Raw genomic sequence first — 137,098 nt, forward strand, 5'->3', positions numbered from 1 at the left:
GATCTCACAACTAGACAATCACTTTATTGTAGTTATTTATTGCATGCGTGTGCTATTGTTTATTGCATGCGGGTGTATGTAAAACTGTATAAAGACCATACTGCTATTGAAGTAGATAGAGGTTACTGAGCTAAAGTATATTCCTTTAGAAAGTAGTCATATTTTGAAGTTATCTGTTTTTTCGTGGTTGGAAATGAATGTTAATATTTTTTATCCGTATTGAAGGAAAATATAATATTATTACAATATGGTGAAAGTGATGTTACTATTTTATATTAATATTCAAGTGTAAATAAAGTTTGATAAGCTCGATTGCCAATTATTTCTCTTGCAGCTTCTGTACAGTATGGCGTCGTTCATTTAGAAACAAATCCAATTGTTTTTATAATTCAAACTAATAAAAAAATTATTAAAATTATGGTCAAGTTGTATTTCTTGAAAAAGTTTCAAGTTTGACTCAAATAAATAATGTGTAACTTTAATACTTAATTATGATCGGCTTTTTCTATTGTTTAAGCTCCTAATTGCCATCCCCTTATATTTATAGTAGAATATTGTTGTATTGAATAAGAACCATTGAAATATAATACAATGGTTTCATAATTTATTCTTTTAATTTCCAACCTATGGTAGCTTTTGTTTGTTGAATATGATATATAATTTATTCCTTCGATTTTCAACCTTTGATCGTTCTTGTATTTTTTTTTTTGGGGGATGATCTCATTCTTTTATATGTAAATAAAGTATTTTCACCTTAAAAACTTCATAAGTGGAATCAATATTCTCTTAGTTTCTATTTGAGGATCATCTCTACAAAAAAAAATCATCCGAATCGAATACCGTTTAAACATTCAAATGCATCATAAGAAATCAACCGTGTAGGTAACAAGTAACATATTCATAATGAGTTGTTGATTTGTTTGATATATTTGGATGACTAAAGAATATTTGATTCGAATGATTTTTTTACGAATCTAAAATCAGTTTGAAGTTTTTATAGATGGTGTTAGTTTATAGTTTTGGTTTGGTTAAGTAACAAGTCTATTGGTGTATGACCGAAATTCTAAAATTTTGGTTTGCTTGTTTTGGCTAGGTTTATTGGTGTTTGCACTTTTGTCTCCCCTTAAAATGATTCAAAACTAGTGAAATTCTATTAAATGTATGTGTTTTTATCTCTATACATACACTGTGCGAGGGATTGAAGCTCAACTAGTAATTAAGTGATTACAAAATGTTAGATAAAGCGGATTAGAAATGCAATTCATTGGCATTACAAAAGCATGTGGCCCTTAAAAGGATTTGCAAATTACTAATTGGGATGAGTCATTTACAAATCCTCCACATATGCCTTTGTATGGTTTTGTAGTGCACTTTCCAGTCTTCTTTGTACTCAATTTCTTCATCTTCCTCTTGTAACCTAAATCCCTTGAAATTTGGAAGTCTCTCACCTCTTCTTTCTTCTTTTTTTGTTTTTTTTTTTCCTAAAGCAATCGAGGATCGTGTTTTTATTTTTATTTTTAACAAGCAATATTATCTACATTAAGGGGGGTTGATTTAGCCTCACAATGGGCTAGTAATAATATGATTCAAATTTGATTTTGGTGATAATCAAACCTAAGACCTCTCACTTATAAATGAAGAGGATTACCATTAGACCGTAGTACTAAGTGGCAATCGAGAAATGTGTTTTAATTTGTTATGTTATTTGGATATTGATTTGGCATGACACAGGTTATCATGATGTGAGATTAGTATTTCATCCTGTAAATGTGATTTATGGCAAATAAGCGTAAGAAAAAGAAAATAAGACATGGTTGATATTTTAAAGAATACCTATGGAGAGGATTAATATAAATATTTGCCTTGCATTGGCATTTAAAGAAAATAAAATAGTAAGGGGTGTATTGCCTTTGTGGTTAGGATTTGTTTTCTAACCCACTGCGTATTCGGTTCAAACTTCAAACCTTCCTTCATCCCTATTAACGTAGAATATTGCTCTCCCTCCCTATTAGCATACAATATTCCTTGATTAAAAAAAAAAAAAACGAAAGTTAGAGATTTGAGATCGAATGAATTGCAAGCATAAACAACCATGAGAGCAGGTTTAATTACAATATTGTTTCGGTACAAAAGAGGGAGAGAGGGCGCTGAACTACAAGCATTTCAAACCGTCTTGACGACGTCGTGCTCTTGTGATTATTTATCAACGCATCTCATCAAATCCTGGATGGTTGGAAGATTGGAAGGAACTAGTACGTAAACGTCGTAGTGCCACAGATGCACTAACATTACTAAAGCTGATGATATTTGGATACACAAAATTAACACACTTGTTGACTCACTTTCTAATATGGGCTCTGCTTCTATTAGGTAGTGCGTCTACAATTGCATCTAATTTTGTGCGTCTAAAATAGTTTTACCGTTGGGGCAAAAATGTGAATGCCTTCTTCTGGAACTGGATTCAGACCACCTGCAATCTTGCTGTTTGGATTTATTACTTCCCACTTGTATTTTATGACAATGTGATGGAGGCAAACACATAAGTCGGAGTTTAGTATATGTTGAGTCCAATTTTATTCTCTATGATCCATCACTCCAATCACTTGCTAATAAGGACAAAGCCTTATAAAGTGAAGGAACATTTTAGTAGTGACCAATGTAAGACAATGTAGAATGATATATCTACTAAAATTTTTCCAACAATATGGTTACAAACTGAATTGGGAGCATATGTAAATTTGATACCTCGTTATGATCGGCTCTTTCTATTGTTTAAGCTCCTAATTGCCATCCCCTTATGTTTATAGTAGAATATTGTTGTATTAAAAATGAACCGTTGAAATATAATAAAATAGTTTCATAATTTATTCTTTTAATTTCCAAGCTATGGTAGTTGTTGTTTGTGAAATATTGATATATAATTTATTCCTTCAATTTTCAACCTTTGCTAGTTCTTGTATTTCATATTTGGAGATGAGCTCTTTTTTTTTTCATTTGCAAATAATGTATTTTCATCATAAAAACTTTATAATTGGAATCATTATTTTCTTAGTTTCTATTTGAGGATTATCTCTACAAAAAAATCATCCGAATCGGATACCGTTTAATCATACAAATGTATCAAAATAAATCAACTGTGTAAGTAGCAAGTAACATATTCATCATGATGAGTCATTGATTTGTTTGATATTTGGATGACTAAAGGATTTCTGATTCAAATGATTTTTTACGGATTCCGTATGACTGAAAATCTAAAATTTTGGTTTGCTTGTTTTTGGGCTAGGTTTTTTGGTATTTGAGCTTTTGCCTTTCCTTAAAATGATTCAAAACTAGTGGAGTTCTATGAAATATATGTGTTTTTGTCTGTATAGGTTGTGCAAGAAATTGAAGCTAAGCTGGTAATTAAACTAGTAATTTGATTACAGAATGTTAGATAAAGCGGATTAGAAGTGCAATTCATTAACATTGCAACTTTTTCATCCTCCGTAAATGTGATTTATGACAAATAAGCGTAAGAAAAAAGAAAATAGGACATGGTTGATATTTTAAAATCGGATGGCAAGTCTTTATTATCATAATATTAGCATAGAATAGCTATGGAAAGGATTAATATAAAATACTTGCCTTGCATTGGACTTTAAAAGAAATGAAATTATAAGTGGTGGATTGTCTTTATGATTAGGGCTTGTTTTTTAATTTACTATGCCTTGAGTTCAAACTTCAAACCCTCCTTCATACCAATTAGCGTACAATACTGTTCTCCATCCCTATTAGCGTACAATATTTATTGATTAAAAAAAAACGAAAGTTAGAGATCTGAGATCGAATGAATTGTAAGCATAAACAAACATGAAAGCATGTATTATTACTGATGCACTAACATTAGACGAAGGATGGTGATAATTGGACATATAATACTAACACACTGATCGACTCACTTTCTAATTCAGGTGAGATCCACATACAATGACAGGTTCCACTCTATTAGGAAGTGCGTCTAATTTTGTGCGTCCAAATAGTTTACTGTTGGGGCAAATATGGTTGGATGCGAATGTGAATGCCTTCTTCTGGAACTGGATTCAAACCACCTGCAATCTTGCTGTTTGGATTTATTACTTCCCACTTGTATTTTGTGACAATGTGATGAAGGGAGCACATAAGTTGGAGTCTAGCATATTCTTTTCCCGGGCAAATTCGAGGGCCGCTGCCAAATGGGATGTTAGAGTAAGTCGGAGGAGTTTTTCCATTCTCAAACCTAGTCGGATCAAACTCTTCCGGATCCGGAAAGTATTCAGGGATTTTATTCGTGCTGCTTGCCGACCAAAACACCTAAAAAAGGGTAATCAACACAAACTAATTAAGACACACAAATTAAATGGTGAAGTAACTAGACTGTAATTATATTACTAATTAACTGATTGTTAAATACCTTCCACCCTTTTGGAATTGTGTAACCTTCATACGTGAATTCAGTAGCAACCTCCCTAAATGTTCCTTGGAGAGGTGGTACCAGCCTCATAACTTCAAGTGCCACACCCCAGGAATATTTCATCTTGTGTATATCTTCCCAGATCAGTGCCTCGCCAGACTTTTTTGAACTTGCGATCTCCAATTGTTCTAGAACAAGAACAAAAATTTTCATCATGCAATTAATATATATACCAATTTCCAATTTAAAGAAGATCTCTATCAATTTTAATTAATTACCTGTACGAACTTTGTCACATATTTCAGGTCTTTCTCCAAGATATTTGAAGAGGAAACCTGTAACCATGGAAGGTGAGTGAAACGCAGCCACCATCGAACCCATAAATTTATCAGCAACTTCATTCTCCGATGAGAACCTTCCAGTGGGGTCCGGGTTAAATAGCATGAAAGACAAGATGTCGTGCGTTTGGACTCCACTGGCAGCAGCCGCTTTCTTCTCCTCAATCAACAACAAAACCTCCTTCCTCAATGCCTTCGCCGCCTTCATTGCTCGATGAAACGTGGTTCCGGGAATGTTGATGTGAATAGTATGCAGCCCTGAAGTGAGAACATCCATCAACTGGGCATACTTTTCCGTGCGCTCATTGTCATGCAGTCCAGTGAAGAAGCGAGCGGACAAACTCGTGACAAGTAGCTGAGCAAGTTTATATACCTCAACCGTGGTTTTGCCTTCCCAGTGAAGCTTCAAATGTTCTTGAACCAAAGAGTCCATAGTTTCTATGTACTTCACCAGAGCCTCGGGCTTCAAAAAGCCCGGGGCACGGTAGATTTGGATTACGTCTGCTTGCGGTACGATGGCTGTGGCAGCGGCTTTTAGGTAGGAAGAGCGGAAGAGCTTCTGCATGGATAGTGGTCGCCATGCAAGAAAAAGCTTTTCCTCGTTGGTGGCGATGAACTTGTGACCGGCAGTGCCGCATAAAACAACCATCCGCTCGCCGAATATGCTGGTTTTAAAGAGCTTTGTGGAGTGTTTTTTCATTCTTTCGCCCACAAAGTGTTGTTGCTGCTCTTTCATGAAGGCGATCGTTTCGCCAATGATTGGCCATCCGAAACTTCCCGGTGGAAGGTTGGTTTTGGAAGATTTGAATGCATAAATGATGAGAGCAAGAGCACTCAGTAATAACAACAATAATAATTGAGTCTCCATTCGAAGAGTAAGAATGTTGTTAGTTAAGAGAATGATTCTTATAGATTGTTGGTTGCTAAGTGCTAAGCTACCCTTTATATATATAGGCGCTGTATTTACCCATCTGTATGCACCAATTAATAATTAGTAATTCTAAAAAAAATACAAAAATGTTGTCTTGAAAGCAGGCACCGCTGCAACAGAAGAAAAGAAGGATCGATCAAATCCCGACGGACCGGTTATATACTTATTATAATAGATGTATATAGATATATCTTATAATAAGTATAAGAGTTGAATGAATTTTTTTATTTATTTGTACTACATCTCTAATAAATATATGACTCGCATGTATTAGTGAGCCCTACATAGTACAAATATCTCTACTATACTAATAGAACTTTCATTATCAACCAAATCTCTATGAAATTACTACTCTAACCCTCTAATTAAAATTAAACAAAAATAAAAAATATGGGCAATTTAGTAATTTCAAAACTACAAATTTTACTTTTTTTTTTTTGGAACCTCACAACTAGGTAATAGTAACATATTCTATTTAAAAATTCAAAATTAAATTAAAAAATTGGCACACATTCATCTCTCTCATCAACTCTCTTCAGCTTCTCTTTACATCTTTCTTGCCAAAATCCTCCTCAACCGCTCTAACCACCCCACCTCCGTTACCCCCTTTCTCCCACCCCGCCTGCCTCTAACCCACTTGCAAATTATGTAGGCTCTTCCTCTCCTCCAACGGTCCAACCCTAATAGCCCTCTGCCAGACCCACCACCCAACAACTTCTCCGACATCCTCTGTGTTTTCCCCCATGACCCCTCTTTCATCGCCCCCTGCCTCTTTGACCCATGAATCCTAGACTGGAGCCCCTCCCACCATGAATGGGCATCCAATGTTCTGAAGGTATGAGCCTCATTATTTAGTTTCTGCATCTTATGCGAGGTTGGAGGAAGAAATTTTTAAGCATTAAAACTCCCTTGCAATATGTTTGATGTGTCGTTGAAATACATATATTAATCATGATTTATCACTCCTCAATTACTTATTTTATTGCATTCGATGGTTTTTACTTTGTTACATGGCTTGTTTTCATCCAAGTATAGTTCCACATTATACAACTTTTGGGAGATGTACTGAAGTTAGTGATGATTTTAGTGTTTTCATGCTATAATATCTTTACAAATTATTATAAAATTCTGAAAGTATTGCCTAACTCATAAGTTTGGTTTTATTTCACTAATGTTAGTAATTGTTTTCATAAGTTCATGTAACTCATACCACAGTGAAAAGATTTTTTTTTCTTCAGAATGACGTATACATTGCACATTGATAACTCATACCACAACAAAAAAAAATTGAGTTGCACACGTATAGCGTGTGTGCCGATTGCTAGTATAAATAGATGATAAGTGTAACACTACATCAAAAAAAAAAAAGTTATGTGTGCTCAAGTTAGTAGGAGAAGTGCCAAGGGCTAGGATTCTCTCCCTTCCTCTTTCCATCCATTTCCATCCCCTCCTCTCACATTTTCTATTTTGTCTTTCTCCTTCTATAAAAAATTAATATAAGATGTTGATATGGCTTAACCGTGACCATTCAAATAGGAGGAGAGAAAATCCTAGTACCTGTCACAAATGTCTACATTCTAACTCAAGTGTGCTATAGAGAATGCCAATAAGAAAAGGGTCCAGAATACCAGACTGTCGGACCTTTCCTTGGCACCAAGTATTTACCTGAAACACGAGTGTATGATTGTCAGAATTAGCTTGGCTCCTCAACAATTCACTATACGATGGATTTACAAATTTTTTTTGTTTATAATTGAAATTATTCATATTATAAATTAATTTGTAAAGATTATTTTTGCAAAAAAAAATATATATTGAAAATATAAAAAATGCTACTCTTACTACATTTGTACTATCTCTCTAATAAAAATGAGACTCATATATGTTGATGAACCATACTTTTATTAAAAAGATAGTACAAATGTAGTATGAAAAATATGGTAAGTGTAGCTTGTACTCTTTAAATATGAGAGCGTTTTAGTTATCGAACTATACAAAAATAGGACGAATTCAATAAACAAATCATGAATTGTCTATAACTATGTTATAATTGATTGATTAAACAACCGTACTTCAGCCACTTAGTACTACGGTCTAGTGATATTCCTTTTCACTTGTAAGTGAGAGATTCTAGGTTTGATTTTCGCCAAAAGTGAATTTGAACCACATTATTACTAACTCATTATGAGGCTTAATCTACCTTTTTTTCATTAGCATAAATAATATCGTTTGTTAAAAAAACAACCGTACTTGATCAATTGATATTATTGACAGGCAGTACACATATTTGCAATAATTTATCAACAGACGTTGATATTAAAATTGACATGCAGTACACGCATTGGCAATAATTTATAAAAAGACCATTTGTTTTTCTAAAAAAAAAAAAAAACATTTGTCACTATCTTTGAGAATCGTCTAATGGAAGCACAATCTTGACTCTTGAGTTCCCCCAAATGCATGCGCTCCATCACATGTATCCATCACATGTATAACATGAAAAGGAAAAAGGTATATGATTGGCTTTTATTAATAGGTAATGTTGGGAAAATTGATTTTTAAATTTTTTATTTTTTATTTTTTTTAAATGAATCACTTTTTAAAATTAAATTTGATAAATTATATGACGTGATTATTGATAATTTAATTTTTAATTAATAACACATTATATAATTTACAAATTGAACTTCATCATCCATGCATAACGAATCTTCTCTTAGAAGACTTCTATGCCACTACGCTATAATACAAGTTGGACGTCAATTGTTGTAACACATGACGCAGGCAGCAGCAATGCTTAAAAATATGTCCAACATAAATAAACAGATAATAACAAAATATGGCTAATGCACATAATAAATACGGTTATAATAATTAGTTATAGTCTTTAAATAAGAAGTATTTTATTTAAATACCACAACTAATTCTTCTAACCATATCTTATTGTCACATCCCAACTCAACCATAGCATGATATTATCCGTTTTGGGTCAGACCCTCACGGATTTGTTCCTGGGCAAGAGAACCTCACTACCTAAAACGCATCATGCTAGGAAGAGAGGAGCATGTACATATAAGGTCAGGGACCAATCCCCACCCTGATGATGTGGGATACTACATTATTGTGTGAATTAGTCATATTTTGTTGTTATCTGTTTTTTGTTTGAAGTGATGTTAATATTTTTTATCCGTATTGAAGGAAAATATGATAATATTACAATATGTTTTCAATAATAATAATAATATTATTATTACAATACGGTGATAACCTTTTATATCCATATTCAAGTGTAAATAAAGTTTAATAAGCTCGATTGCCAATTATATCTTTTGCAGCTTCTGGACGGTATGGCGTTATTCACTAAAAACAAATCCAATTATTTTTATAATTCAAATTAATAAAAAAATGTTTATTAAAATATAATAATATTTCTTTTTATTTATAATAGAGAAAATCTCAAGATCTGCTCAAATAGATAACGACGATCCGTATGTATATTTAATACCTCGTTATAAACGGCACTTTCTATTATTTAAGTCCTAATTCCAGCCCCCTTGTCTTTATCGTAGAATATTGTGTATTAAAAATGGAGGCAGATTCTCTGCTCTCTCATTTTCGATGTCTTCCCGTGACCTTCTGTTTTATGTGGTCACAGTTAAGCCACGTCAATATTTTAAATTATTTTTTATAGGAATAATAAGACAAAAATAAATAGTAATATAAAATGTTGACGTGAGTTAACCGTGATCAAAAAACAAAAGGGCACAGAAGGACACCGAAAGTGAGAGGGCATTCTCCATTAAAAATAACAACTGAAATATAATTTATTCCTTCATACCTAGGCAGCTGTTGTTTGTTGAATCTTGGAAAATAATACAATAGTTTCATAATTTATTCTTTCAATTTTCAACCAATGGTAGCCGTTGTTTGTTGAATATTGATATATAATTTATTCCTTCAATTTTCAACCTTCGCTAGTTCTTGTATTTCTTTTTTTTTTGGAGATGAGCTCATTCTTTTATTTGCAATTAAAGTATTTACACCATAAAAACTTTATAATTGGAATTGCTATTCTTTTAGTCTCCATTTGAGGATCATCTCTGTAAAAAATCATTCAAATCAGAGATCATTTAATCATCAAAATGCATCAAAATAAATCACCCATGTAGGTAACAAGTAGCATATTTATGATGAGCCATTGATTTGTTTGATATATTTGGATGACTAAAGGATATTTGATTCAAATGATTTTTAACGGATCTAAAATCAGTTTGAAGTTCTTATAGATGATGTTCGTTTGTAGTTTTGGCTTGGTTAAGTAACAAGTCTTTTTTTTTTCTTTTTTTTTTCAAAAAAAAAAAAAGGGGACCCGATTGTGGTTTCGCCTTAGCAGTCCACCCTTAATGGGCCGGGAAGACTCACAGAGGCATTTTATTCTCTTCTTGACCATCATCGTGCGATTCACTAATACCATGAATCAATCTCAGGACTTGCTGTGTGGAATACGAGCCTAAAATTCATCTCCAACTACTAAGCCACCTCATGATGGTTTGTTGGGGTATGGCTGAAATTCTAAATTTAGTTTGCTTGGTTTTGAGCTAGGTTTGTTGGGATTTGAACTTTTATCTCCCCTTGAAACGATTCAGCTAGTGAAGTTGTAAGATGTATAATGTGTTTTTGTCTCTATAGGTACCGTTGTGAGGGGGATTGAAACTAAGCTAGCAATTAAACTAGTAATTATGTGATAACAGAATATTAGATGTGCTCTAGATTAGTGGGAGAGGTGTCCCTGTCACAAATATCTAGACTCTAAAAGTTTGATTGTTGATGGCTACCTCAAGTGCGCTAGAGAATGCCAATAAGAGCATCTGCAGCAGTCCCTAATTTGCCTCGGAATTGAGTTGAACTGCCTTGTTGCCTAAAGAAAATGGATTTGAATCCTCTCCTGAGCTTAGAAGGCTGAGCCTCCTGAGCAAATCACAAAAACCGTTGGATTTTAATTCAACGGCTAAAATTATTATAACTTTTAGAGGGACTCCTTATTTGTAACCGTTAGATCAAAATCTAATGATCCGTATGATTTGCTCAGGAGGCTCAGCCTCCGAAGCTCAAGTGAGGATCCAAATCCAAAGAAAATGGCTCCACCTCTGAAATAAAAAGAGGGGCAATTGGGTGAAGGGCAGAGCCCTTGCGGCTGCCCTGCCGACTGAAACTGGGGTCCGCGTAAGACCAGATCGAAAGTCTCCTTTGAAAAAAAAGAGAGTTAGAGATCTAAGTTCGAAAGAATTGCAAGCATAAACAACCATGACACAAGTTATAATTATTACATTATTGTTTCAGTACAAAAGAGGGAGAGAGGCGCTGAACTGCAAGCATTTCAAACTGTCTCGACGAGGTCGAGTTCTTGTGATTATTTATCAACACATCTCATCAAATCCAGGAAAGGTTGGAAGATTGGAACGAACTAGTACGTAAACTTCGTAGTCCGTACAACGTTGTGACGAGGGAATAAATCAGCCTCATGCCACTGATGCACTAACATTAGGCTAATGGTGATGATATTTTAACACACAAAACTAATATACTTGTTGACATACTTTTTAATATAGGTGAGATCCAGTCCGCCTCTGGTGACTGCCTAACTTTAGTGCAATTTCGCTTATGATTCATTATCTTAGGGATTCGACGTGAAAATGAAGTGCCGGCTATCGACTACCTAACGCCCTCCTCCTCCTCCTCCTCCTCTATTTGGGCTTGGAATCAGCAACGTAAGATAAACTTACACAAGCATAGTTATTAAAAAAACAAAATCAATGGAAAAAGTTGATTTAGATCAAAATGGCGAAATTGATTGAAAATCAATTTGAAATGTGCAAATCGAGCAGTAAGAATAAAGCTTTGCATATTTAGACTTCAGTGTCTAATTTGAGCTTGTGAGTACCGTTCTGAACATAATGATTATGTGCATCAAACACACCACTTTACTTTGACGTATGAGCTTTTCTGCCAAAATATTTTTAAAGACGTTTTAGGATTTTGTTATTTTGTTTAGTTTTAATTTTATTTGTCACATAATAATACGGTTTAATAGTATTCATCTTCAATTAAAAGTGAATATCTTAAGTTCGAATCGCTTAGATAGCAAGTTTGATACCGATTTATCCCCGCCTTTTAGTGTAAATAATATCGATGTATCCAAACAAAAAAATATAAATAGGATATTTATTAAGTGTTAGGTTTCAATTAACTTTGAGATTTCTTCGTACTTTCCGGTGGATTCTAACTTTCTTTTTCTTTAAGATTATTGTTGAATAATCTTCTTATTTTCATGTTGCGTCACGAGTGCCAAAAAAAGAAAACAAGTGTGAAAATAATTGTTCCATAATTAATAGCTTTGTTGTCCTACTATTAATTATTATTATTATTATTATTATTATTATTATTATTATTACTATTATATTGAATTTCTTAAAGTATTATTATTTTTTGGTTGACAATGGGGCATAAGCGCGAATGAAAATGAAGATTAATAAGGATATCACGAAATCACGAGACCCAAATTATATTTGTAACTAACAACCGACGACAAAAAAAGAATAGCTTGCCAAAAAAGACTGCACTCAAACTGCATGACAAACTCAAACGAGTCAAATTATCAGCAACAAAGTTCTTTTCACGATAGATATGATGAATTTCACAAGACCAACTTTGGTGCATGAGCTCACGACAAGTCGGTTACTAAACTTCCCAGAGGGTGACTATCCACTTTTGCATTTGAAATCAATTGTATTGCAAGTGTAGAATCCAATTCCACCATAATCTTATTAACTCCATTATTCCATGCAAGTTGCAGCTCAACCGATACACCTCAAACTTCAACACATAGAATCTCACATCGACCAAGATTAGCACAAAAGCAAGAAGGGAGGTGCAACACAAGAACTTCCAGGAGCTCACCCGTTCTAATGCTACTCTCGCCCAAACTCGCTTAAAATATTATTTTGTTCTCTATAAAAGTACTGATTCATTGACAAAAGAAATGGTGGAATGGATCAATTATGATATATTAGTTTGTTTTAGATATGGTAGTATTATCCACACATCTCTTTTTAACTTCTTATACCTTCTTAATTTTTTATTGTTAAATCAAATGAATTAGAGAAGATTAATTGACAACAATTAACAATAAGTGTATAAATAACACCACCTTTACATATTGATTAATTTCTATATTATATGCTTATCGTGAAGTCAGAGACTAACAACTGATTGCATTTAAGTCTTTGTCACACCAAACTATATAAAAAGCACTGCCAGCTTCTTTGGTCTAGTTTCTTAACTTGCAGGCAAAAATCTTATTATAAACAATTAAATTTTAGACCCTAGATGACGGAAAATGGAATTTGAAAATCGCTACTCTATTAAATTTTAGACCATAAAATTAATGTAAACGGTTTATGATTGATATTAGTATAATATATATGTCTAAGGGGTACTACTAGTTCTCACTCTTTGATGACTTGCATATCCTGATGATGGTTTGCTCCATAATCTTTGAAGATTTGCTGGATAATGGTGTTGATTTAATTGGATTCTTAGTTAGTATTAAAATTGACATGCAATACGTACTTGTTTCTTTGTTGAGAAATGCGCTGAGGAAACTCTTTCAAAGTGACTCTCTATAAGCTCTCTCAAAGTGAGACTCTTTATAAACTCTTCGTCAGACTCTCTATCACCTCATACTTTTGGCACAATAAAGTCATTTCTTTGTTGAGAAATGCTAAGGAGATTTTCCTCCAGACTCTTCGTCACCTCATATTTTTTGCACAATAGAGTCTATAAAAAGTCTTACTTTTAAGATGTCTTAGCATTCTCTTCTTTGTTTAGAAAAGAAATTTAAAATTAATATGGACTACACACATTTGCAATAATTATTAAAAAGACTATTTATCACGATGGTCTGAAAACACAATCTTGAGTCCCCCCAAATGCATGTGCTTCTATTCCATCTACAATAGAATCACATGTATCCCAACTAGATCCTCTTCAGATTATCTTTGCGAGGATTCTAGGAATTCGTGAATCGTGTATGTTTATCATACATCCTGCGGTCAGTTTTTGTACAGTATTGTTTGTGTTCAATTTTAATTAAAAGAATTTAAAATGGTTTCTGACCGCACAATGTACGATGAAGGAACATGATTCACGAATTCTCGAAATTCTCACGAAGAGGATCCGGATTCACCTGTATCACACGAAAAGGGAAAAGGTCTATGATTAGCTTTTATTAATGAGTAATGCTATAGAGATTAATTTTTAATTAAATTTTATAAATTATATGATGTGGTTGTATTTCTTAAGTTTTGAAGAACGTGTTTATTTCTTATAATTTAAAATTTTGGTCGAAAAAGTTAGTCTGCATAACATTATTCTTTTATCAAAAGATTATAGTAATCCCAGCAGTAGTGAAGCCACAAAGATGCAAGGAGGTGCGGCTATATTATATGCTTATCATGAAGTCAGAGACTAATAACCGATTGCATTTAAGTCTTTGTGATACCAAACTACATAAAAAGCACTGCCAGCTTCTTTGGTCTATTTTCTTAACTTGCAAGCAAAAAACTTCTTATAAACTATTAAATTTTAGACCGTAGATGACTGAAAATGGAATTTGAAAATCACTACTCTATTAAATTTTAGACCATAAAATTAAAGGAAAACTAATGAAAATGGTTTGAAAATTTTGAGTTTTAATGATAAGGACAAAATAAAGGGTAAAGTGAATAGTATCAGGTTTGACTTTTTAGTGTAAAAATGTGGTTTTTCGTTAAAGTGAACAATATCGTGGGCTTTTCGTTAAAGCTCCCTAAAATTAATGTAAACGGGTTATGATTGATATTGGTATAATATATCTGTGTAAGGGGTACTACTTGTCACATCCTAGCCTAGGCCCCCACCACATCCCAGGCTAGACTCCACCGTAGCACGATATTGTCGTTTTGGGCTCCGACCACGTCCTCACGGTTTTGTTTCTGGGAACTTACACGAGAACTTCCTAGTGGGTCACCTATCCTGGGATTGCTCTTCGCGAACTCGCTTAACTTCGGAGTTCCTACGGAACCCGAAGTCAGTGAGCTCCCAAAAGGCCTCGTGCTAGGTAGAGATGAGAATATACATATAAGACTTACAGGATTCACTTCCATGGGCGATGTGGGATGTTACAATCCACCCCCCTTAGGGGCCCGACATCTTCGTCGGCACATTTCCGGCCAGGGATTGGCTCTGATACAAAATTGTCACATCCTGGCTCAGGCCCCCACCACATCTCGGCCTAGACTCCACTGTAGCACGATATTGTCCGCTTTAGGCCCCGACTACGCACTCACGGTTTTATTTCTGGGAACTCACATGAGAACTTCCCAGTGGATCACCTATCCTGGGATTGCTCTCGCGCGAACTCGCTTAACTTCGGAGTTCCTATGGAACCCGAAGCCAATGAGCTCTCAAAAGGCCTCGTGTTAGGTAGAGATGATAATATACATATAAGGCTTACATGATTCACTTCCCTGGACGATATGAGATGTTACACTACTAGTTCTAACTCTTTGAATATTTGCATATCCTGATGGTGGTTTGCTCCATAATCTTTGAAGATTTGCTAGATAATGGTGTTGATTTAATATTGGATTCTCAGTTAGTATTAAAATTGACATGCAATACATAATTGTTTCTTTGTTAAGAAATGCTAAGGAAACTCTCTCAAAGTGAGACTCCCTATAAACCCTTCGTCAGACTCTCTGTCACCTCATACTTTTGGCACAATAGAGTAATTTCTTTGTTCATAAATGCTAAAAAGACTCTCTATAGACTTTCCTCCAGGCTTTCCGCAACCTCATATTTTTTGCACAATAAAGTCTATAAAAAGTCCTACTTTTAAGATGTCTTCGCATTTCTCTTCTTTGTTTAGAAAAGAAATTTAAAATTAGGATAAATTTCATAAAACTACCTCAACTATTGGGTCAGTCACAATTTCATACCCCATCTTTAAAAAATTTCAATGTCATACCTCATCTACGAATTTTTTACAATTTCATACATTCCGTCAGTTTTCTATCAATTTTTCAGTTAAAATAGTGACATGGCTTAAAAAAATTAAAAAATTAATCAAATATTAAAAAACAAAAAAAAAATCATTTTGAATTTTTTTTTTTGCACAGGGACCCACCCTATGCCCTTTTTTCCCTCTCCTTTTCCTCCCCCACTTCTCTCTCTCGCCGTGCCCATAACCCCCTTCCTTCCCCCACCTGTCTTCCCCAAACCCAGATCCCACTCCCAACTACCATACCATCCCAAACCCAGATCCCACTTCCTGTTACCATTCTTCGGCACAAACCCAAAATCAACCAGATACCATCCCAAACCCAGATCCCACTCCCCGCTACCATACCATCCCAAACCCATATCCCACTTCCTACTACCATTCTTCGGCACATCCTTTAGCGCAACTACTCCTCCCTCACCTCCCTTACCTTTTTCAACGCCCTCATCCGCAGCCACTCTCCTCCACATACAGCAAATTTGCCAAAACCCTTACCCCGGAAACCCTATGAAACTCTTCCTTGCTCTCCTTGTACCCAGCCACCTGCGCAATCACCATCATGGCGTCTTCTACGTCATACTGCAGCAGAGAGATTTGAGGGTTTGAAGGGGCAGAGGAAGAGGGCATAAATGGTACTAGAGCATAGAGAGGGCCGGTTGACCCGATTTGGTAAAGGCGAAGTCTGAATCAAAGAGCGAGTCGGTCGATGGCTGTATAGACGAAGGGAAGGCGGGACGGAGTCGAGCGATGGCGTGTGCAGGTGAGGTGGGTGATAGGCATGAAGGGGAGAGATGGATGTAGTGATCAGTGCAGAGGATACGAGATGGGTGGGATCTGGTGAGGGAGGGTGCAGACGGGGTCGACGAGGTCGGGTTAAAGGGTGAAGGTGATGAGATGGTGAAGGGCCAAGGTCAAGGTCGGGGCCGACAAGGCTACTGTTGCAGCGTGAAAGGGAGAAAGAGAGAAAAAATACTAGAGGAAAGGGGATGGCAAATGAAAAACCTAGGTGGCTTAGGGGGTTCTGGGCACGGCGAGAGAAAGAAATGGGGGAAGAAAGGGTACGGGGTGGGTCCCCATGCAAAAAATAAAAATAAAAATGATTTTTTTTTTAAGTTTTTTAATATTTAATTATTTTTTTAAGCCACGTCACTATTTAACGGAAAAATTGGCATAAAACTAACGGAATGTATGAAATTGTAAATAATTCGTAGATGAGGTATGACATTGAAATTTTTTAAAGACGGGGTATGAAACTGTGACTGACCCAATAGTTGAGAGAGTTTTATGTAATTTACCCTTAAAATTAATATGCACTACACACATTTGCAATAATTATATATATAAAAAAGACAATTTATCACGATGGTCTGAAAACACAATTATCACGATGGTTTGAAAACACAATCTTGAGTTCCCCCAAATGCATGCGCTTCTATTCCATCTACAACAGAATCACATGTATCCCAACAAGATCCTATCCGGATCCTCTTTGTGAGGATTTTAAGGATTCGTGAATTGTGTATGTTCATCTAGGTATATGATTAGCTTTTATTAATGAGTAATGCTATGAAGATTAATTTTTAATTAAATTTTATAAATTATATGATGTGGTTGTATTACTTAAGTTTTAAAGAACGTGTTTATTTCTTATAATTTAAAATTTTGGTCGAAAAAAGTTGGTCTATATAACATTATTCTTTTTCAAAAGGTTATAGTTTCACAACAGCGGTGAAGCCATAAAGATGCAAGGAGGTGCGGCTAATATTATTGAGAAATTTTTATTATATAAAAAAGTGATCTTCCTAAAATTACTCTTTTTATTTATTAAAAAAAAATTAAAATCGTCTACGGTGAAGAAAGACTTCCATGAAATCATCTTTGTATATTTATTGAGAAATTTTTATGGGCATTGAGAATACAATATCATGCTATGTCTTATTCACATATTATATAATAAGAGTCGACAATAACGTTAATTCTACTTTTAACTTTTAAGTATATTAAGAAAAAAATCATTTATTATAAATTGAGTGAAATGGTAATATTAAGTGTTATGTGATCGTGTTCTAGAGACTCGGCAGTGACCCACTTAATCTTTTTCCCTCCGTTGATGCCTATAGCAACAAGGACCCAAGTAGGGAACCATTATTGGTCTCCCTCTCAAGTATTATCACGTCTTCGGTTGGACCTATCATTGAGGATTCCAAATTTTTTAGTTGTCCAACAATCACTGGAGGCCAAACTAGCCAGGTATGTAGATTGGCTTGAGAAGAATCCTCCGGATCTCATTGCTGATCTTTTGGTTGAGGACAGCTTGTGTTGATTCCGGAACCATTTTTGTACTGCTACTGCTTCTATCAATGAAAATATACATCGTTATTTTCGGAAAAAATAAAAAAATAAAAAAATAAATATCACGTCGGAAGTGATCACGTGAGGTAGTGTCCCAGTCCACTATTGTTCTCTTATTTCTCTCCCTCTATCTCCCTCTCTCTCCCTCTTTAAATCTTGAAAATATCATTGCAACATGTTCGAATTGCGAACCGTTTTCTGTTATGAATCTTAGTAAATAACAGAGAGCCGCGTTGAGTACGATCGTTCCAAGTTCATGAGTTGACAATTTGAGAGACTCGATTGAGACATTGAGAGGCAAAGGTCTAATCGCTTGTGTGTTGAAAATCCTAATTATATATACATATATTTACGTTTATATATGTGTTTGGACCCAATTTTACACTATCAGCCCAAGCAATCGAGGCTGTAGAATGAGTAGAATTTTGAGCCCATTGGATTTGATATTTAAGATTATTGTTATCTTGGTTGAATTACCATGATGATATTGAAGAATTATCTGTTGCATGGCGGGTTAGCAAGGAGTCCAAGAGCTGCAATGAGTGTTAATATACATTTTTATGTGTATTATTTAAACTGAGTCTTGATTGCTCTCCAGATTACATAGGATAAAGATGGGAAGTCCAACTTGGTACGTGATTGCAATTGGGATGATAACCACGACATCAGAGGGATGCTAAGTTGATTAGACTTTTTTTTGTGGGAATTAATTAAAAGATTTGGAATCCATCTAATTGTGAAGTAATCAGCTGCGTGTGGTCTCTTGTTTGGATAAGGATCAGGATGTGGTCAGTAAGATAAAAGACTTGGTAGAAAGATCAAGATGCCTTGGTTGAGATGCATGGCTAGAAGATAAAATTGCATGCTAATTATTTGCATGCCTTGGTACCAGCACGTGGAGGCTATCAAATACTTGGATTAGGATTGATTTGCACAAAATAAGGAGCTAAGGATGGATTCCGCGTGGATATGGTCGCTTTCAAATACAATATTCTCAGGAATATTATAGTGAATGTGGATTTACGGCAATAGTTTGTTATGTGGTCATCGAACTTTTGCGTTCCTATAAATACAGAGGCAGTGGCAACGAAAAAAAGGATCTCCAACTCAACACATAAACTGCCTTGCGCAAACTTTTGCTCTACGTGAAATTTCTCAACAACCTTGAGATTTTTGTTTTCTTTTTCGCCGACACACCTTGAGATTTTTATTTTCTTTTTCGCTGACACACCTTCAGTTTGGATAAACAGCACTATGAAGGCAACCGGCAAACACCTTTAGTTTGGATAAACAACACTGTTGCCGTAGAATCAGCCTACTGCGAAGCATCTTCTGTTTAGTTTGGATAAACAGCACTGCAATGAGGCCGACTGGTTATCTATCCAAGTCTCGGTCAAGAAGGATTTTCAAATCCTTATTGGCAGAGGTCATCTCATCAGCCTTCTCGGCGAAGTGAGGGTGTTACGAGGTTACTATGCACCTTGAGAGCCGAATTTGATATTGAACTTCGCATAACTAGCAGCCTTGTCTTCAGACTCTAGAACTCGAAGGTCGAGACGTGTTCCTTCTTTGGCCGCAATCGCGATATTCAGAAGTTAGCAGCGCGCCCATTGCAACATCAACAAATTTTACTCAGCTCGGTGGTCGAGTTGGCACGCCCCACACACAACCGAAGGACGTAGTTAACTTATTAATTACTCGTCCTGCGCACAGGTAGGCTTGGTAGTTTTTAGGATCAATAATATGTCATCGAAGTGCAGGAAAGTTAAATAGCTCTCGGACGGTCGAGAACCTGTAGCCAAGGAGAAAATGATGAGCTGGTTAAGAAAGCCAGAAATCACTTCACCAATTAGGTTTCTGTGTCTGTTGAGTAGTCTGTTCGTTCTCCTAGCTCTCATCAGGCTTTTTCACAATATATGGTGGATTCCGACTCGCATACAGAAGCTGATGGCTTTGCAGGGGATCAAAGGTCCTTCTTACAAACTTGTTCATGGAAACACCAAAGAAATCTCCAGCATGAAACAAGAATCTATGAGCAGGCCCAAGAGTTTCTCACATGACATAGTTTCTCAAGTTCACCCTCACATTCACTCCTGGACCAAGACATATGGTAACAAATTAATTACTCTAGATACTATTAATTAAAGGGCTAATTACACTTAGTTCCCCGTGGTTCAGTACCATAACAGGATCAAACGGTTAATTTTTGCATGCAACGTGCAGGGAACGTTTTTCTTCAATGGTATGGTTCAAGCTCAGTTGATTGTAAAGGAACCTGAGTTATGCAAAGAGATACTGAATAACAAACATGGAGCTTTTGTAAAACAAAAGGCTCAAGGGATGGTAAAGAGGCTATCGGGAGATGGCCTCCCAAGATCGAAGGGTGCAAAATGGTTTAAAATGCGCAAGCTGGCCAACCATGCCTTCCATGGAGAGAGCCTGAAAGTAATTTCTTATAGAAACTATTGTGTCTGAATATTTTTGAAAGGGCAAAAAACAAATTAAACATGCTATAAATTGAAAACTTTCTTAATTTTCATGATGTTATCGTGTTTTTTCAGAGTATGACTCCAGCAATAATAGCAAGTGCTGAGACGATGCTAGAGAAATGGAAAAGTCACGAAGGCAAAGAGATTGAGGTGTTTGAAGAATTTACGTTGTTGACATCAGAAGTAATTGCTAGGACTGCATTTGGGAGCAACTACTTAGAAGGGAAGAATATTTTTGAGATGGTGAGGAAATTAGGCGACTTAATATCCATAAATCATCTCAAACTCCGGTTTCCTTGGATGAGGTTAATTTATACGTTTTTCCTTTTAACTGAATTACAAATTTCAGACGCATTATTCTCTTATATATATATGTATGTATGTATGTATGTTGATCATATACAGACAGTGTTAGAACTAGCTATAAATGTATAATTAGCTTTAACTTTTGAATCTCTTAGCAGAATATATCTATGATAGTTACTTAATTAGAATCAATATTGCAGTAAGTTCTCCCCAACCCGCGATGATATCGAATCAGAGAAGCTTGAGAAAGGAATACGCCAGAGCATAATAGAGATTGCTATTAAGCGAGTAGAACAGGCACGACTGACTGGAGAATTTGGGACTGATTTCTAGGGTTACTTGTAAAGGCTCACCATGACAGCGATGATAAGCTGAGGATTTCGGAGGATGAAGTGTTGGACAAGTGCAAAGCATTTTACCTTGCTGGAGAAGTAACAACAAAATGTTTGCTCACTTGGACTATCTTTCTTCTCGGACTTCATACAGATTGGCAAGACATAGCAAGGAGGGAGATCTTTAAATTGTTCGGAAAACAAATTCCGAATCATGATGCTCTTGGCAAACTGAAAACTGTAAGATTGATTAATATTATCTCATCGATGAATGAAATAATATGCCTCGTGATGCATGCTTAGCTTGTTGATCTATTTAAGTTTTCATTTTGTGATATTCAATTATATGCAGATGAGCATGATCATCAATGGGTCTCTGAGGTTATATCCAACTATTGCTCGTATTGTAAGGAACGTGGATAGGGACGTTAAGCTGGGAAAGCTCAAAGTTCCTGCAAGTTATCGTTCCAAATCTAGCACTTCATCATGACCCTGAATTATGGGGAGAAGATGTACAGCTTTTCAAGCCAGACCGGTTCTCAGAAGGAGTTGCTAAAGCTACTAAAAATAACATAGCTGCATTCTTACCCTTTGGACTGGGACCTCGAATTTGTGTAGGCATGGACCTTGCGACCACTTAAACAAAGATTGTTCTGTCGATGATTCTGCATCGCTACCACTTCACTCTTTCCCCGGGTTATGTGCACTCGCGCTGTCATAAGCTTACAGTTTGTCCACAACATGGAGTTCAAGTAATCCTACAACCACTGTGAAGCGTGATCAAACTATTTTAGAGATGGAGACTAAGTTGCCAATAAATCTTTTTACCACGTGAAACGCGACTTCATTATTGACGGAATGTGGCTTCTCAATAATTCGCTACGGGCCAATTTACAAAACTTTACACTTACGATCAGAGATTCAGAATCATTCATATTATAAATGATTTTGTAAAGATCATTTAGTTATCAAAATGTATAAAAACAAATAGACATATTCGGTAAAAGAATTATAAAACATTTATCTATTTGTTACAATTGATTGATTAAACAGCTTTAGTTTTAATTAATTTTGTCTGGAGATGATCTTTACGTAGTGATTTATAATATAAACAATTCCAAACATAAACACAAAACGTGAATGACAGCATGTAAACGTGATGTCGCCCAGGAACCCCAATATAAGACGCACCCGAGTAATTGGAGTGACCGTCATAATAAGCTACACATCTTTAGTGCCAATTCATGCCAGGCAGCCAGCAAGAAGCCATCGGACTCTTCAATCCGAGCCCCATAAAATTGAACGTATTACAAGACAACGTGACAAAATCTGGTCCATAAATACTTCAAATACACGAATTCGTTATTTTCTGTACGTCTACATATATCAAAATATGCTCAAGATATACACTGAAAAAAACAACGTCTGAACGAGATGTGCCCTTCACCAAAGGCATCAAGTAAAACAACCAGTCACCCCGAAATATTCCAGAGATATAGACTATACAATCTCAAACACTACATCTTCATTCTACCGGGAATTCATCCAAACGACAAAATTCACAACACTTCGTAAACAATAAGATCACACAACGCAAAGTACCCAGGTCTATGCTATTGTTGCTTATAGTAGCCACCCTGTTGCGGAGGGCGGTATTGACCTGGAATGGTGTAAGGAGGCCGAGGGTGCGATCCAGGTTGTTGTGCATGGGCATTATAGTATGGGCCACGCCACCCTGGATAAGCAGGTTGACCATAGTCATGGTTTGCAGGTGGCTGTTGCTGGGTCTGTGGAGGTGGGTATGGACTACCAGCTTGAGGAGGTGGGTATGGACTACCAGCTTGAGGAGGTGCATATGGACTACCAGCTTGAGGAGGTGCATATGGACTTGTAGGTTGTGGTGGCACATGGTAAGGAGATGGCATCTGCTGCGTTGAGCTATAGGGGGGAGGGTGAGTATATCCAGCAATTGCTGGCTGCTCAGGAGGATGGTAGTATGGTGGGGTTTGAGGACGAGGATCTGTTGGCTGTTGTGAACCAGGTTGTCCCACAGAACGATAGTTGTTGTCGTACGCACCTGTGGTTTTCGTATCCTGGAAACTGAGGCCTGCCATTTTTTTGTGAACATCTTCAATCATTTCCTTGCACTGAATGTTTCTAGTCATCACAAAGTCATTGCACTGCTGCTTTACATTCGTTATTGCATCCTGTCGAAGACGGACAAATCAATCAACCACCAGAACACGAAGTCATGGAAATTTCAAACACAACTAGGTGAAGATTGATAGCATGCTGTCACAGCAGACACCAGAAGAGATCCAACTATAACAAAGAAAATAGTGATCTCAAATAGCTATAAAGTAAAGTGCACATTATTCAAAATTACCTGAAGAGTAACATAGAACTTTAAGCCCTCATTTATGTTCTCCTTAATTTCGCGGAACTTTGCTATGGCAGCTTGAATCTGCTTGTAACATTTCTCACGAGATGCTGGAACAAAATGAGAAGGAAACAAACAGGAAAAATATAAGAATACACTCCACCTTAATTATAATATGCAAACAGATAGCATGACAGAAGCAAGGAAATAGATTCCATGTCGTAAGATAATCAGAGGACTTCCCTACAAACATATTCAATATATGACAATGAAAACAGCCAACAGAGAAAAAGGCACTTGAAATAATAGATTGTAAGATATCATCATGGCCAGCAGAACGGGTAAGAGCAAATAAAAACTTGAGAAACAACATTTAATAAACATGTAAAACACCCATGTTACACATGGGTCAGAATAATCAATATTCCAGATTGTTTGCAGGCATAAATCTGTCTTTTATCCAACGAAGTGAACAAGGGACAACGTTTCTAAATTGCCATATATTCATTTACTAGTTAATATGATAATCAGTTACGGGGTCAATAACATGATTGAGATCTCATTCTGGACATTTTATATTACACCGTCTCTCTTCCCATGGTAAAGGAAACAATTTTTTCCAGATTGAGATATAAGTGAACTCCAAAAGGTAGACGTGCACCCTCACCCAACCCACAGGCCCAAGCATTTAACAAGGTCATCAAGGGTAGAATAATACAACCAATGAACATCTACGACTAAATAATGCATCAATAGGTGTTACCTTAAAGCATACAAACCATTTAAAGCATAAAAGACCTACCTTTATAATCTTCTAGATTGAAGATTGCAGCAAACTCAGCATTTTGGGCCTGCAGATGACAAACACACATTTTGATCATGAGATATTTGAGAGCTTAAATCCATTTCCATTTATTTAGGAATATTATACAAGGAAAGGAATTTTCAAAACCCATAGCAAATACTACAGATGAATCTACAAAACATGAAATGACAGACAGCTCCTTGGTAAGCAAATGATAATATGGCAAGTGGCAACTGACTTGATTTGACAAAGGCATTTCATTTCTTTTAACAAAAAAGAATAATAGGGTAGTACCACTATAGCATATATTTTCTCATCAGACCTCTTCCAAGATGATAAAGAGAATTAAGCCACAGAGTCTGCCACACCGCATATTATTTAACCTTATCCCTCTACCCACAATATATCCAATTGGGTCTTTTGAAAGTTACCAATAAGTAGAACAACAATGTGCAAAACGAAAGGTGTTGATTCCATCAGAATGTTTTCTATTCAGTTATATCTTAAACCACAATATACTGATTTGGTCTTTGCAAAGTTAAAAATAAGTAGCACAAAAATGTACAAAACTAAAGGTTTTGATACGACAAGAATATCGTCCAGTCAATCTAGTTGCATATTAAAATGATAGGTACTGCTCAATGTACGACATTACCAATTGCACACTCAAAACAGATGTGGGAAAAAAATGAAGAAATATGCATAAAGAAAGTCCAACAACAATAAAAAGGAAACAGACCTGGATTTGCTGCAATAATTGTTCTTGTGCCTCAATATTATGGGCAATGTCTTCACTTATGAGATCATACTTAGATATCTCCTTCCTGAAAAGATCCTCATAGGAGACAGTTGATGTCATCAACTTAGGGAGTATATCATCCTGAGGCCACATAAAAATAATAAGCACACAAAGCACTAAACTAAAGAACGAAGGCATCATTAACAATTGACAAAGCTCATCATGAAGTGTTGCTTGAACAAAAAAATATTCTCAAAAAGTTGCATCCAACAATTAAATAATCAACACACCTTTCTTTTCATCTCTTTAAGCATGTCTTCAAGACCAGCTCGTTGAGCACCAAGGGTTTCCAGTTGCCTCTGCATTGAGCATAGACAGTTAAAAATGTAAAAGTAACAAAACTAGCAATGACCAAACCACTCATGTTAGAAGTTTAGAAAAGAAGTTTAATCTTTTCTCCGGTACAATGCAACAGGAAAACTACGTATGAGTTTATATAAATATGTGTTTGTGTATGTTTTATTGTTTTTTTTTTTTTTTGGGGGGGGGGGGGGGGGGGGCTTCATATGAGTAATCAAATTCACACACACACATGAAAGGTCGTACCCAGTGCACAAGGCTCCCGCTTTACGCAGGGTCTGGGAGAGGTGAAACATATAAAAAAATTGATACAGCGTTATGCCTACATTCAGATAAATATGAGATGAACCACTGCACAGTCATGGGATTATAATCGTTTTTATTCAAATCTTATACTGATCCAAAAGCAGTACATCACTTGCATCAACAAAGACAAATTTCACCACAATCAGACCTTAAGAAGAGAAAAGGCGTATCATAAGACATAAATCCATAAAAACAGACAGGAATAACATATGAGTTATCCATGTAACCCTTATACAGAGGATGTAAAAAGGGGTAAAACAGTTACCAAGCTCTGCTTCAGGGCCCCCAAAATAGCATCTTCATTGGCATCCAAAGACATTATTGGCCTAGCCAGAGTTGGGAGGGCAGATTCAATCTGCGAGAAGAAAGAACATAAAACCATTTAGAAAGGCGTGACACCGACACACATGAGATAAATAATTCAAATATACTAAGCCTGATTAATTTATGAACTTTCAGAGAGAGGGAGAGGAGGAAGAGAATCAGGAGAAATAAGGAGTGTGTCAATATGAAAAACTAAACATATTATAATGAGAGGAGAAGAATAAATCGATGAAATCAATTGTTGGTAAATTGGGATGTATTATTAACATCGGTTAAGAAACAAGGACAGATGAAAAACAAAGACACTTCTGCCTATCGAATGGACAAAAGTTCCATGTGCAATATAAATTTTATTAAAATGAACAATAATACAAAAGTCAAAATGAAATAAATGAATTAAGACGTATAAGAAGGCACTTGAGAAACATGAACAAGAATTCCAAGAGAATTACCGGACGACGATCAAGGATGGACATGAGAGCTAAATGTTCTCTGACCGAGCGCTCAATTCGAGCATCACTATCTGCAGCTTGCTTCATGTTCCCTGCAAACCTATTTAGCCTATCCTGTAAGTTCTTTGTCAAAGTACTTGACTGCGGCCTCGTCCACCGGGTTCCAAATTGGCTTCTAAACTGAGCATCTTCTCTGGCCTCTTTCTGCAAGAGTTCCTCAATCTGTACCAGAATTTCCTGGTTTACCCTTTTCAAATCCTTAAGCTGCTGTAACTCAGCTTCCAAACCAGCAGGGCCTCCACATATCTGCACTGCCTCCACATCTTCTTTAAGATCTGTAGGAAGAGTAAAATTCCCTTCCAATGCAAGAATAGACTCTGGAAGGTCCATTTCCTTGAGCCTTACTCTGGTCAGTTCACTGGCTTGTTGTAATTTTTCTGCTTGTGTTCTGATAATGTCATCAACCATTTCAGTGTACCTGGAAAGAGCTTTTGCACTACTGTCTGGAACAAGACTAGCAAACATCTTCTCCTTGCTCGCATCCAGGACCTCACTCATTGCCAAAGGCTTCACCATGGAAAATGCCGGAAGAGGTGGTAAGGAACCAGGGGAAGGAACCCTCATGAGATAAACTCTATCATTCTCCTTTACAGCCCTCTCCAGGTTACGGTTCAAATGGACATCTAACTTACTAATTGCGTCCAGAATCTGTGCAGCAGCCCCTTTTGTGTTTTTCTTAGCCTCAGACAAAGCACTAATCCCACTCTTTAACCGTGCAATTTCTTCTGCAATCTCTTCTTTCTCATGGAGCTCTAGACCATACCTATAGCAAGTTTCTGCATAAAAGAGAGCTGCCTTTAACTGCATGTGTGATATCCAGCCCCTGTCAAAATGCTGGTTCAAGGGCGGAGCATTACATGTCGCTAAAGCTTCCTCGTAATACAGCCCAACCTGTAACCACATCCGTCTCAAATCAATTCACAACAAAACCAAGTGAGTCACCAAAACTGGTATGGAATCATTATTTCTCTACCATTTAGGATTCAAGGGAAACCCAAAAAACACAGTAGACCAGAGGCAACTAAATGTGCAATTCCGTGAGTATTAATATACTCTTTTGTGCAATATAGTTTATATGGTATTTGTTGAAAGTCGGGTAAAATCCCCGACTTGCGAACAGAATACCGAAAGCAATCACTTTACTCAAACACACCCACAGCTGCAATTCAATCAATCAAGCAATATGAAGTTCTAGCTACACTATTAACACCCAATATGTAATCAATCAAACAAGCAAAATACAACCCTCACCTGCCTCGAGATCTTGGCACAAACACCTGGCGTGCTCCCTTTGGCAATAGTATTCTCAAAGACGCACTCTTGGGCCTGCGCCAGCATCAGCCTCTCCAGCATCCCAGCGCACTCCACCGACAAATCCACCGTCGTCGAGCTCCCAATCGACGCCTTGGTCGCCGCATTGTCCCGCAGAAACGCGAACGCCCCAGCCGCCGCAATGAACGCGTGCGACGCCTGCCGGCGACCGTCGACGGTAGCGCGATCGTAGGAGAGCCCAATCTGACTGTACACGGCGCCCAAATTGAACAAAACGGCAGCCTTTTCCAGGTGGATGTTCTGCTGGGAAGCCTTCTGCTTGTTCTTGAAAGCGTCGTGCCAGACGAAGGTGACGGTGTTGATGTGATCCTTGTCCGGCGAGATGGGGAAGCGGGTCTCGACGAGGCAGAGGGCTTTGAAGTAATTTTGAAGGAGGTCGCGGCGGGTGGTGAGCGACGGGTCGGGTTGGCGCTCGACGTCGGAGCGGAGCTGTTTGACGGTTTGGAGGTCGTCTTCTAGGTTCTGGGCTTCGCGCTCGGAGTAGTTGAAGGCTATGTAGTTGCGAAGAGGGCGGTAGAGGTCGATTTGGGTCGTTTTCTTCTCGAAGATGGCGAGCATGACATTAGTAGCGGTGCCGGAGGCGGAAGACGCCATTTTAGGGGGGTTTTGGGTTTGATCGGAATCGAATCGATGAATTCAAAGAGAAAATTGAAGAAGAAGAAGAGAGAGTTGAAGAGTTTTAACGAGTGAAATTGACCAATCAATCTGCCTTGTACGGAGTGGTTTTTCTTTTCCTTCCTCACAAAGCAAACGAGAAAAAACCAAATTTCCTTAACGTATAAAATTTAAGATTACTAAATAATTTTAAAATGCCGGAAATTTAAATGATAAAATTTTATTTTATAGAATTTATGAATTTTTTTATTTGAGTAACTTAAAAGAACAATAGAATTGAATACGAAATTTGTTGTTTTTTAACTTTTAATCATAGAAATTAGAAAATGATATCTATTTACTTGGAATTTAAACTTGGGAACCAGAGGTGCCAAATTCCAAGTTTTTTTTTCATACGAAAATTTTAATTTCTATATTTATGAATCCAAACAAGTGAATTGGTGTATGTTAATTTATAAATTATGTCTTTAATTCAAGGTCCAAGTTCATTTCTCTCATTTAAACATAGTGTTATTTTCTTGTTGAAATATATTTAAAAAAAAATTTCAGTGTTTTACTCATAATGATATTTCAAATTGGCATAACTCTTAACTTTGATCGAGTTTGTTCACAATCAATCATTTTGATCATTTAACAAAATTTCTACGTAATAACAAAAATGATTGATAGTAATAAACTCAGAACCACTTGCATTTGATTTCAAATCTCAAAAACTAAAATAAAGAGTTACACTAATATTAGAGAACATTTAAAAAAAAATTCTAAAAAATTTTACCAAAATAAATTACGTTCCTTTTATTTCAGCAATTTAGATATTAAAATTAATTTTCATTTTATTTGCTGAAAAATATAGGAACAGACTTTCTCTAAAAGGAAAATTGGGGAATTTTCCCCGGTAAGAAAGAGGGGGCATTATAGTCTTTTCATCCGAGTAATTAGAGTGGGTGTGCCCTGTGCCGTGTGCCGTGTTCCGTGTACGTTCCTCTCTATTTATGCACCCACCAACTAACAGCCCTCAACGCGTAGACGTTTCTGGAAGGCCAAAAGTCAAGCCCTAGCTCTCTCTCTCCCCCTCTCTCTCTCTCTCTCTCTCTCTTCTGAGTCGACCAATTCGATCTTCCTCTCCCTCTCTCTCTCGCTTCTTACTGGTACGTAACTGCTGCTAATCCTGTTAACTCGTTCAATTATTGTCAATTTAGGGTTTTCCTTTGTTTCATTGACTACTTTGAACTGTTATTTATCGTAAAATTTGGGGTTTTGATCCTAAAGTTTCTGTCTTTGAATGTTCAGCGGGTCTCTGGGTTTGATATTATGTGCTTAAACTGATATTCGAATTAATTAATGATTAGGGGATTTATTATATGTATGTTCATTCGGAGTTTTTGTTTGGTTACTGAGAAAATGAAGATAACTAGTTATAGAAAGTAAATTGCGTGCTCGTAAATATTTTAATTCATTGTGATGCAAAGAATTGAATTTTTTATTTGGGTTTTTTGATATCTGACAAAAAAGCATTAACTTGCAGGCTTGTTTGGAAGGAGAGTTGTAGCTTTGAGCTGTTTGAGGCTGGACTTTTGGTCTGTAGAGCTGTGGTTTGCTCCAGATAAGGTAAGAAATCCGAATTGAATTGCCAGATTTTTGTTCCGTTTCTTTATTGATGTGAGAATTTTCATACTTCATGTTGCGGATATTATTCTTGGCTGAATGGATTTGCAGTCTTTTGTTTTGGTTGTAAACTTCTGTTGTTTTAACTTCTTAGTCGGGGGAACGATTGTCAGATACTTGGAGGCAAATGAGTTACAGATTAGCCTAGTATAGGACTGATTTGGAATGTTTAGTTTACGATGCTTAAAAACAACAGATCATAAGACGTGTGGAAGGAAGAGGGCAGATATGACCGGCTTGTGATACCTGGAACTTTGTATGGAAAGAGAACATTATGATTAGGGTTCTGTTTTGTAAACTCGTAAGGCGATCTTAAATATCTGATTGATGTGTATTTAGTATTTGTCTTCTGTATATGCGATGCTAACATAAAAATGTTAAGGAACTAACATTTTTGTTTCTCTTCTTTGAGATGCACTTCCGGTCATCATCGTACCAACATGCAGATATTGTGCTGGTTTTTATATCTAAATGGACACCAGGAGGTTCATGCAGCTGGTTGAGGAGAAAAAGAAAAGAGCTTTGGAGAAGAAAGAAGCCCCGTTGAAATGGGAGCAGAAACTAGAAGCTGCTGCTAAGGCAAAAGCTGATGCCGAAGCCAAAGAGAAGAAGCCGAAATCTTCAAAGCATAAGAGAAGATCTGCGTCGGAGTCTGATAGCGATAGCGACACTGACAGAAGTGATGGGAGAAGAAAGTCAAATAAAAGAACTCACAAGAAGCACAAGAAGCGAACTCACTCTGATGCAAGTGACAGTGAAATGAGGAAGGAGAAGAAATCCAAGCGAAAGTCAAAGAAACATTCCTCAGGCTCGAGTGATGATAGCAGTGATGAGTATGAGAGTGATTACGAAGAAGAAAGGAAGAGGAAGAAGGGAAGCCACAAAAAGCACAGGCATCATGATTCTAGATCAGATTCGGGTCCCGATTCTTCCAGTGACGATGATAGTGATACGGTGAAGAGAAGTCATTCGAGGCACCACAAACACCACCCCAGGTCAGACTCAGAATCATCTGGTTCTTATAGTGATGAGGACGAGAGAAGAATCCGAAGGGGTCATGCTAAGCACCACAAACGCCACAGACATTTGAGATCTGTTTCCCCTGAGTCAAGTTATGAGGATGGTGAGGTTAGAAGGAAAAGGCACGCAAGGCACCATAAACGTCATAGGCAATCACGATCGCATAGTGTTGATTCAAGATCATCAGATCCTGATTCCCACAAACGCAGCAGAAGGAGCAAATCTCTAGGAAAGTCATCAGATGACAACCGCGACGAGGCTGATAAACAGTTGAAGCACAAGAGGAGTGGTCACCATAGCCATCATCATCACAAGCATCGTCACCACCACTCAGAAGAGGAAAAAGATCACCATCCTCGGGGTTCAGGTGAGCCCAACGGAAAGCAGACAGAAGATGTTAGAGCAAATGCAACCGATAATAACAGTTGGTAGACGTCCCTCTAATTTGCGGTTATTGCTTTCACTGGATTGGACTTTATTTACTTTCCGTCAAATTTTGACTGCAGAGAGGGAACCTCCCTTAACTACTGCATTCTCGGTTGCCTGCATCTGTGCTTATACTTGCTACATAAATTCAGTTGCCTTTCCCTTGCTTAACTTGTTCCGTTTACAAATTAGGTTTTGGTGCAAGATTTTCTGGACGCCAACGAGACTGATCTCAAACCAAATTTAACATACAAAACCGCATAAGATGCTTACAAGTCAGAATCTCCCAAAATTGTTTTTATTTTCTTTTTTCCAAGCTGGACGCCAACGAGACTGATCTCAAACCAAATTTAACATACAAAACCGCATAAGATGCTTACAAGTCAGAATCTCCCAAAATTGTTTTTATTTTCTTTTTTCCAAGCTGGGAAAATGTATCCTCAGCCGTGGGGAACAAATCGGTAGTGTCACTCAATAACGATACAACAATTTTACTATGATAGGTTAGTTAGAAATTCTTCAGTATGTTTTCAGTTGATACACCGTCTGCTACAAGAATTGAGGTAACCTCCTGCAAAGAAAAACAATTCAAAATGTTACCTCCGCGTAGAAGTATGATCGTTAGCATTCAATATTTACCACACGGACAGACATCACAACTAAATGACGCGGCATTTATTTGAAACACGAGACCCCTCACTCGCTGGGGTTAGTCTTTTTATCCAACGTTTCTCTTTGGATTAGGATTCTCTCTCCTCCTCTTTACGTGTAATCGACCAAGGTACGAAAATTCACTAGGTGATGGATTCAGTATGCCTAACTCAGATAAAGGCAGGCCGTTTTGGGTAGGTGGAAACAACCTAACCCTACTCGTTATAACGCAACTTACAAACACCAAGGACATCAACCATTAGAGCTATCCCAATCCAGGTAGGTGGAAAATTGAACAAATAGCAACCAGGCCATTTAATATCATAAACAGGGACTATTACGGCCCGGAAGATAAACCTTTATTGGGTAAAGAAACAATAGACAAGAAAATTAGCAGATGCCAAGAGAACTTGATAAGTTTTAAATGATAGCAATAAGCGACATTCGATAAGCAAAATATCATGGAAATGTCAACAGAGGTATGTTAATAGAGTTAGTATTCCATCTTAAGCATTGGCTTCGTATGGATGTAGTGAAGGTTAACAATCCCACAGAAACTAAGGACAAGATTGGTTTCAAATCAACAGATTCTTCTAAGCAGATGATATATAGTAAGATTAAGGACAAACTCATATTTTTTTTTCTTTGTTAAAACGCGTCACGCAAGTAAGAATACGTCACCTTTTTCACACAAAAAAAGGTGTCACATACGTTCATTAATAGATAGTGACCTCAACATCATCTACTGCAGAAACCTTCCCTCCTTCCCTTAAGTAAAATGGCTTGGTCCAAGACCATTCAAGCGTGCAGCATTTTCAGATTTCTTTACTACTTACACCTAGAAGTTAGAACCCTAGAGCAAAATTCTTATTGAAGAGGAGCCCTAGAGGCCAAATAAAATTTGCCTCGGGGGGGGGGGGGGGGGGGAAGACTACATTTGGTGGTGTTGCAACAAATTATTTACACCTAAACTGTGGGTTCAACTAGTAAACAAGGCAATGGTAGCACCTTGTCTGGTGCAGATCAAGACTCAAGAACGGTTCTTGTCTGACTTCAAAGTTATATATTCACAGAACAATATCTATCTTCAAGCCCATGTTCGACTTTGAAATATAACGATAATAACGATAACAAATGTAACAAAAGCAAACTAAGAAATGTGAACGAGAACAGTAAGGATACCTCAGTCATTTGCTTCTGCCCGCATAACACAGCAGCTGTGGAGAGAGGATTATAAATTTGCTTGGCTCTGGAAAAAGCAGCCTGAAAATGTATAACCACAGAAAGCATTAATTCCGTGCTTAGAAGCGGAACCACTTTGAATTTGCATGGGGTGAAGGTCTACCTGCACATAACCACTCTGTCCCGTCCAACCGCCATGTGGTTGTGATAATACCGGCACAATCTCAACACCTGAAGATTCCCAGTCCTTAAATCTATCCTGTAAGACATTACAGGTAATCACAGTCGTAAATTGAATTGGGGAAATTAAAATAAATAAATAAATAAACAGAATTTCATGGTTTATAAGTACCTGATACGCCATTCTGTCAAGGTTTCTAGCGCCATAAAAGAGCTTCACAGCGGATCTCTTATCGGCGCTAAACCCCGATTCGACCAGAGACCGGATTGGACTGCACATATTCAAGAGCTGGGTCATGCCAAATTGCTTTTAAAAACTCGAAGAATTCAAGTCCAATGCATCTGAAATCAAATAAATTCGATTTTTTTTTTTTGCTAACCTGATTCCAGATCCTGTGGCGAATATGAGAACCGTAGGGTAATTCTCCGGCGGTTCGATCCGATCAATGTCGAAGCCTTTCCCCATAACCTGGCTGAGCTCCACCACGTCCCCTCTCTTGAGCCTGCACAGAAGCTCCGCCGTGGACCCTGCCACGCTCTTCACCAAAAACTCAAACACGCCTTTTGCGGACGCCAACGATGGAGGCGACGCGATGGCCAGAAACGAGGGCTTCGATTCGTCAGGGACCCGAAGCTGGAGGTACTGGCCGGCTCGCGTGTGGGACGAAGCGAGGTCGGGGGCGTCGGACAGGTCGACGCGGACGTGGAAGAGCGACTCTGCTGCCGGTTCTATCTCGGAGAGAGGGGCCGGGGACCAGAGAGCGGTGTCTTGGCGTACGGCTGCGGCAACGCTGGCGAAGCGGTGGCGGCGAAGTTTTAGGTGGTGGGGGTTGAGGCGGCGTAGGATAGACATGGGAGGGAGGGGGGAGCTAAGGTGCGCATGGGAGCGGAGGGGCACCGATGCGGGTTGGAAGATTGCAAGTGACATGGCTGTGGGATTCGGGTGTGCGAGGATTTTATGTTGTGGCCGGGTCCGTACAATGCCGGCGCCAAAGCTGGTGAGGAATCAAGAGTCAATCGTCTCGAAGACTCGAGGAAGGGATTGAGGGTAGACTGGTAATTGGGAGAGATTTTTCAACGTAACCCATACAAAGAATGCACCACATGTCACTATTTAAATGGTGGAATATGTGTGCTAAAAAGTTAATAACTTAAAAAATAAAATTTCTCACCACTCTTATCAAAACACGTGGTGTACCACTTATATTCCCGTTACAACTACAAATTTCTCGATAATTGGATAGTCCTAAGTCCACGTGGCATGATTTTGTTACATCCTGGACTTGAGGAGGATAACTGATTGAGCAGGTGATCGCAACCACTAGATGAATGAATTGCTAATTATTTATTTCTTTTGTTCATTTCAATTCTGAGTCGAGAAGGGAAGTGAATTTCGCAGATCCTTAAATTCATCGAGTTTGCGAAGACGAAAGCATTGTCTTCGAGCTGCGCTTATACGCACAATAATCTTTCGTTTGAAAGCATTCCACAAACGAACAAGCTTGAACAAGAGTGAACAACACGAAAGACGAAAGACGGGGTTTATAACTTAAACAATCATAGTTGCATCGAAATTCAAATGTTTTAAATATGAAAAGGAACAAACAAACAAAAAAACAATATACACGCGTCGTCCTCTTTCTTTTCCTTCCCCTTCCCCTTATTGAACAAGAAGAAAAAGAAGGGGATAGGCTCATTGGCACCATTTCTCTCTCACACCCCGCTGCAATATGCTTAAATCTGAAACGGGAAATGCTCATACAGTTTTGCCTCAAAAATGAAAATCCTGTTTGCTTGGCAATGCCAGCGGCATCTAAATTATTTCGGGTTTTCGCAGTTATCAAGATAAAACAACAGAAAAGATGATTAAGCAGCGGACTCCTTGGAAATCTTCTCTGCCTTGGCAATGACCTCCTCAATACCTCCAACCATGTAGAACGACTGTTCTGGAAGGTCATCGTACTTTCCGTCCAACACTCCCTGTCAAAACAAAATTACAAAAAACAAATATATGAATTTTGAGCCCACAAGTCCTTGTATCATTAGTCTAAAACCACTGTTTTTAAGCGTTGGTATTACTTGTGTGTTATGACTTATGAAAAGACATAGGAAGAACTAAATTGAAGATAGAAGCATTCGTGTAACCAAATTACCCACTTCGAATTGATCACGAATGGATAGCCAAAAGAACCAAGAATATATCACTTTTTCTAGTCATGAATAAAAGGATTATCAAGTTAACAAATTATTATAGTGAATTTCATTAACCTTACCTACTCTTTCAGGTTAATTCTCATGTTAATACTCAAACATTTGGCTCGTAAAATTCATTGTTTCAAAAAATTGGACAAAAACGAGCACACATTTTTGGAATCAGATATATATGCTTCAGGCTATGAGGTAATTTAGATGATAATATGGAGACATCTAGACTGGAGAGAGTGAAGGATAGAAAGAGGGATACCTGGAAGGAAGTAATGCTTTCTTTCAACTCCACGTATTTTCCAGGGGCACCAGTGAAAACTTCTGCCACATGGAACGGCTGGCTCAAGAACCGTTGGATCTTACGAGCACGGGCAACAGTCAACTTATCATCTTCACTAAGCTCATCCATCCCCAAAATAGCAATAATATCTTGCAAATTCTTGTAGTTCTGAAGAACCTTCTGGACACCACGAGCAGTGTTGTAGTGTTCCTCACCCAAAATATGAGGGGAGAGCATACGAGAAGTTGAATCAAGAGGATCCACTGCAGGGTAGATTCCAAGCTCAGAGATCTGTTCAATTCAAAACGTCACCAAAGTTAGTAAAAGATGGCATCACAAGATTGCTTTACTATTAGTCCTTATAGATGCGACAGACCTGTCGTGACAGCACAGTTGTGGCATCCAAGTGAGCAAAGGTAGTGGCAGGAGCAGGATCTGTCAAGTCATCAGCAGGCACATAAATAGCTTGGACAGAAGTGATGGAACCCTTCTTGGTAGTTGTGATACGCTCCTGAAGACCTCCAAGATCAGTAGCTAAAGTAGGTTGATATCCGACAGCAGATGGGATACGACCAAGCAAAGCAGACACCTCTGAGTTTGCCTACAGGATGGATCAGAGAAAAACTTAGATCATTAACAATATGCAACTCTAATCTCTGATGACATATAATCTTCAATGGTTCCCAAACAAGAATTCTTACTTGGGTAAATCGGAAAATGTTGTCAATAAATAGAAGCACATCTTGCCCTTCAGCATCACGGAAGTGTTCAGCCACAGTGAGCCCAGTCAAACCAACACGAGCACGAGCACCAGGAGGCTCATTCATTTGGCCGTACACTAGAGCACATTTGCTGTCAGCCTGACATAAAACAAAAAAGGAGAATGGCAAATAAGGAACAACCTCCAGAAAACAGTAACAGTAACAAATGCATATAAATGGGGTGGCATGCGAATGCAGTCTCTACCTGCTTTTCACCTAGCTTAATGACACCACTCTCAATCATTTCCCTGTACAAGTCATTACCCTCGCGAGTACGTTCTCCGACACCAGCAAACACAGAGAAACCACCTGACTCAAGAAACAAGTATATGTAAACCAACGGGAAAAACAACAAAACGAGTTCGTTAGCATGCAGCTCTTTAAATAAAATAAATAAATAAACTGACCGTGAGCTTTAGCAACGTTGTTGATAAGTTCCATAATAAGCACAGTTTTTCCAACACCGGCACCACCGAACAAACCAATCTTTCCTCCTCTTTGGTAGGGAGCAAGAAGGTCGACAACCTGTATATGAAGTAGATAACATAAGTATACTAAACATACACAGCACCACATATAATCCAAACGCAGTGGAGAAGCAAAGCAATAAGAGGATCGAATTCTATTACATTAGATATGACAGTAAAGGTTCATGTTAATACCTTGATTCCAGTAACAAGGATCTGCTGCTCAGTTGCTTGCTCAACAAAGGCAGGAGCTTCTCTGTGAATGGGCAGAAAGTGATCGGTGCCTGTTGGAGCATTCATACAGAAATTGTCAGAAGGCTTGAGAGCAATGCATTAACATATTGCAACAGAATAAGCACACAACACCATCAAGTGATTATTTATTTTAAGGTTTACAAATTTCTTACTGATATCGCCTCTATGGTCAATGGGCTCTCCAATGACGTTCATGATACGACCAAGGGTAGCCCTTCCAACAGGAACCTAAAAATAGCAAATAAAAACCAAAATCCAAGTCAGAATCCAGGAAAATGTAAACGCTATAATCAACACCAAAACAATAAGCACATTAACAACACCAAAACAGAATGCTATATGATAAAAACTAAAATGGATAAACAGGAAAACTCCGACAAAAATATCACAATTTGTCCACATAAAATCTGAAGAAAATCTAGTTGTTGAGGACGCGTGTAATTCTAATGGCTAACACTGAATGCACTACTTGAAGTTTTGAAAGATCAAAGCTTTAAACAGCAGAATCCCTAAGTGTAAATCAATCAACGACAATTACACTAAAAAAAATGTGTACCATAAATCAACCAACAGTAGTAACACCCAGATCTGAAAACCCCAGCGCCAATTCACAAATCAATCAAAACCCATCTCATTTCTATCAATACAATCACCAAAGTCAACACTTTACCATTCGAACACTAAAACCCTAACATTTCTCATCAAACCAGTAAGCATAGACCGGATAACAAGAACATATAGCTTACAGTGATCGGAGAACCGGTGTTGAGCACGCGCTGCCCTCTCACAAGCCCCTCAGTCCCATCCATAGCAATGGTCCTGACCATGTTCTCACCCAAGTGCTGAGCCACCTCGAGCACCAACCGGATCGAGTTGTCCAGCACCTCAAGCGCGGTCAAAATCGGGGGAAGCCCCTCCTCGAACCTCACATCGACGACGGCTCCGATCACCTGGCACACCTGCCCGATCGAGCCCTTCCCGGTGAATTCGTCGGTGATTTTTCCCTTCCCGGAATCCTTGCTCTTCGGAGACGCTGAAACCGTCTGGGGCTCGGCGGCGGCGGCGGTCGCGTACTGAGCGACGCGGTTGAGGAGATAGCCGCAGGGAGAAGCGGATCGGGAAGACGGAGATGGGGATGCGACCCTCGGGTTAGGCGTTGAGATCGAAGATTTGGACGGCGCCCGGCGGACGGAGGACCGGGCGAGAGATGATAAAAGCCTTCGCGAGGCCATTTTGTTGGGGATTCAGATGGAGAAAGCAGAGAGTGTGGAAGAAAATACTAGGGTTTGTTGAGTCGAGGTGCCAATGCTATATGTACAGACCGCTCAGCCCCAAAATTGGAATATCATTTTTTTTTTTTTTTTTCAATTTTGTTTTTCGTTTTTAACTTTTGACCTTTTCGGCAATTCTCCGCAAGGATGGGTGGTGGAGGCTAAAGGATCGTTGCCAAACACTCCCTAATGTTTCACTTTTCTCTTTTTTCTCTTTTTTATCTTTTTTTTTTTTTTTTTGGTAAATTGTAGCAATGCTCTCTTAATTTTAACTCAATTAGAGGAATAGTATCTTAACTAAAAATTAATTACCATTAGTCCCTCAGCTCATCAAAACATGCAGTTATGATCCCTCAACTAAAAATTCATTATCATTGGTCCATCAACTTTAATCCAACTAGAGAAATTGTCCTTCAACTTTAATTTAATTCGAGCAATGGTCCATCAACTTTAACCCAATTGTAGCAATGGTCATTCCAACATAATTCGTTTTGACAAAATTCTAACGAAATTGATGAAAATGACAATAGCTACACATTTTGATGTGTTAAGAGACCCTAATTGTAACAATGATCATTCCAACTTAACTCATTTTGACAAAATTTTGACGAAATTGATGAAAATGACCATGGCTACACATTTTGATGAGTTGAGGGACCAATGGTAATGGATTTTTAGTTAATAGACCATTGCTCAAATTTGATTAAAGTTGAGGGACCATTACTACAATTTACTCCTATTTTTAGTATTTAATTTCTTAATTTTATTAATCTTATGAGCTTTGTGTGCCCTCTTGTACGGTGATTCCACGTTTCCAATAAACCAGGTAACAAACAAGAAGTCAAAACATGTTTTTAGATTTGTCACTTAGTATTATGGTTTAATGATATTCCTCTTCATCTGTAAGTGGGAGGTTTTAGGTTCGATTTTCGCCAAAGGCGAATTTGAACCACATTATTATTAGCCCATTTCGAGGTTAAGCTCACATCATCCCCTTAGTGTAGATAATATCGTTTGTAAAAAAAAAAATGTTTTTAGATTTTGCTTGACACAATTGTTTTCTCGCATTTGAAAAATAATATTGAAGAAAAAGTGAATATTAAGTTGAAATATGAAATGTCGAAATAACGTAATTTGAACTATAAAAGTTAATTGTAACATCATACATCGTCCAGGGGAGTAGATATTGTAAATCTTATATGTATATTCTCATCTCTACTTAGCACGATGTCTTTTGGGAGCTCACTGGCTTCATGTTCCATAGAAACTCCAAAGTTAAGCGATAAAGGGGCCAGAGCATTCCCTTGATGGGTGATCCACTGGGAAGTTCTGCTCGCGTAAGTTCCTAAAAACAAAACCGTGAGGGTGTGGTCAGAGCCCAAAGCGGACAATATCGTGCTACGGCGAAGTCGAGCTCGGGATGTGATGAGGGCTTGGACCTGGATGTGACATTAACCGATTAATTTTTAGTCTAGTGATATTTGTCTTCTTAATATTAAAACAAGTCGCAAGTTCGAAATTTAATGTAATTACAATACTAACGCAGTTTAATAGCAATTTCACCATTTTTAATTTAAGGTCATACATGAGTAAGAGTTGAGAGACCAAATTTTAGCAATGCTCCTTAAACTCTAGACATTGCGTCTACTTTGTCTAGTGAACATTCAATTTTATTTTAAGCCCTCAAAATTTTGTAAGTTGTGCTTATATCCACGTGATCAATTTTGTCACAGCTTAATTTCCTGATGTGCAATGCACATAACCAACTATTAGAGTATTTTATGTCAATAAATATTATGAGCTCGTATGTAAATACTTTTAAAATAATAGAAAACGTTTTTAATGAAAATAATTTTGAAATCAATCCTTAATAAAAATTAAGGCTGGAATTTTTTGCCATGTACCGACTTACCGACCGAACCAAATCGGTGGGGCTCCTATTGGTACGGTAGTATTTCGGTATATCTTCAAAATTGGTTGGCATGGAACCGAACTGATCATTAATAGTACAGCTTTGGTTTTGTTATACCGGCAGTATACCATATCGACCGATATATATTTTTTTTAAATACTTAAAAACTATCTTAGATATTGTTTTGCATGCAAAAGTCATTTAATAGTCTTTAGCCTTTAGGGTTTCGAAAATTAAAACCCACACACAACTCTCAGTTTCTTTCTACTTAACACTTCCCGATGATCTCCCGTAGCGCAGCCTCGCTTGCAGTTTTCCTCTTCATTTTGACGAATCAACAGCCATCGCGCCGGTGACCTGCTCTCCGATAACAGATTGCACAAATGATTTGATTGCTGACATTGTTGTTGCCTTATGAAGCAATGATTTGATTTCGATTCTATTTTTAGTTAGTTTAGTTGCTTTTTGCTGTCCTATGATGTAATCTCATATGAATGATGCTTACAAGGTTCGAATTAATGTGATTTGAATTAAATCATAATAGTTTGTGTATATATGATATGATATCAGTTTCTGCTTGTTACCTTGTGCTTGCTGCCTTATTAGAATTGCAAGTATATACGATATTAGGTGATACTGCCAGTTATGCTATTTACCACCCAAACCAGCCAGCGGTCTCGGCTAAACCAATTTTCGACAATCGCAAGATAACAGTTGGTTGGCAATAGATGATTTTCGATAATTGTGTATATATGGCTGCCTGGTGGCACAAGGAATTTGACACGGTTTGCCTACCGAACCCAGCCCTAGTAAAAATGCAAATAAATCATTGAAAAGCTGAAGTTTCTTTCATGAACCACTTTAAGTGTTTTTGGAACTCCAAAACATGTTCTCTAAAAGTTATTTCAATCATTTTAAAAGCACTTATATCCTCGTGTTCAATTTTATCACAGTTTAATTTCCTGATGTGCTATGCACATAACTATTAAGTCATTTTATGTCAACAAATAATATATATTTGCAAAAATAATTGACCAATACTTGAAATTTTGATATTTTGAGCTGTAAGAAAAAATTACGAGGAATTGAAACTTAACAAAGATATAATGAGCTTAAAAGATTATATTACACAAAATTAAACCTCAATTTGACAGAATAGTTGACAAATCTAAGGACGGAGAGACAATATTCAGAAAAAGGTTAATTAATTTTAATTTAGAACAGATGAGCTATAATTCAATGTTAACGCTAAATTTTCCTATCATATTTGAGCCGGTCCCGTATCGAGTATAAGTCCAAATAATTTTACCCGATAAATCTAAATTCAATTTGGACCTATACTCGATACGTGGTCACACGACCCACTGGTGGATTTGGGCTCGTCATCAGGTAAAAAGCTTAACGGGCCGGGTAAACTGAGGCCCGAACAATGACCCCACATCCCAAATTCCGAATCGGCAAAAATCCTGACAAAGTTGAAAACTCCCGCCAAAGTCCTGTGCCAATTTTCCCTCCAAAGTCCTGTACTAAAGTATGTTTACTGGAAAATGCGAATTCCAATTCCCAATTCTTCACATCTCACAATCTCCGCCTCCTCCTCCTTTCCCTTCTCCTCCTTCCGCCGCCAGGCCCCCGGGTCATCGCCATCGCCCAAAATCCGTTCTAGGGTCGTTTAATTTTGGATTTAGGATATCCAATCGACGGCTAGGATTGGTCCATTCAAGGAAGCAACGGAGTCTTGATTCACTCCGAGAATATGAGTGCCGTCAACCTTACGAACGTCGCCGTTTTGGACAATCCGGCCGCTTTCCTCAGCCCTTTTCAGTTTGAAATCTCGTACGAGTGCTTGACTCCCCTCAAAGACGGTAATTTTATCGAACCCATGATTCTTCAATTTAATTTTTTTAATGCATTAGCTGAATTTATAGGAAATTTTATTGGGTTTTGTTTTGCTTGAGATTTAGCTAGGGTTCTTAACATAATCTGCCCAACTAGGGTTTCAAAGATTGGGTTTTTTAAATTAAAGGACTGATTGAAAATTAGACGTGACGTTAGTAGATCTAACCCATAGATTAGTGATTAGGATCATTAATTTTACTGATTAATGACCCTAATTTTATTTTCAACGTCAATGATTTTGGCATGTGATACTATCCAATTTATTACAGACTTGGAATGGAAGCTGATATATGTGGGATCTGCTGAAGACGAAACTTATGACCAAATGTTGGAGAGTGTGCTTGTTGGTCCTGTCAATGTTGGCAACTACCGTTTCGTCTTTCAGGTAATTACCTCGATTCCTTGTTCCGAGTTCTTGAGTTTGTTTCGGGATCCAAAATCGATGTGAAACCAAATCCTTTCTGTTTATGTGTGTGCGTGTACATGTCTTGGTCTCATGGCAGGCAGACCCTCCAGATCCATCAAAAATACGCGAGGAAGATATCATCGGTGTCACGGTACTGCTATTGACATGTTCATATCTGGGGCAGGAGTTTGTTAGAGTGGGGTACTATGTGAACAATGATTATGATGATGAGCAGCTGAGGGAGGAACCTCCCTCTAAGGTGTTGGTCGATAGGGTTCAGAGAAACATTTTAGCGGACAAGCCGAGGGTCACAAAGTTCCCTATTAATTTTCATCCCGAGAACAGTGAGACCGCGGAGCAGCAGCCCCCACATTCACCTGATCACGTAACTGAAACAAAGCAGCCCCTTCCTTCTCCCGATTGTGCAGCTGGAGAAAACATCAAGGGAAAAGAACCACCCGCCTCACCTGTACCATCTGTCTGTGTGCAGTAGTAAAGTTGAATTGGCTTCATGATCTCCACGTTGCTACGAGAAATTTGGGTCCGGCGGCGAGCATTTCAGTTGACATAACTACGCTAAATTTTAAACAACCCCAATTTTTTGAAACAGATTGTGTACCATATACACTAGTGTTATTGCATGTTTTGTGTCACCATTTTCTTTTTGGTGTGATAAGATGTGGTACATGGAGGTTAAACGATTTCTATGTGTCTCGCATGATCGTCTTGTAATCGAAACTCAAGAGTTTCGTAATTCAGATTTGTAGTGCAGTTCTACATGTTGTGTTCTTTGGATGTTAAATAGGAAAATAGAATGCAATTATTTCAAGTCCAGGAATCCATGGAACAAGAAAAATTTGTGTAGGGCTTCGCTTGTCATTGGACTTTGTTGAGTATCATTACAAGTCCACAAATGAAGTTCTTTCCTTTCTAACTGGTTTTCTAATTGTTTTTTTCTTTTCATGACAATACATTTCTATCGAAAACAGAAGAAAATAGTTGTTTTGATCTGCCTCGTAAAATTACCTATGTCGCACTGTCGATGGCTGACGTGGTATTCCGAACAGAATTGGCAGCCTTCGCTGCCTGAAATGGAGATCTGTATTAAACACGGACAAAATGTATTAGCACGGTGAAACGAAGGGAGTGTCCTGAACTTACCCCTTATTCCAATCAGCGCGCAAGTTTACCACCACAAGTGCTGTTAGTTGAACAACAAGTCCACAAATGATTCCCATCCAAGGCTCCTATACACACAAATTTAAACTTAAATGGCTGATCAATGTTCTAAAAGACGCTAGGCGCTAATTGGGCGGCGGGCTAGAATCTAGCGCCTAGGCAGCTAGGCGGGCACCTAGGAAGATTTAAGTAAATCTGTTATATTTTGTGTAAATAAGTGTCTGTTTATACTTAAAATATATATAATTACATCATAAATTATAAAATAGAATGACGTATATCATGAAGTATTGAAACATAATGAAAACATGGGGAACAAACATATCATGTGTGTTCATTTAAGTATTCAACAAGTCTCTTACAATTTATTAAAAAAAATAATGCAAAATGAAAGTTGTCTATTTTATGTCTAAATGAGTCTCAACCTAGGTGGATGTCTAGATGGGTCTGGTCGAGCTAAGCAGGTGTCAAGGCGGTCTAGACGCCCTTTCTAAATTTTCAAACGCCTAGGCATTAATCAGACCGGTAATCACCTGCTTAGATGATATGCGGAAATTTTTAGAACAGTGCTAACAAGTGGCCCACGAAGCAAAATAAATTGACAATCAACGTCTTTTTTTTTTTTCTTTAACGTCTAGGCCCACAGATTTTGGGCGTTTTAGCTATGTGCTTTATTAATTTTTTTAATTGCCTTTGGTTTTTCCCAAAGGTTTAAGGTTGTATTTGATTAGCACTTTGGCACACCAATCATGGGGCCGATCGCTGATTATATAAAGCAATGCTAGTTGAGAAATGCTAAGGACTCTTTATAGACCATCTGTCATTTTTTACAGTTTAACGTTAATTCTGGTTTTAACATTATACAATATTATGTCAAAAACATGAGGTGACAGAATTTATAAAATGCCCTACTTTTGAGAGTTGCTTAGTGTTCTCATGGTAGTTTAATTGGAGTCTGCTGCTGATAGTGCATATTAGCCGATTTCATTGTATGACAACAATGTAGAGTCAGATTTTTTTTTATTTTTCATAATTATTTTGAGCTTGTTTGGAACTAGTTCTATTTAAAAGTGCATTCGGTAAAGCCAATTATTTTAATTTTTTTAGGCCGCGAAGTCATAATTTCAAGACTGCCAAGGCCAACTGATATCATATAAACCATCCAACTGATAACACAGATGTTTCTAGCTTTGGGTTCGGCAGAAGACGGATAATGGAACAACCATTTCGAAGTACGAATATTCGAAGCTGCAATTCGAAAGAGTATAGTTAGTGCTGATTCAAATAAAAAACATGATCCAACAGTTCTGCTGCATATGTATCCTCAAAGAAGAGAACAAGTCACTTGGAGAAGAAGAAACTTACCATATTCTTACAGCTGATGGAATGGCAAGTTTGACAGGGGGATGATAACTGCGCGTAACTTGCCAACAACAAGAAGTTAACTCAATTCGAAATGCTAATTGCCAACGCCGCACCATTGTTTCCTAGTCCAAATTTAAAACACAGGGTCCAACAAACACGTGAAGAAAAGCTGTGACTCCAGAGCTGATCATCATTGGAAACACATTGTTTTGCGTCTGTAAAAAATCTGTTGAGGCATTGGAGGAGGCTGAAGGCGAACAGGCTCGGAATTATCCACCTGTTGAAGGTTCCTGCTTCGGCGGACATCTCGTGGTTTTGGCCAGGAGCCATGAGAATGGTGCTTGTGTAAAACCAGATGAGAGCTAAGGGAATGCTTACTGCTAATAATGTTTGCATTGCTCTTTGCATGTGGAGTCCAAGCATGTGGTACTGTTTGGCTCCATAGGCTTGCCCAATTAGGGTTTCTAATGCACTTCCCATTCCCAACCGTGAGACATGTGTGATATTTTTTATTGAAATTGAATGAAAATTATCAAATTTAAAAAATGCGAGAAAATTTATTTAGAATAAGAATTACTTTATCAGTTTCATTCCTTCCACAACTGATAATGTTAGTGAACAATATTTAGAGTTTGTTTGGAAGTGTTTGGAATAATTAATGTCGGTTTCAAATAATTAAAAGCGTTTCTGATCATGTTTAACATAAAAATTTAAAGTGCTCATATGTTTTAAATGTACCATGAATCACTTATATTTTCATCAAGTATTTTGTCGTGATTTCTACATAAACACTTGAAAATTATCAGCAGAAGTGTTTTTTTTTTTTAGAAATATTTTTAAACGGGCCCTTAAAAATAAAAGTATTGAAAGAAGCTTGTTGTGTATTATCATCCTAAACATAATGGCTTACATAAATTTCCGTCAACCATCTAATTGGAGTTTCATAAGTTTCCGTCAACCAATTAGACAGCAGGACAAAGTATGAACAAGTGGTGCGGAAGAGAAACCCAACTGACCAAAATACAATGAATCCAGTGACATTAGCTAAGGAAGTGGCCATGGATCCTGGAAAGAGCGAACTCTCCAAGATATTGGCCGACAAACATGACTGATGTGACTTGTAAGCTGTACTGCAACAGGCTTACTGCAATATTCACGGACTTGATTGTCTGCCCTTCCATTTCGGTGTTCTCTCTGTTTCCTTCTGTTTTGTGTGTTTACGGTTTATTTTTTTTATAAAAATAATAAAATAAAAAAATAGTAATATAAAATGTTGACATGACTTAACCGTGACCGTACAAACAAGAGAGCACGAGAAGGATACCGAAATGGAAGGGCAGACAATCCAAGTCCATATTCACAGGCCCTGCCAGCCATGGCTGCAATTTTGCTTCTTCAATAACATCCCCACCTCTACAAATTGTTTGCTGAGATGATATTTGCTTCATCATCAAATTCTTGATGGTTTGGAATTAGAGGACTTCTTTCACAAAAATTATCAACTTTGCCACTTAAATCCTATTGTATTTGTTTATTGATAATCACAGGAGAATCCATCCAGAAATAATAAAAAATAGAGAAAATGTCAAACAATACATAAAATATGAGGTATAATACGATAGAACAACTTCCAAAACTTTCATCGTCACTTGTTAATTTATCTGTCATAATATGTCATTTTTATTAGTGAATGACGATTGGCCCACAGAAGCAGCATTTTTAAAATTGCTGTTTTTTCAAGTTCGGTAAAAACATGATTTCTAGATGGCTAATTATATTAACACCCTATAAATTATTGAATAAACTTCACATACTTAATACACCCCATATTTGCTTTTTCACTTAAAAATTATCTTAATACACCCCACATACTTTCTCATAATACCCCCACACCCCACATTCTCAATATACATCTTATAATACCCCCACACCCCATATTTGCTTCGATCCTTAAAGTCTGCTAATGATCCAGGTGTAGAAGTTAATTAATAAATCAAAACTGAATCGGTCTCAGATTTCTTTAAATATAGGTCATGTCTCTCCTCATTTTCCACTGATCATCTCCCAATGACAAGAAAAGAAGAAGAAAAAAGAAAGAAAAACTCATGATGAGAAACGTACGTCAATCAAACGGCTAAAGATTGAGAATAGGAGTTCATGTGGAGAATGGCTATCCTCAATTTGTAAAAGTAGTATAGGACTCTAGCACTAATACGACTCATGTTACTGGGTACGCATGATTAATATGAACACTAAAAGATGAATATGAATATAGAAGTTTAAATAATGCAGCAAACGCAAGATTAAATAATTATTGATGTCATCGAAATCACTAAAACAATAAAAAATGTGAAGTCTTATCTCATGTAAAGCTTCAGAAACATCGATTTTGTATTCCATTCGTCAAAAACATTTTTTCTCAATCAACATGTTTGTAGTTTCATTGGTTAGAGTTTTATTCAACAATGGAAAATGAGAGGGTTTTGATAGTTGAGAAAATAAATAATACGCTAAAAGTGATTTGGGATGTATTTATAAATTTTTATTTTTTTTAAAACCTAATAAGGTCAAAATTGTCATTGCATAGTGGAGTAAATAAGTAATTTAATATTAAATTTTAATATGAGGTGCATTCAACATGTTGTGAGGTGCTAGGATAAAAAGCCTTTCTAGATATGCCAAACTTAAAAAAGCAAGATGAGTGCTACTGAAAGAATTTGTCGACATTGATGCAATTTATCGACATATGCTTGACATACGTTACATCAAATATTAGTAGGCACAAAAAATATCCGTATTAAACATTCAAATGATCCTCAAAAGACATTTGCATGTATATTTTCCGGACACAATAGTCGTCGGACCACTTCGTCCCTGCTTCCATCGCCCCCACTGCCCCCGACCCTCCACCCCCACCACTGCAAGTCAGCCATAAACACACCAAACCTAAAAAGCAAGTCAACGTTCATAACATCCCGAGAAAAATGAACCAATCCGACGTTATCAGTCTTTTATCAGAACAAAAAGTAACATTTTTTTTCAAAACTGGTTTCAACCACAATGAACATAGTAATGCAGACAGCCCCTGTCTCGAATTGAGAACGCGAAAGCAATGTTCCTACGATGGCAGCGTCCTATACGTGCGTCATTGATTTCCGGCGTCGTTTTCTAGTCGTCTGGTTCTCCAGTTACCGCCGCTGTCAAGAGCCATTCGTGACTGCTGCCTGCCTGCTCTTTTTCAATGCGGCGTAAATTTAAATCTGGGTCCAAAAAAAATCAACATGATTATGGCTAGTATTATCTTTTCTCCACTTTTATTTTTTTTAATATTAGAGAGAAATTAAAATTTTCTAACTTCATGCATCTTCTAATTTCAAAAAATCAGCTTAATATCTTATAATAAAAAATTAATATTCAAACATAAATCTATCTGCAAAACATATGACTTAAGTAACACATTTTTTTTAAGGGAGACAACTGGTGGCAAACCACAATTATCCACCCCTTCAGGGGGCCGGGAAGACTCACAACCATTCTGGGGGCCTCACAACCCTTCCAGGGGCCGAGAAGATTCATAGAGGCATTTTAGCCTTCATCTAGCCACAAGTCCAACTTCCACACCAACATCGACTTTCGGACCTGAGACTTCCAATTTTTAGTTTTAAGGAAATCTCGCAATCCGTCATTTACTATTGGACCACCGGCTCGTGTTTAAGTAACATATATTTGAATCTATATTATATTTGTAAGCAAGATATGAATGGGGTTTAGAGCAAGAAATAACAAAAAGAAAAATAAATAAGAAATAATAATTAAAGAGATATTAGGAAGAAATTTAATTTTTTGTGTGCTTCTTAAAAAAACACTGCTTATGCTGTTATGTGAGAATAAAGTCGTGTTTGGTAACTTTTTTATGTAAAAGTGTTTTTACCAAAAAAAACTGTGTCTGAGTGTTTGAGGGTGTACTTGTCATTTCAAAATTTCATTAAATGAGCACTGATTACTTTGGAAAAAAAACATTTTTTTTAGAAGCTAGACCATGCTTATACTTTTTTAATGTCATTGACAACAATTTTTATAAAACACACTTTTTTTTTTGTTTTACTAAACATATTTAATGTTCTAGATTTTTAATAAACTATTTTTTTTTAAACACCACCATCTCAAACCAGCTCTAAAACTTATTAGTATAGAGATAATTATTGATAATAAAATAATACTAAATTCAATGGATAGACTAAATTTAATAAACTGAACTATTCATAATATATTATGTAAAAAAGTAGACATATATCAAGTTCGTTTTTGTGTGTAATATCTTCTTCTTCTTCTTTTTTGTTGTATTTAAACCCTAATCTTTGCCTCTTTGGTGGCCAAGCAAATAAGATAAGGATTCACAAAACCGCTCTGTTTTTCCTGCTGTCATATTGGCTGTATATACGCAGAGTCATATAAAAATGTGAACTTTTGGTCAATTTCCGTGAAATCTCATAACTTTCTCCCTCCGTCTTCTACGTTCCAATATCCAAACCTCCAAAGTCAATACGTCTCACCGGCTAGTGAGGCAGGCGGCCCCCGACGATCCAGCTCCACGCTTCCGCTGCAGACTCCGCCATGGAAGAGAGCTTGCTGTTACCGAAATACGGAGAAGAAAGAAGTAACACTAGTATTCTGACGTGGAGTTCTTTCTTCGAAGAAGTGAAGAGGTTGGGATGCATAGCGGGTCCCATGGTTGCCGTGGTTTTATCTCAGTACTTGTTGCAGGTCATTTCGATGATGATGGTCGGCCACCTGGGCGAGCTCGCTCTCTCCAGCACCGCTATCGCCATCTCCCTCTCCGGGGTCACCGGCTTCAGTCTTTTCGTAAGTCTTTCTTTCTTCCTTTGTATCTTTTGGAATTAACGTCCAACTGTTTTTGTTGCTCGTGAATCAAGATTGCATTGTTTTCCAAACTGCGTTATTCTAAAATACTATAATTTGTCGGGGTGAGAGACTCGAACTCGGGTGCAGAAGGACCATAATCAACTGGCCTAACAGACGTCTGCCATATTCTACACCACCATTGTAGATTATCCTTCTTATTGCATGATTGTCCTTGAATTTTTGCTCTAATCTTTACCCAGTAGCATTTGCATCTGGCTAGTTTTTATCACTTGGTCTGATACTATCTGATGAATACGAATACGACACCCAAGACTGCATTTCGGATTCTATAACTACATAATCAAAGACGTGTTGAAATGAATGACTCAATTCCACTGCACCACAAGAGACAGAGTCACAGAGCACGAAGAGATTGACCAGTTGGAGAAATTTTTTATTGTGACCGGAACACGAGTTTTTATATAAGTGTTAGAAAATTTTAATATTTAAGTTATTAACTTTTTAACACCAATATATCATAATTTGTATAATAACATGTGGTGTACCATCTTGTGTTTTGATCATACTGAAAAATCTCTCGACCGGTTGACGTCTATGTCGTTTTTGGCTGTAATATATTTGGTTTCTTTCGCTTTGGCCAAAGATTTCAGGTTTTATTGATTAATTAATCACAAGTGGTTCATTAGCACTTTGTCATCAATCATGGGGCCGGCTAATAATGGGTTATATAAATTAATGCGAGTGTTGCTGGGGCATCTTTTGCTAATATTCACTGGCACTGCTGCAGGACAATAGTTGCACATTCATATTAATTTGTCTTCTCATAAATATTTTATCCACTAAAATGTTTCCTGTCTACTATGCTTGGACACAACGGCATACCCTACTATTCCCATATCATGTTGTATCTCCATAACTATGTCCGTGTCCATGCATCATAGTTTCTTGTATAAACATTGTCCACAAACCATGTAGAAGTTGAATCTGTGTGCACCGTCGGTTTGTAAAAATACTAAAGATGTGAGGATGCTATGATGTATATCATGAAACTACTTGAAGATAATCTTATAAGCACCAAATTGATGATGATTAAGTACGAATTTCGGCGTAGATGACAAGTTTCAGTGTATTAATGCAAGATTGAAACCATTAGCCGTGCATTGGTAAAGGGTTGATCATGTACTGGGTTTTATATAGATTTGTGTCTAATAACTAAGTGGATTTTGTAACTTGCTGTTTGAACAGTTGGGAATGGCTAGTGCGTTGGAGACTCTGTGTGGTCAGGCATATGGAGCAGAACAATATCAGAAACTTGGACTCCAAACTTACACTGCTATATTTTCTCTCAACTTGGTCTGCCTTCCTTTATCTTTGATATGGATTTATATGGAGAAGTTACTGATTTTCATGGGTCAAGACCCTGTAATTTCTCGTGAAGCCGGCAAGTTCACAATCTGGCTTCTTCCCGCACTTTTCGCTTATGCCACTCTTCAGCCACTCATTAGATACTTTCAGACACAAAGTTTAGTAACTCCTATGCTCATAAGCTCGTGTGCGACCCTTCTGTTCCATATTCCTCTGTGTTGGCTTCTAGTATTCAAGTCTGGAATGAACAACCTTGGAGGAGCATTAGCAATCAGTATTTCATATTGGGTGAATGTGATTCTACTTGCATTGTACATGAAGTTTTCTGATGCTTGTTCCAAAACCCGAGTTCCAATTTCTGTGGAGATCTTCCATGGAATTGGAGAGTTCTTCCGCTTTGCCATCCCTTCTGCAATAATGATATGGTAGTCAATTTCTTCCTTGCATTCTAGTCTCAAGAAGACGTTTTACTATGCTTGATTCTTACAATATGTTCTTTCCAACGTCAGTTCTTTTCTTTTTTCTCCATTGATTTTCGTTGATGGTTGCAGCCTTGAGTGGTGGTCATTTGAGCTGCTTATTTTGCTGTCTGGACTTTTACCAAATCCGGCTCTTGAAACTTCAGTTCTGTCTGTATGGTATATAGTCTGTATAATAAAAATCAGTTTGTCAATTTGATGACCATGTAGAAAATATGTGATTATTCTCAACTGATTGTTCTGGACAGTCTGCAGACGATTTCTACACTCTATGCAATACCATATGGGTTTGGTGCTGCAGCAAGGTATGTTCATGCACATTTATACCGTCAGATTACATTTACACCATCAGCTTATCTTTTTCTTTCTTTGCTTATTGTGCAGTACTAGAGTTTCAAATGAACTAGGAGCTGGTAACCCACAAGGTGCTCGAATAGCTACTTTTGCTGCAATGTTTCTTGCAGTCGCAGAGACAAGTATAATCACCACGACCCTCTTTGCCTGCCGCAATGTATTTGGTTACACTTTTAGCAATGAGAAAGAAGTCATCGATTACGTCAAAATCATGGCTCCTCTAGTTTGCCTGTCTGTTACCCTAGACAGTTTTCAAGGGGTCCTTTCGGGTTTATTTCTTTATCTTCTCCTGTTAGCAGTAAATAATTGAGTTCTTTCATGTTTCAGTCTAATGTTATGTGTTTTGTGAATGGTTAAATCAGGTATTGCTAGAGGAACTGGGTGGCAGCATATAGGGGCTTACATAAACCTCGGAGCGTTTTATCTTTGTGGGATTCCAGTTGCAGCCACATTGGCTTTCTGGGTACAACTGAGAGGAAGGGGCCTTTGGATTGGAATACAAGTCGGTGCTTTTGTGCAAACCATGATGCTCTCTTTAGTAACAAGTTGTACAAATTGGGAAAAGCAGGTCTGTTTCTCAACCTTAACTCTCTTTATAAAGTTAATCTTCTCCAGTTGCTTCGACTATTCCACTATTTTCTGTTTGGTTGCCAAGAATCTGGGAGGGAAGACGAAGAACATTTCGTATCTTATGACCACCATTCTAATCCATTCTCTTAAACTGTCTCAAGATGTGTTCTTTTTCTTCAAACTCCCCACTGCTTTGGTATTTCCTTGTTTCTTCTTGGCACTTAAACAGAGCACCTATCCAAAACTAATGGGAGTTGCCAGCCATCCGCAGACACAACGTTTGGTTAAACATGGCCTCCGAGAGGATTTTGATGTTGGTCTTTTGATGTTTCAGGCAAGTAAGGCAAGGGAGAGGATATTTGAGGGAAGGCCCCAACAAGTCAATGGCTTGTGTGACAAGGCAGAGAGTAATGAGTTTTGACGAGCACAATTCTCTCTATCGCGGGATTAAGGAAGAAGTATTAGCTTGATCCATACTTTTGTCAACAATAGTTGCTAGACATTATTGGTATAGACAATAAACTTGTAATTATTCCTGTAGTTAGCCCTCATTACTTTACTTTATAGCTAGCCATCATTACTTTACTTTATAGCTAGCCATCATTACTTTGCTTTGCTTTCATTTTCTCCTTATTTTCCTCTTCGGTGTTTTCCTCATGTAATCATCATTTGGCTTGTCCACTTGTTAGGACTAGTTTTTGGCCCTGTATAAGAGAGGACTTCCCTATTGTAAACAAAGAATAATGAACTATATTTCAATTTCTGAGATGGTATCAGACCAGTCGATCATGACTGACTCTTGAACCTCAAAAACAGAAAAAAGCTTCCGCCATATCATATCTCAATCATCATATCAGTTTTATTTTTATTTCAACTTCACTGATCTTAAGCCTATACAATGGCTAGTGATGATGAAGTATCAGACCCACCAATTCAGTCATTCACACCAGGTGAATCAAACTCCACCACACAAGTGGTCACCATTCAAAATGATAATTCCTATTTCTCTGCAGGAATTAAATTTGATGAGAACAACTATTCTCTATGGCATCAAGTCATAGAGATGAAAATTGCTGGTCGTGAAAAACATGGGCATCTTTCCGGTGATACCAAACAACCTGCAATCACAGACCCACTGTATAACAAGGGGCGAGCTGAAAATTGACAAGTCAAAAGTTGGTTATTTGATGCTATGACACCCAATCAGATGAAGCAGTTCATCCGTTACGACACAGCCATGCAGGTATGGGATGCCATAAAAAAGACTTACTCAGATGGCTCTGATGAAGCCAAAATTTATGATCTTCATAAAAGGTCATTTACCATGAAGCAAAAAGGAGCTCCTATTGCTAACTATTACAGCAATCTCACCGAGATTTTTCAAGAACTTGATCAACTTAGTCCTACTAACATGAAGCACCCAAATGATATCTCATCAAGGCAGCAAGAAATTGAGCGACTTCGAGTCTATATTTTTCTTGCAGGATTAGACAACAAGTTTGATCAAATTCGTGGTGAGATTTTAAGGATGGAGCCCAAACCTGGTCTTGAAATAGCATACTCTCATGTCAAACATGAAAGCAATCGACAAGGAACCGTGTCAGAAAGTGCCACCATGCCTGAAGCTACTGTGCTCTTTACCATAAATTCTCGATCTCTACAATGACCTCGACTTCAAAACATAAACTCCTCAACAGTTGATCGATTTCGTAATCAACCACCTATGCAGTGCACCAAATGCGGATTGAAAAATCATACTATTCAAGGCTGTTATGAGATTATTGGCTATCCAGAATGATAGGTTTACAAAGGACGAAAGAAGGAATCTAGCAGAGCATCATTCACCACCTCTGAGTCTTTTCAAGATGTTAGCTCATCTGACCATGTCCCAAAAGCCTTGAACACCTCAAGTATATCTAATTCTACATCCGCTAATACTTGTAATAAATCGTGGATTATTGATATAGGTGCCACAGATCACATGACATCTGATGCTAGCATTCTTCACTCACTAAAAACAGCCAACCAGACATTCATTACCAGTGCCAATGGTTCAATCTCTCCGGTTACTGGAGAAGACTCTCTTTCACTAACTTCCTCACTCAATCTTGATCATGTCCTAGTTGTACCATCTCTAGATTATGATCTTTTATCTGTTTCTCAAATTATTGACTCCCTTAATTGTTTTGTTTCCTTTTGGCCACTATATTGTCTTTTCCAGGATTTGCTCACAAGGGCCGTGATTGGTTGTGGTACTAGAAGGGGCAAACTATATTATTTGGACTTAACGGAAGAATGCAACAATAGATTGAGTCAAGTACATCATGTAAGCAAAGACGAATCAACCCGAATGAAGAAGATTTGGTTATGGCACAGGCGATTAGGACATCCCTCATTTGGTTATCTTAAACTTTTATTCCCTCAACTTTTTCCCCAATTCAAAGAATCTGATTTCCATTGTGAAATTTGTATTTTGGCCAAAAGTTATCGTGTTTCCTATCCATTAAGATTAAATAAAAGTTTTGTGCCATTCATGGTCGTTCATTCTGATGTTTGGGGTCCTGCCAGAATTCTTACCATTTCTGGATTTAGATGGTTTGTGACATTTATAGATGACTGTACTAGAATGACCTGGGTGTTTCCAATGAAGCATAAGAGTGAAGTTCCTACCAAGTTCAATATTTTTCATCAATATATTGCAACTCAGTTTGACAAGAAAATTCAGACACTCAGGTCTGATAATGGAGGAGAATATGTCAATCATGCTCCGCATAACTATTTGCAAGAGCATGATATTGTTCATCAAACCACATGTGCCTATACACCTCAGCAAAACGGTGTAGCAGAGAAGAAGAATCGACATCTCTTAGAAGTGGTTCGTGCATCTTTATATGGTGCCAATATGCATTATAAGTTTTGGGGGGAGGCACTGTGTTCTACAACATATCTCATAAATCCAACACCATCCAGTACTCTCCAATATCAAACACCACTCCAAACACTTAACCACCTTCTCACCATTCCATCTATCTCAAACTTAGAATCACGTGTCTTTGGTTGTGTGGCTTATGTACAGGTTTATCCACATCAATGGGGGAAGTTTGATCCATGTGCCTTCCGGTGTGTATTCTTGGGTTATTCTGATACAAAAAAAGGATACAAATGTTTTCATCCTCCTACCCAAACTCTATACATCATTGCAGATGTCCAGTTTCAAGAAGGAGAAACATATTTTGCAAAGGGAGACATTGAGTATCCCCTTCAGGAGGACAATAGTATGTTTGAAAAGGATACCCAAGACATTAGCAACATTAAAATTGTTGCAGAAATTTCAGAAACTGAGATAAATGTTGATAAGTTGGCAGACGACTGTAATCAAACAATACATGCAGAAACAGAATCATTGACTCCAACATACACATAAGTACATCCAGCAACGTTAAGTCCAGATGGCTTGGGATTGCCTTATTCGATAGTACCACATGATCAATCAGCCCTTGAACACAATCAACAGGTAACTAATCAATCTAATTCTATTGAGATCGTATCTGAGTCAAGTCAAATTGAGTCCACTAATTATCAACTTCCCCCTCGAAAATCTCGAGGGATTCCTAAACAGTTATATGATCCTGATCCTAGAGCCAAGGTTAAATACCCAATTGCTAACCATGTGTCCCTTCATAGGCTATCTACATCATGTGAGGCATTTATAAATCAATTATCCACTGTATCTATTCCTTGTAGTGTAGAGGATGCTATGAAAGATGCTAGGTGGACTTGTGCAATGAATGAAGAAATGGAGGCACTCCAGAAATATTTCACTTGGGAGTTAACTAACCTACCCAAGGGGAAGAAATCAGTTGGTTGCAGGTGGATATACACAGTAAAATTCAATGCAGATGGCATTATGGAGCAATACAAAGCAAGATTAGTGGCAAAAGGCTACACCCAGACCTATGACATTGACTACAGAGAGACTTTTGCCCCTGTACCTAAGATAAGCACTATTCGTGTACTTTTATCCCTAACAGCAAACCTTGACTGGCCTTTGCAACAATTCGATGTCAAAAATGCTTTCCTGCATGGAGATTTAGAAAAATAAGTTTATATGGAGCTTCCCCTAGGATGCAAGCTGGATCCCAATCAGACCAACAACATTTGTAAACTAAAAAAGTCTTTGTATGGTTTAAAGCAATCACCAAGAGCTTGGTTTGGGAGATTTACCAAATCGATGAAATTTTTCGGATACAAGCAAAGCAACTCAGATCATACTCTTTTCTTAAAGCATAAGAAAGGTAAAATCATTGCTCTTATTGTATATGTGGATGGCATGGTGGTTACAGGAAATGATCCAGAAGAGAAGGCAGCACTGCAAAAGTATCTAGCAAGTGAATTTGAGATGAAAGATCTCAGTGCTTTAAAGTATTTCTTGGGCATTGAGGTGGCCCGCTCATAACAAGGAATATTTCTATCACAACGGAAATATGTTCTTGATATTTTGACGGAAACTGGGATGCTAGCATGCAAACCAGCAGATACCCCAATTGAGCTGAATCACAAACTTGGTGAATATCCTGATCAGATACCTACCAATAAAGAGAGATATCAACGAATTATGGGTAAGCTAATATATCTTGCACATAATAGACTAGATATAGCGTATGCAGTCAGCATGGTAAGCCAGTTTATGCATGCACCAAGTGAAACACACATGGACGCTGTAAACCGTATCTTGAGGTATTTAAAGTCAACTCTTGGAAAAGGATTAATGTTTTCAAAACATGATCATCTAGACATTAAAGGCTACATTGATGCTGATTGGGCTGGTGATGTAACTAACAGACGATCAACATCAAGATACTTTGTTATTGTTGGAGGAAATCTAGTCTCTTGGCGTAGTAAGAAACAAAAGGTTGTTGCTAGATTAAGTGCTGAAGCAGAATATCGGAGCATGGCACATGGAGTATGTGAACTGCTTTGGGTGAAGAATTTACTGAGAGATTTGAGATTTAGGCCCAAGCATGCTATGCGTCTACATTGTGACAACAAGGCTGCAATTGACATTGCTCACAATCCGGTTCAACATGATCAAACCAAACATGTGGAGGTGGATAGATATTTTATTAAAGAAAAAATTTAGGCAAGACTTATTGAAGTTCCATTCGTTAAATCTGAAGATCAATTAGCAGACATGCTCACCAAAGCAGTCACAAGTTCAGTATTTCACAACTCACTAAGCAAGTTGGGCATTCATGACATCTACGCACCAACTTGAGGGGGAGTGTCAACAATAGCTGCTAGACATTATTGGTATAGACAATAGATTTGTAATTATTCCTCTAGTTAGCCATCATTACTTTATTTTATAGCTAGTCATCATTACTTTGCTTTATAGCTAGCCATCATTACTTTGATTTATAGCTAGCCATCATTACTTTGCTTTGCTTTCCTTTTCTTCTTATTTTCCTCTTCGGTGTTTTCCTCATGTAATCATCATTTGGCTTGTCCACTTGTTAGGACTAGTTTTTGGCCCTGTATAAGAGAGGACTTCCCTCTTGTAACAAAGAATAATGAAGTATATTTCAATTTCTGAGAACTTTTGACACCGAAATTTTTTGTAATAACACATTCGAATATGGTTGATACATATAGGCTTGTGGCATTCGATCTTGACTACGATCAAGTGAGATAGACGTTTTGAAATGTAACATGGTGTCCTGAATCTCCTGATAGCATTGCATTTGCTGCTCAAAATATGTATCAGAATGTATGCGGCAAGTCTATTGCAATATATGGCAAGAAAGAGCAACTGAGTTGTGATGAATCAGAAATTTTATAAAATGTGTAAAGTTGATAAAAACTCTGTTGAGTTAGTTTTGTTCTGCAATTTATCCATAATAAACGATTCAATTCACATGCTTAATAGAAACATCACTTCTACTATATCAACCCATATTTCGAATATTAACATGTAGACTGAAATGTCATGGGTTCGAGTTGTAGAAACTACCTCTTTGCAAATCAAGAGTAAAACTGCGTACGATAGACGTTCTCCTACCCTTGCAAAACGGAGAATTTCGTTGGCTCGGGTCGCCTTTTTTAACATGACAACTTTATTTTACTGTAAATCAGCCCTGTAATATTTACTCTGTTTTTCTTTATGTCACATTGGCTCTGCTTTTGTAGCCTAGCAAATAAAGATTTTCCATAATTCCTTTGCTTTTATGCATACAATGCCTTTCTCTTTCTCACCAAAAAGGTAAACTTGCCATGTGCATTTACTCCTTAGAATCACCTCTATCAGTCCAAATTGGCCACTTCAGTATATTTTTTGTTGCTGATATAAGCGTTATTCTACGCTAAATTCATCTAAATTGCAGGACAAGAAATCAAACAACATGTGTTTTTTTAATTGTAAATATGCCCTATAATCTTGCCTGTTTTGTAGCCCAGCAAATAAAGATTTATAATTGCTCTGTTTTTCTTGCTGTCGTATTTGCTATACACTTGGCAGTGATTCATAAGAAACAGGTAATAATGTCCCCATGAAAGGTCAAAACTTTCCAAATGCCCAACGTCCATAGGTTATTAGGCTTATTGGTTGATCATCAGGTCCTGTGGCGACCGCGGAGACTGAATTCCTCCTGAGTTCCGCCATGGAAGAGAGCTTGCTATTGCCAAAATACAGAGAAGAGCAACGAAGAAGCAGTAGAAATTCAAGTAGTAGTAGTAGTTGTCTAACATGGGTTTCTTTTTATGAAGAAGTAAAGAGGTTGGGATGCATAGCAGGACCAATGGTTGCTGTGGTTCTATCCCAGTACATGCTGCGGTTTATTTCAATGATAATGGTTGGCCACCTGGGTGAACTTGCTCTCTCCAGCTCCTCCATAGCCATCTCCCTCGCCGGCGCCACTGGCTTCAGTCTTTTCGTAAGTCTATCTTCCTTCCATCTTCTTCTTGTTTGTGGAAATGGCCACAAACCTTCCATTCTTTTTGCAATGCGATATTCTAAGCTACTCTCGCCTATTTCTTACTGGTAAGGATTTTGAACTCAGGTCACTGTCACGACCAACCGACCTAACCCATGTATGCAAGACTTCACCTTTGAAGCTCCCACCCACCATTGTAGATTATGGGCTTTGCCATCATAATTAACGCCTAATCACGAATTATATGAAGTAATGTGTGTTTAATTGGACTCTGCTACTGCAGATTAATTTGTCTTTCCATAACTCCTCTGTCCACTGAAATGTTTCATGTACAGAAAATTGTTCCCAAACCATGCTGGGATCAATGCTGTGAGTGTTGTATGTATATCATGGAACTTCTTAATGATAATCTTATAAACTACGAATGGAAACGGACAAGGATACGGGGATACGACCGACAAGGGAATAGGTCATATTAACGAGAAGAATTGTTGTATGACTACAAAGGAATACAACATGAGGATACGAGGGAATACCATTGTGTCCATGCATCTAGAGCAACACAACTTACTGATAATAGAGTACGAATTTTAGCACAGATGTAGTACTAATTGTTGGAAAATTTAATATTAATATTATTATATTATATTTCTTAATTGAATGGAAATTATAAGTGATGTCTTTTGGTGGAAATATGTGTCTATCCTAATGAAAAGTTGCAACTTTTGACTCATGAATAGTCACATGTTTTCCAAAGAGGTATCTCAAATTCTATAAATAAGGAAGCCCCCATGTCACTTAACAACTTTTACACTTACATATTCAAACATATAGTGCACTATTGTTAAAGAGTTTTGTAATGTCCCATTGAGTTTGTTATACCATACTTAGAGCCTCTGTATTTAGACCTCGTATAAATATTCGGGGGACTCAAATATAATTATGTAATAAATGAAGGGACAAATATGTAATAAGTGAGGAGCCTTTAGTCTACAAAAGGGACTCCTCACCCTCACAATCCTCAAAGGTCACATCCCCAAAGAGAGGCTCATATCCAGCAATCCCCTCACACTCTCAAACTCTCTTTCTCTGGGGGACTTCCCCTCACCCTTGTAATCCATACATACAGTTAGAGAGAAATACAATCAACATCAGTGTGGAGGTAGCCCAAACATTGGGGTGAACCACGATACATCTTGTGTTCTTACTTTCTTGCAGATTCACGGTCGGATTTACGTTGTTCCAAGACCCCTCCGGTTTTGTGTATCAACAGAGTTCGTATTGGTGAGTTTTCAACACAATCGTGGTTCATTGGAGCCTTGTGATTTGGAGTGATACTATTATAAGGACGTGGTCGTTGTATCCTGGGAGACAAGCACTGAACAACCATAAGCACCATAGTGGGACGTAAACTTGTCTTAAGGACAGATTGTACAAAACTTGCTTTAACCGTATTTTCAAGTTTTTCTAATCCATTATGTCAGGTTCATTTAATATTGGTTATGTACTCATGTGCCTGCACCACTTCCATATATAAGTGCATGAATTATTTCTTGATTTTCTATGTGATAGCAATTGGACCATAATTTTTCCAACACTAATATCGAAATAATGACGATTTTCGTAGCGTAGATGTTTATAATCTATCTAATAATCTATATGAACAGTTGGGAATGGCAAGTGCACTGGAAACTTTATGTGGGCAAGCATATGGAGCAGAGCAATATCAGAAACTTGGACTTCAAACGTACACTGCTATATTTTCTCTCAACATGGTTTGTCTGCCTTTATCTTTGATATGGATATATATGGAGGAGATACTGATTCTCACCGGTCAAGACCCTGCGATTTCTCGCGAAGCCGGAAAATACATAATCTGGCTTATTCCTGTTCTATTTGCTTATGCAACTCTTCAACCGCTCATTCGATACTTTCAAACACAGAGTTTAGTAATGCCTCTGCTGGTAACCTCTTTCGCCACCTTTTTATTCCATATTCCTCTCTGCTGGATTCTAATATTCAAGTCTGGATTAGAACACCTTGGAGGAGCATTAGCAATCGGCATTTCCTATTGGTTGAATGTGATTTTTCTTTGGTTATACATGAAGTTTTCCCCTGCCTGTTCAAAAACTCGTGCTCCAATTTCGAAGGACATATTCCATGGAATCGGAGAATTCTTTCGTTTTGCCCTGCCTTCTGCAGTAATGCAATGGTAGCCAGTTTCTCCCTGTATTTTAGTTTCAAGAAAAGATTTCGATATGCTTAATTTCTTAGTCTTACATTTCTCTCTGTCCTTTGTCTTGGTTCTTGTTGATGGTTGTAGCCTTGAGGGGTGGTCATTCGAGCTGCTTATATTGCTGTCTGGATATTTACCAAATCCGGCTCTTGAAACCTCAGTTCTGTCCGCATGGTAAGTTTTCTGTTTTTGTTGCATTTCAGATGCCAATCAGATATTCTAAGAACGATGCAGGAAAAAATTATAATTTCAGTTTGATCTCCATTTAGAAAGCTCGTGGTTATTCTAATTGATTGGTTTGGACAGTCTTCTGGCGATTTCAACGGTCTATGCAATACCATATGGGTTTGGTGCTGCAGTAAGGTATGCTCAAACATTAAGCACTTAAGTCTTAACTCTGAAGTTCCATCAAACTGTACATATTTGCGTGCTAAATCGCAGTGCAGCTAAATTTGCATAAAAAGATCTCTAATAAGCAATAACTTGTCTTTTTCTTTCCTTTGGGTGTTGTACAGTACTAGAGTTTCAAATGAACTGGGAGCTGGTAACCCACAACGTGCTCGTATAGCTACTTTTGCTGCGATGTTTCTTGCAGTCACAGAGACAAGTATAACAACCACGACCCTCTATGCCTGCCGGAAAGTATTTGGTTACACTTTTAGCAACGAGAAAGAAGTCATCGATTACATCACAGTCATGGTTCCTCTAGTTTGCCTGTCTGTCATACTAGACAGTATACACGGGGTCCTTTCAGGTCAGTTGCCTTATCTTCTGCGGGTAGTACTACACAATTAAGCATTGTTCTAAAGAATGGTGTTTGGATCTAATGTTATATGTTTTTTGAACCGCTAAATCAGGTGTTGCTAGAGGAACTGGGTGGCAGCACATAGGGGCTTACATCAACCTTGGAGCATATTATCTTTGTGGAATCCCCGTTGCTATCGTGTTGGCTTTCTGGGCACAGCTAAGAGGAAGGGGCCTTTGGATTGGTATACAAGTTGGTGCTTTTGTGCAAGTCAGTCTGCTCGCTTTAGTAACATGTTGTACAAATTGGGAAAAGCAGGTTAAATACTCGACCCTAACTCGATCTTCTCCGCATTCATTTCCAAAATTCTCTGTTTGGTTGCCAAGAAGTCGGGAGGAAAGATGAAGAACATTTTCTCTTACGAGTACAACGATATGTTCTTTTTGTTCAAACTCCCTACTTGAAAGCCAACCACAGACACAACATTTCATTAAGCACGACCTCCTTTTATGTGGTTTCGAGGATATTAAGGTTGGTCTTTTTAAGTTTCAGGCAAGTAAGGCAAGGGAGAGGATATTTGACAGGAGCCCCCCTGGAAGTTAATGCCTTGTGTGACAAGGCAGAGAGTAATAACACATTCGCATATCATTGATACATATAGGCTTGTGGCATTCAGTCTTGACTACGATCAAGTTGTATAGACGTTTTGAAATGCAACATGGTGTCCCGAGTCTCCTGATAGCATTGCATTTGCTACTCAAAATCTGTATGACAATGAACGCGGGCAACAAAGAGCAGCTGAGTTCTGATGACCCATTGTTTGTACCCGATTTTAATCTATCTGCCCACCCGTGCAATCGTGGCCGTTGAGTGAGACCCTCCGATAGCTTCGAGAGTAAATAAATGTTTTTGATAACTTCTTTAAGATTTTATCATTGGTTTTTATCATGATAATCATCTTGGAGTTTTTATTTAAAATGTTTTGACAGCAACAAAGTAAAGATGATAGAATCCTTCTCCCACGCAATCACGTTTTGATTTTATAAGCAGTGTGATTGCTTTCCAATTCCACAAATTCAAATGAGATGAAGGATTGTTAAGGTGAAGAAATTTTTCATTGTGATGGGAACACGGATGGTACATCACATATTTTTATGTAAGTAATGATAAATTTTATTTTTTAAATTATTAACTTTTTAACCTACAAATTCCACAATTTGTATAGTGATACGTGGTGTATCACCTCGTGTGCCGATTACACTGAAAAATCTCTCGTTAAGGTGGGCACGTGTTTGGGATTTATGACTTTGCATGGCAGCATGGGGATTAGCTACCCTCCATGCAAATTATGCATGCACGGGGTGGTTGGTCAAAGCCTAAGATGCCAAAAAATAAAAAGAAGAGATAAACAATGCAAATTATGCATGCACACCCCGGTTGGTCAAAGCCTAAGATGCCAAAAAATAAAAAGAAGAGATAAAGATGGAGTTTCATCCCCACCAAATGATGATGAGGGTGCCAAATCACAAGAGGGTTTTGAAATATCATGACTCTATCCTATTCTATTGCATGGTTTGAGTCGATCTGGTGCACGTGGCTTAAGTGGGTAATGCCAAGTGAGGATCATTTGTCACAATGAATATCTTGTATTCATTTTGTTCGCTGAGCAGACTCACCTCATAAATGTAAAGCTCCAGACAACATTCAAGGACCTTCGAGACAACACACAGATCTATCATGTGCAAACTCTTGAACACACAGATCTATCATGTGCAAACTTTTGCTTTATGTGAAACCCTCTCATCTTTGAGAAAAGTACGGATCTTCCTAACTTCGTCAAGCAGACCTTGCAATTTGTAGAAATGGCTCTATACTTGACAATCGGCGACATCTTGTAATTTCTAGAAATAGTTCTGGAGCCGTAGAATCAAGTGATCAAGGAGTACCTTGCAATTTGTTGAAATAGCTCTACTCCAAGTTCGGTTGACTATTTATCCAAATCTCTATCAACAAAAGGTCCTTGCATCCTTGTTGGAAGAGGTCACTTCATTAGCTTTCTCAACGAAGTGAGGTGTTACCAGGTTATGTCATTCGGCACATTGAAAGCTGAATGTTTATTGAACTTCATAGAAACTAGCAGTCTTGCCTTTAGGTTATAGAACCCAAAGGTCGAGACAAGTTCCTTCCTCAGTCGCAGTTGTGAAAAACTGAAGTTAGCACCTCGTTCGACACCACCACCACTCATTTACTCATCGACTAAGCTCGAGCTCGGTCACCAAGTTGACATGCTCCGCATTCAACCGAAAAACATAATTAGCTATTACCTATTCGGCCTGGAACGCTTGATAATTTTTAGGATAAACACTCATATATCGAAATTAACGCGCACATAAGCCCTATAGTATTTGCTCTGTTTTTCTTGCTGTCACATTGGCTCTGCTTTTGTAGCCTAACAAATAAAGATTTCCCATAACTTCTCTGCTTTTATGTATACAATGCCTTTCTCCTTATCTCTTCGTATCATGTGCACCAAAAATGGAGATTTTTGGCATGTCTACTTAGGCCATCTCCAATCGATCCGGCCAAAGGGTCGTAAGGCTAAAAATAGCCCGTTTTGACCTAAAAATCATCTCCAACCGAAGGTTAGGCCAAAGGGCTCTTAGGCCCCATCCGGCCAAAAATAGGAGAACTGACCAATGGGCTGGCCAAGAGCAGCTAGCCCGCCAGCCTTATAGCCCAACCCAAGCACATGTTACCTGACGTCAGGTTAAAGTTTTATTTTATTTTTTGATGAAATTTAAAAGAAAAAAAATCTATTTTTTTTTAATAAATACCCAAGTCATTTCTACCATATTTCTCACATCATTTTCACCATTCCATACTATATTACCTCATTTTATTTCAATTATTCACCAATTTTTCACATCCTTTTCATTTTATAAAGATAAGAAATCTGAAAGCTTATTAATTTAGCGACAAGTGGCACTCAAAATATATCCGAAAATCTTATTTTAACATTGTAGTTCAATTCAATTAACCATATTAATTCAATTAAAATAATAAATTATGTTTGGCCTTGGCCCTTTGGCCCCCTCGGTTAGATATGATTTTTTGTCAAAGGGCTATGTTTGGCCTATGACCTTTTGGCTCTCTCGGTTGGAAATGGTATAAAATATGGCCAAACACTGTTCATTAAAATATATTTTGTTTTTCAGGGCTAAAGGGAGTCATTTGGCCTTCTTTTCGGCCATCTCCAACCGAAAGAGGGCTAAATGGCCATGTTCAACCTATAGTCCTACAATAAATTATATTTTAATGAACCGTGCTAGGCTGTATTTTATACCATCTCCAACCGAATGGGCCAAAAGGTCATAGGCCAAACATAGCCATTTGACAAAAAATCATCTCCAACCGAGGGGGCCAAAGGGTCATAGGCCAAACATAATTTATTTTTTTAATTAAATTAATATGGTTAATTAAATTAAACTACCATATTAAAATAAGGTTTTCAGACATATTTTGAGTGTCACTTGTTGCCAAATGAATAAGCCTCTGGATTTCTTATCGTTATATAATCTCAATAATTTTTTTGAATAGGATTTCGAGTGACACGTGTCGCTAACGTGAGTAACTCTCCAGATTTCTTATCTTTATGTAATCTCAATAATTTTTTTGATAGGATTTCGAGTGACACGTGTCGTTAAAGTGAGTAACTCTCTAAATTTCTTATCTTTATGTAATCTTAATAATTTTTCGGATAGGATTTCGAGTGTCACATGTCAAAATGTAATTGGTTGTGCAAATTTTGGATAGGATACGTGAAACTTCTTATCTTCAACTTTTAATGTTGTAGGAATGATGTAGGTATTTATAGAAAAAAAATTAGATTTTTTTTTAAATTCCTCAAAAATAAAATAAGAAATAAAATTCCAACGATAAACTGACGGCATCAAGACGTTAGCTAACCGTTGCTAATTGGAGTCATGCTGACGCTAGGTTGCCGTTAGCATTCAAATGGATTGAACTAGAGGGCTTGACATTTTGGAGCTGGAAGGCTGGCAAAATGTCAAGCTTGACATTCTGGCACTGGAGGGCTGGCTGGCTGGCTAGCTGGAAATGGCCAGCCCACTGGCCTGGGGGTTTGGGCTTGGTGAGGCCCACGAGCCCTTTGGCCTAGCTTTCAATTAGAGATGATTTTCGTGTCATTCCGAGCTATTTTTAGCCGTATGACCTTTTGATCGGATCGGTTGGAGATAACCTTATTCCTTCATATCACCTCATTAATCAAAATTGGTTGCTTCACTTTTTTTTTTTTCTTTTTAATACGACTTTCTACCCTAAATTTATCTAAATTTCGGAAAGAGGCTCGAAGTATGGCCTATAATCTTGCCTGTCTTGTGGCCTAGCAAATAAAGACTTATAATTGCCCTGTTTTTCTTGCTGTCATGTTTGCTGTACACCAGGCAGCCTTTATTCATAAGCAAAGGTAAACTTTTGGCCTGTGCATATACAATGTCCATGAAAGGTCAAAACTTTCCAAATCTCCAGCGTCCATAGGCTATTAGGCTTACTGGTTGATCATCAGCTCCTGAGGCAGCCTCCGCCTGAGTTCCGCCATGGAAGAGAGCTTGCTATTGCCAAAATACAGAGAAGAGCAACAAAGAAGCAGTAGAAATTCAAGCAGTAGTAGTAGTTGTCTAACATGGGTTTCTTTTTTTGAAGAAGTAAAGAGGTTGGGATGCATAGCAGGACCAATGGTTGCTGTGGTTCTATCCCAGTACATGCTGCGGTTTATTTCAATGATGATGGTTGGTCACCTGGGTGAACTTGCACTCTCCAGTTCCTCCATAGCCATCTCCCTCGCCGGCGTCACCGGCTTCAGTCTTTTCGTAAGTCTATCTTCCTTCCATCTTGTTTTAATATCCACTGCTGTTTTTTATGTTTGGTTTCGGGTTGTGTAAATGCCAATTAACCTCACCATACCTAGAATGCACAAAACTTCCATTCTTTTTTTATGAACAAAACTTCCATATCTTTTTGCAATGCGATATTCTAAGCTGCTCCCGCCATTCGTAAGGATTTTGAACTCAAGTCACTATTATTACCAATTGGCTTAACCTATGTATGCAAAACTTCACCTTTGATCTGATCTGTAATTGCCGGATACGGTCCGAATTCCGTATCAATACCACCGAATTGATTTAGTGTCTTGTTCAACCATTTTTAATAATTATTAATTAATTTCTTGTCTACGTGGCTCAAACATTCATGTCAATAAAAAGGTAAGCTTCATACATGTAATGCCATCTTTTAACAGTTAAATTCACAAAACTTAATAAAGGTTCCATTTGGCAACGAATGTTGATGTACCAATACAACACAGGTTTTACTAATGTGAGAATATTTTATATTATAAGAATGAAACATAGGTTCTATTAATTTAAGAATATTTTAATATTTTAATAACATTTTGATTAAACAATTAAGAAAATTAATTATTTTGATGTGTTTTCATTTTTGATGATAATAACTATAAAATATAATCGTGAAATTTATAATTATAATATTTTACCATAAAATTAATGTATATTTTTTAACTAATTTAGAACGAATCAAATTAAAACTTGTATTGTCTATGTCTCTCAAGGACAAATGACACTATAGATTATAGCGAATTCCGTAGCGGAACTGAATAGCAAACTTGAATCGTCCTTCGTATTTAGTTTTTCATTAATTAATTTTTTTTTCATTGGGTTGCAATTTGGATCTGGTCTTCTGTGATGTTATTGTACACTGTCCGAAAGACTGCCGTTTGGATTCCACTAGGCATTGACAAATGACCAAAGCATGAAAAACTGAATGTCTACGGATCCTTTTGCGAGGATTCCCCATATCCTTTAATAGTATTTGTTCATCGTTAATTATGTCCGTTCATCGTATATCGTGTGATCATAAATTATTTTAAACTTTTTTATTTAAAATTGAATATAAATAGTAACTGATGAAGTCGCACGATATAAAAAATACGATTAAATGATCCTTGAGATTCTACAAAGAGAATCCTCATTCTGAAAAACTGACCTGCTAATGTTTAGGGTCCCACAGTTTTTGTTTTTGGGTTTGAAGACCTACGTCATTTTGTGTTCATTTGAAAATACTTGTAAAATGGCTAGTAGTGTTTCTAGTAAAAATATATATGGAACTATTCCTTAGTAAAAATGCAAGAGAATCCTAAAAAAACACTTAAATGCTTTCAACAAAAAGCATCTAAAAACATTCGTGCTAAAAGCACTTTCTCATTCAAAAAGCTCTTCTAAACGAGTCCATAATTAACGCCTAATTACGGAATGTATGAAGTATTGTGAGTTTAATTGGACTCTGCCACTGCAGATTAATTTGTCTTTCTCATAACTTCTTTGCAACATATTATTTGCAAAGTAAGGGTAACACTGCGTAAGATAGACGTTCCCCTGAACCTCGCAAAGCGGAAAACCTTGTTGGCTTGGGTCGCCTATTATAACTCCTTTGTCCCCTGAAATGTTTCATGTACAGAAAATTGTTCCCAAACCATGCTGGAATCAATGCTGTGCATGTTGTGTGTATATAGTGTATAACATGGACCTTCTTAAATTTTAATGATAATCTTATAACACAAACTTACGGATGATATGGTACGAATTTTAGCGTAGATGTAGTACTAATATCGAAATAATGACGATTTTCGTAGTGTAGATGTTTATAATCTGTCTCTAATAATCTGTATGAACAGTTGGGAATGGCAAGTGCACTGGAAACTTTATGTGGGCAAGCATATGGAGCTGAGCAATATCAGAAACTTGGACTTCTAACGTACACTGCTATATTTTCTCTCAACATGGTTTGTCTTCCTTTATCTTTGATATGGATATACACGGAGGAGATACTGATTTTCACCGGTCAAGACCCTGCGATTTCTCGCGAAGCCGGAAAATACACAATCTTGCTTATTCCTGGTTTATTTGCTTATGCAACTCTTCAACCGCTCATTCGATACTTTCAAACACAAAGTTTAGTAATGCCTATGCTCGTAACCTCTTTCGTCACCTTTTTATTCCATATTCCTCTCTGCTGGATTCTAATATTCAAGTCTGGATTGAAACACCTTGGAGGAGCATTAGCAATCGGCATTTCCTATTGGTTGAATGTGATTTTTCTTTGGTTATACATGAAGTTTTCCCCTGCCTGTTCAAAAACTCGTGCTCCAATTTCGAAGGATATATTCCACGGTATCGGAGAATTCTTTCGCTTTGCCCTCCCTTCTGCAGTAATGCAATGGTAGCCAGTTTCTCCCTGTATTTTAGTTTCAAGAAGAGATTTCGATATGCTTAATTTCTTAGTCTTACAATTTCTCTTTCCTTTGTCTTGGTTCTTGTTGATGGTTGTAGCCTTGAGTGGTGGTCGTTCGAGCTGCTTATATTTCTGTCTGGACTTTTACCAAATCCGGCTCTTGAAACTTCAGTTCTGTCTGCATGGTAAGTTTTCTGTTTGTGTTTCATTTCAGTTACTAAACGATGCAGGAAAAAAAATCCAGTTTGATCTCCATTTAGAAAGCTTCTTGTTATTCTAATTGATTGGTTTGGATAGTCTTCTGGCGATTTCAACGATCTATGCAATACCCTATGCGTTTGGTGCTGCAGTAAGGTATGCTCAAACATTGCGCACTTAAGTCTCAACTCTTTAAGTTCCATCAAACTATACGTATTTGCGTGCTAAATCGCCATGCAGTTAAATTTGCATAAAAAGATCTCTAATAAGCAATAACTTATCTTTTTCTTTCCTTTGGGTGTTGTACAGTACTAGAGTTTCAAATGAACTGGGAGCTGGTAACCCACAACGTGCTCGTATAGCTACTTTTGCTGCGATGTTTCTTGCAGTCGCAGAGACAAGTATAACAACCACGACCCTCTTTGCCTGCCGGAAAGTATTTGGTTACACTTTTAGCAACGAGAAAGAAGTCATCGATTACGTCACAATCATGGTTCCTCTAATTTGCCTGTCTGTCATACTAGACAGTATGCACGGGGTCCTTACAGGTCAGTTGCCTTATCTTCTGCCGATAGTATTACAGGATTAAGCATTGTTCTAAAGAATAACTTCATTCGTGTTTGGATCTAATGTTATATGTTTTTTGAACCGCTAAATCAGGTATTGCTAGAGGAACTGGGTGGCAGCACATAGGGGCTTACATCAACCTTGGAGCATATTATCTTTGTGGAATCCCCGTTGCTATCGCGTTGGCTTTCTGGGTTCAGCTTAGAGGAAGGGGCCTTTGGATTGGCATACAAGTTGGTGCTTTTGTGCAAGTCAGTCTGCTCGCTTTAGTAACATGTTGTACAAATTGGGAAAAGCAGGTTAAATCCTCGACCCTAACTCGATCTTCTCCGCATTCATTTTCAAAATTCTCTATTTGGTTGCCAAGAAGTCGGGACGAAAGATGAAGAACATTTTCTCTTACGAGTACAACGATATGTTCTTTTTCTTCAAACTCCCTACTTGAAAACCAACCACAGACACAACATTTCATTAAGCACGACCTCCTTTCATGTGGTTTCGAGGATATTAATGTTGGTCTTTTTATGTTTCAGGCAAGTAAGGCAAGGGAGAGGATATTTGACAGAAGCCCCCTGGAAGTTAATGCCTTGTGTGACAAGGCAGAGAGTAATTAGTTTTGATTAGCACATTTCTCTCTATCGCGGGATTAAGGAGAAAGCATTAGCTTTATCCATTCTTCATGCACCGAAATTTTTTGTAATAAGACATTCGAATATGTTTGACACATATTGGCTTGTGACATTCTGTCTTGACTACGATCAAGTGAGATCTTTCTCGAGTGCAACACAGTGTCCTGAATCTCAGGATAGCGTCGCGGTTGCTGCTTAAAATCTGTATCAGAATGCACACGGCAAGTAAGAGCAGCTGAGTTCCGAATCAGCAATTTTATCATGATAAAATATGTGCGGTTGACAAAAACCCAGCTGAGTTATGCAATTTATCAACAATAACCGATACAAATTCACACATCCAGTACAATATTACTTCTTTCTCAACCCCTATATCGAAAGTTAATGTGTACAACATGATTTTTGTCTTTGTATTTTTTTTCATTGCAAATCAGCCTTACAATATTTGCTCTGTTTTTCTTGCTGTCATATTGGCTGTATACTACCACTCTTTGCATACAGAAATGTAAACTTTGGGCCTCCGAATGTCAGAACTTTCTCTTCATCTCTTCATGTATATATTACCTGTTGTGCCTTGGCCCGTTCGTTAGTGCGGAAACGAGATTCAAATTACAACCTCACCAAAATCACACTCAGTTGAACAGAATAAAATACAAGAAATAAAGACACCGAGAAATTTACGAGGTTCCCGAAGAGATATTGCTCTTCACTATGAGAATAACAGTACAAGTACACATGAGTTAAATCAACATAACCCAATCCCGAATCCCTTGCACACCCACTCATAGAATTTTCCCAAGAGCCTCACTTTACCCCAAGAGTTCTTTCACTAGAATACTTTTCACTCTAACTCTCTTTTTCTCTCACCCGTGCCCATGCTTTCCCATGGGAGAGCCAAATGCTCTCCCCCTTGGATGCTCTCTGATGCTTACCCTCTCACTCGGCAAGCCCTTTCATCCTTCGGCAAATCCTTCCACTTATAACAACAAAAGAAAACCACCTTTGAAAAGGCCACAAATCAAGGGCTAGACATGATGATGTCTCCCTTTTTCTTTGTCCATTTCTTTAACCAAAAGTAGATGTCTCCCTTTTCCTTTGTTCCTTTCTTTAGCCGAAAGTAGCTAGCACTCCACATGGTTGAGATGAAATTGTTGCCAACTCATAATTATATGAGCCAATCACAACATTACCCAAATCGAAATCCCCAGTATCCGTAGGGTGATCATCATCAGCACCTGAGGCGGCCGCGGCTATTGAGTTCCACAGCAGAAGACACCACCATGGAAGACAGCCTGCTATTGCCAAATACAGTAGAGAATGCAACAAAGAAGTAGTGGTTGTCTAACATGGGTTTTTTTTTTTTTTTTTTTTTTTTTTCAAAGTGAAGAGGTTGGGATGCATCGCAGGATCCATGGGTGCTCTGGTTCGATCACTAGACTAGCAATATTGATGCATTCTAAGAAGAGGGTTTGTTCGAAGCCGGATGCGACAGGACGAAGAAAATTATTAAATTTGCATCACCGAGACAATCCACCGCTTATAGAATTATTTTATCACCATTCACCAACCTTTTTGCAAGGCAATTTACTAAAATAGTAAGCGTAACCAGCTATATACCCGCATATGGATGAGGACGAGGATCCTAGAATCCTCACATTTTATCTGTTTATCGTACATCGTAGAGTCAACTTTCGTTAAATATTATTTGTGTTTAAACTTAAAAATAAATTTAAAAATAATTTTTAACTGCACATTATGCGATGAACGAATAGGATGTGAAACTCTTTAATATCCTTACAAAAAAATCCGGATGAAATTCAAATATCTGTACACATTCATATGAGTGCCTTGCACGTCATGTGTTGATTACACACCAATCGTTGCAGGAAAGAATCTCTTTCGTGTAGAGAGCTCACGGCTGAATCGAACGCGTGGATTCTCATCTCGTTGCCCAAAATACCATGTGACTCTTGAAACTTCCAAATCTTCACGTATCAAAAGACAATTCGATACGAAAACGCCCAGTTGCCAACGCGGAGAGAGGATCCTGAGATTTTCTAATTATATATATTTATCGTATATCGTGCGATTAATTTTTATCAGATACTATTTATATTTAATTTTAAATAAAAAAATATACAATAACTTCTAACGGTATGATATAGGATAAACGAATGTGATTTAAGGATTCTCAAAATCCTCATAAAGAAATCCGATGAAAAACCTCTTGGCCAAGGCAATCAATTGGACAGTAATTACATTGTTTTTTTCGTCAAGGTAATAATTAGTCCTTACCATCAAACAAATTTTTTCATCAAAGTAATAATTATGTCCAACCATCAAATAATAATAACAAATAATATAATTAGAGAAAGAGAATGCTACTTTCTGTCAACACCATTTAACGTCAATTTTCATATTAATTTTATAAAATAATGTGCTAAAATATGAGAAGATAGAGAGTCCATGGAAAATTCCGTTTTTGAGATAATTTCTCTATATATTATGATTGAGTGGAGAATGTATAGAGTTGTAACGTTGTAGTTAGCATGGAGAAGATTTTGTTGATAAAAGATGAGGGAGGAGAAGGAGAAGGTCTTGTGAGGAGGAGACAATGCGGTGCGTTTGGAGGGGAAGTGAAGCGGTTGGGGTACATAGCAGCGCCGATGGTGGCGGTGAATTTGTCACAGTACTTTTTGCAAATAATTTCAATTATGATGGTCGGTCATCTGGGCCAGCTCTCTCTTTCGAGCACCGCCATTGCCATCTCCTTCTGCGCCGTCTCCGGCTTCAGTCTTCTCGTAAGTCCCCTTCCTTTTTTTTTTTCCCTTTATTTTAGCCAACTGGATCATCTCATTTAGGGCACGTTTGTTTGACAGGATTAGCAAGGCTTGGACTGGACAGGACTATAGTCCTGTGTTTGGTGTGCAACCGGATTAGCTTTAATGAGCTTAAGCCGGACTCGGTCGGACTAAAGACCTCCTTAGGTGGTCTTCGCGAGCAACCCCAAAACCCAGCGGATTCGTAAGCCAGAGCAAACCGAGAGAGTTTCTGCCTTCCCTTCGTCCCTTCGTCCCTTCCTCCTGTCTTCCCTCGTCCTCATCTCTAGGTTCCCTCTCATTTTCGTTGCCGTGCTCTCTCATCTTCTTCCTCCTCATCCTCCTCTGAGCGCCTTCCTGTCTCTGCATCTGCTCGCCTCATCTGAGTTGTACGGTAAACTTCGATTCTTCTATTAATTGCATGTATTTGTGTTGTAGAAGGTAATTTTACTGAGTTTTATGTGATTTGATTGTTTTGGGTTTGATAATTTTTGAATCATAGAGATATGCACTTGAATAAATTAGGGTTTTGATATTTAGGTGAAATTGAAATTAGGATTTGGGCTTTTCATAAGATGAGATGGAACTTGGGAATTTAGGATGTCAATGTTGTAAAACTTGGAAGTCCTACCCATATGTTGTTTTCGATTTTTAAAAATTGGGGTTTCAACAATGGGAGTACTTTGTGCTTGTGTGTGTGTGTCTGCGTGTGTGTGTGTCTCTGTGTGTGTGTAATGTATGTAGTGTGTGTGTAGTGTATGTAGTGTGTGTATGTATGTACTGTGTTTGCAGTGTGTATGTATGCAGGGTGTATGCAGTGTGTGTGTACTTGCAGGGTGTGTGTGTAGTGTATGCAGTGTGTGTGTGTAGTGTATGTAGTGTAGTGTGTGTGTGTAGTGTATGTATGTATGTACTGTGTTTGCAGTGTGTATGTATGCAGTGTGTGTGTGTGTAGTGTATGTAGTGTGTGTGTAGTGTATGTAGTGTGTGTGTAGTGTAGTGTTTGCAGTGTGTATGTATGCAGTGTGTGTGTGTAGTGTGTTTGCAGTGTGTATGTATGCAGGGGTATGCAGTGTGTGTGTACTTGCAGGGTGTGTGTGTAGTGTATGCAGTGTGTGTGTGTAGTGTATGTAGTGTGTGTGTGTGTAGTGTATGTAGTGTGTGTATGTATGTACTGTGTTTGCAGTGTGTATGTATGCAGTGTGTGTGTGTAGTGTATGTAGTGTGTGTGTATATGTGTAGTGTTTGCAGTGTGTATGTATGCATAATGTGTGTGTAGTGTGTTTGCAGTGTGTATGTATGCATAATGTGTGTGTAGTGTGTTTGCAGTGTGTATGTATGCAGGGTGTATGCAGTGTGTGTGTACTTGCAGGGTGTGTGTGTAGTGTATGCAGTGTGTGTGTGTAGTGTATGTAGTGTGTGTATGTATGTACTGTGTTTGCAGTGTGTATGTATGCAGTGTGTGTGTGTAGTGTATGTAGTGTGTGTATGTATGTACTGTGTTTGCAGTGTGTATGTATGCAGTGTGTGTGTGTAGTGTATGTAGTGTGTGTATGTATGTACTGTGTTTGCAGTGTGTATGTATATGCAGTGTGTGTGTGTATGCACTGTGTGTGTGCAGTGTGTGCAGTGTGTGTGTGTATGTGCAGTGTGTGTGTGTGTGTGTGTGTGTATGTATGTATATGCAGTGTGTGTGTGTATGCACTGTGTGTGTGCAGTGTGTGTGTGCAGTGTGTGTGTGTATGTGCAGTGTGTGTGTGTGTGTGTATGTATGCAGTATGTATGCAGTGTGTGTATGTATGCAGTGTGCAGTGTGTGTGCAGTGTGTGTGTGTATGCAGTGTGTGTGTGAGTGTGTATGCAGTGTGTGTATGTGTGTATGTATGCGGTATGTATGCAGTGTGTGTGTGTGTGTGTGCAGTGTGTGTGTGTGTGTGCAGCGTGTGTATGAGTATGTATGCAGTGTGTGTGTGTGTAGTGTATGTATGCAGTGTGTGTGTGTGTAGTGTATGTATGCAGTGTGTGTGTGTGCAGTGTGTGTATGAGTATGAGTATGTATGTATGCAGTGTGTGCAGTGTGTGTATGAGTATGAGTATGTATGCAGTGTGTGTGTATGCAGTGTGTGTGTGAGTGTGTATGCAGTGTGTGTGTGTATGTATGCGGTATGTATGCAGTGTGTGTGTGTGTGCAGTGTGTGTGTGTGCAGTGTGTGTATGAGTATGTATGCAGTGTGTGTGTGTGTGTGTAGTGTATGTATGCAGTGTGTGTGTGTGCAGTGTGTGTATGAGTATGAGTATGTATGTATGCAGTGTGTGCAGTGTGTGTATGAGTATGAGTATGTATGCAGTGTGTGTGTGTGTATGCAGTGTGTGTGTATGTATGTATGCAGTGTGTGTGTGTGTGTGCAGTGTGTGTGTGTGTGTATGTATGCAGTATGTATGCAGTGTGCAGTGTGTGTGCAGTGTGTGTGTATGCAGTGTGTGTGTGTGTGTGCGCGTGTGTGTGTGTGTGAGTATAAAAACAGAGTGTGTGTGTGAAGGTAAGAGTGTGTTGCACTCTGTCCCCGTGTGTGTGTGTGTGTGACTGTGCAGTGTGTGAGTGTGAGTGTTCAAGGTACTGCAGATCATACTGACATAGCTAATGAACTTGAAGCAATGGGTCTCTCTCCTATGGATCAAATTGATGCATTGTCTCTTATTTTGGATAAACCAAAAAATGTGGGAGTGTTCAGGGCAATCAAACCGGAACTCAAGAAAGTGTTCGTCCAAAGGCTTTTAAGCGACAACGCAAGCGGATGAGGATTTTGGCTAATGTTAACATGGATGTATTTTATTAACGTTAACATGGATGTATTTTATTAATCATACAATCTTATGTTATGACTTATAACTTAGCTTTGCACTAGTATTTTGGCTTATGTTAACTAGCCATTTTGTAAATTATGGAGATCTATTTTGGCTAATGTTAACTAATGTTAACTAGGATTTTCTAAATTATGGAGATCTTATGTACTTGTATTTGTTGAAGTTGCATGTATTGGCCACTATTATTTTTCTTCTGTTGGGTGATAGAGTTTAAATCAAGCTACATTTGCAAATTAAACCCAATTCTATTAGCAGGTAATAGAAACAAAACAATTGTCAATTTTTTTTAAGATTCATAATATACATGGTAAAAATATGCTCCAATTAACCCATATAATGAGATTTGTAGCTTTACTCTATTACACAATGGCAAAAATTTGTAGTCCTAGTCTAAGCAAACACAAATCTGGTGAACAGTACTGTTTTTCTTATCCTGCTTCTTAGTCCGAGACTGCACCAAACGCTTCACTAAGTTAGTCCAGCTTAGTCCAGTCTAAGCCAGTCCAGCTTAGTCCCGGCAGCTAGTCCAGTCCGAGACAGTCCGGCGCAACAAACGCACCGTTAGGGTTGTTTGGGATTGCTTGTATAGGAAGCACTTATGGTTAAAAGTGTTTCTGCTATAAGTGCTTTATTATGCAAGTGTCAAATTTTTTATAAGTTTCGAGTGGTTTTGTAGAAAAATTCTAATAGTTTTTTAATAAACATTCGAGTTATGCTTCTCAGGTTAGTACTTTTACAACCCATAAACATAGTTAGAAGTGCTTTTACTTGTCAAAAAACACTTCTAGTAGCAATCTCAAACATGCCCTTATACTCTCGTTTGATATAAAATTTGGCGAGTGTTTGTGTTTAGTGAAGTACGCACAAAATAAAACCGATTATAAACTTTAATCGAAAATTGAACTGAACGACACCAAATAAACAGTAGCGGGGTATTGAACCATTGTTTCTATATGACTTATTATATATAGTGGCCTACAAATTCCCGATTCTCTTTCAGAATGCCAACTTTTGCAAGTGTGTGTGTGTATTAGGAGAAACTTACTGACACATGGGAGCCATTGTGGTCGTATCTCAAGCCAATAACGCATTACCATATGTGTTAACCTTTCTACATGGTAATTTGTGATTGTCTTAAAATGCCGTCACGAAAGCATTATCCCTGTTGCCTGTAAATTCTTCTAGTTGTGCATTACCTCAGGCTGAAAATGATCAAAGCTATACCAGTCTTTAAGAACTCGATGAAGTTTTCTGATTTGAACGTGTCAAACAGTTTGGAATGGCAAGTGCACTGGAAACTCTCTCTGGTCAAGCATATGGAGCTCAACAATATAAACAACTAGGACTTCAAATAAACACTGCCATTTTCTCCCTATTCCTAGTTTGTCTCCCTCTGTCTCTTGTGTGGATCTACATGGGAAACATACTGGTTTTCTTGGGACAAGACCCTCAAATATCCCATGGAGCCGGTAAGTTTGCGAGGATGCTCTTACCCGCTCTCTTCGCTTACGCAGCTCTTCAGCCTCTTTGTAAATACCTTCAGACGCAAAGCTTGATCATTCCCTTGCTTGTGAGCTCTTTTGCCTGTCTGTGTTTCCACATTCCGTTTTGTTGGCTTATGGTGTTCAAGTCTGGACAAGGACACCTTGGGGCAGCATTGGCCATCGGTACGTCCTATTGGTTAAATGTGATTCTACTCTTACTGTACGTTAAGTACTCTGCTGCCTGTGCAAGTACTCGGGTTCCAATTTCTCTTGAGCTGTTTCGAGGCATTGGAGAATTCTTGCGCTTTGCAGTTCCGTCTGCTGTAATGATTTGGTAATAAAACCTCCTTCTTTCTAGTGTGTAAAGATTTCCTAGTTTTATTTTCTAGCGTTAGTCCTCATAATGTGATTCGCGTACAATGATTACAGCCTCGAATGGTGGTCGTTTGAGCTCCTTACCTTGCTGGCTGGTTTTCTACCAAATCCGGAGCTTGAAACTTCGGTTTTATCTGTCTGGTATGTTGATATTTCATGCGAATTTCCTTGAACGAGTGCAGTTTATTCATCAAGTAAATAAAATGTGTTACATTTCTGAACAGTTTGGCAACCATCTCATCGCTGTATACAATACCAGAATCACTTGGTGCAGCAGTAAGGTTTGTACTTTGTACCAAGGCACATATGAATACTGAATAGCGAACATATACCGATCTCTTTTGCGATTCTTAATTTGGTGTACTGATAATTTGTTTCTTATATGGGGGGTGTTATAGCACTAGGGTTTCAAATGAATTAGGAGCCGGGAACCCCCAAGCAGCGCGATTAGCTGTTGGTGCTGTTATGTTTCTTACAGTCTCCGAGGCCGTTCTTATAAGCACAACTGTCTTTGCCACCCGCTCTATTTTTGGCTACATTTTCAGCAATGACAAGGAAGTTGTGGACTATGTCACTTCCATGGCTCCTCTGATTTGCCTAGCAGTTATATCCAACAGCTTACATGGCGTTCTTTCTGGTTAGTTCTATTAATTTCTTCCACATTTCTGCTTATGCATCTTCAATGTTGTAATTTCTATGCAGCTCAAAGCATTTTTTTCGTAACGTATTTAAATTCAAATGATCAGGTATTGCTAGGGGATGTGGGTGGCAGGACTTGGCAATGTATGTCAACCTTGGCGCGTACTATCTGTTTGGGATTCCGGTTGCAGCCACATTGTGCTTCTGGTTAGATTTAAGAGGAAAGGGGCTCTGGATTGGAATACAAGTCGGTTCATTTCTGCAGGCAGCTCTTTACTCTGTCATAACAGGTTGTACAAACTGGGAAGAAAAGGTAAATTCAAAAGAGAAAAGGAAGACATTTTGTGATCTTAAAAAGGACTGTATCGACGTCGAATATTTAAATTTGGAATTCACTGTTTGTGATTTCTTCTTCACAAATTTATGTGATTCTTTTTCTTGATTTCTCCTTGGTTGTCTTTGATATTGCAGGCAAGTAAGGCAAGGGAGAGGATATTTTTGGAAAGTTCTTTAGTAGGATAGCGGCATTGTCAGGCATGATAACACAATCATGACGGTTTGACCTAAATATGATTCATATGTAAAGACGCAATTTTGTGAAATTTGGGTAACATCGCAAATATGGGTGTAGCGACATTAGTCACAATTCATACTTTAAAGTAGAATATCCTTTACATAAAAGAAATCACAAATAACTATGGTTTAGTATGTTGACAAATGTAAAGTCTTACGTCAGAAACATATATAAAAGAGCAAACCAAAGAGATCGACAAATGATCTTTCTAACTATGGGAGGAAAATTAAGTCTTAAAACACAAAACTGACCCAACTAAATAGCTCAAAACTTTGACAAATCGTCTCTCTCTGACTCTACTGATGCTCTATCTCAATCGTTACATGACTGATATTATACCCTCGCTTGACGTAGTCTATAACCTTTTTCAGTACCATTTCAGCATTAGCATCCGGCTTAACGATAATATGGCAAGCCATTAGCACCTTTCCAACAGTTATCGCCCAGATGTGCAGTTCTTGGATGTCAACTACCTCATCCATCCCACAGAGATCTTTCTCAATCTTCGTGGCATCAATCTCTCTGGGAGTGCTCTCCATCAGAACCTCCAAAATGTTCCTCAACATCGGGATTGTTGTCGAGAAAATCATTACTGAAAATACAAGGGTGCATATCAGATCGACAATCTTCCACGGGCTTGTACCATATAATTGCTCCAGCAATCATTGCTCCGATACTCTGAATGGAATCTCCGAGTACATGAAGATAAGCCCCCTGCACATTGATGTTTTGTTGCTTCGGTTTCTTTTCACCTTCAGAGCTATGCTTGAGTAGAGGTACCGTGACATCAACTATATGATGGTGTTTGTCACCGTGATTGCAGTGCACCTCATGATGATGAGAGTGATGCGTAGTCACAGTAGTCCCATGGTTATGTGTCTCATTGTGATCCTCATGATGATCGTGATGATCACCATGTCCGTGTCCATGATCATGACACAATAAGTGCCATGCTAATGTTAACCACCAAACCAAACGCAGAATCAAGAAACATTAGAGGGCCCTGAACTTCACCTGCACTAATGGATAAGCCTTGCAATGGCTTCATAAACAAAGAAATTGCAAATGCTGATGAGCTGCATCGGCGAGAATGGCAAGACTGTTGGCTTTGAAACCCCCAACAACTTCCACGCTCATGAAAACTAAACATAGTGCAACCACTATCATAAGCCTGCGCAGGGATGCCGAGCGTTCCTGTGCATCTTTGGAACTAGTTTTAGCATCTGAGAATCCGCACGGTCCATCCCGACAAATCAAGCTCCCACTCAACCTCGTTTCTATAGCCTGAACATCCACACTTACACGCTCATGTTCGGAAATTTGTGGTTCCATCTCTTGAATGCACTGCCGTGCTGTGCGGGAAAGCTACAAGATAGTGGTGGTGGTGCTCAGATTTCTCTGAATATTATTGTGAGGAAAGCTTGTTGCTTGTAACGTGATATATATATATATACACACACATTCAAAGTTCAAAGATATATTAGAGAAAATCTCTTTCTTCTTGGGATGGGTTTTATTTCCTATTTCCTTTAGGTTTAAGAGGAGAGGGAATGTTAGGCAGTGATGATTATACCAAAAAGGAAAAGAAAAAAAGAAAAAAAAAAGAGGAAAGGGGATGTTTTCTTACTTTCCTATATTTTGGAAAATAAAAATAGAAACAAAAATGTTGTAAAATTGTGAGAATGAATGCCCACATGCTTTAAGCGAGAAAGATTTGAGAATAGTAGTGTAATTGTTGTTATGTGATGTTTTTAAAAGGGCAATAGTAGTGCAAACGGTATGATATTTTGCACCATCTTCTCTCCTGTCCCTAGCAAAAGTTATCGTTATCAATTTAATTTTTGCCTATTTATAACAAAAAAAACAAAAATAAAAGCTCATTACCATAACTTTATACAAAGAGGAGACGTCGTCGTTTAGCTGAATTGGCTGTTAATCGCGTTTACCCAATTGGCACTTGGCGGCAGAAGATATTTCAGCTTCACAAAACCTCGAAAAACCTCTGAAAACTTTGAGAACCCGCTGCCGCAGCTGCAATTCCTTCCGTCGAACGCCGAGCGATGGGCCGAGCCGAAAGAGAGCAACTGACTCGAACTCTCAACCACCACCTCAACACCGTCCACGAGACCTTCCAGGTTCAATCCCACTCTCTCTAGAAATTCAATTTTTCCTTTTTTTTTTTTTTTTTTTAATATTATTATTATTTTAAACAAAATTTGGATTGGATGAAATCAGGTGTTGGATCAAACCGCACCTTCAACGCTTGAGAAGGTGAGCTGGGCGGAGGTGATAAAGATGGGCGATCAAGTCTACAAACAAGCTACCATTTGTAAGCCCCCTTGCTTTTATTTTATATTTTTATTAATAATTTTAGTCATCTGTGTCCACCACTCATACCTTGCTATGTTAATTCGAAACCGTGTTCATTCGAATTGCAAATCTGGAAAATTTGTTGAAGGAATTCTGATTTGAGCTTTCTGGACTTTACAAATATGTTTCTTTTAACTTAACAAAATTTCCATTTTCCCCAATGTGCCTTGGGTGACTGTATTCGGAGAAAAATGGCGCGACGGAGATCTTACTTTTATGGTTTTTTTGTCTATGTTTCGATTTGCAATTCCGTCGTATAGTTTGTTCTTCTCCTTTGCTGCGCGATGCCTGATGCTCAAGTGACTAAGTGTGGCTTGATAATGCAGTGGGAATGCTTTGGACCGGAGGAGAAACGCCGCAAGTTAGAGCACTTGAAGAAAACATGGTTTCCTACTTCAATACCCTGCAAGGTTTTCTTCTGCTTTCGCATGGGAGTACAGTCGGTGCAGGGCCTACGCTGGCTTCTTGTGTCCATACGTCTGTAAGGCAAGTTGTCGACACCAGTTTTAAGCTGTGGAAGGAATCTATCTCTTTGTATGGTAATCTCTCTCTCTCTCTCTCTCTCTCTCTCTCTCTACTCCAAACAAGGCAATATTTGTGTAGCATTATTTCTTGGTCACTCCATGCCTGTATTTTTGTTGAACACGTTACACGAACACACATGGTCCTTGGTGTATGACTTCGAAATGACCGTGAACATCACCTTCTAGAGTTAGCTTTTGTGTAGGACATTGACATAATATTCCGGAGGCTAATACTGTTTAATAACCATTAGAGCCTATGTGATTGCATATTATGAGTTGGAAGTGCAACTATCTTGGCTAAAGATTTGACAACTACCATGGCTAGTAGGAACCTTGTCTTCACTTGGAATGTACAATTGCAGGAGCACGGAATAATGACGGGAAACTCTCAATTCCACAATGGGTCGGTGCAGTATGGGAAGCCTGTTCTGCTCTTAAAATGACACCTGCCACAAATATTACAGCAATTGGGCGAGCAATGACAAAGGTTGCAGTTTCGGTGAAAGATGTTCTTCGTGAGATGAATGAGCTTAAGCCAGCTTCCTCAGACCCGACTGATGAATCCTCTATTGAGCCTTCTACTGAAGCAGAGATTGAACCCGATGATGATGAAATTTTAAGTGACGGTGATCTGGGCAATGACTTGTCCCCTGAAGAGATGAGAGTTTCCCAGTTGGCAATTGCCGTTGTGTCAGAGGCTCTTGTAGTGATAAAGGAACTAATTCGCACCATCAGTGGTTTGCTTAAACTGGAAAACTCCAATGGCAGCGGTAATCTTGTGGAATCCTTGGAGAAATTGTTGAAAATGTGTAAAGAAATCGGAATACAAATAGACGAGCTTGGAGCTTGTTTATACCCCCCGCAAGAGGTTCCCGCTATCAAGGCAGCATCAGAGAAAATCTCCAGTTTTGTTGATGATATACAATCTGAATTACAGAATCTTACAGGAAATCTGGAAGCTTTTTGTCAAGCATGCGATTGTTTGAAGAGTTCACTGAGACAGCTCGAATCTGCAGCAGCCTCACCTAGTATTGTTGATTTAGAAACCAGTGTGCAGAATATTGATATGAACTGTCAGTCGTGAGAGAGATGAAATTGATTTTGCAGAGCTTTGTAAGTCCTTTTGTTTTCGAGAAGAAAATGGTTCTTGTTTCAACATTTGTATGCAACACTGAACAAAATTTCAGATAAATGGATATGGGGGGTTATTCACCCTCGTTCCGTAGATAAGATTTATGTTACATCATGTTGCAAATGTACAACATTCTTACAAATCCTGAGTATGTACGATCCTGCGAACAAACTTCATGCGTTTAATCGGGTTCACCGGCCAGTAAGCTTAACCACCCAGGCACCCCCCAAGTAAAGACCGAGGAGGGGTGCTGCCAGAAGGACCTGAGTGAGTGGATCCGTTGACGGTGTAACCACAGCAGCTGCCACAACGGCACCAACCACAACATACCTCCAAATTGACAGCATTTGGTCTCCAGATACTAGACCGACTTGTCCCAGGAGAAATTGTATAACCGGAACCTAGAATAAGATGAAAGGTAATTTGTTAACAGAGCTTCTACTGAGATCCACTTCGATGTATGCATTTTACGCGCACAAACCCACAGTAACTTCCCTGTTATATTTGAGAGGAGAGCGTTACCTGGAACGACAAGCCTGTGCTGAACATGAGAACAAGTACGAACTCAAAGTATTGATCAATGGACCATAAAGATTCCACAACACCTTCTGCATACGTGACAAAGAAGTTCAAGGCTGCGGGTGTCAGCACCATATAAGAGAAGGTGATACCAGCGTAGAAAAGAACCGATGAGCCTAAAACAATTGGCCCCAGAAATTTTCTCTCGTCTCTCGTTAATCCTGGAAGAACAAAGGCTATAAGCTCATACAGAATGATGGGGCTCCCTAAGAGAAGGCCGCAATATCCTGATACCTGCAGTAAACAATCCAAAGAACTTTCTTGTTACAGTGATTTACTTCCGAAATAACCATTCCGACTGAGATTATTATGGGAAACACTAATCATAAAGTCCCTACAACGCTCCATTACACTTCCGCGCTAGCTAGCCAGGCTGATTTGCATACTTCCAGAAAACAAAATCTTAAAAACGGCAATCATTTCAAAGACCGGATAGATATTCACCGAGTCTAACCTTTATGGTAGTAAAGAAAAACTCGCCGGGAGCTAGCTGCAGGAACTTTACACCTTGTTCTTTAACTGGAGCTTCGAGAAATACTATAAGGTCTTTCGAATATGCAAAGCACCCCACCATAGAAACTCCAACCGCTACAACTGATATAAAAATTCGCTGACGCAGCTCTTCCAGATGATCAAATATGGTCATCTCTTTATCATCCGGGAGGAGCTCTTGACTTGGATACAAAAAATTGTAAATTGAACTTCCTCCATCGTCTTCCTTTGCACCACCAACCAAATCTATATTGTACATCAAAACCGCGATGTCAAACTTCTAAACTGAAGACATTAGCACCTACTTCCTCAAGGCAAGATCTAAATTGTGATTAGAGAAAGTAAATTCACATGTAGCTAAAGAAACTCAGCTTCTTTTCTGTAGTAGGAAAAGCAATTTCTTCCACTCAATCAAAAGCACTTCTAACTACACAAGGCAGAAAAACTCAAAAGTGAAGCGCTTTCTAGCGGTGCTTCTTCACGAAGCACTTCCAATTGCTTTTCCAAGAAACACTTGGATTTTTAATAAAATTTCAATGTGTTTCTAATAAAAGTGCTTCTAGCAAAAGTGCATCCTGCCAGTAAAATGCTCACCGGGATTAATTACAAATTACTTCTTGAATCAGTAACAAACAATTATATACTTAACGGACATTACAGAGCTCCCGAATCAGGTATAGTTTGCTTCTAAACATACTAAAATTATTCAGATTAGCAAACAATCAAAAGCACTAGAATTACCAGTAGAAGGCCTCTCCTCGACGGCGGACCCAACCCCAACCCCAACCCCAGGCTCAGCGCCAGACTCCTGCTGCTTCTCTCTCAAATCGTCATTAACAGCGCAGCAAACGACGTCGCCGCGGAGGCTCCTCCGGCTCCGCAGACCACTGACCTCCGGTCCCGGCCTCCTGGAGTGATGGACTCGAACGGAACCCCGCTGATTTCTGATTGGTCCGCGCCGGTCGAAGCAGCTGTGGGTGTGATTCCGGATGAAGTTCAAGTTGGAAATGGAAGCAAAGGTGGTGCTTCCCATCTCTCCTCCAACACTTCCAACCGCAAGTTCGCTTCTTCTTCTTCCTCTGGTTCTTCTTGTTTGTACTCGCTTTCCTTTTATATCAAAAACTGAACGACGTTTGAATATGAATGACTGGTTCTTCTTTCTTCAGCGCAGAACGATATATTGGAATCGCAGCCAATGGCGCATGGTAGCTAGTTCCCTATTTGTTTTCTACTGTGCGCCGGTGAAGTAGAATGGGCCTTATAAACACTCTCTCGGTTTCAATTTCAGCCCACCAAAAAGGTCCAGTTCGGCCCATGGTTAACTTCGGCCTTCGGTTTCCTTCCCGCCCTTTCCCTCTCGTATCACCTCTCTCTGCGACCTCGCTTCGCAAAATGGCGCGGGAAAATCCGGCGGAGAAAGCCCTAAGTCTGCTCCGAAGTCGGCTCTGCGGCCCTAATTTCGTCTTCAGAACTCTCTCTCTCTCACTCCGATGACTCAAACTACAGGTCCCTAATTTTCTTCAAATCACACTCTTCAACCCTAATTCATTTTTTTAAGGAAAAATTAGTATCCGGTCCCTAGTTCTTACTTCATTAACTAAGACCTTATTAGTTTTCAAATTTTGATTCAAGTCCCTAACATTAATGTGATAATAAATTTACATGTTTATTATATAATTTTTTAATATAAAAATTAGTAATTAATTTAGAGTTTAATACTCACACCTCTATTAAACTTTTAATTAATTTTCAATTCAAACATTTTCAAAATAATAAAAAATTAAATTAAATTAAATTTGTACCTATTAGTTATATATATATATATATATATATATATATATATAAAGATTCTCAATTTTTTTAATCTTAAATGTACCCATTCATATAATTTTTCAATTTTTTTAATTATCAATGTACCCATTCTCATATATATCAATTTGTTATATGTAAAATGTACCCTTTTTAATATAAAATCCATTCAAATTTTTTAATCCATGTTTAAACTTATATGGGTACATTCTTTTTCATTGATTTGAGAATGTATCCATGTTTTGGGTACAATAACTTTTTTTGTTAATTTTGGTTAATGTACCCATACATATATGTATACACACAATATAATAGAGAGTATAATTTATATTTTATTATTTTTAATCCCATAAATTATGGGTTTTATTTAAAATCTCATTAATATAAACAATTACAAATTTCAATTTTTAATTTTTAATTTAAAAAATATAGTAACTTACATTATTACATTAATGTCAGGGACTTCAATCAAAAACTAAAAACTAGCAATTCAATCAAAGAATATTGATAGCTCCAAAGTATCCTTTTTTTTTAAAATCAAAATTGGGGCTTTTTGTCCTTGATTTTCTCATATTTATTGTTTTTGCAGCAAGTTGAAATTTTTAGTTTCGAGTTCGATCACCGCGGCCTGCAACAGCTCCATTTTGCTTCTGGGTCCCCGTGGTTCTGGAAAAACTGCTGTATGCCCCCAAATTTTCTATTGTGATTTCTCTTCAGTCCTCTTATAATTGTAGTATACAGTTGATTTTCTTACTCTACTCGTGTTTTTAGATGTTGGAGCTTGTGCTCAGTGATTTATTACAAGAATTTCCTGATACGGTTTCAGTGGTATGCTTGCATTTTTCACTTCCCTTCGTAATAATTTCTTTGATTTTTTTCGATTTTTTTCTGGGTTTAATGTTTATATGCAGTTTAATTTGGAATGGACATTGTGCTGCAGATTAGGTTGAGTGGCCTTTTACATAGCAGTGACAACTGCGCGTTCAAGGTTGATTCGTGGCGGGGTTTAAATTGTGATGAATCATTCAGGAATCTTAGTAACATTATTATGTTTTTCCTTTTATTTGATACGGTTGTTGGTTATTCAGGAAATCGCTAGGCAGCTATGCATGGAGCATCAGTTGGTGTTCTCAAGAATGGTAACGTGCATAGTTTTATCGGAAACCACTTTTGTAGCATTGTACTTCAGAAAACTTATGGTTTCTTGATGTGGTGATCATTTTTGTAGGCATCGTTTGATGATAACTCCCAGTTTATGATAGCCATGTTAAGGTGCGCATAAAGTTTTCTTGTTGCGATTCGTATGCTTTGGAAGTTCTGACAGACTTGTTTCTCTGCTAATTAGGGAGTGTGGATTAGCACATAAAACAATTATCTTTGTGCTCGATGAGTTTGACTTGTTTGCTCTTGTAAGACCTCATCATCCTTTGCCCATTTGTTTTTCATTTCTGCAGCCTTGCTCTTTGACATTCATGATTTATCGTTGGCTGCTTCTTTCTCTGAAACCCGTGAAGATTTGTGAAAAGCAATTAATTAGCAAGTAAAATTTTTTGGATCTTATCTGGGGCTGCAAAGTTACACTGGAAGCTGTAGGAAAGTTTATCCTTTCATAAGGAGCAATGTAAGCTTTTATTGAAGAAAAAGAATGACAATGCAAGATGAAGTAAATAACCTAGAGAAATATATCTTCTACTTTGTCTGTCTACTGGAGCTTTCATGAAAATGGTTTGCTTGGTCAGACAGCTCAAACGAGCATATTTGTTTTCTCAAAATTGACTGGTTGGGTGCTTTTGGTTGAAGTGTCAAGTTGTCAACTATAAATATTAAGACAATACATCATTTGGTATGTGAATATTATGCAATATATAAGGTGTAAGAAGTGTACGACTTACAAGCTAAACATATACATACCTTAAAGAGGTTCTTGTTGGATTTATAGAATAAAAATAAACAACCAGTAACTCTAATATTTCTCTCCATTTATGGTTCCTTACAGGGAAAACAGAGATTGCTTTATAGTTTACTTGATGCAATGCAGTCAGTAACATCTCAAGCTGTTGTCATTGGTGTGAGTTTGCGACTGGTATGTTGGTTTAAAGTTGCTCCTATTTTTCCCTTGTTAACTTTTGTTGCCATAACTGTGATGTGAATGCCTAGATATAAATTGTTAGCAGAAATGTGGATTAGTTGCATCAAAGTTGAGAAGACTTTCTCATGCAGGATGCTGATATGCTTTTGGACAAAAGAGTAAGATCTCGGTTTTCACATAGAAAGCCTTTGTTTCTTCCTCCTGCTTATGAAGACATACAACGGTAAAGTTACTAGCTTATGACTTGGGTGCTACTATTGCTTCTTCCCAAATATGGACACTTCCAGTATAATAATTGCGTTTCTGATTTTCTTAATTTCCAAACGAGGCAGATTGTTGGAGCACATTTTACTATTGCCAACAGACTCGAGCTTTCCTCCAGACTATGCTATTGTATTCAATGCAAAACTTAAAGTATCGTTTCCTCACTATGTCTTTTAATGAGATAATATTGAATATTCATGTTAACAAAAAACAAAAATTCATTTTACAGTATTCTACCAGATAAAATCGTTCAGCTTGTAAAGTCCTTGACATTTTACAGACTATATTGGCTGACGAGAGATTTAAAGAGATTGTTAATACATACCTGAATCTTGATTCAACTGTCAAACATTTGTTGAGATATCTGTAAGTTTTTCTTTTGAATCTGAAAGAATTGAATGATCCTATTGCTTTTCGTATTCATCATTCATAATATACTGAATTTACTGGTCGTGGACCATGGTACTAGATTCCCCGCTGTTTCTGATATGGATTTAGAATCTGGAATGCTGTCGCTAGAAAACTTCAAAACCACACTTTCTAATATCCAATTGCAACCAAAGTTGGAATGCATAAAAGGTCTGAGAATTTTTATCTTGCTTTGTTGGACTTCATCGTCTGTATTCTTTGTTCCTCCCATATCCATCATTTCTGCCCGCCAAAAACTTGTGTATATAACCACAAGGGAAGGAAAGCAATGACCTCTTGTTTCCTGTCTTCTTCTTCGCTCTTTTTTTCTTATGAAAATCAATGGTTTCATGCAGATTGCTCAGTATTGGAACTTTACATTCTGGTATGCATGAAGAGGTTGGAAGTTAAAGAGTAGAACTCTTATATTTCAACGCTGTAATGAAAGGTGAATGTCTGAGTCTTCCTTTCCAAGTCCTATTAAGTTTTCACTTACATGTTTGGCATATGTGGCAGAGTACAAAAGCATACATGATTCCGTCAAGACTGCTTACCATTTCGCAAGAAATGTTTGCTTACGGGTATGCATAGCTCCTTGCTAAAATTGTGTCATAACAAATCTTAGTGCGATGTTCCATCTTAGCTGAATATTTTCACTTTTCACTTCGGCAGGGATTCGAACACCTCCTACAACGTGAGCTAATTGGATTTGCAGACAACAGAGGACAGAATCAACCTGTTGAATTCAATCCTGTTAAACTTTTAATCTCATCCCCTGATGTAATGAACTACATCAGGGGATGAAATCATACAGATCATGTCCCGTAAGTCACTACAAGATTTTTTTCTTTTCTTTTTTCCTGCATATGCAGTGGATAAAATGCACCATAAGATCAACTGAAACCGATCATACGAAGAATTTAATCATAATATAGGAAAAGGTTTAGCATGTATCAGAACTTTATGTTAGGTTTTATGTCATCGTCATCGATCTTAATGTCGAAGATAACGTGTAGCAAACCACTTGGATTTCATGAGCTGTTGGTTTGTGTTGTTGACAGGCAATTCTTCAACAATTAATGGATCGTCAAAAGTAGAGTGCATGGCGCAAGGGAGCTGCTTCATGTCTATCATAATCGCAAGGCGTGTAATCTCTACCATTGTTTCACATCAAACACAAACAAGCAAGACTTGCTTTGTTTTCTTTCTTTTTTCTGTTTTTTTTTTTTTTGTCAAACAATATATTTTGTTAGATTAACCACGAAAGAATTCGAATCCATGTCGTCATGCAAAGACTCAACTTGTTTTGATGCCGACATGCAAGACTTGCTTTTTAATACCCATTTTTTGGAGGAGCTATCGATGTAGGGCATACTACAACCATACAATCTTATGGTGTATATTAAGGGTGCGTGTACCTCAGTGTATCACATCACATGCAAACAATCATCTTTTCAACTCGTTGAATTTGACGGTATCACTTTTACCTTTTAGAGTGTAGAATGTTTATCACCGTCAGATGTGTGACATATATGATCAAATAAAGGAGGACACTTGGGGTTAGTTTGTCGTAATTCATAAAATTCTGAATAGTACAATTACAGTATTTGTTTGGTGAGGTATAAATACAATCTAATGAGATGTTACTGATATTCTCAGTCACCTCGTTTTATTTTTTGAGCCTTCATTCTCATCATTAGGTTGCGTGGTAGTCTTATTTTCGATTACCGGTGTTAAAATATGAGTCTTTAACTAAAGTAGTTTCATAAAATAATTGGATAACATGGTTCGTCTAAACAATTATGAATTTAGTTGATTTTAAATCGAGTTAATTTTTGAAGTGTGAAATATAAAATAAACTGATTTGTTTTTGTTTTTTAAGTCAAGCGATATCGTTAGTAAGTTAAATGTTAGATTAGTCACCGACAAGATTTAAACCTACGTTATTATGTAAAGACCAATACTTTTCACCACTGTAGTAAAAGACCACTTGCAAAATAAATAAATGGATTATTAAATAACGAAAGTGTGTAAATGAGAAGTTGCTAACATTCCCTTTGCATGTGGATAACGGAAAGGGATCCTCTTCGGATCCCTTCCACTAAGGTCTTGGGATCCATCAATTCGAATTCTTAAAATTTGATCAAATAGCTACAAATAAGGACCTACGTTAAAAGTTATAAATTTTTTAACTGTTTAATCAAAGAAACTTAGTGGAAGGGATCCGGATCCCCCGTGGATAACGGGAGAATCGGTGAAGTGTAAAACCCAACAGTAAACTTGAAATTCAGATTACCAAGTCGGCAAGTCCTCTGTTTTGGGTTTGGGCTCGGGTCCGCAATACACTAGCCACCATGGCTGCTTCCACCGCTTTCCCCAAGCTCACTTCGATCTGAGCCGCCCAATAAACCTCCACCAACGTCGAGCTCACTCAAAACCCAAAACCCAAACCCCCCTCCCCCACCCCCTCTCTCCGATCCTCCGCCTCCGGATGAGTCGCCTCTCCACTCAATGACCCTCTGCGCCAGAGCTTCAAAAGCTTTAGCCGCCACTGCCTCAGCCGTACACCACCGTCCTCTCAAGGTACGCCGTTTCTCCCCCCTCTCTGGGTCTTTCCGCAACTGCTCCTCCACTACTTCCCTACCCACCGCAGCTTTCTCCGAGACTCAATACCGGGACCTTATTTTCGACACCATTGACGAAAAGCCCTGGGCTTTTTGCAACTCCAAGTGGGTCTCCGATCGTTTCCAAGCTGTTATTGTCGACCCCGACTTGTTTATTCGAGTCCTCGTCGAGATTAGGACCCGACCCAGGATCGCTCTGAGGTTCTTCCGATGGGTCGAGGGCCAACCGGGTCTTAAAAGATCCGAGTTTGCCTTCTGTGTGATTCTTGAGATTCTGGCTCACAACAATTTGATGAGGCCGGCGTATTGGGTTATGGAGAGGGTGATTAGTGTAAATATGCATGGGATTGTGGATATTTTGATTAATGAGTATATGTTTTCGAAAGTTTCGTTGAAGCTTCTCGATCTCTTGTTCTGGGTTTATACGAAAAAATTGATGCTTGAGCAATGTCTGTCGATTTTCGATAAGATGATTCGAAACCGGTTGTTGCCGGACGTGAAGAACTGCAATAGGGTTCTTAGGATACTTAGAAATAAACACCTTGTGACTAGAGCTAAAGAGGTTTACAGAATGATGGGTGAGGCTGGGATTAAGCCGACGATTGTTACCTATAATACTATGTTGGATTCCTTCTGCAAGGAAGGGGAAGTGCAACAAGCACTTGAACTTTTGTCAGAAATGCAAAAGAGAGGATGTTTTCCGAACGATGTAACGTATAATGTGTTGATCAATGGGCTGTCAAAGAAAGGGGAGCTGGAGCAGGCCAAGGGACTGATCAAGGAAATGATGAAAGCAGGGTTAAGGATTACAGCATTCACTTATAACCCTTTGATTTGCGGGTATTGTAACAAAGGTCTGCTTGAAGAGGCATTATCTCTTGAGAAAGAGATGGTAATTAAAGGAGCGAATCCCACCGTGGCTACTTATAATTCGTTAATGTATGGCCTCTGCAAGTGGGGAAGAATGACTGATGCCAGGGATCAGTTTTCCAATATGTTAAATAGAAATATAGTGCCGGATATAGTTTCATACAACACTCTAATCTACGGGTACTGTAGATTAGGGAACTTGGGGGATGCTTTCATATTGTTTGATGAGTTGAGGCATAGGACTTTCACTCCTACTATCGTCACCTATAACACACTTATGGATGGCCTTTGCAGATCTGGAGACTTGGCTGTTGCTGGGCAGCTTAAAAAAGAAATGACCAATCAAGGAATTTGCCCTGATGTTTTTACATATACCATCTTGGTAAATGGGTCTTGCAATGCGGGAAATTTATCGATGGCTAAAGAGTTATTTGATGAGATGTTGCGTAAAGGAGTGGAGCCAGATCGATTTGCATACAATACTCGAATAGTGGGGGAATTGAGGCTTGGTGACCCGTCCAAGGCATTTAGCATGCAAGAAGAAATACAAGCAAGGGGTTTCCCTCCTGATTTGTTCACATACAATATTTTTGTGAATGGGATATGTAAATTGGGCAATTTAGATGAAGCATATACGTTGTTGCAGAAAATGGTACGTGATGGTATTGTTCCAGATCATATAACATATACTAGCATGATTCATGCTCACCTGGAAAGTGGCCAGCTCATGAAGGCGAGAGAGGTGTTCTATGAGATGCTAAACAAAGGTTTGTCTCCTTCGGTGATAACTTACACGGTATTGATTCATGCACATGCGGCTAAGGGGAGACTAGAACTGGCATATATGTACTTCTCAGAGATGCAAGAGAAGCGTATTTGGCCAAATGTGGTCACCTATAATGCTCTGATAAATGGTCTCTGTAAAGTGATGAGAATGGATCAGGCTTACGAGTATTTTACTGAGATGGAGGAGAAAGGAATAGCTCCAAATAAGTATACATACACTATTTTAATAAATGAGAACTGCAACATGGGCAATTGGAAGGAGGCTTTGAGGTTGTATAAGCAGATGCTTGACAGAGTGATCGAGCCTGATTCTTGTACACACAGTGCACTTTTTAAGCATCTAGACAAAGACTTTCAACTGCATGCAGTTCGATACCTTGAGAGTTTAATTTCAAGCTAGTGAAGGAACTGCTCGTTTTTAAGAATTGATGAGGCTATTGGTGGTGTTCAAGGTTTCTCAGCTGATTATTCAAAGAGTGGCATGAGATATTAAGAGGGATTTCTCAACTCTGAGAGAAAGCTATTGTGTTAAACCACTTGGCAAATTCTCTTGAGTTATAGTGCAAGTAAGATATCTTCTTTCAATGTTTGCTTCCGAATAGCACATTCTCAAACTTTTAATATTCTTCTTGGCTTGACAGCTTTCCTGGTTTAATGTTACAGGTGACTTGCTAAATAGGGTTGCTGATGGTGATTGGTGAGTTTGGCAAACCTGTAACTTGAAAGGTTGAGTCCATATTTACCTCATTTTTGTGCCGTTTCTAACTTTAGAAGAATATACTCGAAACCAGTTGAATTGGATTATTGATTTTTTTAACTATCAGAAACCATTTTTTTCGGAAGAGTCAACATCCGAGTGTACAGATAAACTCTCAAGTGTATCATATTGTTCCAAATAAAATATCTGACAAGATTATTGGTTCATTCTTTTGCTCCTTATTTTGTTTCATGAGGTAATAGGGAAGATCGAAGTGCTGCCATGTTCTGTATTGTTGTAACGAATATGGGTTTTGTCCAGTTTAAAATCAGATGTATTACTTTTTGTTTTTAAAATAAGAGTTTCATTTGGTACTGAGCAGATAGTGAAAATTTAACTTCTTCTAGTTTATCCAATTCAGCTTGAAATATCGGTTAGTGTTCCTGTAGTGTTATCTTGGACAGCCTTCCTGTAACCATTATTTGTTTCTCAGCCAGTCTCAAATGATCTTGTTCACGCTTCATCTTCTGTGAGCATCACAGCCTCCGTTGATCTTCTTTCAAAAAAACCCAATGGATGCTGTGATGTTGTTGGAGGTTTTACGCACATCATGTTTGCCCTGTCTTTTCGATTATTTCCGACATGCACAATATGTGTCAAGTAGAACTTCAACTTGAAACAAAACAGCCACCACTTTTGGTTACCTTTCCGGGCAGAAATGAATACAGGATTGTTGGTCTGCATCTCCTTGGTTGCTGCACTTGTATGCAGCGTGAACAAGATGTTGGCAAAGGTACATGATGCCGAAGAGTTTCACTTGGCACACACTCACTTTCTAATTTATAATCGCCTCTTTTGTTCTTTTTTATGAGTATTTTGGTTTAGCAATGTTGTATAGAGGAATGTTGTTTATATGCTAATTGGTTATTAATTATGCACTTAACGTTGAACAGCAACGTGCGAAAAGTCCAAATTCGAATCGTTCAATCCGATGCCTATCGTAATCCGACAAGGGGAAAGCGATTGGATAATCGACATGGTAAACACCGGTCGTGCTTAGGTTTACTAATTGTTTCAACTGAAGAGTGTTTAGTTTAAGAGAAGTAGTTCTTGTCTCACTATGTTTGACGGACACATTTCATAACTCTCCCTCTGGATTTGCTTGTTTGTTGCCTTTTGTATGCGGAGCATCCATCACTAACCTCCAGTTCCTCTCTCCTGCTACTTCAGCCGTTTCTTGACTGCGCTGATGTAGAAATCCCGACGTTGGCCGACGCCGCCAGCGGGTTAGATTTGTCCGGCACTTGGATGCAGAAGAATACTGATGAGAGTTTGAGTTCACGCTGTAACTTGGCACTGGAGAATACTTGGACCCCAAGAATTTACTTCAGGATGCAGTGGAAAATTGACCACTGCTCGTCTTGTGGTAATTCACCTTCTGCGAGGCAATTCCATATTTGTAGATGACGAGATGTGTTGCCAATAAAAAATGAGTACATTAATACTTATTTAATAATCCAATCATCAGTCACGTCATATAGTTTACAAAATATAAATGATCTCCCTAATATTAGCCTTTGTACTAAACATATGCAATTTTGTTTGATTTTTGTAATTAGACGCTTCTTGGACTTCAAAGTCCATATACAACACCCTGCCCGTCTTATGATGCTGATCATATCAGATTGTGGAAAATGGCTACAATACTCATAAGTTTTACGTTTACGTACTTTCACCATCTGACGTCAAATATGATATTGGATTGGCATTTGACCGTACAAATGGTACAAGTTTGTGGTATTTGCAAGCAAATTGTGAAATAATTTCCCCGCACGCCTATTTCCTTCTTTGCACACTTCCTTTTTAGGCGTCATCTAGGGAATCCTTTCCACCAAATCACTTAATATGGACCCTTGAAATTTAATCAAACGGTTAAAGTTATTATAACTTTTAAAGGGACCTCCTGTTTTTAACCGTTTGATCAAATTTCAAAAGTCCGGATTGATTGATTGGGTAGATTTGCTAGAAGGGATCTGTAGATGATCCATTTCCATCATCTAGAATTATTTCAAAGTAAAATCAATGGCCAAAAATAAAATGACGGTGTGCAAAGAATATCAGTGTGGGGTCAGATATAGAAGTGGGCCTCTCAAAGTGTAGAAAAAAACAAAGGAATACTAATGAAAATGGTTTGAAAACTTTGAATTTTACAATAAGGACAAAATAAAGGGTAAAATGAATAGTATCAAGATTGACTTTTTAGTGTAAAAATGTGGTTTTTCATTAAAGTGAACAATATCGGGAGTTTTTCATTAAAGTTCCAAAAAAAACAAAGGTAACTAAAAACAAGAATCAAACCTATTGGTTAATGTTGGTTTAGGTTACAGAAAGTTTAGAAAGAATTGTTTGTTTTTATTAATAATGCATTAAAATCAAAGCATGATTAACCGGAGACTACGAATATCAAATCCTACATTAATGCAAGCCACTCGCTCCTGTCATCCCTTAAAACCACCACATCCAGCTCACTTTGTATTTACACGGTTTTTTTGTGTTGAATTTGAAACATAGGGTATGTAAATTATAATGGGCAAAACTTGTTTGATATGGTTTTTGAAATGATTAAAAGTGTTTTATGACGTTATAAGTACCTCTAACTTCGTATAGCAAAAAAAGTTAAAACTGCTTATTGGGTCATAAAAGTGTTTTATGAAGACATACCGAGTGTCTTTAAAAATTAAAATTTAATGTGTTTCTAATTAAAACGCTTATAACAAAAAGACACTTGTGTGTTTCTTATAAAAGCAATTCAAAATGAGCTAGCATCAAACTCAAAATAAAATATATCGTGTTCACGCATTCATGTGGGTGGAACATCAATCCCATTTAACCAAGTAGAAATAAAACACTTATGTTTGCATTTTCAATCTACCCAAGGGATTGTCAAGTGGAAAGAAAGCAAAGGTTTGGAAATCCTAACCCAAGCTTGAACTCTCATGGTTACATTTTTTGGACCACCAGCTTTACTTTGGCGTGTTGTTTGACCCGAAGGCTGAAAATATGTTGCCATTCCATGTAAGATCGGAGTTGCATGATTATAAAAATTAGTCGATCATCGATGTGTAGCAGGATACTTCCTACATTAAAAAACATAAAATAAGACAAAATAAAAACATGAGAAGAACAAAAGAAAAGTGTATGACAAAGCATTTATACCCTAACCCTTTTGTCTGCTTTGTGAAATCGATCAAACCTATGTGTTGTTTAGCACTCAAAATTTTGGGGAATCAAAAACTTAACCTTCAACAAATACAAGGCAGATCTTTGAGATGTACAATTACGACTCCTAATAACAAGGTTTCCTTCCTCTTTTTTTCCTCTCACTTTTCCTAACTTTTTCCGTCCACAAACAATTATTTAAACATCTCCTTCCCCATTTCCAAATTTCAACTTTTCTTCCAACCAAAACAAAAAAAATAAAAAATAAAGAATAAAAAATTTATGCCATGGCCACCTTCTCTCATCCTGCCTACTTCCCTGTAAGGCGTTCTTCCTGCAGAGATAGCTATGAACCCATTAAGCAAAACCTGAGCAATATCAAGATCGATGGAACTTCCAAGAAACCCGCAAACAAAGTTGAAATGGCCGGTGTGGCAACCACTTCCATTTCCATGACTTTATTAGGAAATGGCTACGTGACTGAGCAGCAAGCCCGACAGAACATTCCGACAACCAAGCAGTCCGTTGATCATTTCCGACAAGGGTTCAGCATCGAAGGTGGCGTGGGGTACAGGCAGAGGGTTGTCATCAGGTCCTATGAGGTCGGGCCGGATAAAACTGCGACACTTGAGAGCGTCCTCAATCTGCTGCAGGTGATATAATTAATCAATCCAAGTTATGTGAAGATTGTGTTGCATTGTTTGGAAAGTACGGATTTTTTTTTTTCCTCCGGTATGATGCAGGAAACTGCATTGAATCATGTGTGGATGTCTGGACTCCTGAGTGATGGATTTGGAGCAACACATGAAATGATGAGGAATGATCTTATTTGGGTTGTGTCCAGAATGCAAGTTCAAGTTGACCAGTATCCAATTTGGTATGTCCAATCATCGCCTTTTCTTTTGATTCGAGCAATATTCTAAACTAATCTAACGCAAACCCGGAGTTGTTCTCTTTTTGCTATAATCTTTAAAGCTAGGAAGTAGGACTCTTTGCAGCATGAAACAAATTTCAAGCAAAAAAATGTGACAATCACATCCTGCAGGGGAGAGGTACTGGAAATCGACACTTGGGTTCAAGCATCAGGGAAGAATGGTATGAAGCGAGACTGGTTGATCCGAAGCCAAGCCACGGGCCATGTTTTCGCTCGTGCGACCAGGTGTTGTAGAATTTCTTCAAACTTCCAATCACTTTCATGATCTCCTCACGAATGATTTATTTCAGTCTTGTCATTGATTAATCATGGTTGTACAAAACGTGGAACAGCACCTGGGTGATGATGAACCGGAAAACTAGGCGTCTTTCGAAAATGCCAGAGGGAGTGAGGGGTGAGATTGCACCTTGGTTCATAGAGAAGCAGGCAATCACAGACGATGTCCCTGAGAAAATCATCAAGTTGGACAACAACGCTAAGTATGTCAACAGCGATCTGAAGGTAATGTTTCGTGTCCAAATTACTCCAACGTCTCAAAGCTACATCCATATACAGTTAAGAGAATCGAGAATATGCTGAATATGGAATTTCTTATTACTTGGTAGCCCAAGAGAAGTGATTTGGACATGAACCGCCATGTCAACAATGTCAAGTATGTAAAATGGATGCTTGAGGTAAATATTGTCTTTCTCCCCTCTCTAATTAAAGGCATGTTTGGCACTGCTTCTGAAAGGGTTAAAAGCGTTTTCTAACCATGTTTGACAGAAAAACTTTAAGTGCTTCCTACAGAAGTAGTTCTAAACGGTCACTTGTGTTTTCTTACCATAATTAAATCTTAATTAACTGACTTAATCTTTGTTTTCGACAGACGATTCCTGACGATATTTTGGAGTCTCACCAACTGACTGGAATCACACTAGAATACAGAAGGGAATGTGGGAGTTCAGATATAGTTCAATCGCTTTGCAATCCAGAAGATGGAATGTTCATAGAGAGACCGAAACAAGAGAATCAAAGTTTGCTGGATGGATTTTCTCTGGCAGCTGGAATTCTTGAGAACGGCGGGTTTTTGGGCTCCTTTGAGAAGCAACAATTGAGATATACACATCTCCTCCAAACAAATGGGAACCTTAAAGATGAAGAGATTGTTCGAGGACGGACTGTTTGGAAGAAAAAACCAGAGCCCTCCCCATTTGCTTCTATGTAGAAAATTTGAATTAGAAAAAGGGGTTTAGAAGCTTGTCCTCTAAGAAATGGGATGGCCTGAATACTAAAGGGCCTGTTGTGGATAAGGGTAACAGAAAACAAGCAACATCATGGATTCTAAGGAGAGTGAAGAAGAAAAAAAAAAGACAAAAACAGAGCCAAGGATCTTTCATTGTTTCCGATCTTGCTAGCTTCATCGAGGCTGAATGACAATCCTAATAAACGAGCCAGATGTGTAAATGACGAGTCATCGAAAAAAGGTAACAGAAAACCAGCAGCATCATGGATTCTACGGAGAGAGAAATAAATGTAATGTGTGGTCATGAAAGTAAGAACGTTCACCTTAAGCCTAACAGGGGTACATTGATTTTGATTAAAAGGAGTCGTTTCATTTCATTTGGGTCTGTAATTTGTATAGCCATTGTCGTAATACTATTTGGTAAAGAATAATTGTAATTTGTAAATTCCATCATTGAAATTGTTTACAGAACATACTTTTACGGTTACCATTTTCAATTTCCACTCGAGGGACGGGCTAGTTAAGAGAATTCTCAAGCCGGATATAACCAATATGGAGTCGGGTGGTAAAAAATATAAATCTTCCATAATATAGGCTTTTTATATTAGCACCCTACAAAATGTTGAATGCACCCCACATTAAAATTTAATATTAAATGACATATTTACCTCACTATGCAATAACAATTTTAACCTTATTAGGTTTAAAAAAAAAATTCTAAATACACCCTGTTTATGCATAAAATCAGTGAGGACTTTGGTACAACAGAAAGTGTTAAGTTTGTGACCTTCGCTAGATTGCTCCGGTCACTAGTGTGGATAAGTATGTAAATGGATAGAGACAGGGAAGCAAACACAAGATGTACGTGGTTCACCCAGATTGGCTACGTCCACGGAGTAGAGGAGTTCTCATTAATTGTGAAGGGTTTACAGAAGTACATAGGTTCAAGCTCTTCTTTAGTGAGTACTAGTGAATGATTTAGCATTCAGGACAAGATCCTCGATGTTTCTCTTCCCGGAAAGCTTGGCGAAGAGGCCAGGCCAGTAAGACTCGACAGGGACATTGGCAACTTTCACCAAGGTTGCAATCTTCTCGGCAGTGACGGGGATGCCTTCGTCATGGAGGATCAGAGTGGCGTAGGTGCAAGCAAGCTCTGAAGCCGACATCGTTTTTTATCGAACTGAGGGAGATAAGGTATATAAGATTGAGGGCTCTCTTTTGCTAAGGTTTTCTGGAAAAGATTGAGGGCTCTCTTTTGCTAAGGTTTTCTGGAAAAGCCCAAAGATGGAGGTTTTGGGTTCTTGCAGATTCACGGCGAGGGTGAAAATTGAGAGAGAATTGACACAACTTTTCGTATCGATTCCCACAGATGGCGCCAAATGTTGATGCACAAAACCGGAGGTCTTGGAACAACGTAAATCCGACCGTGAATCTGCAAGAAAGTAAATAACACAAGATCTATCGTGGTTCACCCCAAGGTTTGGGCTACGTCCACACTGATTATTGTATTTCTGAGGGAGAAAGAGCTTTGAATATGAGAGTGAGAGCTTTGAGAGAGCTTAGAGCTTAGGGGATGTGAGGAGGCTTTTAAGGCTTAGGGTTTGTGAGGGTGAGAGGGCCCTTTTATAGAATAAGGGCTCCTCCCCTTTTTACATATTTGTCTCTTTATTACATAATTATATTTGAATTCCCCGAGTATTTATACGAGGTCTAAATACGGAGGCCCTAAGTATGGTATAAACAGTAGTCCCCCAAGTCTTCAATCAAGAGAGTCTTTTGGTTGGAGACTTGAAATTCAGTCCATGTGTGGGCCGAAATAACTAGATGTCGTCTAGAACTGATACTCGATATGAGGCAGTGCCCAATCTGAAATGATTCTCAACTAGAAGTAGCACATGTTGCGAGGCTGCTCTACTTGTGTTGCCTTGGTTGGCTCGGCTTGTGGCGTTGAAAGTGAGGGAGTCCCTTTTATAGAATAAGGGCTCGCTCTTCAATACATAAATTATGGGCTAGAGTTAATGCTCGCGGCGAGGCGGTTGCTCAGTAGGCGGCGATGTTCTCTAATGATGGTGAGGGAGTCCCTTTTATAGAATAAGGGATCGTTCCTCAATACATAAATGATGGGTTATGAGTGATGTTCACAGCGAGGTGGTTGCTCAACATACGGTAATGCTCTCTAATGATGGTGAAGGAGTCCCTTTTATAAAATAAGGGATCGCTCCTCAGTACATGAATAATGGACTATGTCCTCCAAGTATTTTTCATGAGGCCTAGTTAAGGCCCAATATATGGTACATAGTGTAGTCCCCCAAGTCTTCGGTCAATAGAGTCTGTTGGCTGGAGACTTCAAATTGAATCCATGTATGGGCCGAAGTGGCGGTTGTTCGGAGGCGGTATTTGTATACCCTGCACTGAAGCTTTATAGGTGAAGCTTTGCAAGTGAAGCTTTGAAGCTAAAGCTCTATAAATGAAGCTTTCAAAGCTGGAGCTTTGTAAATGAAGCTTTCAAAGCTAGAGCTTTGTAAATGAAGCTTTTGAAGCTGGAGCTTAGTAAATGAAGCTTTTAAAGCTAGAGCTTTTGTAAATGAACCTTTTGAAGATAGAGCTCTGTAAATGAAGCTTTTGAAGCTAGAGCTTTTGTAAATGAAGCTTTTGAAGCTAGAGCTCTAGTTACTTCGACTCACACATGGACTGAATTTCAAGTCTCCAGCCAAAAGACTCTCTTGACTGAAGACTTGGGGGACTACTGTTTATACCATAATTAGGGCCTCCGTATTTAGACCTCGTATAAATACTCGGAGGACTCAAATGTAATTATGAAATAAAGGAATGGGCAAATATGTAAAAAGAGGATGAGCCCTTATTCTATAAAAAGACCTCTCACCCTCACAAACCCTAAGCCTCAGAAGCCTCCTCACATCCCCTAAGCTCTAAGCTCTCTCAAAGCTTTAAGCTCTCTCAAAACTCTCACTCTCATATTCAGAGCTCTCTCTCCCTTAGAAATACAATAATCAGTGTGGACGTAGCCCAAACTTTGGGGTGAACCACGATACATCTTGTTTTATTTACTTTCTTGCAGATTCACAGTCGGATTTACGTTGTTCCAAGACCTCCAGTTTTGTGCATTAACACACCCCAAATCTCTTTTAGCGTATTATTTATCTTCTCAACTATCAAAACCCTCTCATTCTCCATTGTTGAACAAAACCCTAACCAATGAAACTACAAACATGTTGATTGAGAAAAATTGTTTTTGAAGAATGGAACATGAAATCGATGTTTCGGAAGCTTCATATGAGGTAAGAATTCATATTTTTCATTGTTTTAATCATTTTGATGACATCGATAATTATTTATCTTGTGTTTGTTACGTTACTTAAACTTCTATATTCATATTCATCTTTTAGGATTCATATTAATCTTGCGTACCCAATAACATGAAGCATATTAGTGCTAGAGTCATATACTATTACAAAGTAGGTAACCCGCTCGGCCTCAAATAACGAGTTCAAAGCGCAATTGTTAGGTGATATGGAAGTGAAAAGAAACCTAAAAGCTTGGAGGAAGTGGGGTGTATAGAAAATTAAAAATGGGTGTTATAAGATTTGAGAAATGTGAGATGTATGTATAAAATATAAGGTGTATATTGAGAATATAGGATGTGGGGGTATTATGAGAAAGTATGTGGGATGTATTAAGATAATTTTTAAGTGAAAAGTAAATGTGGGGTGTTTTAAGTGTGGAATTTATTTAACAATTTGTGAGGTGTTAATATAATAAGCCATAATAAATTCATAACCCATAAAAAGTAAATTATATAACAATAAAAATTAGGAAACTTTAACAAAAAACTCCAAGTACTGTTCATTTTAACAAAAAATCACAGTTTTACACTAAAAAGTCAATCCTGGTATTACCCTTTATTTTGTCATTATCGTTAAAACTTAAATTTTCAAGCCTTTTTCATTAATTTTCCTTAAAAATTAAAGAAATATAGCATTACAACATGAAGAAATCGGTCGAAAAAGGCTCATCCTTGAAAATTTTCTGCCAGGAATGGGGGCAAACCAGTAATTTTACGAGCTGCCTAGGAAATGAATACAATTCTCTACTCAAGGAACTGTGATCCGCTAATCTATAAGAATTAACAAAAAGCTGATAAATATTTACAATGCCGATCGATATCGAAACCCTTTTGAGACGAAGAAGCAAGTCAAAGAATGATGTACACAAATTGTAAATTCATTGCCTCTTTCGCCGTAAACTTTGATGCAGTTGCCATGACCAAATTATCAAAAATATTACGAGGACCGCTCCGGTAGATGCCCATAACGTAACAAGCCAATATGGCATTGGCTTAGGATATAATCCTGATCAAAAGCAACAAAAACAAATCACGTAGATTATTAGCATCTGACAGTCAATGGACGAAGAAATTTCACAAAACAAAGGAACGCGAAGAAAAGGAGGACATACCATGTCCAAACTTGATGCAAATGAGAAGTTCAATGATGCAAATAGCTACGGAAAGCCAACAAAATGCCCCAACCTTCTTCGCTGGTTTTCTGCAACGGTAATTGAGCAAGCGTAAACTACATCACTACAAATAAGTATATGATGAAATGTGGGGGGTGGATGGGTGTGTGTGTGTGTGTGTGTGTGAGAGAGAGAGAGAGAGAGAGAGAGAGAGAGAGAGAGAGAGAGAGAGAGAGTACCGATCTTGAAGGTATGAATTGTACTCGCGAATTGTCGGAATTGCAATTAGCCACCACAGGATCAACCTATACACTATCAAGGGGTTCCGGGGAGGAATCCATAAACAGAACTTAAGAAAGAATGTATTAAGCTCTACTGTCATGAATACAATGCAAAGAGTGAGGACTTGAATGAAACGCCATGGACCAAGCAAGGGATGCCATTCGTCCTTGTCCCACTGAGCTGGTGTAAATTGCCCCAGTGTTCTTTTGACCTGAAACAATAAAGATTGCGTCTCCCAAATCACAAATTATATAATGATGCTGAATGACCCGAAAACCAATTTCAAATAATGTTGTCGAAATCACAGTAACTATTTATTATGATTGCAGTGGCTAGAGAAACATCCCATGTCATATGATTACTTTCAGTTTATTATAACCGCTTCAGTGAAAGGAAAAAAATAAAAATCATCAAGCCAATTGGCAAAATTAGCACATTCATGGTCAACCAAAATGTGTAATTGAAATTCCAAACATACTTTTCCAATAATATTCGGCTGACGGCTTAGACCAACCCACTTGTATGTTTTTCCATCAAAGTACCTAACCGTATGCATTCCTGCCCAGATACCTGCAAAGCACCCAATCAGAAAGCTTAGGAGGCTGCAACCATCATTTGTAGATATACTGATGTTAGATACGATCAAGAACAGTCTGAATTGTCAACAGGAAGAAGCATGCTATTTGCTACAACTTAACAAAAGAAGCACGTTATAAAGTAAGAGAGTTCTCACCAAACCAGTTGCAGATCAAAATGTCAAGAATGATACTGTCCCACCAGCATTCATTGAAGTTCGGTAACATATGGCGGAAGGTAAGCTGAACGTGCCAAATAAGCTTTCAATTAAAATCAAGTAAACCACTCGAGCATACATCAAATTAGGTATAAGGTCAAGAAACTAACCTCCATCAGCTCAAATCCGATGGAAAGCACCCACAGAAGGGGCTGATTGCGGATCAATATAGCTTTTCCCCACCACCCAACTATATGAGCCACAACAAATTCATCAAAAAGTGTTTCCTAGGGAGAAAAGAGAAAGATATATTATAAGCTGGTATGTAGATTGAGAACATAACGATACATGAGAAACAATTACAATGGATGGTGTGAAAGAAGAAATCATACATAAACATTCTTAAACCTGTTAGTAGGATTTTCAGGCAAATATATGCGACAATCAGCACCATAAGATTTTTCTGGAAGTTCTGCATGAAATCAAGAAATACAAACAAAGAATGAATACCTTGATCATGCAGCCTACCCAAGGCATCCAAAATAATTTGAGTATAAAATGTTTCCCGAATCTCATCCACATAACAAATTGAATAATAAAGCATATCCCTTGTAGCTAAAATACCATATTAAAAGTTTAGAAAAAGGAATTGCATGACACATAATGAGATCAGAAAGTTTAATCTTAGAAACTTATCAGCTAAAGTTCCATGTTAATGGTATTTGAAAGAAAAATTTAAACTGCATTACCAACACCAAGATCTGGATGGAGAAACTTCATAAACTGCCGAGCATGGTCACGTTTCTGTAAAGCGAGAAACCAAAAATAACTATCACAAAACTGAAGACATTAGAACTTCCAACAAACAAACTTCCAGGTTTTTATACATGCATATACCAACATACATACATGTATACACAAACACAGAAAAATCGCATATATAATAATACAAAAATAACAATAATAAAGAGAAAAATTTACCTGGAAAAGCAAAAATGTGAGAGAAATAAGGTAAACAACAGCCATTCCATGAACCAAGCGCCAAATTGCAGGATGTGGTCTGATAAGAACCCTGTATGAAACATAATAGAGCATAAAGCTAACAATTCCTCACCAGTATACTACTGTGAATGCTAGTAGCAAAAGCAGTACTTGCATATAGGAAAAACAAACAAGGAAAAGTAAAACCAAACAAACATTTATCTCCATATAAACACTTTTATTCCCATTCATTACCAAAACAACCATCCAGTAGAATATTAGCAGAACCATTATACAACTAGATCAATCCAAGAACTTACGTAGACGGGGCTTGCAGCAAGCAATAAGCAAGAAAAACTGCAATCATCGCCCATACACCCCTGCAGGAAAAGAGTGGGCATGGGATTTGTAAAAGGTAAGTAAGAGAACACTGTCACCAAATGTCAAGATGAGCTAACCTTTTTACGGATGTAACAACATCTCCAGATGCACTGCTTTCTGGGTCTAGGGCTCCACTTACCCAACTGGTACATTTAAACAAACAACAAGATACAGAAACCAATTAACCAATTGTGTAAGACGAACATAGATCACAATTGCTTCAATAATGCATAACTGTATATGAGACCTAAGGTCTGGGATGTGGGGGGTAAATGCTCTACCACTGGAGGCTACAAGCAGTCCCCCCCCCCCCCCCCCCCCAAAAACAAAAAAAAACACAATTAAGATAGGGGTAAGGCATGCTAATTTTTAACCGTTGCTATAATCGTATGTTGTGCGTGAACGAAAATTCATCATGTGAGGGGGTAAATGCTCTAACACTGGAGGCTACAAGCAGTTCCCCCCCCCCCCAAAAAACAAAAAAAACACAATTAGGGGTAAGGCATGCTAATTTTTAACCGTTGCTATAATCGTATGTTGTGCGTGAACGAAAATTCATCAAATAACCAGAGAGGTGCAATGTTAAACCTAAAAAATAGAGTACAGAAACATAAAATAACTCAATTACGATAGAAAAATAAATTCTGTAAGCCTAATAGAGGGACCTAACAGCACCATGGCATCACCTATGTCAGTGGATAGACAATTTGACATGCTAATGCTAATGCAATCACATAAACTTGAAATCTAACAATTCAACTATTTCTATTTGACAACTGCAAGAAGAAGAAAATAAAGGCCATGAGAATACTACTCAACAGTGAGAAAAACCATCTGATGCCAATAGCTTTGGCAGGAATTGTAGTAAATAATGCAGAATGCCAGAAGCATTTAGTTTGCAATCCATAAAAACAAAGGTAAACCTACAATTGTTATAGAGAATCTACTTAGTGGAAGGAGCACTCACATAAGGAAACATGCGCCAATAAGCAGCATCGAAATGGTCCGAGGCTTGTATGCCCATGCAGTCCATGGATCCAGTTCATCGCCTGTATTTGACTGACCCATGTCACCATTTTCTAGAACATCCTTTCTCCTCACTCTCCTGTGACCATTAGGCTCCATCAGCCTCGAATACAAAGACGCCAACTTGTTCGCTACACATGTAACATTATTAAGGTTATTATATTTGCATGATAAGTACATTATTCATGACCCAATTTTAATAAATATGCATGTGGTAGTTCTTAAACACATAAGCTATCACAGTATCACTAAGTTCCACAATATCTCAGCTGTAAAAAGATTTAAGTTTTTTTTTTCTTGAAAAGAACTCAACTTTAAAAAGAACATGTCATATCGAATCCCCATCCTCCCGAATAGGTTCCTAACTCTTAACACAAGATTACTGCCATTGATGTAACATAAATTTCCAAGATAGAAAGATTAGTGGCGATTGATGAAAATCTAAAGCAAAGGCCAAAAGCGAAAGTTATTGTCCCGTTTCATAAAGGCTCCATTCAAAATAAGAATGTGATTCCGTGTAATGTTTTGAATGTTACAAAGCAGATATTCGATTCCCACTGAGTCCTACATGTTTGGGACACAGATTTGAGAAAGAAATGGAAAATCTAGTCAGACACAATTTGATGCATCTTGCCCTACATAAAGGTACAGTCCCTACAGGTTGTCCTACAGTTTAAACATCCAGCACCCTTATACAGTAACTATCCTCTTCCACACAAAATTTCCCCCATAAAATTCCACCTATCCTTACTAGATATTTACACATTCAGCAGCAGAAACTTTCAGAAACAAAATATACAACAATCGCTCAATTAATCAAGTATATAGACCACTTCCACCTACAAACACCATCTAAAGTTCAAACACACCCGATTTGCCCGCAGTTTCAGACTTCCGAGGGTATTTGATTTGGACAAGCGAAGATCTGTTTATATCTAATATTTCAAACTAAAGCAAGATCATCAACAATTCTTCCCCACTCTTAACCCATGTGTGCATAGGGAACAAGATCCTCAGACCTAATCCCTACAATAAGCATCTATACTCAAAATTCTTAACCTAGTTTTGTAACCCCAGTAAACAAAATAAGTTCTACACATCCTAGAATAAACGCATTAACAATTCTGCACACTGAAAGGAACTAACTAAGCTTAATAGTTAACCAAACCGTGCCACCGGAACCTAAAAAAATCTGATAAGGTATACAAGCAGACACACACATACATATACAAGATCAAATTTAGCTGCAGACAACAGTAACGAAAAATACCCATCAAGCAATTTTCGAAATTTACGGTTTCAAAAGCTATAAAACACTGCTTTGATCATGTGCTTAACAAGCAGCAAACACACTCACTAAACGAAATGCAGAAACACAGATACTCTGAGCGGATTTAAACAGAATAAGTAAATCGGATACCAGCTGTTGAAATCGAAAATCCCCATATCAGCTAACAAGTCATATAATTCGTTAAGTTCGAATGAACAAAAGCTATAAATCATTGCAATCGAAATTTACGGTTTCAAAAGCTATAAATCATTGCATGTTGGAAATAATCAAAGATTAAGTGTCAGATTCAACAAAGAAAACATGGGTTTTTTTAATAAATGAAAATTCGTTCAAGTTCGAATGAACAAAAGCATAAAAAACGTAAGATTATGCAGATACAAGATAAAAACAAATGAAAAGAACACAGTAAGTGTGTATATATAGTGATATAAAAATACCCAAGTACGTACATCAGCGTAGAAAGAGTGAAGAGAGAAAGGTCGGTGAAAAAGGCTACGTATTTGAAGAGGGAGAAGTACTTACGTAGAGAAATAAAGGGGAGGTGGCCGTACGAATGGAGGACGAGAAGATCCTGGCCGTCGGATCAGAGCTTTTTGGAACTTTGAATAGACCGAAAGCGTGACCGCACAGAGAGAGAGGGTGTTAAATTATGGAGAGGGAGATAAGTGATGTACTTAAACAGAAAAAGATTTGCATTTAATCAATCCAATCCACGATGTGCCAAGCTTCTGCAGTGCCAGAGAGAAACAAAAGTGAGAGATAAGAAAAGGATCAGTCTTTCTCTCACTCTCTCTCTCTCTCTCCCCTCCTACTCTCTCTCTTCTTTTTCTCACAACACAGAGGAGGTTTTCTCTGCAACAGCGGCGAAAAGACGATGGGAGAAAACCCAAAAAAATAAAAAATCTGGAAAACCGATATATAAATATTTATATATTTATTTTACAGAGGAGAGAGAGAGAGAGTACGACGGTCAAAGGAGATTCGAAGACGTGTCAGCAGAGAAAATAAAAGGGGAAGAGATTTTGAAAATGTTTTTTTGTTTTTCAGATGCGGTTGGATTTTGAGAAGGGGTGTGATATCTAGACATTTTATTTTACTTTTCACATATTTTTTTTATTTTTGACCGTCGGATTGGATGAATTGAAGAAGATCAACGGATATAAATTATCAAAGGGTGTGTGAAAAGTAAAATAAGGTGTGTGGATAACACATCCCATTGAGAATTGATAACTTGAGAGAAAAAGGATGCGTTATGCCGAAAGTACCCCTGGGGATCTTCTTTAATTGCGGTATATTACCATTGATGATCCATTGATTTTTTTTTCTTTTTCGTATGCTAGGGGCTGTTCCTCTATTCTATTCGAGAGATAATACAAATAAATAATAAATGCAGTATTACGCTTCTCATCAAGCTTTGCTTTAATTTTGACTCCCTTTAATATTTTTTTTTAACGTATGATGGAAATCTTTTTGATATTGGCTTTCGAGTTTTGAATCCTTTATTCTGATTACGTTTGAAAAAATCAAATGTTCGAATAATATTATTTATTTGTTACATTTTAATTTTAAGTTAACTCTAAACAGTGTTAGATTATATTGGTGGATTTATGTTGCGTCAACAAAAACATGGCAATGTCGGATGTAGCCGTTACTCTTTTGTGGGAGCATGAATGGTCAGAATCTATCTACACGTGTAGTCAATTGATCCTAACATGTGTGACATTGATTGTTGGATTACATTGGGAATTAACTCCAAACATCGACAATGCTAATTTTGATTGTTTCTATTTTGTGGGTGTATGATCTGCTAGCACGTGTAGTCAATTGATTATGATAGTCGTTAAGAAATATTTGTGACATTAATAGTTGATTACATTGGGATCCAACATTATACTGGTTTTGGTCGATCCTATTTTATGGATGCATGATTCGTCCGCAAGTGTTCAATTGACAAATAGCATTCATTTTGAAAACATTGTGCTTCAACCTTGTAAATGAAAACATCAACAACGTTGATTTTGACGGTTCTTATTTGCTGAACCTGCAATTCATTTGAGTGTAATGTTAGGAAGACTAAATTGTAAACAAAATTGTGTAGACTGAATGACATGTGAGTTAGTAATTGAATTATTACTTAAACGTTGATAAATGTGCTTATTTGTATTGGTGACACATCATTTAATTTGTAAATTTTATCTTTAAATTTAGTCTTTTTCGCATTACCCTTCACTTAAATGTATAAGTGATTGATCATAACACTCGTGATGGAAACATTTGACACATTGGGGGTTGTGTATAAATCAATTGCTTCAAATAAAACAATGAATAATTAAAACTTTGGACTGAAATTTGACTAAAAGAAGATAAGACGAGTAGCACACGGGTTGCTCTCAATTGCCCATGTGATGATGAGAAGGGCCTCCGGGCCACGACACTGCAAAAGAGTCATCGACGAGAGAAAGCAGAAGCACTCGTGACTCGTGATTAATTGAATTCACTAGTCGAATAACCAACACCATGTAACCATCTCTCTGAAAACGAAGTCTAGCAGAAACAACAAACTTTAAACCCTTTCGCCACCGGCCTCCAGCTCCTGGTTGGGGCCGGTGGCAGCCACCCTTTCAATTTTTGTTTTCATCTTCCTCCCTCTTTCTTTCTCGTACTGCGATGGTCTCGGTTCCTGACGTGGATGGAGATTTATCCCCAAGCGTTTTGTCCCTCCCCGCAACTGCGATCACCTCGATCCCCTTCATGGATCGGCGGAGCAACCTGCCACCTACATGTGGTATGGACGGAACTTTGTTTCCGGGTTTTGTGCCCATGTTTCAAGGTCCTAATCCTTTGATTTGGGGTTTTTGGGATTAGATTTGGGGTTCTTGGGGCTATGAGCTCAAACAGCTCCAATACTTTGAATCTGCTCTCCAATTCCTCATACCCGCCATTGCCTTCCACTCCAGTTTTGGGGGATTTCATCTCATCTCTTGTATGTTGCTCCTGGTCAGAGACAACTACATGTTGTCACCCCTACAAAGGTCTGGTATCTCTTTATAATGGTGTTTACACCACCTGACCATTTTTGTTACAGCTTGGTTCTGGGCATTCGCTTGCGTTTGTGTTCGTCTGAGGACTGGATTTGTGGCGTTCAGGATGGGTTTGGTTCTTCCTGATCTGCAAGTTGGGCTTCTTTTCACCAACTTTGAAGCATTGATGGGTTCTTGTATTGCACTATGCGGTGGTATCTCTCAGTTTTTCTGTTCGCCGGTCGTCTCCATCTTTTCTGCGGCGGGTGATCTTCGTTTTAGGGTGGTCATATTTTTTAGAAGGGCCACTTTTGTGCCTCTTCGGGTGGACTCTAGCTTTTGGGCCGAGCCACATCTCTTGTAATTTTAGGTATATTTGAGAACCGTTACTCATGCGATGAATGCATAAGTGACGTATTAGTTGTACCTACCTCAATTATGGGGATATTGTCTTTGTACGGTGTCCGTTTGGACTTTGTTATAAAATTCCTCCTTGACCAAAAAGAAAAATCAAACTACCAAACCCCACTGAAAAGGGTAGCCTTACATTCTATCCATGTGTTATTATGTTTGTATATATTTGAATAAGTTGGTGAAGGAGATTTGGATTTAGTGACTATCTCTTGGTTCAGCATTTCTGATTGACAAAATTTGGTTATGGTGTGTTTTTGGTCGAGGGTTTGTAATTTTTATGTTGCAATGTCTTGGTCGAATCGATCAGTCGGTTGTTTTCTATACTGTTGTTGCCTTGGTGGCTGTTGGAAATACGTTTGTGGTGACGGCAGTAGGTGCTGCTTTCTGCACTTGGAAAATAGAGATTAGGGTTTTGGTTTTTGTTTGTTTGGTTATTGGACTGGCTTTTGTGTATTTGAATTCTCTTACTGTGTGTTGAGTTATATTGTCTTCTTTTGAGTTGGCCTGTAATATTTTTTCTCCTTAATAAATATTACTTTTCAAGAGGAAAAAAAAAACCTACTCAGAAAGAAAACGACAAAAAAAAAATAGAAACCCATGTGACTTAAAAAAAGAATGCATTTTCCAAGATGTAAGTAGAGACCATTCGCCGCACGTAATTAACTTCGAAAATCCATCTCCCCACAGTGTTGTGTACAGTCAAAGCATATTATTAACTCTTTAGAACAAGTTGGTGCTTGTTCAAAAGTTGGTCTAGGACTCTAGGTTAGTAGCTGAAGACTGAAGTGGACCACTTGTTTGAGAATTTGACAACTGAGGGGCCGTTCTAAACTTCTAAACCATCAAAAGCATTTTATAATACTGATTAAAAAACACTTATACTCGTAAACGGTTGTATTAGAAGGAAAAGACATGGATCTTCAAGGATTTAGGAGGAATTCTTCTTCAAGATATCTGTTTATGGAACTTCGTGACCGTTAACGAAACCGTTCGTATTCAAAAATTAATATTTAAAGATAATTTCTACAAAAAAGAAAACAAAAAGATCTTGTAATCATTGAATAGTATAAAAGTAAATGTTTGGTATTGATAAAAATATTATGAATCGTCTATTTATATATTATATTTGATTTACTAAACAACTTTAATTTCAATTGATTGTTTGCACATATGATCTTTATATATTAATTTTTAATATAAACAGTTATGATTATTAGCACGAAGTTCTGTGAATCGATCACAAAGTATCTTGAGGAGAAAATCCTCCTCAAATTAAGGAGTTAAGCTTTTTTATTATTAAACACTGTTTAAGTGTTTCTTTTTCAAAAAGTGCTTTTATGACACTAAAAGCATGTGTTGGTTGCCATAAAACACTTTGAACCCTACTATAAGCATTCACAAACAGACCATTAGCAAAAGTTCAAGCATTGCATAAAGAATCACTTGTCTCGTGTAGCAAGTAAATAATTTTAAGTTTTTTTTATTAACGTAATTAGAAACACTTTCAGTTATGTTTTTAATCATTATGGACGAAACATGAGATAATCCCACATGCTTTAGGTGATTTTGTGCGAAATGATTAATGAAATTAATCAAGATTATGCATCAATCAGTGACAAGATATTTCATCAATACTAAAGTACTTTCTTGGAATGTTGTGGGGCTACTTGATTAGTGTGAGTGGATGTGGTCCGTGTCCATTGATTTGATGATGATGAAGAATCGCGTGGGTTCGGGATTTCTCTACCGAATCGATAAGAGAACGGGATAATTGAGATTATAATAATAATCATAATATTATTATAATAATAATAATTAGTAGTTGATGTTCTATTCGTAACAAAAAGTACGATATTCAGTGATACGAAAAAGAATACGTACATATAGGAGGGTAGGGGTCATTTAATATGGACCTCAATAAAAATTGTTGAAATGTCCCACATCGACCGTATCAATGACAAAAAGAAGAGTTTAAATATCATAATCCTACTCCAACTAATACCGACGCATTTTGTATTAAAATCTCACACCTGACTGATTGAGCAGGTGGCCAAGTGGGGACAGTATCGGTATTGTTGGAGTGGGCACATGGCCCGTCTACCTGAAATTTAAGATGGTATCAGAGCCAGGGAGCGAGCCCGTACCGTATTGCCAAGTGATGGGTGGGTCCCCTTGGCCCCGCACGATGATGGTGGGTCCCTTGGCTCTACGTGATTGTCGATGTGTGGATCTCTCACGTGTGACCTGCTAATTGGGTCCCACGTGAGGGGGCGTGTTGAAATGTCTCATATCGACCATATCAATGACAAAAAGAAGAGTTTAAATACCCTAATCCCACTCCAACTAATACCGAGGCCTTTTGTGATAAAACCTCACACCTGACGGATTGTGCATGTGGTAAAGTTGGGGATAATATTGGTGTTGTTAGAAGTGGACCGTATGACCCGTCTCTCTGATATTTCTACAAAAATTTTGTCAAGAATTTCAACGTGATCAAAGAGAAAAAGAACTTTTCATGCTACCAAATTACAAAATTGTACTATCCTCAAAAGTAAGATATGTGATTGCATCGGAGTTCCTCAAACCAAATCATTTGTTGCTCTAAACCAAATAATTTGATGATCTAAAATGACAGTCCCAATCGTGCCAGCCTATGAGCGACCTTGTTTGCCTCCCGTCGAGTACGAGAGAGCTTGGTTTGAATGAAAATAGGAAGAATAATCCAGCTGGTGGTACTGCTACAAAATAATACTGCGTTTTTGGGAATATTTGCTTTTGAGTTCTTCCACATCAACTATGAAACTACAGCGTTTTGGGACATTTCATTATCAAGACATGGCTCCACCTGTGACTTCGTCCAACCCATCCCTTTGTTGTACACTACATACCCCTACATGGAACATGGTGCATGTATTTCTATTGTTTTGTTTATTGATACGAGATATTTGACTTCCGAATTCCCTTCAAAATAATCGAGATTGTTGACTTCAAAACTTCCTCCACCAGCCCCTTCCTTTGTTGTACGCACCTCCATCGTACATGCATTTCTTTGTTTCGTTTCTTTTCTATCGATCAACGACGGAGTGTGTGTAAAATTTAACTTTAGAACCTCCTCTAACATGAGGGTAATTTCAGCAAGGTCACATGATTAAGAAACTCTTACACCAGATGAGAATGTCAAGTGATACCAAAATACAAAAAAAGTCATATGCTTTTGCGAGAGTTGTTTCACAAATGGCGTGATCGGATATTCCTCGACAGTTTTATACATCAAACAGTATCAAGACCTTGTTTAATAGGCTCCTCCTTTTTCTTAGTATATATTTTTTTCTACCCCAAAAGTTTAGGCTTTGTTAAATTAACGTCACGGGATTCACAAACCTGTGATGTGCGATCGGACGAAGTGGCCCAAGGTTGTGCTCCCCTTGCACATAATCCACCCACGCACTTGCATTCTTGATTTGTATTTTTATTCGAGTTCATGAACATATAAGGGCCAACGGGGTCCGCCAACCTTACTTCCTTCGACTTCGGTTTGCTACCGGCTCCAACAACCGAACAGCGTAACGACGACGAATGCGCTCCCTCCTCCCTCACATGTTTCTATCGTTACGAAATTATCACATCAATTTGTTATGAAATGAGTGCACGATGTGATTGATGTTTTAAGAATAAAATATTATATATATATATATATATATACATAATTTAACGTGTTACAACATAAATAAAATATTAAAATCAGTACAACCGTTGGGGACATTATGATTTGAGACTTCAAGGAGACTTGAGAGCTTCATTTGGGCAAAAGAAAGAACCAGTCGTTGTCGCCTCTCTAAATATTTACCCAAAAAGCAACACGCTTCATTTTTTATGTGCCCTAACGTTCTATATATATATATATATATATATATATATATATATATTATTATTATTATTATTATTATTATTATTTTTCTTAGGAACATGATGGTCGCATAGACAATTTGGACATGAAAAGGGCAGAGATTTCCCAGCCTGTCCCATGCTCGTACCATATGGTTCAGATTTCATATTCTTTCAACCTAATCAATAACAGCCTAGATCCCCGACAGCCATATCGATGTCGCATTTCGAGGAAGAAGTGGGATCGAAATTTGCCTTCTGTGGTTTTCATATTTTAAACAATTAATTTAATTTTATCATCACAAAATGCAAATGATGCTTCGATTGCCTGTGGCTGGGAAGAACAAGGCTTCCGTTTGTTAGGTCAAGATTTGTTGTAAGATCACATACAGACCGACTACACTGTCACGGTTGTGTTATATTGCTCCTGATCATGAACGGCATTGCAACAATGTATCTGGTCCATCTAAGTTGCTTACAAGATTTTTGCCGAGAAGTTATTTTAATTGGAAGGAATTGTGGTCCCTTTTCTTTCTTTTTTCTTCAAAAAAGAAATAGAATATGTTTTAATAACCGAAATCAAAGACCCATCAGCGGTTTTATCTCCTATGTTAATTTAATTTTCAGTCACATGCAGGAAGTCGTCATGGGCAATTGGGTATGGATAGGTTCCCACATGCAAACATGTAAATTTGTAACACTCTTTGCTTACTCAAGTTTGACAGCACTACGAGAAAAAACTCACCTATCTCATGTTGCATGCCGCTTTCTGTTTCATGCAAGTTTCTCTCTGCCATTGGTGCGCTTGACCAATTAGGGAGTCCAAATATAACCGGGTTAAATCCAACCGGAGCAATTTCACCGCAGTTATACTATGAATATACTGGGAGCCATTAGGGTTTTTTTTTTTTTTTTTTTTTTTTACAAGGAGCTGGTTATTAACAAGAGGGATGAAAAGAAAGTTACGATTACAGTACAATAGCCTTGCAAGCTATCCAGAAGAATAATATGTTACAGCAAAGTGAAAATCCGATCCGGCGATGGCGTGCGAAATCACCTTTTTTTACTTGTGTGAAAGCGTTGTGTATATTTCTCCTTGACACTTTCTAAGTACTGTTCAACTACAATTGCACCCATCTTTGATAAGCTCTCCTGGTCACCATCAGTGTCTTGATCCAAATGCAACAACTGAAATGGCCAAAACATGTCGATTTCCGTGTCGTCAACTTTAGCTCGATGTAGCTTTGTGTCCCGAGGCAGATGATCCACCAAGCCAAAACCAACCACAAGTTTGGCACCTCGGATACTATTTGTTGGTGATGTCTGATCAAATGTGGGTGTAAAAGAATGTAGATAAAAGGCCAGATCCGCTGGCTTTTATATGGTGATAATGCTGCCCGACCTTTACTGTTTTCTGCGGCAGGTAGCAAGTCGGACATTGCGACCACATTAATTCTAAGTCTCTCCGAAGCAAGCGCCACAAGTTGTGCTCACCGCTCTCTCATACAGTCCTTTTTCGAGAGGGAAAATCGGCAAATAGTTGATTTAATTGTGGTCCTTTTTGCTTCTCTTTAACATCATTGACATGTGATTGATGTCCTCATGGCCCATTTGTGTTCCACTCACCAGCCACTGAATGGCCTCCGCTGCCGCATCTTTTTCTGCACTCTTCTTGTTGTTACATGGGTGGCCCATAATTTGCATTCCGTTAAACTCCACTGTAGCTCGGAACTGGCTGTTCTTCAGTTGCATAGTTTTGTAGGTAGGAGCGTTGTATCCTGCTCGTGTGAGCAATGTCTGGAGCTGACTCTTAGAATTGTCACCCCCGGGTCCACTTTCAGTTCTTGAAACCAAGGCTGGCTGTGCTGCCACCACAGATGGCTTTGACTTTGAGAGTGCAAGGACCTGGCGGCCAAATACAAATCTACCTTCGCCTTGATCCTCCGAAAGCAGGAACCGCATTGCAGAAAGAAGTTCATGGTAACTGTGTGTGTCCATCCTGGGGTTCAGTAGCTGTTCAGGATTCACAATATTCGACATTAGCCAGAGGTAACATGCAGAGAAAATATATTCAAACCTCACATCAACTGCAACTGGGAAAGTAAATTAGAAAGAGACCCGAAATAATAAAATATATATTTATACATAATAAATAAGTAAACTATAAGAACAGAAACAAGGTCAAAACTTAGGAGAAACTAAGTTCGTAATAGCTTCACTTACTTTGATTTGAATTAACTGGTCAAGTTCCCCTTTTAAGCATTGATACATTTCTGCTACAGCAGGCTTCATGAAGAATTCCAAATATCCTCCCAGCATTTTCAAGTGTCCATCCTACAAGAACAGGAAATAAATCACACTATATCACTAAATAAGGAGCAATAACGATAACAGAAAACAGACATAATCGAGCATGCATAAGTATGTCCCCACTCCCACAATCAGAAAATAAGTTACTTGACACATCCAGAAAACAACAGAAACGAAATACGTACGGTATCCCCTTTCGAAAAACTTCCACCAAATAGGAGGAGCACTGAGTCAGACACAGCTGTTGAATCCCGTAGGAAAACAGAGTTCACCTTTATCTTCTCATTGAAAACCAGCCACGGATATGGAATTTTGGAATCCCTAGCATTGACAGAGTTCTAAACAAATGAAAAAGAACATGAGATTAAATAGAAACAGAATTGGGGCCATATTTTTCTTAAATCTAATGCACAAGAATGCTTACCGAGTATAGCAGCACCTGCCCATCCTCCATTGTTTTCAGTGAAAATGACTTCTCATTGTGCTGCATATCAAATTATGCAAGTCCTCAAGAAAATTATACAAGAATTCAATCATGCTTATGTGTATCGGAGAAATCATACACATGAACTCACCAACAAACACTGAAACTGATAAAGCAATTTCAGTTACATTCGTATGGCTAACTTAACTTTCTTCCCAATTTGATTAGTAAGACATGGGTTAATCATGAGATAACCATCATGAATCCAACAGAGGGAGGAGAGTGACAGCATAAATTTTTTAGAGAAGTGAACAGCTTATATCTTGCTTAATTATAATCGGAAGGAAAAGAAAATGGATCTGTGCTTACCACAACAGAGCAGATTCCAGGATACAGGCCACAGCAAATAACTGCACGGACGAGATGCTCATCATAACTCCATGCGTTATGAGTGGTGGTGTTGGCATCAACAAGATCAGTATCCCTAAGCAAAGAGAAGAACTCCTTCCTAAGGGAATCAATAGCTTTCATCGATTGTGCTGAAAGAAAATTCTTCCAGCAATAGTCATATCCAGCAAAGTCTCTTTCAGCAACCTTCCAGCCCTCATAGGCCCGCACAAGTGCAAGGTGATCACTATTATCTCGGGAAAACTGAGATTTTGCAGCCTCAGCAAGCTACAAAGACAAACAAATACAATAACCTTAAATTGTTTCCAATGATAATGACACAGTGGCAAATTATAAATCTGATGCAACTTTACGATCTTGCACCTCCACCCAAAAAGACTAAAACAAACTTCAGCCAACAAAGCATTTATCTCAATTTGCCTCCACTCCAGTTCTGTCCAAGAAATAAAGAGCATGATAGATATAATGAGAATGGAGAGTGGCTTACGTCTTTCTTGTCAAATGGTGTTAGGAAAGGATCTCTGACACTAAGCCCAGAAACAATAGTCAAAACTGGATCCAGGCAGTTGAAAATGGCGCCTAGCAAGAGCATCTTTCCAAGTTTTGGCTCCACAGGAAGCATAGTTAGATAGCGTCCTGTCAAGTGATTTCGACTTTATGACTTTCAAATTTAATCTCTCAGCCATTACAAAGAGTTGCAAGCATCACAGTGCATAATTGAAATAATACATATCTTCCCACCTAAAACAGTCAGATTCTCTTTCTCATCCAAGGCCCCAGTGATCTTTAAATACTCTATGGCGTTTTGCACCTGTAAAAGATATCAAGAGACAAAATGTGAATTGCAGACAAGCAGCAAAATGTGAGTGAGAATAAGCACAACATAATTTCAGGAGGAACAATTTGGGGTAAGCCTTGAGCTGCACGTGTGCAGGGTGCAACTAAAACACCATATGCCACTAAGATATCATGACAGACATTAATAAGCATCTGCACTAAATGCTAAGGAATTAACAAGCTTAATTAGCGCAAGAAAGTAGAGCTACAATGAAAAGCAAATTACAGCTATTCTCAATAAGCTTTTCAGCAACAAAAAATTGTGCAACTGAAGATTTAAGTTAAAATAATATTAGGTAGATAAATATAAGATAGACTTTTACCGCAAGTAACTCTGGTGACTGCAGAGCCCTAGATAAGAACTCAGAAATGCTTCCGAGGTTTAAACTTTTTATTTGCAGACACAGAGACTGCAGAGGTGTCCTCAAAATCTCTGGTAACTGATACTCTGCAAATGCGTCATACACACATCTAGGATAGAGATGATAACATTCCCCGGGCTGGACACGTCCTGCTCTTCCTCTTCTCTATAATATATAAGCAGAGAGGAGCGTAATTAATCAAGGTAACAGACTGAAACTTGAAATGTACTGAACATTAAGGAAAATCAAAGTGGCCCACATGAAATCACATAAGCATGCACACACATATAGAAAGAACAACATGTAAATAAGCGTTTATAGCCTGTCGCCCCTGTTGGGTGTTTAGTGTTTACACAGAAACTCTAATGATCTCAAGAGAATTATAAAGTAAAAATGTTAATTTAATGGAAATTGTAATTACAAAAATAATTTCTGCTACTCATTCTACCACACATGCATGCACACAATGATGTAGGTCAACAACCGAGGAATAGATTTCATCTAAGAGACAAAAATCTTCAGCCAGAACACATCCTTACTTGTTGGGCAGAAACCTTGGAAATCCAGGAAGGAAGTAAACAAGGAGTATTATTCAGTGCGTCATATGAAGTCTCTTTTGCCTTTCCACAATCAAGTACAAAAACAACATCATTAATCGTGATGCTTGTCTCAGCAATATTAGTAGCCAGCACTATTTTCCTCACTCCATCCTCAGGCTCATCAAATATTAACCTCTGCATGCAGTCAACATGGAAATGATAAAAAAAAAGAAGAGAAACCACCATATGAAACTGGCCTAGAAAGTAGATTTGGTAGTAATTCTTTCATTCAATAAAGGTGAAGACAAATTATGGCAGTAGTAATTAATTAATTACCATTAACTAAAATAAATGCCTGAACAGCATACTACAAGCATACGCAAATAAATTATGCTAGAGATAGTACAATTATCAGGGCATTAAAAAATTACCTGCTCAGTACTCGCCATAGAACCATGGCATGCTAGTAACAAGACTCGGCTTGGATCACCTAATAGAGGATTGGCATGTAACTTTTCCTTCAGAGAATTGATGTCATCCCACCCAGTCATAAAAACTAGAATGGCACCTGGCTTTTCACTCTCACAGATATTGCACAAGAGATACTCGATGAGATAAAAACCAATACCATCAGGATTCCAACATGCTAGAGACTCCTGAGTCTGTAGACTATACCCCTTAAAATTGGCTGCTTTAAGTGCATCCTGAATACATTACATGAGGGCAAAAATGAGAAGACAGAAAATGAAAAAGAACAAAACCATTTATGCAGTAACTTGTATACCTCAACAACAAAAGCAATTTGGCTTTTCCTCTTTCTTGGTGCCTGTTTGCTCATTTTCCACATCTTATCTTGACCATAATCATCAATCTGATTGTATGGAGTTAATTTGCAGCCCGTAATTTCCAGAACATCCTCCAGAAAATGAGTTTGAACTGGATATGTAAAACCCTAGTTTAGAGGGAAAGCAACAAAGATAGACAAACCATATCAAACATTAATATCTATCTCCACAATCGTCATTAAGACTTCCCTCATGAAACAAACAGAAATATGCATTAATGCATAACACCCCTCAAATATAAAAGGTAATACACATTGTTAACGGAAATGCACTGGAATTTTAAACTTACTGGAACATGAATTATCTGAGCTCTACCAAAGTAGGATGAGAAAAGCTCAGAATCTAGGGTTGCACTCATCAAAATCAGCCTCAGTTCTGGTCGCCGAGGAAGGAGATCCTTGAGAACAATAAGCAGAAAATCTGGCATCAAATTATTACAGTGAGAAATCACCCTTCATATTGAAAACTTGAAGCCTTGATCTAGCTCTAATTTACCTTCATTCATTCCACGTTCATGAATTTCATCAACAATCACATGAGTTACACCTTTCAAATTTCTATCAACTAGCAATCTTCTCAACAAAATGCCAGTGGTGCAAAAGAGAAGGCGAGTGTCCCTCCCCTTCATACCTTCTAAGCGAACCTTATACCCAACCTAAGACCAAAGGAATGCAAGGAAAAGGTTAAAAGAAAAAGAAAACATCAGAGGTTCTTTTTATCTGAAGGGTAATAATTTGATCAAGTATCTGAGGAAACTCACCGAGTCACCCAATTTCTCCCCTCTCTCTGAAGCAACTCTTTCAGAAACAGACATAGCAGATATTCGTCTAGGCTGTGTACATATAATACTACAAACAGCTCCACGAACAGCTTCTATCTCAGATTCTAAAATGAATTGTGGAATTTGAGTAGTCTTGCCACAGCCAGTTTCACCTGATATGATAACAACCTACAAGTACAAAAGTGCCAAAAAATTATTATATTGCCATGTTACAGACCACCTTTGCATAATTGAACTAAAATAATTGCGTGATTCAGCATGTATCCATATCTACTACCTTACCTTTGAAAACAACCCAAAAGAAAGACAACGACTTAAGAGAGAAAAAAGCTGACCATCAACACAGGCCAACTACCGAATTGTAAAACTACGACCAAAGTCAGAACAAACGTCTCACATGAATTTTCCTGAAAATTTAATTACTAACCTGATCTCGTGAAATTGCTGCCAATAATGCATCCTTCTCTTTATAAGCAGGAAGACTTCTGCGAAGTTCAAGCATTTTTCTACCTTGAGGAGATTCCTGAAAGAAAAAAAATATTACAAATACATAGAACAAAACACATGAGTCATCGTATGAGTTATAACTGAATGCAGTCAATCATGCAGAGCAATATGCCAAGGTAAGACAAACCTGCCAAGCTTGTTGCTTATCACGCATCTGCGTACTTGTCCGCCAAAGAAGCTTTTCCATAACACCCTTACTTGACGCGAATGATTCTGGTTGCTCAAAAAGCCCTTCATCAGTAGCAATGCTGCCACTACTGTTTGATATCGAAAAGGAAAGATCTTCCTTTGTCCTAGACTTCTGGGAAAGGAACTCTCCAAGATATCCCTCAACTCTCCTCAGCAACCCATGAGGCAAGGTCACCTTTCAAATTTAAAAACCTTCACTTAAGAACCGTGTAGAAAGAAGTACAAAGAACTCACACATTAAAAACATCATGAGGTGGAGGGAAGCTGTCCTAAACTCCTAGCTAATCCATTGTTACATTTTCATATAAGTAAACTAATCCGTTGGGACAAATTAAAATAAGAAACATGAAGTCAAGAAATAAGGGTTATCAACAAAGGGAATCACCATTAGCACTGGAACTCAGTAAATTAAAGGCAGTATAGATGGCTGTCAACTTCAAGAGTACAATAAACAGAAACTTCAACTTTAAGGAAAACAAAACGATCAGAATTACCTCTCTCTGAGGGCGCCTATCATCCAGATCAAATCTGTAGTTTGGCAGTGGGACCTTACTAAAAACAGCAACTTTCGAATATAGATGGCTGTCAAAAATGCGTACGGTCAGACTTCTATAAAGTTATCGAAACACTTACATGCTGACAAAAACCAAAGATACCTATAAAGCCCCATTCTGCTTGCCAAAGCAGCTATTTTCTCAAAGTCGCATCTATCTTTTTTCTCCCTCGTAACCAATTCTTGCTTCTCCTTGTCACGTAACAGCGTGGTAAATTTCCGTTCCCACTCATTATCAGATGAGTAAGGACTCTGTGTCTGCAATATTCAGATAAACAAATACCATAAGCATTTATATATGTTACACCTTTCAACTGGATAGAAATCTCCGTAAACATCATGCCTTGATGCCTTAATAAACAGTCATAATGGTACGCCTTGGATTAACTTAAGAGGTAAGGGCTTGAAAAGGCTAAATTAGACACAGTATGCATTTCGAGCCATTAGCAGTTGATAAGAACTTCATACAGGGTAAAGGAAGACACTCCATCATATACTGTTTCCATAATGAGAGGAAAATGAGGTTGCAAAACTCCTCATTCCAACCGGCTAAAATGACTTGCTTATCGGTAAATGCGGACTTGAAATGCCTTTGAGTATGCAACGGGAAGCAGTAAAAATGAAATTGATAGACTGAAGCAGCTTCGCATTGAGCTGCTAACCTGAACTCCACAAAATCTCTCCACTACTTTCCAATCACCATCCGCAACCTAATCGCATTAAGCTTCTCATAAACTGCCAGCAATGCATATCGAAAATCGACATAGCATTTCACATCACACTAAGTAAACGACTCAATCAACAACCAAATTAAAAGCTAACATTGAAACACTCAACTACTACCACTTCAGAACTTCAGAGTCTGAGGCCTAATTGAAACCAAATTACCAATTCACACTCAGTAAACGCGCGGATTCCCCAATTAACAACTCTAAGCGCGCACACAATTCACATATAAAAACCTCACCGGATACGACGGCAACTGAACTTCGCGATCGGAGCCTTCCTCGGAAACGCCGTCGTCGTAAGCAGAAGAGTGCTGAAGCTTGGGCTTCTGAAAATGCTGCTGCTGCTGCTGCTGATTCTGGTAGTACGCCAGAGCACCAATGGTGCTGCTCCTCTGGTTAAGAGCAGCAGCAGTCTGGTTGTCGCGGAGCTTGGAGCCGACTGAAGTAGGGGAGGTGTAATTGGGGGTGGTGATGGCGGAGCGGGGGCGGTGGTGGGGAGGGACGTAGACGGAGCCGTACGAGGAAGGAGGCCGGTCCTTCATCGCCAGGAGTGAGGTTTTGGAGGAGGAGGCAATCGGTTTGGGAGGTGAAGGCGACGGCGACGACGCGTATGGGAATTGCAGAGACGGAGGAGATGGGTGGAGGAGGAGGAGGAAAGCAGAGGGAATGCAAGGTGAGGCAGAAAAGTGGCGTCGTGTTCGAGATCAGAGAAATGTCCGAATGAGTCTCCCCTCCGGAAGCGAAGAGTTGAGTGTACTTCGAGTTCGCACGTCAGCGCTGCACTTTCGGCTTTAAACTGCATCTTTTCAAGATAAACGCTTTCCGTATTCTGGTATTTACAGTTTTCTTATTTTTATTTAAAAACAAAAAACAAAATTAAATTCCCTCTGTGCCCGAATTTTTCAAGAAAATGTACATGCGTTTTCAGTTTTCCTAATAAAAATAATTTTAGATGACAAATTATGTGCAAGGTAAAGATGGGTATGCTGTCTTTAGGTACTCGCGTAGTTTTTATTTGTGCGTAAGAAAATTGATAAATTTAGAGTAATTATGATATTCGCGTCGGTTTTAAGAAAATAAGTTGCTAATGTCGTCGAAAAATGTAATCGTGGGAGAGAAGTGCATGACGACTTTTTAAGTGTCGATAATAATTCTCTTGAGAGAAATGTCAAAAAATAAGTTACGTTCGGCAAAACATATCCTTTTATCACCGGTCTTATTCAAGCCCTCGAGTCTTCTAACGGGAAAAAAAAGAAATCAAAAACTTTTACTCAGCATACATGAGCTAATACCGAAAAAGAAACTGCTGTAAATTACACCCGTCTCGAGTTTCAAACTCCAAGGAGAGGAATGAGTTGCCTCAGACTCCGGCTTCTGGAGGCTTAGTACGTATAGCCCTTGACGAACATTCCTTTCTTGGCTTCCTCGTCCTCGCCTGCAGCAGAGTACTTTCCTAGCTGAGCCAAGGAGTTTGCCTTTGCTCGCACCAGAAGTGCCTTTTGTGCAGCGTCCACGTTCTCAGGATGTCCTTGCCATGCCTTAAGGACAGAGTTCTGCAGGGCACGTGCGTACGAGAAGGATACGTGCCAAGGGTTGGGGCTTTGGTTCATTGCATTTAGGTTGAGGGTCGCTTCTGCTTCGGATTGTCCTCCTGACAAAAACTGTTAAGTGAAAGGAGCAAATATGAATCAGCCTTCATAGGTCAATGGTAACAAATATCATGAGTATTACGTTCTTGAACTAATATTTAAGGCCGTGTGAAGCTAATAGGCACAGGAGGAATAGCGCATCAGTTTACAGCTATTGCAAAAGTGATCGAGCAATTTTACCATGATTCCGGGTACCGCAGGAGGAACTCTCCTTTTAAGAACTGTGAGGGTAGCCTTTGCAATGGCTTCTGGAGTAGCCTTTTCCTTGTGTTCAGCCCCTGGGGTAACCATGCTGGGCTTAAGCAGGATTCCTTCGAACATCACATTGTTTTCAGCCAAGTAATAGAAGACTTCGGACCAGACCTTCTCTGCCACTTCAAGTGTCCTTTCGATTGGGTGGTCCCCGTCGAGAAGAATCTCAGGCTCTACAATGGGTACAAGACCATTGTCCTGCAAATAATTTTAAAGCAATGAATCACACAGGATCAAAAATACATACCAATTCATTGTTAACGACTTTTTAAACAAAAAGAAAAAACTAATTTTTATGTTTCAGATAACAATAGAAATTTCACTCTTACAACAGAAAATGTTTTGCAAAATCCAACTAGCTATCTAAAAGTGAACATACCTGAGAAATGGCAGCATAACGAGCAAGTCCCCATGCAGCTTCCTTAACTGCTAGAGCAGAAGGACCACAAGGAATGCTAACAACTGTACGCCTGCACATTTCAACCCGAGGACACTTGGATAAATTTATCTGTCAAATAGAATTATACCAACTGGACAGAACAATAATAGGACCTCTATGGAGCAGATGTCCACAAGAGATTAAATGACTTACCATTTAGCAAAACGAGCACCTTGCTTGTAGTACTCAGCAGATCGTGAAGCCAATCCATCTAAGCCTTGGCACCAAGATTCATTGTTTGATCCCGGCAGGGGAACCAAACCCTGAACCACGGAAAAAGTATGCAAATAACAATTAGGGATCTAATTCCAAGTATTTCAAGAAATTAATCAAGCTATAGAACACATATGTCCTAGTGGCCACATACCTTGTCAACTTTGATTCCAGGTACAATTTTCTGGTCACACAACACATCCACAAATTTCTTCCCATCGGTTGTAGACTGGTAAAGTGTTTCCTCAAAAAGAATGGCACCAGAAATGTATTCGCCGAGGCCAGGGGTGGTCAACAAAAGCTGCCTGTAAGCCTGTCGGTTAACCTCGGTATTGTCCAACCCAATAGAGTCTAACCTCTTTCCACAAGTTGCATTTGATTCATCAATGGCAAGTATACCACGACCAGGGGATGCAATGGTTTTCTGTACCATCCAAAAAGAAGCAAAAACAAGTTAAAGGATATAATAATAAAGCTGCGACGGAGAAATCAATTAAACCCAAATACAAGAAGTCTTATATCAAACTACATAGGGAAGCAGAAACACAAATTTCCAATTTGTGGTAACCAAAATCTTCCAAATACAAGCAGTGTTATATCAAACTACACAGGGAAGCAGAAACACAAATTTCCAATTCGTAGTAACCAAAATCTTTCAACGGTTACCAAATACTTTTCTTCTATTTAGAAAATCCATAAGAAACAAGAACAAATATATTAATCAATCAAAGAGGAATAGCACTGGACCACACGACGGGCCATAATAATTAGGTAGGAAAGTCACCATCTGAGGGAGTCGAACATGAGACACTTCCAAGTGAAGCGGAATACGACTAGAACTTACTAGTTACTACTTAGTGATAGTGACCTATTAATAAATTGAATTAAGCAAATCAATCATAGTGGAGAAACAGTTCATTTCAATCTTGAGTTCGAATTCACAAAAGTCTAATTCAACAAAGCAGTGAAAATTAAAATCAATACTGAAACAAACAAATCAAATCAAATCACAGAAAATAAATAAATAGTAATTCAAAAAAAAAATTCAGTCTAATATAGATTCAAGCACTCAGCCACCGATGAAATCAACAAACAAAAATTTCATTTTGTGCATAAATATCAGCAAATTGAAACTAAGTTAAAGAGATGCGCACAGCGGTTAGGACGAGTTCGTCGGTGTAGGCCTTGGCTCGGATCGGGACGGCGACTCGGCGAGTAGCGAGGCTAGTCGATGATCCTGGGCGCTGAGTGAAGGACTGCTGTCCGATCCACTGAGATGACGACGCATTAAGCTTCGCGAAGCTGGAACAGGCCATGGCTTCGAGCAAAGACGATCGAAATTACTTTGGAGATGTCGACTGGTTGTTTGTTTCCCGAGAAAATGTGGGTTTTCTTGCTGCTTTAAGTCTGACGGGGGTAGGTGGCTGCGAAGAGAAAGAGAGAGTGATAAAAAAACAAGACGTCGTTAATCTTTGGAGAGTCCGCGGTTGGCGTTACGGGTTGTAATGGGACAACAAGCAACGTGCGAGGCTAAGTGCCAGTGAGTGATTTACCAGATTACCCTCTCTTAGAGCAACTCCACCCATGAAGCCCTCCTCCTGGCAATCTACTATTCAATCCACCCTATTTGAACAGTAACTGCCTTAAATGAATAGTAATTACCATTAATGAACAGTAATTGCCATTTACATCTCCACCTTTGGAACCCTCCCCCTGACAATAAGCAATAAAAATAATAGTTTTTTATGTTTGTTTAAATAATAAAAAATTACAAAAACTATCTCTCTCTCTCTCTCTGACACAAAAAAAATAAAAAATTACAAAACCCTCGGGCCACAGGCCCGTCGACTCCCCCACCCCCCCTTCGCTCGACCTCCCACCCTCACTCGGGCCCTTCCCCGCTGGATTTGCTCCCACCGGCCCAAGGGCCCTTTCTCCTCACCTGACGCCCGAGCAACCAGCAAGGCTGGAGTTGCTCTTATATGACTACATTGTCCTTGCACGCTGCCGAGGAAAAGAAACTGGGGGCATCAAGGTCATCTTCAACCGAGCCGATTAAAGGGTTATAGGGTTAAAAATAACTCGGAATAACATGAAAATCGTCTTCAACCAAGAGTTAGGTCAAAAGGCTAGTGGGCCCCACCTAGCTAAAACCCCTAATCAGGCCAGCGAGCTGGCCATTTCTAGCTAGCGCCAGCTCTCCAGCTCAACCCATTTGAATGTCAACGGTTACCTGGTGTTAGCATGATGCCAGCTAGCTGATGTCATGCTACCGTCAGGTTACCGTTGGAATTTGATTTTTTTTTTTTTTGACGAATTGAAGAAAAAAAAATCTAATTTTTTTTCCTATAAATACCTTAGGCATTCATACATCATTTCTCAAATAATTTTCATCATTTCATACTATCTTACCTCATTTTATTTTAATTCTTCACATTATATTCTCTTACCTCTTCTAATAATCTTTCCTTTAATTTTTTCAATAATTTTCAAGTAGCCACATCTGCAATGAAAGAAAGGGTTTAGACCCGAAAAGAAAATGAAACTTTTTGCAAGGCTTATAGATTGGTCTCAAAAGATAGTGTCAAGGGTAGTTCTCAAACAAGTGAAGGTGTTTGGACTTGAACGTCCAAAAAGTACTTTGAGTTCTACGAATGCACCACTCCACCGAATCCCCATAACCACGAGAGTTGTTCTTCAAGATGGAAAACAACACAATCTCCATCCTAGTACTACTTAGGGGAGTTATGCAAACTTAAACAACATTAAACAAAACATTTAACAAACATAAAACTTAAACGCCTACTCCATTGTTCTTTTGGCCCAAATATGTGGAATAAGATCCTGTTGTAGGTACTTGTTTGTGACACGCGAACGTATCATCCTATGACGTCTCATGTACTTATTTAAAGAGGTATTACCAATTATTAGATCCAAAGGCAAATTAGGTCCATCATATATTTTCGCATCAGCTGGGGAGACATAGGCCATCATTCGAAGTGCAATAGTAACATTTTGATGAGGTGAGAAACCAGAGCGGCCCGCTCTATCTATCTTCTGTCGAAGGTATGGATTGACATTTTAGACATCATGAAGTAAACGCTCAAAGACACGATGCCTCATCTGGAAGCGACGTCTGAAATCCTCTTATGTGTACACCGAGTCACCGAGTTGGAGTTAAACTAGTTGTTCATCAGAGTATGCGATCTCTCTATTTCGTGGTTTGTAAGAGTGACCACCAACAGAGCCACCCCATTGAGGTTGTTTTTCAGTTTCCTCACACGTCATGACCCCAGCCATTGCTGCCACATATATTGTGTTGCGCCATGCTTCATCTTATTCATCGGACTCCTCATCTTCTCGTCTCATCTGCGCCCATTTATCTTTCTATCTGAAAATTTATTAAGATTACATAAAGATAAGAAATTTGGAGAGTTACTCACTCAAGCGACACATGTTATTCAAAATTATATCCGAAAAATTATTAAGATTACATAAATATAAGAAATCTAGAGAGTTACTCACATTAGCGACACATGTGACTTTAAATCCTGTCCAACAAATTATTGAGATTATATAAAGATAAGAAATCTAGAAGCTTATTCATTTGGAGACAAATGGCACTTAAAATATGTCAAAAAACCTTATTTTAATATGGTGGTTTAATTTAAGGGGTAAATGAATTTTAATCCTTGTATTGGATTAATTTTTTATTAAAACCTGGTGTAGGATTAGATATCTGATCTTAGTCCTCCATGTCATCATAATTATTATAACTCATATTTTGTTATTTTTAAACTCTTTAATAGCTCTTTTTGTTCCTATTGTGCCCCTGTAATTAATTATTCGACCTTCTTGGTATGTTCTAAATTATTAGGAACTAATTTTGACTTTGATTAATTTATGCTTGATTTCTTCCATGATTATGGTGCCTAAAAAGATTTTTCATACCATCATGCCTAAATTACAAGATGAAAAAAGTTAAGGTATCACATGCATAATACATCAAAAAAGTGTATGCATCTAAATATTAGTACCTAACTAAACACACCCAAATTATAGTACATAGTTGAAAACACCTAATCATAGTACCTAATTGAATGCACCTAAATCATAGTACCTAATTGAACGCTAAATCATAGTACCTAATCGAATGCATCTACATTATAGTACCTAATCAAATGTGTCTAACTTATCGTACCTAATTGAGTATAGATGCAATAGATCAAACCCAACTCCAAACTCAACAATTCATACACTGACAAAATGATCAAAACCCGATAATAAAATCAACCAACATAAAATAACAACAAAAACTAATAAAATAAGAAATATTACAAGCACAATGCCACAAAAAAGTTACTGACCCCATTCTCTTCGTTGCAAATCATTGGAATCCACATAGATACACAAGCCATATACCATTCAAAACCAACAGAAAGAAAATAGAGAGAGACCTACTACAAATGATGAGAAAAAGGGGAAAATCATAATTAGAAGATGTGTGTGAATAAATCAGCCAATACATGAATGGTTTGCCTAATCCCGTTTTCAATTGCAAAAGCCTAATCTTTTTTTTCAAAGAAGCCTAATCTCTAATTCCTTTGATGTTGCATCTTTAAATGCCGGATGCTCATTTTGAATTAAAAAAAATATCATTCAATTGTGAACCATTTAATAGCAATATTTAGGGGTAATATAGGAAGACAAAACATAGTAAAATTACATAAAAGAAATTAATTATGACGTGGAATATAAATGATGATTTGGACACGAGTCAAAGGACTAAAATTAGTTTTTAATCTTACTTATGGTATTTATCTAAAAGTAATCATTTTTAAGGACTAAAATCTAGTTTTCTATTAATTGGGTTAATTCAATTAAAATAATAAATTAGTCGGAGATGATTTTTTGTCAAAGCGTTATGTTTGCCCTTTGGCCCCCTTTATTGAAGATGATATAAAATATGACATGATAATGTTTATTAAAATATAATTTCTTTCAGGGCTATAGGGTTAAAAAAAAAGTCATTTGACCCCATTCGATTCGAGATGACCTAAATGGGTCGGGTCATGTTTACCCTTACCTAACAATTGACAACTTGCAAATGCGGCTTGCTTTAGGTTGGCGGAGAAAAAAAAAACAAAAGAGAAATGTTGCGCAATCTCTTTACATTTTGATTTTTTTATTTCAAAAATAAGAAATTTGCTTTTGTCTAAGAATTAAAGATAAGTAATTCAGTATTGGGATCTGGTGGTATTCCTCTTCACTTATGAATGAGAGATCTTAAGTTTAAATCTCGTGAATGATGAATTTGATACTAAATTAGGCTGCCCATTATGTGGCTTAACTGTAGTATAAAAAAATAATATCAATGTACTAAAAAAAAAGAATTAAAGATAAAAAATAAAAAAATTATACGTAAAAGTTATTGTTTATGTGTTATTTTTATTTTGCACGTTGCTTTAGCGCGCAATGGCACTATGGCAGAAAGCAATTATCTGCCCTTTTGCGAGTTTCATTTATTTTGGCTCTCCTCTCTTTAATAATTATTGTTTAAACTATTACCGCTATCACGCTAATAAAAAAAAGCTCTATTTTTATTTATTTATTTGTTATAGAAATGTATGTATGATATTTTTACTTTTAGAATGACAATTACATCTCTAAATTTGGTTAAAAAAATGTTGCAAGTATTGTTAATTATGTGTTTGTCCACTTGAGGCGAACATATAATATCCCAATACTTTTGCACCTTTTTATGTAAATCATAAGTCTATAAATAAGTACTCTAATGAAAATGAAAGATGACCTTGATTTCTCCTTCACTTTCTCTCTTGTATGTCCTATTTTCTCCGACTCTACACTTTATTTTTAATACATTATCACCACAATTGCTTATCGATTTTTCTTTCTGTATTAAAATAGAATTAAACACCACAATAACAATGCAATGAAGAGGAAAAGAAAGCGATCTCCCATCTCTTTCGTGATTAGGGGTGCAACTTGAGCGAGTTGGGCAGGTTGGAAGGTCAACTCAATCCTAACTCAACTTTTACAATTCGACTTGGATTCGGGTTGGGTTTCATTCGGGTTCATTTGTACTCAAGTTTAATTGGGTTGCCCAACTTTTTCAAGTTTAATCTTGTAACAACTTAGTTTACAAGAATTCCTAACAAAATTAAGCCCAGTAGCATCAAAGCTAGCTAACTCTAATTTCATAAATCAATCTACTATAAAGCTTTGATTTATAGATTACGAATATAGGCTAACTAATCAAAGTCTTTTATTCCCTAAAAGCTTAAGTAATTATAAAGGGTAATTTATTAAAAAAATATTAGAAAGGGCGTTGGTTTTTGGACTTGGCACACTTGGGTGTAGTATGATCATTAATTGATATGAGTTACAATATGGTTAGATTAGATTTGGTTAGTCGGGGCTAGGTTGGGTTGGGGATAGACGGGCTGATCAACCCAACTCAACCCAATCAATGAACGGGTTGAAATTGGGTTGGGTTCGGGCGGGTTATAACTAAAAAATACTCGTTTGTTTGGGTTTAAAGTCAGGTTGGACATGGACGGGTTCAAATTGACCTAACCCAAATTGCACTCCTATTCGTAATTCACGATTCTGATGCTTGCACGACAAATTTGACATAGGCCAAATGAGGCTTTATTTTATTTTTTTGGTAAAGGCCAACGAAAATCCTTGTTATGAAAATAGTGAATTAAGTAAAACATGATAATTTCCGTAAAAAAAAAAGGTGGCATTTACTTTTTATATGATGTTTTCATTCAATCAGCTATATTAGTTCAGTTAAAGTTACTTCATACTGATACATGTGGTCTCATCTTTATTAGAGAAGTCATCCAAATGTATAACAATTTTTGTTAATTAACCGGGTTCGGATCATAAGATTGCAAGTACAATTTTCAAAAGAAAACAAAATGTTTGACGAATTATTGTGGAAAAAAAGTGTGGGAAAAAGAAGTAATGCACTATTTGAAAATTTGTGGATAAGTTTCCAACACTCCACGTCAGAGCGTCCCCACAACTAAAAAAATAAAACCACCCCACGTCATCACAGTGGACCCTACTTTTAGATCCAGCTGGCGCTTTCACTGTTAAGCGGTTAACCAACAAACCACACCACAGGGGAACCCCAAACCCTAACCTGCAGCTCAAACTTCATGTTGTTCATTTTTCAATTATTCAACATCTATCTCTCTGAAAATCCCCAAATCTCTCTCACGAAGAGTCGAAGGCCATGGCTACGGACGGCGCGGCGGACCGACGGAGGCCACCGCCGCAAATGCTGAGCGCAGGCAACAACGGGAACTGCGTGATGAGCTTGTCGAACAGGTTGAGGCTGATGCCGAACAAGGAGCACAAGGCGGAGAGCTACGAGGACCTACAGCATTTGGAGTTCAGTCCCTTGCTTTTCAGCTCGCTGGAGCGCTACTTGCCTCCCACCATGCTCAATGCCTCACGTGACCTCAAGCTCCAGTACATGAGGGACATCCTCCTCCGGTACTCGCCCGAGAGCGAACGCACTCGTGTAAGTCATGAGACTCTATCTCTTTAGGAGTGGAATTTGGCAAATGCGGAAACTGAAAATGACTTTGAAGTTTGGAAGTTTTGGATTTCTTGTTATGTGAATTTTAATTTATGGATAAATGTGTGAAATGTGTTTGCTTCAGTTGCGATTGCGGAAGAATGTGTAATTTCTTTGAATTCTCCAGAAATGATTGATGTGGATTTTCAATTCCTGTGTTAAATTTTGATGCATAGACGAGGGAGATAAGGTTGAGTAGGAATAACATATAGTCAGAACAGGCAGGGGCAATGTGCTCTGGTTAATTAGTCAATGCGGCGTTATTGTGCTCCTGAAAAGCTCATATGTTTCTCTGTTTGAATAAACAGGTTCAACGACATCGAGAATACAGGCAGAAGATCATTGCACACTATCAGGTGCGTTTAATGGGTAATATGCTGTTGACGTTTAGACACTTGCTGTAATATGTAAACAACACATTTATGAATTGCCGTCGAGTGTTGCAGTCATTAAAGCTAAGTCCCTTCTTTTGGTACTCCTGGAGTTGAGGGCTTGAGTTTTGTGCATAAGACATTTAGTCACAATTGCATGTCAACAAACTGAAATAATTTCCTTCTTAATCGGTCCTTCCTCTTTGCAGCCTCTACAAAGGGAGTTATACACGCTGCAAGCTGCAAAGTTCTTTGTCCCCTCATTTCTCAGAGCAATCAGTGAGAACACAGAGGCTAGCTTTAGAAATATACTGTCTGAACCCTCTCCTGGAGTTTATACCTTTGAAATGCTTCAGCCGGATTTCTGTGAATTGTTATTAACTGAGGTATCATTTTGGATATAAGTTAATTTTCGCTTAAGCTACTTTTTTCTATTTTCTTATCAAATTCTGATTTCTTAGGTGGAAAATTTTGAAGGGTGGGTCCATGAGACAAATTTCAGAATCATGCGACCAAATACAATGAATAGATACGGTTGTGTTCTTGATGACTTTGGTCTTGAAACCATGCTTGACAAGTTGATGGAGGACTTTATACGTCCTTTGTCTAAATGTATTTCATCTCTAATATTGTGAAATTGTAATTAGAAAAAGTTCTTATGTGTGAAAGATTAGAACTAATGTTATACTCGTTTTTTTGTTTGTCTGGGTTTATGTAGTTTTCTTCCCAGAAGTTGGCGGATCCACACTGGATAC

General features: G+C 38.0%; 21 protein-coding genes and 3 pseudogenes across 31 annotated transcripts in view; 14 read left to right on the forward strand and 10 right to left on the reverse strand.

Annotated features, from left to right (window-relative positions):
- Window positions 1-3,831: 3,831 nt before the first annotated feature.
- Window positions 3,832-5,695, reverse strand: LOC103451601 (beta-amyrin 28-monooxygenase-like). The gene is made up of 3 exons (XM_008391013.4): window positions 4,708-5,695; window positions 4,430-4,617; window positions 3,832-4,329 (listed from the first exon to the last, which is right to left on the reverse strand). The coding sequence occupies exons 1-3, from the start codon at window positions 5,633-5,635 to the stop codon at window positions 4,021-4,023; spliced, it is 1,425 nt and encodes a 474-aa protein (XP_008389235.2). The 5' UTR covers window positions 5,636-5,695; the 3' UTR covers window positions 3,832-4,020.
- A 12,840-nt stretch (window positions 5,696-18,535) lies between these two features.
- Window positions 18,536-22,113, forward strand: LOC114820601 (cytochrome P450 CYP749A22-like; annotated as a pseudogene).
- Window positions 22,114-22,596: 483 nt separating this feature from the next.
- Window positions 22,597-28,830, reverse strand: LOC114820600 (vacuolar-sorting protein BRO1-like). The gene is made up of 8 exons (XM_029091584.2): window positions 27,954-28,830; window positions 26,643-27,593; window positions 26,132-26,221; window positions 25,491-25,559; window positions 25,201-25,341; window positions 24,459-24,507; window positions 23,663-23,766; window positions 22,597-23,483 (listed from the first exon to the last, which is right to left on the reverse strand). The coding sequence occupies exons 1-8, from the start codon at window positions 28,626-28,628 to the stop codon at window positions 22,890-22,892; spliced, it is 2,673 nt and encodes an 890-aa protein (XP_028947417.2). The 5' UTR covers window positions 28,629-28,830; the 3' UTR covers window positions 22,597-22,889.
- Window positions 28,831-29,641: 811 nt separating this feature from the next.
- On the forward strand, window positions 29,642-31,926 carry LOC114820478 (uncharacterized). 4 transcript variants are annotated; one of them, XM_029091172.2, is made up of 3 exons: window positions 29,642-29,797; window positions 30,175-30,257; window positions 30,761-31,926. In XM_029091172.2, the coding sequence occupies exon 3, from the start codon at window positions 30,786-30,788 to the stop codon at window positions 31,764-31,766; it is 981 nt and encodes a 326-aa protein (XP_028947005.1). In that variant the 5' UTR covers window positions 29,642-29,797; window positions 30,175-30,257; window positions 30,761-30,785; the 3' UTR covers window positions 31,767-31,926. The 4 variants fall into 4 exon arrangements, with proteins under 4 accessions (XP_028947005.1, XP_028947004.1, XP_070667046.1 ...); XM_029091171.2 differs by having other exon boundaries at window positions 29,666-29,797; window positions 30,727-31,926; XM_070810945.1 differs by lacking the exons at window positions 29,642-29,797; window positions 30,175-30,257 and adding an exon at window positions 30,409-30,620 and having other exon boundaries at window positions 30,727-31,926.
- A 168-nt stretch (window positions 31,927-32,094) lies between these two features.
- On the reverse strand, window positions 32,095-34,948 carry LOC103414228 (fruit protein pKIWI502-like). Its single transcript, XM_008352627.4, has 5 exons — window positions 34,154-34,948; window positions 33,946-34,045; window positions 33,757-33,852; window positions 33,594-33,674; window positions 32,095-32,331 (listed from the first exon to the last, which is right to left on the reverse strand). Exons 1-5 carry the CDS (start codon window positions 34,699-34,701, stop codon window positions 32,269-32,271), a joined length of 888 nt encoding a protein of 295 aa, XP_008350849.1. The 5' UTR covers window positions 34,702-34,948; the 3' UTR covers window positions 32,095-32,268.
- Window positions 34,949-35,300: 352 nt separating this feature from the next.
- Window positions 35,301-39,190, reverse strand: LOC103414229 (ATP synthase subunit beta, mitochondrial). Its single transcript, XM_008352628.4, has 9 exons — window positions 38,488-39,190; window positions 37,894-37,969; window positions 37,682-37,770; window positions 37,427-37,544; window positions 37,225-37,328; window positions 36,960-37,118; window positions 36,635-36,859; window positions 36,238-36,549; window positions 35,301-35,753 (listed from the first exon to the last, which is right to left on the reverse strand). Exons 1-9 carry the CDS (start codon window positions 38,971-38,973, stop codon window positions 35,640-35,642), a joined length of 1,683 nt encoding a protein of 560 aa, XP_008350850.2. The 5' UTR covers window positions 38,974-39,190; the 3' UTR covers window positions 35,301-35,639.
- A 3,289-nt stretch (window positions 39,191-42,479) lies between these two features.
- Window positions 42,480-44,058, forward strand: LOC103451603 (probable histone chaperone ASF1A). The gene is made up of 3 exons (XM_008391015.4): window positions 42,480-42,789; window positions 43,093-43,208; window positions 43,327-44,058. The coding sequence occupies exons 1-3, from the start codon at window positions 42,681-42,683 to the stop codon at window positions 43,720-43,722; spliced, it is 621 nt and encodes a 206-aa protein (XP_008389237.2). The 5' UTR covers window positions 42,480-42,680; the 3' UTR covers window positions 43,723-44,058.
- Window positions 44,059-50,079: 6,021 nt separating this feature from the next.
- On the forward strand, window positions 50,080-54,257 carry LOC103451604 (protein DETOXIFICATION 12-like). 2 transcript variants are annotated; one of them, XM_008391016.4, is made up of 7 exons: window positions 50,080-50,636; window positions 51,903-52,447; window positions 52,574-52,660; window positions 52,750-52,806; window positions 52,886-53,124; window positions 53,218-53,423; window positions 53,760-54,257. In XM_008391016.4, exons 1-7 carry the CDS (start codon window positions 50,388-50,390, stop codon window positions 53,844-53,846), a joined length of 1,470 nt encoding a protein of 489 aa, XP_008389238.2. In that variant the 5' UTR covers window positions 50,080-50,387; the 3' UTR covers window positions 53,847-54,257. The 2 variants fall into 2 exon arrangements, with proteins under 2 accessions (XP_008389238.2, XP_008389239.2); XM_008391017.4 differs by having other exon boundaries at window positions 52,886-52,977.
- Window positions 54,258-54,617: 360 nt separating this feature from the next.
- Window positions 54,618-55,091, forward strand: LOC139190433 (uncharacterized). The gene has a single exon (XM_070810730.1). The coding sequence runs from the start codon at window positions 54,618-54,620 to the stop codon at window positions 55,089-55,091; it is 474 nt and encodes a 157-aa protein (XP_070666831.1).
- Window positions 55,092-62,027: 6,936 nt separating this feature from the next.
- On the forward strand, window positions 62,028-64,052 carry LOC103414385 (protein DETOXIFICATION 12-like). Its single transcript, XM_029091572.2, has 6 exons — window positions 62,028-62,566; window positions 62,678-62,764; window positions 62,897-62,953; window positions 63,106-63,344; window positions 63,448-63,653; window positions 63,888-64,052. Exons 1-6 carry the CDS (start codon window positions 62,028-62,030, stop codon window positions 63,936-63,938), a joined length of 1,179 nt encoding a protein of 392 aa, XP_028947405.2. The 3' UTR covers window positions 63,939-64,052.
- A 3,722-nt stretch (window positions 64,053-67,774) lies between these two features.
- LOC103451608 (protein DETOXIFICATION 12-like) lies at window positions 67,775-72,398 on the forward strand. The gene is made up of 7 exons (XM_008391018.4): window positions 67,775-68,224; window positions 70,105-70,649; window positions 70,760-70,846; window positions 70,959-71,015; window positions 71,169-71,407; window positions 71,520-71,725; window positions 71,960-72,398. The coding sequence occupies exons 1-7, from the start codon at window positions 67,952-67,954 to the stop codon at window positions 72,038-72,040; spliced, it is 1,488 nt and encodes a 495-aa protein (XP_008389240.2). The 5' UTR covers window positions 67,775-67,951; the 3' UTR covers window positions 72,041-72,398.
- Window positions 72,399-74,572: 2,174 nt separating this feature from the next.
- LOC103451609 (protein DETOXIFICATION 14-like) lies at window positions 74,573-80,954 on the forward strand. The gene is made up of 7 exons (XM_029091782.2): window positions 74,573-74,856; window positions 79,012-79,556; window positions 79,652-79,738; window positions 79,822-79,878; window positions 79,996-80,234; window positions 80,344-80,549; window positions 80,708-80,954. Exons 1-7 carry the CDS (start codon window positions 74,605-74,607, stop codon window positions 80,756-80,758), a joined length of 1,437 nt encoding a protein of 478 aa, XP_028947615.1. The 5' UTR covers window positions 74,573-74,604; the 3' UTR covers window positions 80,759-80,954.
- Window positions 80,859-82,142, reverse strand: LOC103452261 (metal tolerance protein 1-like; annotated as a pseudogene).
- A 570-nt stretch (window positions 82,143-82,712) lies between these two features.
- On the forward strand, window positions 82,713-84,934 carry LOC103414231 (uncharacterized). The gene is made up of 4 exons (XM_070810947.1): window positions 82,713-82,945; window positions 83,046-83,139; window positions 83,507-83,719; window positions 84,067-84,934. The coding sequence occupies exons 1-4, from the start codon at window positions 82,871-82,873 to the stop codon at window positions 84,786-84,788; spliced, it is 1,104 nt and encodes a 367-aa protein (XP_070667048.1). The 5' UTR covers window positions 82,713-82,870; the 3' UTR covers window positions 84,789-84,934.
- LOC103414390 (sec-independent protein translocase protein TATC, chloroplastic-like) lies at window positions 84,863-87,124 on the reverse strand. The gene is made up of 4 exons (XM_070810948.1): window positions 86,649-87,124; window positions 85,870-86,153; window positions 85,359-85,649; window positions 84,863-85,237 (listed from the first exon to the last, which is right to left on the reverse strand). Exons 1-4 carry the CDS (start codon window positions 86,938-86,940, stop codon window positions 85,028-85,030), a joined length of 1,077 nt encoding a protein of 358 aa, XP_070667049.1. The 5' UTR covers window positions 86,941-87,124; the 3' UTR covers window positions 84,863-85,027.
- Window positions 87,055-91,759, forward strand: LOC103414391 (origin of replication complex subunit 4-like; annotated as a pseudogene).
- A 1,007-nt stretch (window positions 91,760-92,766) lies between these two features.
- Window positions 92,767-95,832, forward strand: LOC103451611 (pentatricopeptide repeat-containing protein At1g22960, mitochondrial-like). Its single transcript, XM_008391022.4, has 2 exons — window positions 92,767-95,323; window positions 95,421-95,832. The coding sequence occupies exon 1, from the start codon at window positions 92,989-92,991 to the stop codon at window positions 95,155-95,157; it is 2,169 nt and encodes a 722-aa protein (XP_008389244.2). The 5' UTR covers window positions 92,767-92,988; the 3' UTR covers window positions 95,158-95,323; window positions 95,421-95,832.
- Window positions 95,833-95,958: 126 nt separating this feature from the next.
- On the forward strand, window positions 95,959-97,010 carry LOC139190581 (uncharacterized). Its single transcript, XM_070810954.1, has 3 exons — window positions 95,959-96,247; window positions 96,408-96,493; window positions 96,685-97,010. Exons 1-3 carry the CDS (start codon window positions 96,097-96,099, stop codon window positions 96,919-96,921), a joined length of 474 nt encoding a protein of 157 aa, XP_070667055.1. The 5' UTR covers window positions 95,959-96,096; the 3' UTR covers window positions 96,922-97,010.
- Window positions 97,011-98,824: 1,814 nt separating this feature from the next.
- LOC103452264 (palmitoyl-acyl carrier protein thioesterase, chloroplastic-like) lies at window positions 98,825-101,307 on the forward strand. Its single transcript, XM_070810972.1, has 6 exons — window positions 98,825-99,326; window positions 99,417-99,550; window positions 99,719-99,832; window positions 99,940-100,108; window positions 100,213-100,281; window positions 100,476-101,307. The coding sequence occupies exons 1-6, from the start codon at window positions 98,961-98,963 to the stop codon at window positions 100,812-100,814; spliced, it is 1,191 nt and encodes a 396-aa protein (XP_070667073.1). The 5' UTR covers window positions 98,825-98,960; the 3' UTR covers window positions 100,815-101,307.
- Window positions 101,308-101,436: 129 nt separating this feature from the next.
- Window positions 101,437-101,998, reverse strand: LOC139190435 (large ribosomal subunit protein P1-like). The gene is made up of 2 exons (XM_070810733.1): window positions 101,800-101,998; window positions 101,437-101,444 (listed from the first exon to the last, which is right to left on the reverse strand). The coding sequence occupies exons 1-2, from the start codon at window positions 101,996-101,998 to the stop codon at window positions 101,437-101,439; spliced, it is 207 nt and encodes a 68-aa protein (XP_070666834.1).
- A 2,849-nt stretch (window positions 101,999-104,847) lies between these two features.
- LOC103452265 (CDP-diacylglycerol--serine O-phosphatidyltransferase 1) lies at window positions 104,848-110,906 on the reverse strand. Of its 5 annotated transcripts, none has more exons than XM_029091599.2 (13): window positions 110,525-110,906; window positions 108,653-108,842; window positions 107,763-107,828; window positions 107,625-107,684; window positions 107,305-107,395; window positions 107,073-107,127; window positions 106,716-106,795; window positions 106,494-106,610; window positions 106,324-106,408; window positions 106,069-106,160; window positions 105,548-105,801; window positions 105,309-105,397; window positions 104,848-105,202 (listed from the first exon to the last, which is right to left on the reverse strand). In XM_029091599.2, exons 2-13 carry the CDS (start codon window positions 108,808-108,810, stop codon window positions 105,075-105,077), a joined length of 1,275 nt encoding a protein of 424 aa, XP_028947432.1. In that variant the 5' UTR covers window positions 108,811-108,842; window positions 110,525-110,906; the 3' UTR covers window positions 104,848-105,074. The 5 variants fall into 5 exon arrangements, with proteins under 5 accessions (XP_028947432.1, XP_070667052.1, XP_070667050.1 ...); XM_070810951.1 differs by having other exon boundaries at window positions 110,452-110,904; XM_070810949.1 differs by lacking the exon at window positions 110,525-110,906 and adding an exon at window positions 110,069-110,391.
- A 7,244-nt stretch (window positions 110,907-118,150) lies between these two features.
- Window positions 118,151-126,612, reverse strand: LOC103451613 (DExH-box ATP-dependent RNA helicase DExH5, mitochondrial-like). The gene is made up of 19 exons (XM_008391025.4): window positions 126,044-126,612; window positions 125,180-125,334; window positions 125,018-125,105; window positions 124,462-124,698; window positions 124,255-124,350; window positions 123,807-123,995; window positions 123,542-123,701; window positions 123,336-123,466; window positions 122,986-123,153; window positions 122,633-122,905; window positions 122,202-122,396; window positions 121,624-121,827; window positions 121,205-121,274; window positions 120,951-121,099; window positions 120,425-120,730; window positions 120,056-120,115; window positions 119,817-119,969; window positions 119,545-119,655; window positions 118,151-119,334 (listed from the first exon to the last, which is right to left on the reverse strand). Exons 1-19 carry the CDS (start codon window positions 126,344-126,346, stop codon window positions 118,867-118,869), a joined length of 3,516 nt encoding a protein of 1,171 aa, XP_008389247.3. The 5' UTR covers window positions 126,347-126,612; the 3' UTR covers window positions 118,151-118,866.
- A 331-nt stretch (window positions 126,613-126,943) lies between these two features.
- LOC103414232 (fructose-bisphosphate aldolase 3, chloroplastic-like) lies at window positions 126,944-129,861 on the reverse strand. The gene is made up of 6 exons (XM_008352631.4): window positions 129,512-129,861; window positions 128,512-128,781; window positions 128,298-128,407; window positions 128,085-128,175; window positions 127,634-127,903; window positions 126,944-127,465 (listed from the first exon to the last, which is right to left on the reverse strand). The coding sequence occupies exons 1-6, from the start codon at window positions 129,671-129,673 to the stop codon at window positions 127,187-127,189; spliced, it is 1,182 nt and encodes a 393-aa protein (XP_008350853.2). The 5' UTR covers window positions 129,674-129,861; the 3' UTR covers window positions 126,944-127,186.
- A 5,635-nt stretch (window positions 129,862-135,496) lies between these two features.
- Window positions 135,497-137,098, forward strand: part of LOC103414392 (2-oxoglutarate and iron-dependent oxygenase domain-containing protein CP2-like) — a 3,787-nt gene continuing 2,185 nt past the window's right edge. For 2 of the 3 annotated variants that reach the window (XR_011574892.1, XM_070810952.1), the window contains exons 1-5: window positions 135,497-135,915; window positions 136,281-136,328; window positions 136,553-136,729; window positions 136,805-136,955; window positions 137,062-137,098. The exon at window positions 137,062-137,098 is cut by the window's right edge and continues 50 nt beyond it. Coding sequence is in view for 2 of the 3 variants with exons in the window: in XM_070810952.1 (XP_070667053.1) it covers window positions 135,625-135,915; window positions 136,281-136,328; window positions 136,553-136,729; window positions 136,805-136,955; window positions 137,062-137,098 (704 nt within the window). In the remaining variant the exon portion in view is untranslated. The remainder of the gene's footprint in view (window positions 135,916-136,280; window positions 136,329-136,552; window positions 136,730-136,804; window positions 136,956-137,061) is intronic. The other variant, XM_070810953.1, reaches the window with a different exon arrangement.

The sequence above is a fragment of the Malus domestica genome, chromosome 13 (genome assembly GCF_042453785.1).
Source record: "Malus domestica chromosome 13, GDT2T_hap1".
In the NCBI taxonomy this organism is placed as follows: Eukaryota; Viridiplantae; Streptophyta; class Magnoliopsida; order Rosales; family Rosaceae; genus Malus; species Malus domestica.

Bases quoted from the DNA above. Each gene is read 5' to 3' on its own strand.
- LOC103451601 (XM_008391013.4), bottom strand. From the start codon at position 5,635: ATGGAGACTCAATTATTATTGTTGTTATTACTGAGTGCTCTTGCTCTC. The intron at 4,618-4,707 runs GTAATTAATTAA...TTCTTGTTCTAG, and splicing joins ATGTGACAAAGTTCGTACAG to AACAATTGGAGATCGCAAGT. The intron at 4,330-4,429 runs GTATTTAACAAT...ACCCTTTTTTAG, and splicing joins CAATTCCAAAAGGGTGGAAG to GTGTTTTGGTCGGCAAGCAG.
- LOC114820600 (XM_029091584.2), bottom strand. From the start codon at position 28,628: ATGGCGTCTTCCGCCTCCGGCACCGCTACTAATGTCATGCTCGCCATC. The intron at 27,594-27,953 runs GTGAGGGTTGTA...ATGTGGTTACAG, and splicing joins GTGCCAAGATCTCGAGGCAG to GTTGGGCTGTATTACGAGGA. The intron at 23,484-23,662 runs GTAATTTTGAAT...CGTCTTCGACAG, and splicing joins AGTTCTATGTTACTCTTCAG to GATGCAATAACGAATGTAAA.
- LOC114820478 (XM_029091172.2), top strand. From the start codon at position 30,786: ATGGACACCAGGAGGTTCATGCAGCTGGTTGAGGAGAAAAAGAAAAGA.
- LOC103414228 (XM_008352627.4), bottom strand. From the start codon at position 34,701: ATGTCACTTGCAATCTTCCAACCCGCATCGGTGCCCCTCCGCTCCCAT. The intron at 34,046-34,153 runs GTTAGCAAAAAA...GAATATGTGCAG, and splicing joins GCCACAGGATCTGGAATCAG to TCCAATCCGGTCTCTGGTCG. The intron at 32,332-33,593 runs GTATCCTTACTG...TTTTCTTTGCAG, and splicing joins GGCAGAAGCAAATGACTGAG to GAGGTTACCTCAATTCTTGT.
- LOC103414229 (XM_008352628.4), bottom strand. From the start codon at position 38,973: ATGGCCTCGCGAAGGCTTTTATCATCTCTCGCCCGGTCCTCCGTCCGC. The intron at 37,119-37,224 runs GTAGAGACTGCA...GTTTTATGTCAG, and splicing joins TTAAGCTAGGTGAAAAGCAG to GCTGACAGCAAATGTGCTCT. The intron at 36,550-36,634 runs GTCTGTCGCATC...TGAATTGAACAG, and splicing joins CAACTGTGCTGTCACGACAG to ATCTCTGAGCTTGGAATCTA.
- LOC103451603 (XM_008391015.4), top strand. From the start codon at position 42,681: ATGAGTGCCGTCAACCTTACGAACGTCGCCGTTTTGGACAATCCGGCC. The intron at 42,790-43,092 runs GTAATTTTATCG...AATTTATTACAG, and splicing joins CTTGACTCCCCTCAAAGACG to ACTTGGAATGGAAGCTGATA. The intron at 43,209-43,326 runs GTAATTACCTCG...GTCTCATGGCAG, and splicing joins ACTACCGTTTCGTCTTTCAG to GCAGACCCTCCAGATCCATC.
- LOC103451604 (XM_008391016.4), top strand. From the start codon at position 50,388: ATGGAAGAGAGCTTGCTGTTACCGAAATACGGAGAAGAAAGAAGTAAC. The intron at 52,448-52,573 runs GTAGTCAATTTC...TGATGGTTGCAG, and splicing joins CCTTCTGCAATAATGATATG to CCTTGAGTGGTGGTCATTTG. The intron at 52,807-52,885 runs GTATGTTCATGC...CTTATTGTGCAG, and splicing joins GGGTTTGGTGCTGCAGCAAG to TACTAGAGTTTCAAATGAAC.
- LOC139190433 (XM_070810730.1), top strand. From the start codon at position 54,618: ATGACACCCAATCAGATGAAGCAGTTCATCCGTTACGACACAGCCATG.
- LOC103414385 (XM_029091572.2), top strand. From the start codon at position 62,028: ATGGCAAGTGCACTGGAAACTTTATGTGGGCAAGCATATGGAGCAGAG. The intron at 62,567-62,677 runs GTAGCCAGTTTC...TGATGGTTGTAG, and splicing joins CCTTCTGCAGTAATGCAATG to CCTTGAGGGGTGGTCATTCG. The intron at 62,765-62,896 runs GTAAGTTTTCTG...TGGTTTGGACAG, and splicing joins ACCTCAGTTCTGTCCGCATG to TCTTCTGGCGATTTCAACGG.
- LOC103451608 (XM_008391018.4), top strand. From the start codon at position 67,952: ATGGAAGAGAGCTTGCTATTGCCAAAATACAGAGAAGAGCAACAAAGA. The intron at 68,225-70,104 runs GTAAGTCTATCT...CTGTATGAACAG, and splicing joins TCACCGGCTTCAGTCTTTTC to TTGGGAATGGCAAGTGCACT. The intron at 71,408-71,519 runs GTCAGTTGCCTT...CCGCTAAATCAG, and splicing joins TATGCACGGGGTCCTTACAG to GTATTGCTAGAGGAACTGGG.
- LOC103451609 (XM_029091782.2), top strand. From the start codon at position 74,605: ATGGAGAAGATTTTGTTGATAAAAGATGAGGGAGGAGAAGGAGAAGGT. The intron at 79,739-79,821 runs GTATGTTGATAT...ATTTCTGAACAG, and splicing joins ACTTCGGTTTTATCTGTCTG to TTTGGCAACCATCTCATCGC. The intron at 80,550-80,707 runs GTAAATTCAAAA...TTGATATTGCAG, and splicing joins GTACAAACTGGGAAGAAAAG to GCAAGTAAGGCAAGGGAGAG.
- LOC103414231 (XM_070810947.1), top strand. From the start codon at position 82,871: ATGGGCCGAGCCGAAAGAGAGCAACTGACTCGAACTCTCAACCACCAC. The intron at 82,946-83,045 runs GTTCAATCCCAC...GGATGAAATCAG, and splicing joins CCGTCCACGAGACCTTCCAG to GTGTTGGATCAAACCGCACC. The intron at 83,720-84,066 runs GTAATCTCTCTC...GTACAATTGCAG, and splicing joins GGAATCTATCTCTTTGTATG to GAGCACGGAATAATGACGGG.
- LOC103414390 (XM_070810948.1), bottom strand. From the start codon at position 86,940: ATGGGAAGCACCACCTTTGCTTCCATTTCCAACTTGAACTTCATCCGG. The intron at 86,154-86,648 runs GTAATTCTAGTG...TGTACAATATAG, and splicing joins CGAGGAGAGGCCTTCTACTG to ATTTGGTTGGTGGTGCAAAG. The intron at 85,650-85,869 runs GTTAGACTCGGT...TGTTTACTGCAG, and splicing joins TTTTCTTTACTACCATAAAG to GTATCAGGATATTGCGGCCT.
- LOC103451611 (XM_008391022.4), top strand. From the start codon at position 92,989: ATGACCCTCTGCGCCAGAGCTTCAAAAGCTTTAGCCGCCACTGCCTCA.
- LOC139190581 (XM_070810954.1), top strand. From the start codon at position 96,097: ATGCACAATATGTGTCAAGTAGAACTTCAACTTGAAACAAAACAGCCA. The intron at 96,248-96,407 runs GTACATGATGCC...AACGTTGAACAG, and splicing joins TGAACAAGATGTTGGCAAAG to CAACGTGCGAAAAGTCCAAA. The intron at 96,494-96,684 runs GTAAACACCGGT...CTGCTACTTCAG, and splicing joins GCGATTGGATAATCGACATG to CCGTTTCTTGACTGCGCTGA.
- LOC103452264 (XM_070810972.1), top strand. From the start codon at position 98,961: ATGGCCACCTTCTCTCATCCTGCCTACTTCCCTGTAAGGCGTTCTTCC. The intron at 99,327-99,416 runs GTGATATAATTA...GGTATGATGCAG, and splicing joins GCGTCCTCAATCTGCTGCAG to GAAACTGCATTGAATCATGT. The intron at 99,551-99,718 runs GTATGTCCAATC...CACATCCTGCAG, and splicing joins GTTGACCAGTATCCAATTTG to GGGAGAGGTACTGGAAATCG.
- LOC139190435 (XM_070810733.1), bottom strand. From the start codon at position 101,998: ATGTCGGCTTCAGAGCTTGCTTGCACCTACGCCACTCTGATCCTCCAT.
- LOC103452265 (XM_029091597.2), bottom strand. From the start codon at position 108,891: ATGTACTTATCATGCAAATATAATAACCTTAATAATGTTACATGTGTA. The intron at 107,829-108,652 runs GTGAGTGCTCCT...TAAATGTACCAG, and splicing joins ATTGGCGCATGTTTCCTTAT to TTGGGTAAGTGGAGCCCTAG. The intron at 106,796-107,072 runs GTAATGCAGTTT...GATTTCATGCAG, and splicing joins CCATCCAGATCTTGGTGTTG to AACTTCCAGAAAAATCTTAT.
- LOC103451613 (XM_008391025.4), bottom strand. From the start codon at position 126,346: ATGAAGGACCGGCCTCCTTCCTCGTACGGCTCCGTCTACGTCCCTCCC. The intron at 124,699-125,017 runs GTAATTCTGATC...TAAATTTGAAAG, and splicing joins ATAGGCGCCCTCAGAGAGAG to GTGACCTTGCCTCATGGGTT. The intron at 123,702-123,806 runs GTGAGTTTCCTC...CTTTGGTCTTAG, and splicing joins GGGAGAAATTGGGTGACTCG to GTTGGGTATAAGGTTCGCTT.
- LOC103414232 (XM_008352631.4), bottom strand. From the start codon at position 129,673: ATGGCCTGTTCCAGCTTCGCGAAGCTTAATGCGTCGTCATCTCAGTGG. The intron at 128,782-129,511 runs GTGCGCATCTCT...TGGATGGTACAG, and splicing joins ACGAACTCGTCCTAACCGCT to AAAACCATTGCATCCCCTGG. The intron at 127,466-127,633 runs GTAAAATTGCTC...TTCACTTAACAG, and splicing joins CTGCGGTACCCGGAATCATG to TTTTTGTCAGGAGGACAATC.